The sequence below is a fragment of the Myotis yumanensis genome, unplaced genomic scaffold, assembly GCF_028538775.1.
Source record: "Myotis yumanensis isolate MYYU_CA2020_CCGP unplaced genomic scaffold, mMyoYum1.0.hap1 SCAF_4, whole genome shotgun sequence".
Classification (NCBI taxonomy): Eukaryota; Metazoa; Chordata; class Mammalia; order Chiroptera; family Vespertilionidae; genus Myotis; species Myotis yumanensis.
In genome coordinates, this window is record NW_027223755.1 from 3588905 (window position 1) to 3733083 (window position 144179).

Here is a 144179-nt window from a genome sequence, read left to right on the forward strand (position 1 = left end):
CTGGCGTCCACTCTCCGTCCACTCACCTGGTCTCGGAGCAGATCCCCAGGGCAGCCACGTAAAGCACCAAACCAGACCCTCTCAGACCTTGCAAATACCTTATGCAGGTTAAGAAGTTTCATGGCTCAGCTCAATTGGGGTCCCAGAAAAAGAAGGGGGGGGATCCATTCATTCTCTCATCCAACGTGAGACAGCAACGGAAGGGAAAATGCTAAGAGAAACTTAAACTGGAACCACATAGACGTAGACGATTAACTTTCAGGAAAACCTCTCTCCGCTTTATTTTTTCCTGGTCTCCTCAAATGCCAGGGCGACACCTTCCCCCATCCCAAAAGAAAGGCGGGGTCTCTCTTGGTCAATGAAGGGGCCCCTCCCCAGGCTTCTGACGCTGCCCCAGAGGGAGCAGACAGGCCCGGTGGAGAGGAGAGTGCTCTGCTGGGGGCTGGCACCGCACGTTCCAGCGCAGGGCGTGGCAGGAGAGGCAGGAAGAACATGTTAGAAAGGCGGTCATGGAGCCCTGAGTACCAGGCTAAGGCTGCTGGAATCTCTCCTTATGGCATGTGGAGATATTGGGTGGTTTTCACACCATTTTTTCTTTTTAAATAATTATTATGCTGTAATTATTTAAGAACTAGTCGGTAGTTATGTGGTGGAAGATATTATAGAAACAGAGATTATCAAACCTCCTAATCTGATAGGAACAAAAGCCCCAAACTGAACAAGTCATAATCACACTACAGAGATGAGCTGCTGAGTCCGCTGGAACATGTTGGAGAATGGGGTGTGTGTGTGTGTGTGTGTGTGTGTAAAGCTTGTCTATGAAAAAGGGATTCGACTTTACAGTTTTATAATCTGGTTTTTTACTACACATAAATTTCTTCATGTATTATTCTACTACATAGTTATTTTCAGCTTTTTCCAACGTCACGTTCCTGAGGGAGCTGACCCCTCTCGGGAGGAACAGGTTGAATGACGAGGACTTTTCAGGAGGGAACACTCCCTTTGGGGCTGCTGGTCTCTAACATCATTAGATGGTTGAGCAGTATTTCAGTCAAGCACTTATTGGACATTTCAGTTGTTCCTAATCTTACACACTTGCCAATAGTGCTTCAGTAAAAATATTTGAATTTATAGTTTTGTAGATCTATCTGATTAGATTTCATTCTTTAAGATAAAGTCTTTGAAGTTCAGCTGCTGGGTCAAAGAGTCTCCCTCTTTATTTGTATATATCCCATATAATAAAACCCTAATATGCAAATCGACCCAACGGCAGAACGACCAGTCCTTCTGATGTCGATTGAGCTAGTGCCCTTGCCTTTACAATCTTGGTTTTACTAGTTCAGACCTGATTATTTTCAATCTTTACAACCTTTCTCAATCTGGTTGACAAAAAGTATATTACCTTCATTATTTTAAAATTTGTATTTATTTGATTACTAGTAAGGTTGAAAATTTTTCATATGGCTATCGGCCATTTATATTTATTTTGAGAATATATACTTCTTTTGAGAATTGTCCACCCATGTACATTGTTCATTCACCCTTTTAAAGAAAGAAGCTTTTGGTCTGAGATGACTGCTGAAAATGGTTCACTATTCACTTGACCCAGAAACCCCCATGAAATCACGCCAATCAGGAGGTTCAAATCTTCATGTTTACTCTAAGAACATTTGTGAAACTGCCTGGGCCATCAAGGGCGTGCCTATCCGAAACCACCAAGTGCCTGAAGGGTGTCCCTGTAGGAAGCCATGTGTGCCATTCCGCGCGTACAGTGGAGCTGGTAGGTGGTGTCCAGGCCAAACGGGCTGGGTGCAGAGTGCTGGGCTTCTTGCTGCACGTGCTGAAGAATGCAGAGAGCAGTGCTGAACTGGGCTGAGGTGCAGATTCTCTGGTCACTGAGCAGTCAGGTGAACAAAGCTCCGAGAGGTGGTGCAGAACCTAAAGCTCACAGGCAGATGAACCCGCACATGAGCGCGCCCTGCCATCGGAGAGTGTTCCTAAACCAGAAGAGGAGGCTGCACAGGGGAAAAAGATATCCGAGAAGGAACTGAAGACACAAAAACCTGTGGCCCAGGAGGAAATCCAGCATATATATATAAAAAAAAGACAATAAAAGTTTTTATCTTATTACCAAAACATCTGAACCAGTTGAAAAAGTCATCCAGGATCTCGTACCCCAGAATAACCAGTGTCAGTGGTTTTGAGTTAGGACTTTTCCTATGTATGTGTGTGCATATGCAGATGCATGTATCATAAAAGGATGCTGGTTTTGCACACGCTTATTTGTGAACATCTCAGCTTGCTGATACATAGCTACATCATTATTTGTAATGACCCACTATATGGATGTGCCATTTTCCCAATTCTTTTTTTTTTTAATATTTTATTGATTTCAGAGAGGAAGAGAGAGGGAGATACAAACATCAATGATGAGAATCATTGATTGGCTGCCTCCTGCATGCTCCACACTGGTGATCGAGCCCTGAAACCCAGGCATGTACTCTGACTGGGAATCGAACCGTGACCTCATGGTTCATAGGTCAACACTTAACCACTGAGACACACCAGCTGGACCCATTTTTCCAATTCTTGACCACTTAGGTAGTAAATCTTTATGCCTATGTCTAATTCTTAGTGGAATCGGATTCAAATGACTTGAACATCTTTATCAATATCAGCTCTCTGGTATAGTATGTTGTAATGGCTTTCCCAGTTATTTCTTTAAACTTTTGTTTATTCTAGGATAGTATTAAAATTATAAAAAATTATTGATTTTCACATATTGAATCAGCCTTGCATTTCAGTTGTATTTTTTTAACTTTTCCATCTGCTTTCTTTTTTGTTTTTAAAACTTTATTGCTGAAGCACTTTTTTTTTTATCGTTTTTGTGTCAGGGTAATGTTGGCCTTACAAAATAACTTGGGGTTGAGCCCTGGGAAAAAACTATTATAAAATTATTCACAAGTAACTTTATGGGGTCACTTACCTTTGCTCTTCCCTCCCCCCACAACCTGCCCAGTTATGTTCCAATTCCCAGGGGCTCATCTTTATCATCCTCTGGCCAAAAATCTGGGCTTTGATTACCACACACTGCCATACTCTCCCATGGCTGTGCTCACGTGCATGGCTAAGCAGGGAGTTCACCTCTGGAGGGTAAACTGTCTGACAGTTCACTTGTGATCTTCTCCAATCTCTCTGCCACTAAATACGTCTGAGTCCTCACACTGCTGCTCAAAGCATTTTATCCAGATTTGACAGTTGCATTCAGAGACAGGGAAGAGGGTGCTTACTTCATCTGATCCAGAGCTGTGACTCACACACTGGGTCTCAGTCAGTAATTCAGCTGCAGCTCCCTTTCCACTTCACCATAAATGAAGCCCTCTCCATTTCATCTCTTTTGATGTACACTAAGATTTCAAAAATTTAAGCACCTATACAACTAAGAATCTTGCCATCTAGGAAAGTCTTATTTTCCTTTTAGCCCATCTTTGTTCTCTTCAACTCCCACAGCCTTTTCTTCTCTTTCTCTGAGTCCAACCAAAGAGCAGACAGGAAGACAGGCAGGCTGCTCCGATGTTAGATCTTCAGGAGAGAGATTTTGGCCTCTACTCTGAAAGAAAGGATGCCCTTCAGGCTGTAGCTTACTTGACTTTCAGGCCTCCTCCTGACATTTCTCTGCAAACAATCAATGAAGGAAGTGCAAGTGTTGCTTTATGACCGCCTTACATTCAATGTGGATAACCTCAAGTGTGCTAGTGCAGGAAGCACAGGATCCGAGACCTGGACAATTATTCTGAAACGAAGTAATTTTAGAGATTCTCTGTGCCTCAGTTTAACAGATGTAGTTACACACACAGATTGGGCGAGTCCACAGGCAAAATGGCCGGCATCTGAGATGTGATACAACTGAATGCCCACAGGCCAACCTGGTAGGAAAATAGGAGCAAAGGAGAAGGCTGTGGTCCACTGTCCGGAAGAGGCTTTGTCTCAAATTTATCCTCCAAGGAGTGGCCATTACACTCAGCTATAGCTAAGTAACACCATGTAGTAACATGTCCTGTGTCATCAGATCTGCCAATTTTTCAAGAGGTCAAATTATAATTTTTGTGTTTAAAATCTTTAATATTGGCTCAGAGACTCTAACAGAATTTGGGACAAATAACACCTATCTATATTCTGGATGTAGTACATGCAATATCCTTTCTGACTTCTGGCTCAGGAAAAGGTTAAAATGCAGAGCAAAGGAGATGGGATTCCCTTTATTTTCCCATCCTTACTTAACCATTGGCCTTAGAAAGAGATACAGCTTTGTGAGTTCTTTAGAATAAAGAGGGATGAAAAAGGTTGATGGATAGGCCAGTAGCATAGACCAAAATTGGGATACTTAAAATCTATCTGCACGCCATGTCTTGAGTATTTAAATTCTACAGAAAGAGGGTTGGCTAAAAACACAACTGTAGGAGGTACATGGCTTAAAGATTAAAAGCTTAGGCTTTTAAGTCAACAGAACTCTGATGATCTGACCCAATTCAAGAGACTATATTGAACCAATACAGTATTGAAAATTATAAAATTTTTTGGAAATTCTATGCTCAGGCAACAAACATTTGTCAGCAATAACAAAATATAACTACCCAATACTTTTGAATATAGTTTTACTAAAGCATAAGTCATTTCAAAGCAAAAGTAGTTTATGTCAATTCTAACATATAATACATTTAAGTCATAATATGAATTTAAATTTTTATTCGTGTATTTCACTGTAGTGCTGTGACAACAAAATGACACCTGTGTACCAGAGCATAAACACATCAACAGTAAGATGTAACTTATCATTACACCACTGCTAGAATATTTAGCTTTTTGTAGGACACATAAGCATGTAAGATGGCCACACCAAATAATTTTCTGTTTTTTTTTTCCTTAGATAATCTTAATTTTTTATCAGTAATACTTTATCAACCTCACTGTTAATAGAACTGTAAATTCTCTGGGTGATAGGGTATGGGGGCAGGGGAAAGGAATCATTCAATTGTGTTATACTGTAATAGTCGCTAGAGTAATCTCACACACACCAACAAGGAAATGTCATCATAATTAAGGGCTAGTTACTGTTGTTAGTTGCACAATGATAAAGTTCTTTTCAAAATATTGGTTAGCCCACTTATAGTATGAAAAATGCCCTCTCCACTTATGCAGAAGAAAAAAATATTCAGAAAGTTATTTTTGGCCTTGCTATGTCAAAAAGTCAACTGTACAAAGATCTACGTGTCAAACCTAAAATTATAATTTTAAAAGTCTATTAAAAACAAAGATGTCATGCATTTTTATTAATTATGCAGAGGCTTTTAAAACTGTTGCAAGACCATAGTATATATTAGCTTTTATACTGCTAATGCACAACTAACAGCAAACTTGATTAGATTAACAGAAATCTGTCTTAATTACACCTTTATATATCACACTAGAGAGACAAATGCCACAAAATCTGCAGAAACATTCAGTTCTGAGCACTTAAATGGCAGGATAACTTTTTGTGTTATAATCCATCACATATAGAATAACAAAACAAAACAGGAAAAAATTCTGCAGTCTCACATTACAAAAAACATACTGCTCTAAAATATTAAGGAGTAAAGGACATCATCTATAACACAAACAGCTAGTGTCAAAGAACAAAACCTCTAAATAAACATCTCAAAATACACATAGTAACTGAAGTACAAATACTGCATTAAATACAGTGAAGATTTAATAAGACTAGTTAATAAAAGACACAAAAATAGAAGAAACTAGGGCAACCAGTAAATAAAACCAAAATAATGGCGGGGGGGTAAAGAGAATCTGAACCATTGTTTTTCCCCTAGTTGGAGCACAATTTTTGGGGGGTGTCTTTTCATTCATATAACACCTAACACTGTACATGAAGATTTTAATGTCACAGAAAAACTTGGTTCTTCCATGAAATTCTTGATAAATTTTTTAAAGTAGACATTATTATGAATGAAAAACAGCCAACAAATGGGCACCTATTATTTTTAACACTGCAGATTTACAGAAACTTTTTTAAAAGTTATCATAATCTTTTTTGTCTTTTTTCCCCTCAGCTTCAAATCCATCAACTCCATCACTATCCCTTCTTCGTTTCCTGTTGTTGTGGATGTTAAAACGTTGGCTCATTTGGGGTAACGGGTCCATGCCTAGAACTTTGTGTATCTGGCGGAATGCAAGGAGTCTCAATGCAAACTGGAACAAAGAGTCAGAATTTAGAATTAATTAATTAATTAATTAATTAATAATTCTTGTTAGGTTTATACCCCCATATGTAAAAACGCCTCTGCTTAATGAAAGAAATACCTTAAACAAGATTAATTTCATAACTGAAACCAATTCATCCACCCAGTCAACAATTGATGAACATTTGGGATGTTTCCATTTTTTGGCTATTATGCATAATGTTGTCATGAACAAGTCTTTCATGGACATGTTTTCAGTTCTGATGGGTATAAATCTACAAGTCACACTACTTTTCAAAATGGCTGCTGTTTAAACTATTCTTAACCCCTCTTTATTTTCTTTAGCCAGGATAATATATTTTTGGGTTAAAAAAAAAAGGAAAGCTGTAGCAGTTTTTGATTGATCAATTTTTTTCATTCATTCATTCATTCATTCGGTTCACATGTTTTCCTTTTCCATAATTCTTCTAATAGGACTAATAACTGATAATGACAATGATGATAGCCAACGTAAAGCTGGACAGTGAAAGCTGGTAGCAAAAAAATTGTTTCATTGGAAATATGGTGTTGGAGGAGAGCTTGATGGATACTTTGGATCACCAGAAAGACAAATAAGTGTGTCCTACAGCAAAGGAAGCCTGAAACACCACTGGACGCAAAAATGACAAAATGGAAGCTGTCCTACTGTGGGCACATTCTGAGAGAGAGCAGGAAAAGAGAAAGACCAAGTAAGAGATGGGCTGGCTGCATGAAAGAAGCCACAGGCATGAGTCCAGAGGAGCCACGCTGGTCTGGTGAGGACAGGACACTGTGGACACGACCTGGGTCAGAGCTGACTCAATGGCACATAACAAAGCACATTATTACAGTTACACACACTAACTCATTTAATCCTCCCAACAATCCTGCTTGAGGCAGACACTGCTTTTATCCCCATTTTACAGAGGAGATGGCAGAGCTGGTATTCAAACCCAGAGGGTCTTGACTCCAGAGCCCACACCTTAATTACTACATGAGACAGCCCTTCCAATGGCAGGACAGGCTAAATTATAACAATAATTACCACAAACCACATCACTTCTGTACAAGCAGATGACATCATTTCCCTACTGATTTTCATATATAACCTAATACTCATATTTAACAAGACTGAAAATACTGCTTTATTTTTATATTTATATAATATACTTTAATTAGACATACATATAGTTAAAATAATAAAATTTCAGATTATAATAGTGAAATCTAGTTCAAAATATACTCCCCTTTAAGAACCTAATAAAGAAACAGAAGAATGAATCCTATATAGTATTTCTTCTAAAGGACAGTTATAAAAAAACAAACCCTTAAAGGCAGCGGCCCAATAAAGCTTTGGGATTAAGAACACACCCTACCTGTGCACTGGATGTGATGTCCTCACGCTGCTGGTCAGTCATTGTGGCCAAGGTATCAAAGGGATCCTTCTCACAAGGATCCAGAAGGCCAGGACTACCTACAGTAATCACCACAGTGAGAAAGAAAGATTAGCTTTTTGTAAAAGAAAGAAGAGTTCTGATTCAATTATCAAACATACACATCAAAAAGGAAGTAAAACTTACCTTTAAGAATAATCCCTGAAGAAATGCACTCAAACACTCTTCTTAGTGCATCTCCAGGGCTCTGAGGACTAGAAGCACTGCTGATTGCTTTCTCTACTAATAACTCCATAGCCTAAAAATAAAAACATACAACATGTGTTCAACAGCTTACAGACCAAACAACAGAATGATAAACCACTCGATAAAAATTAAAATTTTAAAGACTGAAAAAGTTACATAGAACAAATCACAAAAACGGAAAATAAAAATTGCATGTAATATAAAAATAAACAAATAATGAAAACAAAACTCATAAGACAATATAAAAATTACATTTTAAAAATATTTTATATATTTTTAAAAAATTTTTATTTACTGATTTGAGAGAGAGAGAGAAAGAGGATGGGAGAGGGAGGGGGAGACAGTGAGAGAGAGAGAGAGAGAGAAACAACATAAGTAAATTGTTCACTTATTTATGTATTCATTTATTGATTCTTATATGTGCCCTGACCAGGAATTGAACCCTCAATCTTGGCATATAGGGACAACGCTCTACCTGGCCAGGGCTACAATTTATTCTTAAGGAAAAAAAAAAGAAAAGTAAAATATATTAATAGGTTTTTTTTGTTTAAATTATTGCTATCCTTTTCTATTAAACAAGGACAGTCCTTAAAAATACTTTAGATATGTAGGGCTCACATACATTTGTTCTTTAATACCTACAGACTGATGATACCAGGGAGTTACAGGAGGCCAATAGAGAGGACTTTTGTTTTTTCTTTACAAATAATGTACATTATCTAAATTTTCATTTACTTCACAACTGAACTTCTATTATCTCGAAGGAAAATACAAATTATGCTTTCACTGTAAATTATATTTGAGACTTAAAGTGTAAGCCAATGAACAAAATACAAAAGTAAAAGTATAGGTTTAGAAAGCAGCTAATCCAAGAAGTATTTTGAAGGGCTTATTAGAAAATTTGCTTTCATTTAGATTTTTAACAGTGAGATATAATTCCCATAACATTCCCTCTTAAAGTTTACAATTCAGTAGTTTTTAGTATACTTACAAAGTTGTTCAACCATAACTATCTAATTCCAGGACACATTCATCCCCAACAAAAGAAACTCCTTACCCATTAGTAGTCATTCTCCATTCTCCCTTTCCTCTACCCCCCTGGCAATGACTAAATCACTTTCTATTTCTAAAGATTTCTTTGTTCTGGATAGTTCATACAAATAAAACCATGAAAATGTGGCTTTTTGTGTCTGGCTTTGTTCACTTAGCATAATGTTTCAAGTTCACCCGTCGTGTAGCTTTTAACTTATGTTTTAAATAAAACTACCAGTAACAATTCAGAGAAAGTAAATAAACTAGAAATACAATGAAATCCCTAAAATAATACTGAAGTTACCTTAGTGAGAATCCATTTTTAGTTGTCTGCTTGAAAAGCTCACAGATTTATTAATCAGAGGTAAAAAACTATGTCAAGGTATTCACGCCAAAGCTACTACTCAGGTGTTTTAAATAAGAATTTTAAAATGTTTGGATACGTGAAGACTGTAGTTCCAAACAAATTGGGAATAAATTATAAGAGAGATGGGAATTTAAAGAGACACATTAAAGAGTGTATATTAACAGCAGTAAAAAAAAAAAAAAAAAAAAAAATGACCACTGCTGGCAGCAGCAGGAGAGATTGGGAAAAACATTTTTAAGTGAATGTTCAAAATGATACATGTAAATCACAACTAAAAAAAAATCACGATGTTTAGTTTACCCAGTTCAGGAATAAAAAATATTCAAGACATTTTCAAAAGATTTTCATTTTAAAATTTTAGTATTTTAAGGATTCAACTTCAGTTTTCCAAACAACCTATGACTGTATAATAAATATATCCTTGCCAAACAAATAAAGTATTATTTTAAGATGTCCAACAGACTGTGAAATCCTGAGGGAGGTCAATGTCATATATTTTGAACCCCTCTGCCTATAATAAATGGCCAGGATATAGAAAATACTCAATAAATATTTGTGAAACAGAATACTTTTGGAAATAATCCTATCTAATAATAGACAAACATGGTAATTGACCTTACCTTTGCCACGCCTCCCATCGGCTAATCAGCACGATATGCAAATTAACCCAACCAAGATGGCGGCCAGCAGCCACGCAGCTGAAGCGAGCAGGAGGCTTGCTTACTCCAGTGATGGAGGAAGCCAAGGTTCCCTGACTGCCGCGGCCCAGCTCTGAGCTCCAAAAGCAACAAAGTTTCAATTATAGAAGCTAAACAAACCCCAGATACCTGCTTTCAGCAGGCCATGGCCACAGAGCTGGAGCGAGCAGGAGCTGGCTCTTAGCTCCAGTGACGGCAACAAAGTTTCAATTATAGAGGGTAAATAAATCCCAGATTAAAAGAAAAAGGAGAGACTGGGAGCTTCAGTCACCGGCCAGCCTGAAAACGGCCATCAGCCCCTCACCCGGACTGGCCAGGCACCCCAGTGGGGACCCCCACCCTAAAGGGAGTGTGGCCAGCCTGAAAACAGCCATCAGCCCCTCATCCAGGCTGGCCAGGCACCCCAGTGGGGACCCCCACCCTGAAGGGGGTGTGACCAGCTGCAAACAGCCATCAGCTCCTCACCCAGGCTGGCCAGGCACCCAAGCAGGACCCCCACCCTGATCCGGGACAACCTTCAGGGCAAACCAGCCGGCCCCCACCCGTGCACCAGGCGTCTATCCTATATAGTAAAAGGGTAATATGCAAACTGACCCTAACAGCAGAAAAACTGGGAATGACTGGTCACTATGACACACACTGACCACCAGGGGGAAGACGCTCAATGCAGGAGCTGCCCTCTGTGGTCAGTGCGCTCCCACATGGGGGAGCTCTGCTCAGCCACAAGCCAGGCTGATGGCTGCCAGCACAGCAGTGGTGGTGGGAGCCTCGCCTGACTCCTCAGCAGCGCTAAGGATGTCCAACTGTAGCTTAGGTCTGCTCCCCGCTGGCAAGTGGACATCCCCCGAGGGCTGCCGGGCTGCCAGAGGGATGTCTGATTGCCAGCTGAGGCCCAATCCACTGGGGAGCAGGCCTAAGCCAGCAAGTGGTCATCCCCCTGAGGGGTCCCAGACTGCGAGAGGGCATAGGCCAGGCTGAGGGACCCCCCCCCGAGTGCACAATTTTTTTATTATACTGTACAGCCCCCTTCAGTGCTCACAGCCCAAGGGTAATGAGGCTGGGCAATGGTTTGAGGCTTCAACTTCCTCTGGCATGGGTCCACTATGAGACACAAATTTTTGTGCACCGGGCCTCTAGTCCTATATAATAAAAGGCTAATATGCAAATAGACTTAACGGCAGAATAACCAGTCGATGACACGCACTGGCCACCAGGGGGCAGATGCTCAACACAGGAGCTGTCCCCTGGTGGTCAGTGCACTCCCATAGGGGGAGCACCGCTCAGCCAGAGCCCTGAGCCGTGCTCATGGCTGGTGAGCACAGCGGTGGTGGCAGGAGCCTCTCCTGCCTCCGTAGCAGTGCTAAGGATGTCTGACTGCTGGCTTAAGCCCATTCCTAAGATGTCAGTCAGACATCCCCTGAGGGCTCCCGAGCTGCGGGAGAGTGCAGGCCAGGCTGAGGGGACCGCCCCCCCGCCCCAAGTGCACGAATTTCGTGCACCAGGCCTCTAGTGCAATAAGAATCCTGCTTATATCAGGGTAATAATCCTGCTGATAAAAGGGTAACAAGCAAATTACTTACTGATGCTGTGCTTAAAATATAAAATTGAATAATATATGAAACTCTCAATAAATACCTAAACTTTTACTAAGTACTTTTAGGTAATGTTAAGAGAAAAATAAGTATTAAATAATCACCTATTATCTATATGTCAAGATAGAGAATGTGTTTCAAATAATACTAAGCTTTTTCAAAATCTGCTTATTGACTGATCATAAGAAGTAGGAATTTGTTATTTGTACTTGCATATAAAGGTAGATAGAAACTAAGAATCAAGAAAGAAATGAATTATTTAGGGAAAACAATAGTCAATATATTTAAACATACAATGAAACTAAGCCAACAACCTAACTTCTGAAATCATTTGCTATGAAACAAGCAATTTAAAAATATTAATTTTCACCCAGCCGGAGTGGCTCAGTGCTTGAGCATGGGCCCACTAACCAGGAAGTCACAGCTTGATTCCAGGTTGGGGTCCATGACCAGGTAGCGGGCAAGATCCCCAGTAGGGGGCGTGTAGGAGGCAGCTGATCAGTGATTCTCATCATTGATCTCTCTCCCTCTCCCTTCCTCTCTAAAATCAATTAAAACATTAAAAAATATATATATTAATTTTCTACAGAACATGGCTATTCTTCATGCAGATACCTACGGTTAGTAAAGCAACAAAAGTACAATATACATGGATTTATAAACTCTGAAATACATGCATTTAAAAGTAAAAGGATAACATCAAAGAAGAAGAATTAAACTACAGAAGTAATATCTAGGCTGTAATGTAAAGGATCTTGGTGGCTTAATGAGAAAAGGTCCCGATAGTAAATAATTTGAAATCAATAACTTCAACATTTGTTTTCAAAAAGTCATGAAATGGTTCTAGGTTTGCCCATTATGCATAATGTTGGCTGTAAGTTTGTCATATATGGCCTTTATTATGTTGAGGAATGATCCCTCTATTACCACTTTGCTGAGAATTTTTACCAAAAATGGGTGTTGCCTGGCCGGCATAGCTCAGTGGTCGAGCATGACCTATGAACCAGGAGGTCACGGTTCAATTCCTGGTCAGGGCACATGCCCAGATTGCAGGCACCATCCCCAGTGCGGGGCATGCAGGAGGCAGCCAATCAATCAATGATTCTCTCTCATCATTGATATTTCTCTCCCTCTCCCTTCCTCTCTGAATTCAATAAGTTTTTTTAAAAATGGGTGTTGAATTTTGTCAAATGCTTTTTCTGCATCTACTGATAAGATCATGTGGTTTTATCTTTGAATTTGTTTATGTGATGTATCACATTTATTGATTTGCGTATATTATACCACCCTTGTATCCCTGAAATAAATCCCACTTGGTCGTGGTGTTTGATCTTTTTAATATATTGATGGATCCAGTTTGCTGATGTTTTTTTTGAGGATTTTACTTAGCATCTATGTTTATAAGGGATAGTGACCGGTTAATACTCTTTCTCTGTAGTGTCTTTATCTGGTTTTGGAATTAGTATAATGCTGGCCTTGTAAAAAGAACTTGTAAGTCAGTCAGAGAAAGACAAGTATCACATGATCTCACTCATATGTGAAATCTAAGAAATAAACTAAAGAACAAAATAGATCCAGAGACAGAGAAGCATGGAAAAGACTGACAAATCTCAGAGGGAAGGTGGGAGTGGGTGGGTGGGTGGGTGGAGAGACATTAACCAAAGAACTTGTATGCATAACCCATGGACACAGGCAGTAGTATGCTGAGGGCGGGGACGAAGGTTGGGGGTGTTAGGGTGTGGCTAGAAGGGGTCAATGGGGAAAAAAAGGGACATCTATAGTACTTTCAATAATAAAGACAAATTTTTAAAATAAAGAGATAAATAAAAAGGAGTAATGAAGCACTTTTCCTTCCCATCCCTAGTAATAATGCTTACGAAGTGGTAGGCACCCTGCTAAACACTTTAAATGCATGATTTCATTAAATTTGCATAACTAGGTAATATTATATTATAATTTTAAAGATTAGAAAAAGAAAACTTAAATAGTTTGATTCCCGGTCAGGGCACATGCCCAGGTTGTGGGCTCGATCCCTGGTGGGGCCACGCAGGAAGCAGCCAATCAATGATTCTCTCTCATCATTGATGTTTCTCTCTCTCTTTCTCCCTAACCCTTCCTCTCTGAAATCAATAAAAATATATTTTTTAAAAAAAGAAAAAGAAATACTAAAGTTAAAAAAAAAGTCATACAATTATAAGGTAAAAAGACGAGGACTTGAACCCAGGTCAGTTTGGCTCAACTCCTGTTGTGTGTGTGTGTGTGTGTGTGTGTGTGTGTGTGTGTGTGTGTGTGTGTGAGTGTTTTAAACTATAACTATATTTCAGTAAATATCCTTTTCTAATACTGGTAGATATCAAGAGTAAAAAAACCCCCAAAAAACCCACATAAAAATCAGTGAGATTGTGGTGACATAGGTATTTTCATTTGGTAGGAATATAAACTGGTAAAACCTTTTTTAGTACACAACTGGAAAGTGCAAAGGCATACACCAGCAATGTCAGTACTAAAGATTTACAATAGGGCTCTTATACTTAAATGAATGCATTAAAAAATATTCAGTGCGGCTGTTTATCTGTAATGGACTGGAAACAACAGAAATACCTAACACGAGGAATTCTGGTTAAATAATTGTAACAGTAACAATTATCCTCTTCACCATTGTAATTTATTATACACTAAGCACTATTCCGAGCTTTTACATACATTAACCAGTTTTAATCATCATAATCACTGTTAGGAGATAGATATAACTATTATTCCCATTTTAAAAATAAAGATGGTTATGTCATTAAAGTAGGATTTTCAGTACCGTTACAACAGGTAATTGTATATACAAAAGCCATTTCTATATTCCAGTTGACATAGAGCAATACTGATACATGCATGACAGACTTCTATTCTTAAATCCATTTACAGAATGATATATATATATGTATTCTATTTATGTATTATATTTATGCACAGCACCTTACTTTATACTCAAAACTTTTTTTAACACTTTAAAATATATATTTTTTATTACTGATTTCAGAGAGGAAGGGAGAGGGAGAGGGAGAGGGAGAGGGAGAGGGAGGGAGAGAGAAACATCGATGTAAGAGACAAACATTGACTGGCTGCCTCCTGCACATCTGCTACCCAGGATCGAGCCCAAAACCCGGGCATGTGCCCTGTCCTGGAATCATGCCAGCAACCTTTCAGTGCAGGGGACTGCGCTCAACAAGCTGAACCACACCGGCCAGGGCTAAAAATTTTTAACATCTGAGGTCATAATGCTTATCATTAAGAATTTAATGAATCTGATCACAAATAAATACTGAAATACCCATTTGTCACTGCTTCTACATAGCACTGCTATTACTGGCTAGTTTAATCAAACAAGGAAAAATTAAAACCAGAAAAAGCTACAATAAATATGTTGCAAGATATTTTTCAAATCCTAGGTTAGCAAAACTCTACTATATACAAATCTGAGTTATCTGGCTGAATTGGTTGACTTTTCTAGGAAAAATGTAAGTTACCAAAATTAACTCCAGGAGAGAGAAAAATTGATTAATCACAATAGAAGAAATAAAAACACACAAACTAACCCTAAAAAGATTGGGAACAGATGATATCATGTGAATTTTATAAACTGTAAAGGAACAGATAGTTGTGATACTACTAAAACAGTTTCAGAATTTAGAGAACAAACTTCCAAATTGTTTTTGTTCTGTTTTTTTAAGAGAGAGGAAGGGAGAAAGAAACATCGATTTGTTGTTTCATGTATTTATGCATATTGGCTGTTTCTTGTATGTGCCCTGACTGGAGATCAAACCTGCTACCTTGGCGCATTGGGACCACGCTCTTACCAACTGAGCTAGTCGGCCAGGACCCAAATTATTTTTATAGTTAGTTCATTATTGATTCAAAATCTGACCAAGAGGACAAGCATAAAACTACAGACATTTTTTTATGTCACTATGAAATTTCTAAATAGACATCAGCAAACAGAACTTAACAATTTATTAAGGCTGTCATATACTATTTAAGACTCAACTCTGGAATGCAAATGTAGGTAAATATTGAGAACACCTATTTGTATAATATATAATACTAACAGATTAAAGGAGAAAAAACTATGCATTCATGTCAATAAATCTTGTTAATTTATGTAATAAAGTTCAATTTCCATTCCGGATTCAAAATTACTTAACAAACTAGGAAAAAATTGATACTTCTAACATGACAAAGCTAGTATCTCAAGACTGCATCATGCTAAATACAATTAACACACTAGAAGCATTTTCAATACAATTAGGAACCTAACATGCATAGGAAAGTATTATTTCTTTCATTCCATATTTGTTGTAGATGAATCGATTAAGTTAGAAAAAGAAGGCAAAATATCACTTTTACATATGATTCCTTTAAAAAAAATTTATTGATGGATTTCAGAAAGGGAGGGAGGGAGGGAGGGAGGGAGGGGAGGAGGGAAGGAGGGAGGGAGGAGAGAGAAAGTATGGATTTGTTGTCCCAGTTATTTATGCATCATTGGCTGATTCTTTTATGTGCCCGACCGGAGATCAAACCCACAACCTTGGCTTTTGGGGATGATACTCTAACCAACTGAGCTACCTGGCCAGGACCCACATAAGATTCTAAGACTAGAAAATCACAAGGGAATCATATGAAAAGAATTATTACAAATAAAGGAATGCAGTTAGGTGGTGGGTTACAAAATTAATATACAAAAGATAACAGCATATATATATATATATATATATATATATAGTTTTTTTTAAAGGAATCATATGTAAAAGTGATATTTTGCCTTCTTTTTCTAACTTAATCGATATATATAATAACTAGAAAATACGTGAGAAAAAAACTGATAAAATACTTAGGTACAAAGAAACAACATGCATAGATCCTATTCAAATCTAAATAGGTACATAAAATTAATTTCAATAAGTAGGATATCCCATATTCTTGGCTAAGAATAGTTAATGTTATAAAAGTGATATTCCCCAAATTAACCTACTAATTCAATGCAGTCCTACTTAGAAAACATCAGTAGAACTTTGAAGAAAATTAACAAAATGGTAAGTCAAGTTCATTTGGAAAAACAAACATATGAGAGCCAAAAAATTCTTCTGTGCAAGATGGTGTTTACAGTGGGGGTTAGAGAATGGAGAGGGAGGAATGTGATGAAGAGGACCATCAGAACTGCCAAACACACTAGGAAGCTTCAATAATTAGGAGTTTAGTATGAAAGAAGACAAACTAAGGAACAAAAGACAGCTGCAGAAACAGGCCCACGAAAACGAAACGTTGGTTTATGACAGGGTTTCTCAACCTCAGTGCTGCTGCTGACCAGTTTCGACAGTGTCTCCAGACATTTGCCAAATGTCCCCTGGAGGGCAAACTGCCTCTGGATGAGAACAACTTGTTTATGATAGTGATGATATTTCAAAGAACAGATGATCATTATTTTAAAACCGCTAAATAATATTGAAATAATTGGCAATTGTCTCGTAAAACATGTAGCTGGATCCATCTTTAATCCATTTGTAATTTTTAATTTTATAAGCAATAGATGTATAATTTATCCTGGTAAAAACCAAACATTACAGTTCTCTATTCTAACCATCCCTTCCTCCCACTCCTCAGAGACAAGAACTAGTAGACTGGAATATATCCTTCTAGGAGCTTTTGCTAGATATTTATATATACACATACACTTGTAGAAAATAAAATTTGATCGGAAAAAAAAGAAAGTTCTGAAGAAAGCATGTGTGAACTAATTGATGACCTAAACTACATGAGGAGTTGATAAGTAGAATATAAAATCCAGAAGTCATAAAAGATTAAGGAGTCAGAATTTGTAAAAATTAAAAAATTTTTTATATAGCAAAAATTTCATGAAGTTGAAAAGCAAATAAAAAGACAGAAAAGGTAATTTTCCAATACAAATGGGAGCTAATTTCTTAAAGAAAGGATATAAGTTATTAAGAAAATGAGTAACAAAGGAAATGGAAGTTAAAGAGAAAAATAATTACAAATGCCAGCAATCACTGAAAGAAATGGACATTAAAAAAGAAAACACGGTGTTTTACTTATTATATTGTTAACTAGAGGTCCAGTGCACAAAAATTTGTGCACTGGGGGGGGACACCCCTCAGCCTGACCTGCGCCCATTTGCAGTCCAGGACCCCGTGGGGGATGTCCACCTGTCGACTCAGGCCCACTCCCTGGGGGTTCAGGCCTAAGCTTGCAGTCAGACATCCTTCTGGCAGCCAGGGAGTCCTCGGGGGATGTCCGACTAAAGGCTTAGGCCCCCAAGGGATCGGGTCTAAACCATTAGTTGGACATTCTTAGTGCTGCCACAGAGGTGGGAGAGGCTCCTGCCACCACCTCTGCGCTGGCCAGCCATGAGCCAGCTTCTGGCTAGTGGCAATCCCCATATGGAAGTGCACTGACCACCAGGGGGCAGCTCCTGCATTGAGCGTCTGCCCCCTGGTGGTCAGTGTATGCCATAGTGACCAGTCATTCCCAGTTTTTCTTCTGTTAACGTCAGTTTGCATATTACCCTTTTACTATATGGAATAGAGGCCTGGTGCACGGGTGGGGGCCGTTTGGTTTTCCCTGAAGGGTGATCTGGATCAGGGTGGGGGTCCCGCTTGGGGTGCCTGGCCAGCCTGAGTGAGGGGATGATGGCTGTTTGCAGCTGGTCACACCCCCTTCAGGGTGGGGGTCCCCACTGGGGTGCCTGGCCAGTCTGGGTGAGGGGCTGAGGGCCGTTTTCAGGCTGGCGGGCGACTGAAGCTCTCAGCCTCTTTTTTTTTCTTTTATTCTGGGATTTATTTACCTTCTATAGCTGTCACTGGAGCTGAGAGCCTGCTCTAGCTCTGAGGCCGGGCTCCAACTCTGAGGCCGTGGCTGGCTGAAAGCAGGTATCTGGGGTTTGTTTAGCTTCTATAATCGAAACATTGTTGCTTCCAGAGCTCAGAGCTGGGCCGCAGCAGGCGGGTAACCTTGGCTTCCTCCATCACTGGAGCAAGCAAGCCTCATGTTTGCTTCAGCTGCATGGCTGCCGGCCGCCATCTTTGTTGGCAGTTAATTTGCATATCCTGCTGATTAACCAATGGGAAGCGTAGCGCAGGTATGGTCAATTACCATGTTTGTCTATTATTAGACAGGTTTATATAGGATGTCCCTATTTACCCCCTTTTACCCCTTCTACCCGCTCTTGCCCCCCACTTCTCTCTGGCCATCATCATACTGTTGTCTGTGTCCATGGGTTGTGCATATATTTTCTTTGGCTAATCCCTTCTTTAAATTCACTTCTTTAAATTTTTATTTTCAGATAAGTGCTTATAACTACACTATTATATATTTTCTATTATATCATTTAGAATTAAGATATCTTTTAATTGAACCCTTGTAAATTTTAGCACAATTTAATATATTATGCTAGAAGCAATTAGAAGATTTTTCATGTAATGCAGATACATTTCAATTAATATTTTATTAATTTTTAATTTTTTAATATTTTAATTTGAAATAATCTCATACATGTAAAAAAAAAACTATAAAATACTACAGCATATTATATGTACCCTTCACCCAATTTCTTAGGTGTTAATAATTTAAACATAACCATTATACAACTAACAAAATTTGGAATATATTTTTCTTATAACCTCGTTAATGTTACTTAATCCATTTACTTTGTTTTTGTTAATCTTCACCCAAGGATATTTTTCCATTGAATTTTACAGAGAGTGAAGGGAAAGGGAGAGACACATTGATTGGTTGCCTCCTGCACATGCTCTGACAGGGACTGGGGATCAAGCCAGCAACTGAGGTACATGCCCTTGACTGGAATCGAACCTGGGACCCTTCAGTCCACGGGCTAATGCTCTATCCACTGAGCAAAACAGGCTGCAGCTTAATTCATTTACTTTTAATCTATATGTGTCTTTATATTTAAAGTGGGTTTTGTTTTTGATTCACCTTCATAATCTGTCTTTTAATTTATGCCACTGACTTTCAGAGTGCTTACTGATAGAGTTACTGCCATATCAGGTGGCTTCTGGGGCTTCTGGGGCTGGCCTGCAACCCAGGATCGGATCCATCACGGGCAGCAGGCAGGCGGCTTCTGGGGCTTCTGGGGCCGGCCTGCGACCAGGGATCAGATCCGATCACGGACGGCAGGCAGGCAGCTTCTGGGGTCGCACACGGGGGACTGGATGGCGGCTCGCACTCACGCTGTCCTGCCCTGCCTGCAGTATGCAAATTAACCGCCATCTTTGTTGGCGGTTAATTTGCATATTGTGCTGATTAGCCCATGGGAGGCGTAGTGAAGGTATGGTCAATTACCATGTTTGTCTATTATTAGATAGGATAAGTATGATAACATCCCACAGTTAGTGAGGGTATGAAGGAAACCACCACTTTTGGAAGTTTTAGCACATAGCCTTTCACCTTGGAATTCAAGCCCTAGTAATTTATCACGTGTATAGTACTTAACAAAACTTTGACAAAATGAACATTTAATAGCAAAACACTACAAACCCAAATGTCTACTAAATAGATACCAGTTAAATAAAATATGGCATGGCCATACAAAGGGAATACCATGTAGTCAACACAGAGAATGAGGTGCCCTTCTCAAAAACTCCAAGATGTATTTTGTAAGCATGCTGCAAATAATGAAAATATTATGATCACTCCTGTGAGAGAAAGGGAGGGGGGGGGGGGGGGGGGGGGGGGAGAGAGACTGACTTAAGGTAACCCTGGCTATTCAACTCTCACAAATCCAATCCAACTGTGGAATCAAAGGGTTCAATTATATTTTTGAATGACTCCCTCTCTATCTCAATTTATTCTACTCAGGAACCAAAGAGGTACACATATCAAAGAGATACTTGTACATATATAAAAATAAAAACGTATGTGATGTATATGCATGTCCTTTATCCCTGGAAGAAATCACAACAAACTGTTAAGATTTAACCTGCCTTAATCGCTTCCTATTTTGTACCTTTCTGCATTACATGACTGTCCTACCATTACATACATTACTAGAGGCCCAATGCATGATGCTTGTGCAAGGGGCTCGGCCCTCGAAGTAGCCCCGTCCACTGGTCATTCCAGAAGGTCACCCTGGAAGGTCATTCCGCCATCCGGTCTAATTAGCATATTAGCTCTTTATTATAGGATTTCTTAATAATGTATAGATCTGAATTTTTAAAATTCCTAACCTTACCCATTACTTCAAAGAAAAATGTCAACAGAACCCTGCAAAGGGAGATTAACAGCTCATTTTTAGTCTTTGTACTGCTGTTATATAAAAGCCAATTAATAACTACTATCACTGTGAGACCAGCAGAAAAAGGAAAATGCAAAAAAGAAATAAATATTTAAGTATAGTTTTTTAAATATTAAATTCTTACTGAAGATTAAAAACCCTAAGACCTCCAGGTTTTTTCACCAGAAGAGGAAATTATATTTAGGAAATGAAAATAAAGTTAAGTATGAGACTGTAAACACTGCAAAAGTATTTCCTAAATGTTCATTTTTGACACCATACAGTTACATACTACTTACCCAGCTTGGAAAATCAGACCAAGTTGGAACTCGCTGACAAAGGTCCCGGAGAATACGTATGATAATCACACAGGACTGTAGACCATTAGCTCTAGCCTTGAGAGCAACACAAAAACCAATTGAATTAATCTTAGAAATACGGAAATTATCCCTTGATGAAAAAAAGTTAAAATACCGCTGTTCAATGGAAGCTCAGATAAAAATGAAACAAAAATAATCACACTTGAAATTGGATTCAATGAGCTGCCATTTACAGCAGTATTTTATGCCAGGGTTAGTATTTAAAAGCTGGTATTTTAGGTCAAAGTAAACAGATTATACAAGAATAATATTTCTTGATACCCTGTGAACCTTGACCTGTAATCACTTAAATCAATAAACTTAAAAAAAATCTGCCTACATTAGAAATAAAAGAAAAAGTAAAGAGCTAAAAAGTTTGTCTAGGGACTGAAAGGTTAAAGAAATCTGTTTGGTTTCCCTTCTGTGCCTTTGCATGACTGCAAAGTCACTAAACCAAACAGCTACTTCCTCACCTTTCACTCCCTACACGTATTAACTTAGAGAAAGAGGGGGGAGAGGGGATCTTAAAACTATACAGAAAGCTTTAAACACATATTCCATTATGTAAAGCAAAGTTAATCTGCAGCCTTATGGAATATAATATATATACACAAACATGTGATGTTCCTAAACAAGTCAACTTTAAATATAGCTACTAAAAATAAAAATAAAATAACCCAAACTACAAAACACCCCCAAAACCTAAGTTCATTGTCAAATAATAGTAACTGCAATATGCAGATCTCAAACCCAGCTTTCTATGTCAACATATTTTCTGAAATTTAATTTAAAATAGTGTTGCTTGGGCAATCTTTCAAAATGTTTAAACACAGTTAAACATGTTGTACTGAACTACTCTCTCATAAGGCTACAATAAAAAAGTAAAATGATGTTCCGAACCTGGAACCACTTAGCGTGGCGTAGAGCAGCCAGAGCGTCAAGGCATTTTTGCCTGTCCAAGACGTCCGGTGGGTCTTTCACCATACCCGAGGTTACATCTAAAATGGATTGAATTGGCAAAATGCAGTGAGGAATGGGTGTTTGACCAGGTGAGCAAGACACTTCCTTAAAGTAGCATCAGTGTCACACGAGCCATTTGAGAGTCTATCAGCACTTTAACGTACCCAGGGAATTATTTTCAACAAATTTACATATTCCAACATGACGACCAAACGGAGACTTAAACTCTTAATTTAGAAATATAATAATTTCTGCAAATATAAACCCTACCCACCAAAATAAAATCAAAAGGAAGGATTACTGGACACAGTGCACCAGCACAAAGATGACAAGACAAGAGGGAACACAAAAATCCACCTTAATAAATGAGAATGTACAAAACACTACTGAGTTTGTTCAGTATTTTAAATGGTCATAGGTTATTCTGGGGCTAATATAGCGAAGAATTAATGATAAATATGGAATGACAACAGAGTAATGATCATAGAAAAAAATAAAGAGGCATTAAACTTCTAAGAGTTTAATACTTTCTCTTCCACAAGGAGATTTTTAGTTGTAAGGAATACAAAATGCCTTTTAAAAGTTCAAAGTTCCCAAAAGGTGTTCCAAAGAATAACTGGAGAGAAACAATGGGTAACAGAGAAAATGGCAGTAGAAACTAGCATGGTTAAAAAGAGTAAGTATAGAAACAGAAGAGATGGACTAAGCAGAGCACTTTGATGATAACATGTAAGGCCTGAGGTTATAATAATTGATTTTAATCAGATTATTATATTAAAACATGAATGAGCTACATAAAACTTGAGAAGGAAATCTGAACCTAAACCAAGACAAGAGGTTAACTTTACATTCACAAAAGTAGTTGGAGGGCCAGCTTTATATTCACCTAAACATATCTGTAAAATGTGTTTAAATATAACAGTAAATTTGCTGATCAAACTATTCACAAGTAAATAGCAATTAAGCCCATCAAATTCACAACTCTTGATGATTTTTAACAGTATAAATATTTTCTAAATTATAGGGAAATTATATACCAGGCAAATAATCTATTGAATTTAAGTCTTCTGGTAAAAGAGCACCAGAAGGTGCGTTTAGGATATAATCTAATAAATCACTGAGGATACCAAATGGATGAGAGAAAAAGAAGTATGTGATAAAAGCAATAGTGATAAAATAAACGATGATTTTATTTTAAGAGTACCATTGCAACTCTGGGCAAGTTACTTGATTGCATATTTTATATGACCATTCAGAAGTCTTAAGAGATAACTTGTCCGTATTTTGAGTAGATAACATATAAGAAAGCGTATTTTAAGTGATAAAGAATTATATTGCCTATTGTTAGTTCTTACTCCTAAAGTAATCAGATGGCACAGATTTCTCAGAAGACAGTTTAGAAGGGAGATCTACTGATAATCAAAAAACACTGTGTCATATCCTAAGAATGAACACTAAGAGGAATCTGGGTACTCAAAAGAAACTATCAAGACAAAAATAGTAGTTACTTTTTAAAATTAATAAACAATCTCAAAACCTGCAAGACGAACTACTGAATCAAGAAATATATTGAACATAAGAAATGGGCTATTCTGAGATAAGAAACACAGGAAAGCATGGCTAACTAAGGAAGGAAAGAAGAAAGGAAAAAAGAACCGAAAAAAGAACAAATCCACCCACTCCTCAAAGCAGGGTTACAGAACATGCTGAAAGACCCTCTTCCCATGTCCCTAATTACTTACATTATTTGCTAAAGCTAGAATGCAAATAGGTGAGTGTGCAATCTCTTTCTAAAAATGTTTCTAAATTTCTAATGTTAATTCTTAATGTTATAATTTCCTCTAATATGTAAGAAAAATTTTCTTTTTAGATACAAGCATTCAAAACTTTGAAAATTTTAATTACTGATACAATTTCAAAGATGCCAAGACACCTATTGCAATTTAAAAACAAATTAAGAGCTAGAAAGTTTCTGTTAGAGTGTGGATTTTTGCACCCATTTTATACTTCAAGTGGATTAACCCCTTAGATATACTGTACTAAAAGCATACTTGTTGCCTAATACCCAGTTAAAACAAAACAAAAATAGGTTATTTTTAAAAAAATTCTTACCCTACATGAATTTATTTCATAAAATTTAAGGGGTTAATCACTAGTTAGAAAACATGCTGTGTCCACACTATTTTATGATTAAAAGTTAATAGGAATATATTAATTTAAATTAACATGGTTATGTAAAATATATAATCCACCCAACCATTTAAAAACTAGTGTGAACACTGCTCAATACTAGAAGACACAAAGACAAAACAGAACAGCCACACAGAGGACAATAAATGCCAGGCTCTGCATCCACAATCTCTTCTGAATCAAATGGCAGGTGTGACACTGAGCTTTTGAAAACCTTGGTCAAAAATCCTTCCGATGTCTTGGCAGCAACCCCTGACAGGAATCAGTCCCCTCTGCTAGAAGGCTTTGGACCGGGCCTGACAAGCTACAGGTGAAAGAAACACACACAATACCTGACTTGCTGCAGAAAACACTCTGTAGCAAGGGTTAGAGCATTTTGAACATTTCAAGCCTCAAGTCAATTAAACTTTTACTTAATATTTAACTGTCAAACACTGTGCTGTAAAATAGATCCATCATGCGTTTAACAGTTATTTGGACAATTTAAAAATTTCCTTTAAATAATTTTTGGCATTAAATGGGATCATTACGCATTAAAGAGGCTACCACACTATGCGCAAGTCTCAAGTCTCGTGATTTACAATCACTCTTCCGGCAAAGCCTTCCTTAACCCCTGTACTAACTCCCCAAAGCAAGCTAGAGGCTTTACATGATTTTAAGACACAGAGCATTGGGAGCTGCAGTGAGAGAGAATACATACCGTTATTCTGCAGCAAAAAAGAAGCACTCTTCATAATGAAGCTAAAGAAATGGTTTACTGCACTAATCTGCAGCAAGGAACACTCTCTCAATGTTTCTATACTTTTGCACATCCAACTTTTCAGCTCAGTGTCTTGAAGTAAAATCTTTCAATTTTGGACTGATCATTTCTCTCAATTTAATATTTATGAAATTCAGAACAATAATTCTAAATCAAGTCTGGGTCAGACAAAAATATAATTTTGTTTCCTTTAAAAGGGAGAGGTTATTAAACATTCTACTACAACTATGATACCTTGACTTTAGACTCTTGCAACATAAATGACTTGATACTGCAAAAATTAAACAGCCTAAATGTAAGTGAACAAAATATGCTCTAAAATAAAGCTAAATGGCTATACAAGTATAATTTCACCCTAAATATAGCACCTTTATTTATAACATAATACATTAGAAGATTTTCCCCCCGAGCCCTCAGAGTCATAGGCTGCATATGAATTGACCAGCTTGACTCAGGAACTGTTTCCAGTAATGTCCACAGCCAGACCTTGAGTGGAAATTCATGCTCATATAAAAGATCCTTTATACAAAATCCACTTATTTTTAAGATGCAAAGCTTATAGAATATACAAGTCCTGATATGGTCTATATACAAAGTATGCAAAATTAGACAAGTCTCCCAATGAAGTTTTAAATGAAATGTTCTTTTTCTGGGTAGTAAAAAGCCCAGTGCCTTAAATAAATTGCTTTGCTGTAAGAAAACAAATTTAAAGTGACAGTAATTGAGAGCCTACTGATGCTATTTTAGACAAATTTTAACATTCAATATATAGTATTCTTTTCTCCTATACATATATCACAAAGAAATACTAGTGTAGACTTTAACTCCATAATCAACAACAACATGAAAGGAAACAAAGTAAATTTTATCTGACCCATAAAACAACAGAACCAACATATGGCAGACACTGACCATGCTTTTTGGCTTAAGCTTTTGAAGCTTTGAAAATGTTACAGAATAGTCCCTAAAGCAACATTGCTGGCACCAGCAGGATTTCATATTCTACAATTGTAAAGTAAATCCTGAACTGTACTAGAACTCACTAACTACACCTACCCCATTTGTTTTTCAATATCTCTAGTATAATAGTGGGGTCAAATGCCCATGTCTACATGCAATAGGATACTCTGCATTTATGCAAGTGCTCCAAACCAAAGAACAACCTCAGAGAACTAGAAATATTTTTACCACAGGACAAGCCAAATCCATGATTACATATATAACAATGCCTCTAAAAATATAACTTATGAGTGTTTAACCAATTTTACTTCTGAAACTCTTGTCTTTTTTGTAAGACAAGGCAAGAACAAGAACTTCTTAAAAGAAGTTAAATTTGTGGCCCCTTACAAGCAACATTTAATTTTTTATGTGTTGCGACTATGCCAGTAAGAATAATTTTGAACTTCTTTTTCCAGAAATCTGAGGTTAGCAAGAAAAGAAAAAAATCAAGAAAATCAGTAATACCATGAGTGTTTTATATAAAAGTACATTACTAAGAAGAACATTTACTTTCTGCAAAATGATCTTAAGTAAAACTGGCTGCTACATTAAATCAAATCCATCAACTTCATATGTAATGCCAGCATGTTGCCTTCTAGGGCTTAATGCCATCTCAAAGAGTAGGTAAATGGAAAAAAAAAAGTTAATAGAAAAATAGAATGTTTAATGGCTTTCCAACCTCCTTCCCTCATGTTCTCTTCTCGAATAATTGGAGACGTTAGGGTGATAGTGACTTGCATTTTGGGTTCCACACATGAATTCAAAATGATTGCCGCTTCAGACACAGCACATTTTATGTCATACTTCTCAGGACTTATAACCTATGTAATGAAGAGTACAATAATTAGCTGGACCTTTTACATTATCAGACAAAGCAGTTTCATCATGGCTCTTTCATTTTCTCACTACCACAACCATTTTATAAGGACTAGATCATATACTACTCCCCTTGGGGAGCCTTGCATTAAATGAAAATAACATTAAATTATTGCTCCACCTTTCTTCTAGAATTGTTTGAATTTCCTTATACCTGCTTCTGTAATATGGGAACAGTAATTCTTATAGGATTGTTGGAGGAATAAATGAATTAACTATATAAACACTTAAAGCAGTACCAGCCTGGTATATACATAGTAAGTGCTATATAAATGTTAACTATGACGATGATGAAGAATTCTATTACTCTTGCTTATCCACTTGTACAATACGTACAGATTGATTTGGAAAAAATATTCTGCTTTTCGCTTAATTATTTAACTGTTAATTAGTTAAGATATAACATTTCCTGCTCTGTGGTTTTACTAAGCACCACAATTAGGATCAAGATGTTTCTTGCAAATTTACATGATTCTTTCAAGGACCTCAAACCTCTTCTTCGCTCTCCTCATTGTTCTAGCAGTCTCAACTGAGTATCGGTAAGAAATAGGCATTGCCAATTCTGCTGGCTCCTAATACTTAAAGACTCATCTACAATAAGAAATTTCATCTCTGGAACAAGGGTAATACAAAGCAGATAACAGCTGAAGCTCAATCGTGTGCTTCATTATTCCTTGCTATAGTTGTTCTGCTGTGGTCAGGTACTACTTATTCTGACTCATTACAATACAGTGGGGCCTTGACTTACGAGTTTAATTCATTCCGTGACGGAGCTCGTAACTCAAATTACTCGTATGTCAAATCTTAAAGTGAACGAGTGAGACACGTGATGCTGGGCTGATGTTGTGGCGTTCACTGTGACGTTCGCTGCGCCAACTAGCGGTGGGGTATCTGAAGCTGCCTCGTAACCCGAATTTTAGCTCGCAACTCAAAGCAAAAAATCGGCCGAGAGACGGCTCATATCTCGAAAAACTCGTTAGTCGGGACACTCGTAAGTCAAGGCCCCACTGTATCAATAAAATGTCAGTCCTTGGATTTAGAATGCCTAATTAAATTGCAAGGTTTTAAAATAAGTTTTATACATAAAATTATTCAAGGAATCTGTATTTTAAATCTCAGCCTGAGATTCTAACAAGCTAATGTATAAATCTTAAAAAATTCAAACAATTGCTTTTGTAGAGCCAAAAGGGGATATTCTGTCAATTGTGTATTGCCATGATTTAATAAATGGACATTGGAGAAGAATTCCTACTGTTATAATATGGAGAAAACTTAAAATAACTACGATAAACTAGGGAAATTCAAATCGGAAAGCTTATTTTCTTTATTATATTTAATTAAAAACATGCATTCAAGTAAGTAGCCAAGAGGTTCATGATTTTTAAAAAGTTAAGCTTGCTATACGTGGCCTTTGTTTAAAAAAAAAATCACTTTCTGTTCTGAACAACTGCCTTCTCTCTGATGATTCAAATCTTAGAAAAAGAACACAAATAGGACATGCAATTTTACATTTTAAAATAAATTCCTAAGATGGCTTCATGCCAGTTACAAGCACTATAAAACATAAAAAGACAAAGTAGAAAAGAGCCCTACTAATTTGCACAACCAAGAATAAAATTCAACGTGGAAAGTGAAACCAAAAACTTAAAGGCTGGCTTAGGTTTAAAGCTGAAACAGTTAGTTAGTTCTGCCAAAAACGTTTGAACCAGACAAGGGGTAAAAATGAACATTTCCATAATACTTACAGCAAGCTGTTTGGGCAGGTTTTCTGCGATACGAGTTAATAATGTCTTGGAAGGCTTCTCTGAGCACAGCAAAACAAGGTTGACATTTCTATCTCCTCGGAGAAGTAATCCTTTTGCCAACACTCCCACTCGCAAAACTCCTTTTAAAGCTCTGCAGTAAAATCAAATTATATTATGTCTCTCTTCTCAACGAGAACCATGATAGTCTTTGACCACACAGAGTAAATTAAATAACTTTCTATACTATTAAATTTTCCATCAACTACAGTATAAACACATTCAATATTTGTAGAAGTACCTTTCATCTAAATAAGAAATATAAATAAATGAAGAGTTAAGTTATCATAGGGAGAACTGAAAAACAAAGAACATTAACACTTCTGTGTCACATTTTACAAATTAGGATAAGAGTAATTTCTAATATCATACAAAAATATTTCCAAATAAAGGGAACATGAAAAGTTAATAGATCATAATGTAAAACTTGAAAGATGTTGCAAAAGCTTGGGTTTAGTCAGACTTTATGGTCAATGCACTAAGGAAAAAAGTTGATAAAACAAATACAATGTAGGACAGACGCAATCCTATATAATGAAAGGCTAATGTGCAAATCGACAGACCAGCAGAATAACTGGATGCTATGACATGCACTGACCACCAGGGGGCAGACAGTCAATGCAGGAGTTGCCCCCTGGTGGTCAGTGTGCTTCCACAGGGGGAGCGCTGCTCAGCCAGAAGCCCTGAGCCGGGCTCATGGCTGGCAAGCACAGTGGCGGTGGCAGGAGCCTCTCCCGCCTCCATGGCAGCACTAAGGATGTTCTACTGCCAGCTTAGGCCTCTCCCCATCAGTCAGACATCCCCTGGAGGCTCCCAGACTTCGAGAGGGTGCAGGCTGGGCTGAGGGACGCCCCCCAAGTGCACGAATTTCATGCACCGGGCCTCTAGTAAGTAAATAAAAACTAATAGCATATGAATGCAATTAGAAAAGTACAAAGGCAGCTTTGAACACAAACTCAAAATAGTTTTATATAAATTTAAACAAAACGTGTAAATTTAGAAGGCTGGAGATTGTATGGAATTGTGTATTTATTGTTTTGGCAAAAAAGAGGTGACTACACCAGGCATCTAACACAAGCATGATAAGCATGTAGATCCATACCAGAGTTTTCAGTCTTTATAACTTTTATTTCAAGTGTAAGTCCATGAAAGGAAAAGCAAAAATATACAAAGTAGATAACTCTGAAGACATACCTGTCTTTACCTCCCTCTTTCTTATCATCTCCTTCCTTGTTCTTGCTCTTCTCATGTTCAGACAAACTGTCTGAAACAAGTTTTAAAGCACGTTCAGTGATAGAAACAATTTTCTGAACTGCCTGTAATTCCTCTTCAGTTGGGTAAATGGTTGCATGTTTTGTCATTACATAACGGTCATCAGATGAGTCAGGACGTCGTAAAGGCTACAGAAAAAAAAATTACTTCATTTAAAAAAATGTTTCCTGAGCAAAAGTAAATTATTATTTTTAAAATACACATATTTTCATCATATCTTTTCAATAACAAAGTCAATTATGCAAAATGTCCATTTAAAACTATCTTCTCCTTTTTTCTACTTCAGTAAAAACAAAAATGCAAACTATGAAAAGTTATACTACCTAGAATATGTAAGTATATACATGGCCTCAAAACAAAATTATAATACATGCCATCTCAAGTTACAATACTTTTTTTTATATATTTTTATTGATTTTAGAAAGGAAGGGAGAGGGATAGAGAGAAAGAAACATCAATGATGAGAATCATTGATCGGCTGCCTCCTGCCCGCCCCGCACTGGGGTTTGAGCCTGCAACCCAGGCATGTGCCCTTGGCCGGAATCGAACCTGGGACCCTTCAGTCCGCAGGCCGACACTCCATCCCCTGAGCCAAACTGGCTAGGGCAAGTTACAATACTTTTTTACTCAACTTTAAAAACCAGTGATTCAGAATTCTTTTGCTTTTAATAAATTGCTTATTCTGTGTAAAGACAAATGAAAAAGGTTAAAAAGGAGGAATTTGCTGTTTTCTTCCAAGTGCTCTCCAGAAAACAAAACAAGCAAAAAGACCCTCTTGTTTTCTGTAGTCTGAACACTTCTATGAAATGTTCCTCACCCCCCAACCCATGTCTCTTCTTTTAGCCAGATTCCACAGAACACACACTCTGAGATTCAGATCTTTCCTCTAATTTTCCTAATTCATCAACTGTAGTGCTAATCTTGAACTAGTTATGTACTGCCCCTTATCCTGCACTCAATTCAAAAGTAGTAGTAGGTTTTAGATGGTCAGGATTAGAAAGAAAAAATATTCTAAACCACTGGTAAGGGAGAGATAATCAGTTCCTGCTGATCTCATCTAAACAACAAAGGCAAGACAATCTCTTATATTGGCAAAGAAGCTCTACTCCCATTTAGCTTACGTTGAAAGAAACGACTCAGAAATTCTATGAAGTTCCTTATACATAAAGACAGGTGCTAAGAACCTGTAATAAGGGGGGAGGGGGAAGGATTCTAAATCAGATGAATTTACATTGCGATTACGAGATTATTAAGTCTAAGAACTAGCTCCCCAAAACTGTTATCCTCCCATGCTGAACAAGTCCTATGTTTTCACCCCACATAAATGAAGTGGACACTCACTGCCGGCCCCTGTGGCTGAGGAGGCATGCCTGGTCGGACTCCGAGAAGGCCTAGCGGACCTGGGGGACCATGAGGATAGCCACCATCAGGCATTCGGCGGCGATCATCCCAATGATGTTGTTCTTCCTCCATTCTTCTCCAGTACATATCCTCTTCATAACGTCTGAAACACAGAGAGTGACATTACAAGCCTATAAGAAAATTACAACCCAACAACTTACATTAATGACATAAAAGGCTATTTAAAAACCCTAATCAGCCTTGCTAACACCTTTTCCCCTCTGATTTCCTTTATATGCTTTCATTTAGAAGTAATACAAGTGAATACAAATGAAAAGAAAAAATGAGAATACAAAGAGAAAAGCAAAACAAAATTTCAGTCTAAAGTCAAAGTTGAAAGAACAAGCATCAGGAATCTCCGTTCCTTCCAACCTCGCTCTCTTCTCTTTAAGGGAGAAATTGTTAACTTAAATGCCTGCCTAACGGGTCCAGACCAATAATGTGTGTGAGTGAAAGATCCAAAGCAAACACTAGGAATTTCTTCATGTATCCAAAGAAATATGCTCTCTCCTTTTTTTTTTTTTTTTTTTTTGCTTAGAGAGAACCTCTTAAGACTACCTTTAATTTTTTCCTCTATGATACAGGTAGAAACAAAGACATTTCTCTACTATGAGGAACAACAATAGTATACGACAATGATAAATGGCAACTCACGTTCTGTCTCATTTTGGGGAATATTACAAGTAATGGAGACTATGGTAAAAGTAGAAAGTGCATGTTCTGGCTAGAGACAACAGTTGTGATTTAGCTCTTATTAATTATTGCCATAAGGTAATATATATAATCCCAAGGCCACCAGGATTTTAATGTTTTTAAAATGTCTTTGATGTTGGTCTTTAAGTGTTAGTTCAGATTTAAAAATACTATGTATACCAAATAAAACACCCATGGGCTGAACTTGGACTGTGGACAGCTAGTAGATAGTCTCTGCTTTAATGGTCAACACTTTCTAACTTCTTTTCATTATCTGATTCTCTTTCACTTCTATCCTCATTTTCAGCTTCAAACTAGGAAATCAGTAACTCCCAAGGGAAATCTGATTTTTATAACAATAAGCTTTTACTAAATTTTTTTTAATACAGAACATAAGCAGTATGCTTCTCAAGTAGCACTGTAGAAATTACCAATTTTGTCAGATTGAGAATACAGTGCTTTTTAAGGCATCCAACTTAGGACCACACTTTCAATGCTATTTAGGCTTTGAGAGAGAAAAAATAAAAACAGTTTGAAGGCTCTCAATGCCAAATACTTTTATAATTGGCAACTAATCAGTTTTGAACAGTTATTACAAAAGATGTTTAAGTTAAATAAGGGCAGGGAACTTTATTCATTGTTTACCAATTCACACTCAATGCCAAATACTTCAGGCACATGGTAGGTGCTTAAGTAAATATGTATCAGTGTAGATAAAATCATTGCATAATACAGGAATGAAGAATTTCCAAAGCATGACAAAGGCAGAAACTTCATAAAGAATGTGACTTAGTCCTAGCCGGTTTGGCTCAGTGAATAGAGCGTCAGTCTGCGGACTGAAGAGTCCCTGGTTCAATTCCAGTCAAGGACACATGCCTGGGTTTCGGGCTCAATCCCCAGTAGGGGGTGTACAAGAGGCAGCCAATCAATGATTCTCTCTCATCATTGTTTTTTCTATCTCTCTCTCCCTCTCCCTTCCTCTCTGAAATCAATAAAAAATAAAAATAAAAAGAATGTAACTTACTGGTAGATTTAAATACATTTTAAAAAATCAATACATAAATAAGAACTACTTAAAAGTAACATGTTAATAATGACTTAATATCTATAACATAAGTGTCTATATGAATCAATAACAGGTAAGTAAAAAACTAAACAATTTACCACAGAAGAAATTAAGTGGTCAAGCATGAAATAAAAACTCTATTTGCCAGGCATACAAACAACTCAAATTGAAACACAAATGGCTTTCACATTTCACACTCTCATTGGCAGAGATTTTTTTTTTTTTTTGCAGAGATATTTTTTTAAAGAATTGTTTATTGATTTTTAGAGAGAGAGAAACATCGACGTGAGAGCGCAACATCCATCAGCTGCCTCCTGCACGCCTCCCTACTGGAGATCGACCCTGCAACCTGGGCATGTGCTCTGACTGGGAAAACTGGCAACCTCCTGGTGCACAAGACGACATCCAACCAACTGAGCCACACCAGCCATGGCTCGCTCATTGGCAGAGATTTTATTTTAATAAGTTCTAGCAGCAGATCTCAAAGTGTGATCCAAGAACCCCAGATGGCCCCTGAGACCCCTTTCAAGGAATCAATGACTTCAAAATTACTTTCATAATAAGGTTAATACATTATTTTGCCTTTTCCATTTTCATTCTCTTATTTGTGTACAATGGAGTTATCCAGAGGCAAAATGTGGTAATCATGACATATTGAACATAGATGCAGATATGAGAATTATGCTGCCTTTTTTTAAGTCAGACGTTAAAAAGATTTGCAAAAATGTAAAACAATGTCATTCTCATGATTCTGGGGAAGAATATAGTTATTTTATAGTTAATTTTCATCATATACTTATTAAATATATTTAATCTAATACTATAATTGTTGAATGTTATTTTAACTACATTTTAACTATAGTTTAAGTCATTTAAAAATTAAATTCATAAATATTTAAACTTTTCAGTTTTAATTTCTAACGCAGTAAATCTTGATATAACCCACTTAAGCAAAAACTCACTGAAGTCTTCACATATATTGAGAACAAAGAGTCCCGAGACAAAAAATTTAAGGACCACAATGTTGTACTATCTAGTACAGGACGAAGTATGGGTATCTTTAAATCAAACATTTTCATTTCTGGGATTTTATTATTAGCAACTAATCATGATTTATAGCCTCAAGGATGATCAATGTAATTTTAATAGGGAAATGCTGGAAACAACCTAAATATCTAACAATATATAACTGGTTACACAGAATATTTTCCCTCTGCACAAAAAAATACTATGCTGCCTTGGAAAAAAAAATCCTGGTTTAATTTTTTTAAAAAGTTGATATGTAGCATTGGCCTGTGAACCATCACGGTTCAATTCCCGGTCAGAGCACATGCCCGGGTTGGGGGCTCAATTCCCAGTAGGGCGCATGCAGGAGGCAGCTGACCCATGATTCTTTCTCATCATTGATGTTTCTATCTCCCCTCTCCCTTCCTCTCTGAAATCAATAAAAATGTATTTTAAAAGGTTGATATGTAAATGGAAAAGTGTGTTATAAAATATGCATACATTATGCTTTTGTTCATATTTCTTGAAATTACATTTTAAAACTGGCCCACAAATACTCATTCATAGCAGCAGTATTCATGATAGTACAAAAGTAGAAACACAACTGTCCATCGATTGATGAACAAAATGTGATACAACCATAAAAAGAAATGAAGTACTGACATACACAATAATATGCATGAATCTTGAAATCATTTATGCTGAATGAAAGTAGCCAGACAAAAAAAATACCAACTATTGTATGATCCCATTTATATGAAATCTCCAGAACAGGCAAATCTCCACAGACAGAAGTGTAGTAACGGTTGCCTATAGGTAAAGGAAGGGGTTGCTAAAGGTTTCGTGGTTTTTTGGGGAGGTGATGACAATGTTCTAAAGTTGACTGTGGTGATGACTGCATAACTGTAAATATATGTGAATTGTACCATTTAAAGATATATCACTTAAAATCAATAAAAATGAAGATCTCTCTGAATGAAATGTTTCTCATTTCTCCTTCCCTGTAGCCTCTAAACCAGCAGTTCTCAACCTGTGGGTCGCGACCCCTTTGGGGGTCGAACGACCCTTTCACAGGGGTCACCTAAGACCATCGGAAAACACATATACAATTACATATTGTTTTTGTGATTAATCACTGTGCTTTAATTATGTTCAATTTGTAACAATGAAAATACATCCTGCATATCAGATATTTACATTACGATTCATAACAGTAGCAAAATTACAGTTATGAAGTAGCAACGAAAATAATTTTATGGAAGGAGAACCAAGATGGCGGCATAGGTAAACACCCGAGACTGCTGCCGAAAACAACCACTTCAAAAATACAACTAAAAGACGGAACAGACGTCACCCAGAACCACAGGAAAGCTGGCTGAGGAGAGACTCTTCAACTAGAAGCAAAGAGAACAGCAAACCGAGGCTCAGAGGAGGCGCAGTGTGGAAAATACAAAGGTACCGAGGTGCGCGCAAAGCGGGCTGGTGGCTAAGGACGCGGTTGTCGTTTTCAGTCGGGAGGGAGTCTCAGACTCTGGGCTCCAGATCCGGGCGAGTCTCTAGGGACTCAGACTCAGACGGGAGAAGCGGGATTGTCCGGCATCAGTTGGAATCTGAAGGCAGCTTTCTCTCCGAGGTTTGCAGCGGCTGCCAGGGTTCTGAGAAGCAGAGCCTCTGGGAAGGGACTGAGAGCAGCCATAACTGCTCCCTCCACCCACCCGCCCTGTTGATCCCGCCCCGCCCAAGCCCTGCGCAGAGCCATTTGCCGATTCGCCTCAGGCAAAGGCTAGATTAGCACCTCCCCAGAGGACAGAAGTTTTCCACACAGCTGATTCTCACAGCCAGTCAGCCTGGTGGTCAAATCCCTCAGTATTAACTAAAAAAATCAAGGCTTAACTAGAACAAGACTGCGCACAAAGACCAAAAGGGGGCGCACCAAGAAAGCATAAAAAATGCAGAGACAAAAAAACATGACAGAAATGGAGGATATGGAGCTAAAAAACGCAATTTTGAGGGCTTGCAATAAACTTGTGGAGAGCCTCACAAAAACTAATGAGACCCTTGATGCTACGATAAAGAAACTAGAAATTAAGCATACACGGTCTGAAATAAAGAATATTATACCCAATAGCAGACCAGAGGAGCGCAAGACTCAAGCCAAAGATTTGAAATTCGAAGAAGCAAAGAACACCCAACCGGAAAAGCAAAATGAAGAAAGAATCCGAAAATACGAAGATAGTGTAAGGAGCCTCTGGGACAGCTTCAAGCGCACTAATATCAGAATTATTGGGGTGCCAGAAGATGAGAGACAGCAAGATATTGAAAACCTATTTGAAGAAATAATGGCAGAAAACTTCCCCCACCTGGTGAAAGAAATGGACTTACAGGTCCAGGAAGCGCAGAGAACCCCAAACAAAAGGAATCCAAAGAGGACCACACCAAGACACATCATAATTAAAATGCCAAGAGCAAAAGACAAAGAGAGAATCTTAAAAGCAGCAAGAGAAAGAGGCTCAATTACCTACAAGGGAATACCCATACGACTGTCAGCTGATTTCTCAACAGAAACTTTGCAGGCCAGAAGCGAATGGCAAGAAATATTCAAAGTGCTGAATACCAAGAACCTACAACCAAGAGTACTTTATCCAGCAAAGCTATCATTCAGAATTAAAGGTCAGATAAAGAGCTTCACAGATAAGGAAAAGCTAAAGGAGTTCATCACCACTAAACCAGCATTATATGAAATGCTGAAAGGTATCCTTTAAGAAGAGGAAGAAGAAAAGGGTAAAGATACAAATTATGAACAACAAACATGCATCTATCAACAAGTGAATCTAAGAATCAAGTGAATAAATAATCTGATGTACAGAATGAACTGGTGATTATAACGAATCAGGGGCATAGAAAGGGAATGGACTGATTATTCTTGCGGGGGAAAGGGGAGTGGGAGATTCGGGAAGAGACTGGACAAAAATCGTGCACCTATGGATGAGGACAGTGGGTGCGGAGTGAGGGCGGAGGGTGGGGCGGGAACTGGGAGGAGGGGAGTTATGGGGGGGGGGAAAAAAAGAGGAACAAATGTAATCTGAACAATAAAGATTTAATTTTAAAAAAATAAAATTAAATTAAAAAAAAAAGAAAATAATTTTATGGTTGGGGGTCACCACGACATGAGGAACTGTATTAAAGGGTCGCGGCATTAGGAAGGTTGAGAACCACTGCTCTAAACTTTCTAGAATAAACTGCCTTCTTAAAAAACACACTAAGTTGTATTATAAAATGGCCACATTCCTATGACCCAGAACTAACCACCTTTTTCTCGCTGAGTGACGAACATGTGCTGCCTGCACTACAGCTTGTAATGCTGACGTCTCAGTAAGCCACAGGCCCTGCTGGGTGCTATGTGGTACCTGTGCCCTGGAAGAGTGTGGGCTCCCTCTACATCCTCTAAGTCACCCCAGAGGAGGGGGAAAAAGATACCATGTTTTAAAATTCCAGTACAGTTATGACTACAGATAGTCCTTGGGTTACATCGGACTCGACATACGTCGTTTCGTCGCCATCTCCCATTTATTTATTAAAAAAAAAAAAAAAAAGTTCCGCCATTTCGATGTATGTACATATGTGCTTTATGTTTCTTATTTATTTACCACAAGTAAAGGTCAGGAATTGTTATCTTTCTTTTAAATTTTTTTTACTGTTTCACTTCATTAGTGCTGTGTCTGTGCTCCATGTGAGTGACGTAGATGCTTATGGAGGTGAGTCTGACTTATGGCGAAAATCGAGTTATGTCACACCGTAGGAACGGATCTCAGACGTAACCCGAGGACCTACAGTATTTTAAAATTACTAGCCACCAACATTGAAGAACAGATTAGGGGAAAAATTGAATTTCTGTTTTTGGCAGTAATTCCACACTTCTTCATTTTTTAAACGATTTGTAAATTGAAGCCTCCTATTAACTTGACAGTCACATCATGTGAAGAAATGAGAAGTTGTCGTCAGATGAGAAATTTTAGGGAATCTAGGTTCTTCAAACCTCATTTGATGTTTCATTACAGCTAGTTGCTGTCAGTGAGGGTAAACTTACATCTTAAATCCAGTGACTATTTGCATTCGAAGCCACAAAGATCTTTTGGTACGAGAGATCTTCGGACCAACTAGCTAAATAGAGGACCGAGACTATAGTGAAATTAAAACTATTTGTTACCCTTAATTTGCTTTTATTGCCTTTTAAGACTATCAGCCAAAGTGCAAGGTTTGCTCCAGCAATCAGTTCATCATTTAGATCGGGACCTCTACCTGACAGCAGGGAATGCTGGCAGATCTTGAATATCAGTATCAAACACATGCCAACAAGAAACCCACTTCCTTTTTTGGTAACTTATTTGGGAAGGAGCACCTAACATGCAAACGCTGGAATAATCTCTCGCTACTGAGACATGTTAGGCAGCACTTATGATTCCTCATTTGTGAGAACTACCCTTCAATAAAACAAAAGGGGTGTGATGAGGTGGGAGCCCAGGCCACTTGGTTAAACATATTTTTAACAAATTAGAAAAGATGAAATGCTTTCTTATAAAACCGTTAAGCATGGCGGAAGTATGAGGTATATGATCTGTATAGTATGTCCCATCAAGAATATCTATTACTAGTGCTTTAAACTCCAGAGTAAACATTCATTTACAATGGAGTTCACTGGCTCTAACCGGTGTGGCTCAGTGGATGGAGCGTTGGCCTGCGGGGGGACTAAAGGGTCCCGGGTTCGATTCCGGTCGGGGGCATGCACCTGGGTTGCAGGCACATCCCCAGTGGGGAGTGTGCAGGAGGCAGCTGATCGATGTTTCTCTCTCATCGATGTTTCTAACTCTCTATCCCTCTCTCTTCCTCTCTGTAAAAAATCAATATATTAAAATAAATAAAATAAAATGGAGTTCACTGGGCAGATTTCCCCTTTAATATTAGATAGGAATATTCTTTATCATAAATTTAGGACACGGTTTTGTGAACTGGTAAAAAAACAAAAACAAATGTAAATATGTAAGAATGTTTATTTGTTGCACATAACTTTTTCGGTATAAAATAAATGTATAAGTTACCTGTGGAAAAAACAAAAAACACTAAGATGTCTAGGCTCTACCAAATCTTATGTTCAATATTTTTAGCATGTAGCCAAATGTTTTGCTTGTTTTAAACTGAGGCATTTATTTATAACATTAAACTATTTCTTCACATATTTAATACATGTAAGATACACTTAACCACATAATTCCTAATACCAAGGCAATAGTCAAATATTAGAATAGCCAATAACTTACTCTAATGCATTTCTTTTCTGCCCCTAGGACAGGGGTCCTCAAACTTTTTAAACAGGGGTCCAGTTCACTGTCCCTCAGACCGTTGGAGGGCCGGACTATAGTTTAAAAAAAAACTATGAACAAATTCCTATGCACACTGCACATATCTTATTTTGAAGTAAAAAAACAAAACGGGAACAAATACAATGTTTGTGTTTGCATGTGGCCCGTGGGCCGTAGTTTGAGGACCCCTGCCCTAGGATCTTCCTGAAAAGTGAAAATTAAAAGTACATGAAATAAATCTGGACTGCTTTGAATGGGAGTCACATACCTAGAATAGCCTTTTTTTTTTAAGAAGGCTGAATCACTTATGCTACTAAAAGCTACAGAAATTACCTCATTTCCATTCTCCAGCGCTCTTCTTCTTCTCGTCTCCGCCAATACTCCTCTTTCTGCATTTGCTTCCTCATTTTCTCTTCTTGAATCTTTCTTGCTCGAATACTGGGCTTTACTTCTACTTGCAAATCTGGATTGACTTTTTTCTGTTAATATAGACAAGACATTTCAAAAACTAGCACCCCCTTCCAACAATCTACACATACAATCCCACATATTCTTTCATCATAGAGATTTTTTAGTTACAAATTTCCTATTATATAAGAGTAAATTCAGCATATAAGTTGAATCAGAGGAAAGATTCAGAATACATTAATATTCGTTTTCTTTCCACTCCTAAAATTCTTAATTATTCCAAGTTTAAAATTATATACTTAGTATGTAAAAAGTACATGCCTTAGTGCTGACCAATAGAAGAGATCCTTAGGGGACGAATGAATATTTAACTTTCCTTTATTTTTTTGTAAATAGATGATTCTAAATGCCTAAGTGTGGAATTAAAAAGTTTCTTTTCATAAAAAAGTATTGCCCTTTAACAATTTAATTTTCACCACCACTGTGTTTAAAAGAGAAAACATGAATCTAATGCATTAGATTAGTCCAGCCTAAGTAAAAACTTTACATATAATATTTATATTTAACTTAATGCTTGAAGTGTTTTCAATGAAGAATTCCTCATCTCAAAATTCATTTTAGTGGGAATTCTACCAAGATAAAGTAGGTAAATGGAGACCTGACACTTCTTTCAAAACACTTTATTATGTGAAAAAATTATCTTTACATGATTACTTGATCCAAGCAATGTTATAATTTAGCTACAGTCACTGAGAATGATGAAATATGGTTATAATCTTCTTTCCTAAGTATAACAAACTGATCAGTAAAAATCAAACATCTGAATCTAAGTGAGACATAATGTGCTAATCTTGGAGTGGGAATTCATGGACTCAGTGAGTTATGTTTAGAATCTTTATTTTACATCTAGAATGTTCCAAGCTGTTTTAAAAAAAAAAGAGAAAAAGTTGAAATTTTTACTCACTTTATACTGAAGTCTGTGTCTTCGCCCTTTTAAGTGCATTTCCTTAGCATTGGGATCATTAAAGCTGCACTCGCATAATTTACAATGGAATCGAATTACTTTTCCCTCATCGTTTCGTACCTTGATGCAGGGGGAAAAAAATCCAAGAGTTATAATGGAAATGTTACAGTTGAAGATTTCATTCATATGGCCTCCCAGATTCTCTGATAAAAAAAAATTGTGAAGAATTAAGAGGAAAAAACATAGGCAATGTCTAAAATTTTTTAAAAGGATGATCTATAAAAACAAACAGAATTTTCTAACTGTAGTGTTAGCATACAAGATGTTAGCATGTATTTGCTTTTGTAATTAACTGCAATTTTAATACTTTTATCTGTATGTAAACATTTAAAAACAATTAGATACCTTAAGTTCTCTAATAAATAGTTACTGAATACCAGGTACTGTTATTGAAAATGAAGATAAAGATGATTAAAGATAAAGCTCAATGTAACTTCGTGGAAAATCAATGACAATTTTTTCTAACTGTACAACCAGTTAGGAAGACAAGTAGACTAAATCTTATTAAGAAGTTTATGATGAATACTATGTTCAAATTGTCAGGGCAAGCTTTAAAGAGCGGCTTTGAATGCATCTATCTGAAGTTTGGAATTACTTTATTATCATTGGAAATTATGGCATTCTGGAGGCATACATTTTTTCAAATCTTACTCTTTTAAAATTGTATGTGAACTACTGATAAACTGCATAACCCAGTTTTCTACCTTGTAAACAAAGAACTCAACATAACTTGAGAGAAAAAGGATAAAGGAACAAATATTTACCAAAAATCTACAATATGCTAGGCACTTTATTTCATTCAATCTTCACAACTTTGTTAGGGAATAGCCAAATTTTATAGATGTAGACACTGAATTTCAGAGAACTTATATATGTTCTACAATAAAGAGTAAAGACTAGTGCTACATCACTCCATGTTAGTCTTTCTACTAACGGCAAATATTTATATCAAGACTCTCTGATGTTCCCTCACTCCTCTACTTACTGAGCTTACTTTTCGATAGAACAGGAATAATTTTCTAATCAGCTTGAAAAACCAAATAAACAGGATCTTTTAAATTAACAACCCTGCCCAGCCAGTGTGGCTCAGTGGACTGAACATTGACCCATGCACCAAGAGATCACTGGATCATTTCCTTGTCAGGGCACATGCACAGGTTTTGGGCTCTAACCCCAGTAGGGGATGTGCAGGAAGCAACTGATCAATGATTCTCTCTCATCTTTGATGTTTCTCTCTCTCTCCCCCTTCCTCTCTCTGAAATGAATAAAAACGTATTAAAATAAATAAATAAATAAAAAATAAATGAACAACCTTAATTTTACACATGAAACTAAGTGATTGTTAGAAAAAAAAGTATTGGCTTTGTCAAAATTTTTGGTGCTCACAATTTTTAAAATTTTTATGTTCAGGGCAGTTGAAAGATATAAGAATGTCTACCAAATAAATGGAGAGTTACTTTACTGTTTTAGCAGGGAAAGAGATAACAAAAATATTGTAATGTTACTTAGACAAGCTTAAAGGACATGCTTTTTAAAACCCTTAAAAAGATCCCTTTGATATTCCTTCACAAGTAACTTAAACCTAATGGACTATAATTTAATTTTACATGAAAAACATGCCTACAACAAAGCGACACCCTCTTCCCCTTTCCTCATCTCACAGCAATAGTGTTCTTGAATCAATACCTCCTCCACGTAGTCATGGCCCACTGGCTGCACATCACTCTGCAGAGCAGCCAGAGAGGCAGGCGTGACTGGTTCTGACACTGTGTCTGGCTTCACTTCTGGGATCTGTACAGAAGGAACAGGAGTGCCTTTAACAGATTCTGTTCCTTTTAAGTCTTCTGTTTTATTTCCTGTTGATTGCAGCTTATTACCACCTAGAAACGCATAAGAGAATTACAGTAATTTTAACTTTCGTTTTTGTGTAAATGTATAACCTGATACAACAAAAACTTCAGACAAAATTATCTTTTCTACCAAAAGTTAAACTCCTGCTTGACACACAATGGATCAGAAATTTGAAGAACCACATAAACCACTTGGCTTCTTTACCCTATTGAAACACACATCTGGATTTTCCCCTTCTTCACCACCCACACTCAACACTCCTCTCTGTCCCCACTATGGTTCTCGTAACATCAAGTACCTAAAAGTAAACAGCAAGTGCCTGAAAAGCCTTATTCATACTGGTATCCCTAGTTCTTTGCCAATGGAACTGGGCACTGTCCTACATTCTGGTAATATAATAAGAATAAAACAATGTAGCTGCTTCTGAGGTGCCAACAATTAAGGGAAGAAACAACTAATTATAATACAATGTGATAAGGGCTGTACTAAGTATGAATAGAGTACTGTAGAATGCAAAGCAAAGAAACCACTACCCTTTAACCTGATCCAGTTAGAAAAGGCTTCACCAAGTGTGTGACACTTGAGCTGGGCTTTGAAAGAAGAGTAACGAGTATGAACTGGCCAGGAAGAAAGAAGAGAATAATGTCTAAACAAAAAGAATAGGATGTACAAAAAAGCACAACAACATCAAGTTAAAAAGACTGCAGTAAATTTAAGGAAGCTTCAGTAATTCACTATGAATTACTACCTATGTAGAGATGATGACCGATGATGAGGCAGGAGCCCGAATGGGAAAGGCCTTGATGACATAATTAAGGAACATAGAGGTTTTTTTCCCATACCAAGAGGAATGACACTGAAAGCTTCTAATCAGGAGTCTAATATAATTTGATATGTATTTTCACAAAATGACTTCGACAAGTGTTGGAGAGACTGGATGCAATAAGAGACAAAGCTCTGAGGAGCAGACTTTTTTTTTTAAAGGAGAGGGATCTGTTATATGTTTTTATTGATTTTTAGAGAGAGAAGGAAGAGGGCGAGACACAGAAACATCAATGAGAGAGAAACATCATCAATGGGCTGCCTCCTACATGCCCTCCCACCCCCACACTGGGGAACAAGCCTGCAACTTGGACAAGTGCTCTGACCAGGAATCTAACCCGTGACCTCTTGGTTCCTGGGTCGACACTCAACCGCTGAGCCACACTGGCCGGCTGAGGAGCAGACTTTGAAGGCCTAAAAACAAGGCAGTGGCTATGAAGATGACATTTTCTTGGGGGGTAGAAACATTGTAGTGATAGAAACAAAAGGACAGGTAAACAATTAGAGGAGGCAACAAATAGGAAAAAATGTCAGTGAAGTTTTTCCAGCAATTTTATGAGATCATTTCGTGGTACTCTTGTAATAAGACAATGGGTAAGGAGACACTGGTAGGCATCGATAAAGCTGTTCAGATCATGACCAGGGATACCTAAAATATGGCTCTAGACTCAGATGGGGGTTTTGAGTTTGCCCAAAAGATTTTCAAGTTACTGTACACATTGGAATGGATGAGACCACTCATGAATACTGGATGAGAAGAGTAAGATGAGAACAGAATCAGAATCTTAGGAACACCACCATTCAGTGAACATGAAGGCAGGAGAAACAATAAAAATACCTGAGAAAGGGGTGGGTAGACAGACAATAACTAAAGAGACAGAGACATATCTTAAGGTTTACGGTATAGCAGTCAACTAAGTCAAAAGTTAGAGAGGTCTACAGGATGAAACTGAAAACTGGCCACTGAATTTTGCAATTAGGTTTTTGGTGATTCTTGAAAGCAGTTTCAGAAAAGGGTAGAGTGGAAACACTGACTGACTGGAGACTGGATAAGAAGTATAGAAGATAGAGAGAATTAGTTTAGCAGCTTGAAAGGATAACCGGAATGGGAAAAGATCTTTTTTAAAATTTAAGACCATGAAAGATAAAGGTATACCTGCATGGCTGAAGGGAAGAGAGAAGAAACCATTAGAGGACTGACTAAAAATTCAAGAAAAAAATAGAGATATGTGATTAAACAAGGTCCCAGAGAAGAAGGGAGGAGGTGGGTACAAGACCATAAGCAGAAGGGTTAGTCCTGGACTGGAAGAGAAATGTTACTTTGACGGAGTTGGGAAGAACATAAAGAATCTTCAGTACTTGCCAACAAAGTTTATTTTGGGTGTAGATGTCTTCTTGGCAGCCATACTTGTAGGCACTGCTGACACTTTAGTGTTGGATGTGCTATTAAGAGACGAGTTTCCTGTAGCTGTAAGACCTTTCACTGAAGAAGTTGCAATTGATGAAGTATTCACAGTACAATTGCTTGCTGCAATGCTTGAAGGAGAGGCAGTCGGTTTTGTAACAGACACAGCTGTTGAAGAAGTAGCTTGGCTAACAACATTTGGTTCTGTTGAAGGAATGGGTTTACCAAGTTTTGTGTGTAATTTAACCACCTACAAAAAAATAAATAAAAGCACATTTATTTGTTGGAAACTCAGAATATAGATTTTCAAGTTCGTCTAAAAGAAATTATAAAATTAAAACACAAATGATATTTTTTGCTACATATTTTCATACACAAACTCTCATTATTTTCCAAATAACCTCTATGAAGCAGATAAGGAAACATATTCCACCTATTATCAGTGAGAAAACTAAGGCAGAGAGAGATGAAATGACTTGGCCACATGCATACCAACCTACGCTTAAGCATGACAAAAGGAGGAAAATAAACATACAATTTTCCAATTGATAGAATAAATGATCTAGTTCAATCTAAAGACAGGTCTCTAGTCTTCTTTTATATATATGTTAGCACATAAACAAGGCTTATCCCACAAAGTTTTGGAGCCACCTTTGCTTACACCGCTCCCCTCAGCTCCCTACTGAAAAGGTAAAAAAACAACAACAGAGGAAGACAGAAGGCTGTGTGGGAAAAACACCTACTTTCTGATGCTTAGCACCACGAATGTGGGCAGCATATGCATCTGCTCCTGTACAAGACACATCGCAGAGCTCGCAGCGCAGCTGATTCTGAGTCCCACGAGCAGAGCTGCTGCTGCTGCTGGTATTTTGTGAGGCTTTCAATGCAGCTTCTTTTTTTTTATGTTTCTGTCCTTCTAAATGTTCTTTGTAAGTCTGTCAAACAAAAAGGATACATTTTGTTTTATTAATTTTCTAGATACAAAGTCATTTAAATTATTCAATTCTCAAATCTCTAATACTTATTTAAAAAATGAGCACCAAACAATTTTAAAAGCAATTTAAGAAAAGCATGTGGGACTCCCTACACACGTGATACATCTGTGGTTCTCTGTACCTTGTTCATCAAGAATACATTTGTTTAACACTTTGATTCACAAAGGACTTTCACACAGAGCCATAATACCAATAGAAGGTCAGTGCTTTCAGTTTCAAGAATTTGTATCTTGCCCTAACTGGTTTGGCTCAGTGGATAGAGCGTCCACCTGCGGACTGAAAGGTCCCAGGTTCAATTCCGGTCAAGGGCATGGACCTTGGTTGTGGGCACATCCCCAGTAGGGGGTGTGCTGGAGGCAGCTGATCGGTGTTTCTCTCTCATCGATGTTTCTAACTCTCTATCCCTCTCCCTTCCTCTCTGTAAAAATCAATCAAATATATTAAAAATAAATAAATAAAAGAATTTGTATCTTGCTCTGGCTGGGTAGCTCAGTTGGTTAGAGCATCATCTCCAGGCACCAAGGTTTCTGGTTGGATCCCAGTGAGAGCACATGCAGGAATCACCCAATGAGTGCATGGATGGGTGGGACAACAAATCCACCTCTCTCTCAAAAATCAATCAATAAATAAAAAGTTAAAGAACAAACAAAAAAAGGATGTGTCTTTTATTGGTTATGTATAATGTTGAATAAAGAATACTAGACAGTGGTCATTATAGTAAAATTATACATTAAAAACTGTCTTGAATGCAGACAATTAAGAATGCAGATTTATTAAAATGAGAGGAAGTAAATATGGATTGCTGGTTAGTTTGTTTGTTCTTGAGTGGGGCCCAATAGTTACTCTTACATATTTTATTTTTAGAATTGTTTTTAAGACAGACAAAAATTACCATAAAATTATATATTTATCATAGAATTTCCAAGCTGGATGGAACTTTAGAGATTACCCAAAATAATGACTTTCTAATTTTCAAACAAGAGAATCCTTTCTATAAATAATAGTATGCACAAGTAAGGAAAACTGCTGTTTTTGAAATGAAAGAGAGATCTAAGACTCAGCCATTTGATTCTTCTCTAGTCTGTGGCAGCCTGAAGGGTTCTGTGAAGCAAGTAAAGCCTCAATTATTTAAGACAAGTTCCTATTATATAAGTAAAGACATAAAAGCCCAAAGAAGTTAAGGGCTCTGACTTGCCCAAGGCCACAGTAAGTGACAGAGCCAGGACTGAAACCATGGACCCTTAATCCTGAACCAATGACTCTCCCTCCTTATGTTCACACCTACACTCTCATAATCTCAATATTTTTCTCTAAGGCTCATTTCATTAACCCCTTAAGGCACTGCATCTGACTTGTAGAAGTACCCTTGGCCTGTTCTTGTGTAACCATTCAGATACTCCAAATCAATGGTCAGCCATACGTATACTCATTCCAAATATTGTTGTTAACCCACCACCCTAGAGTCATGTTCTATCCTTTCATATGGGTGCCACAGATTCAGTAAATCTCTTAGGTTTACATTTGTCACTCATAGCATCATCCTCTCTACAACACCATCATAGAGTAGGATACACTCCTCGAATACTAAGACCAACATCTTTGCTCCCTTTCATGTTTAATCCTGGTCACTGTAAATATTCTTTACCTATCCCTTCTCCTCCAACCATGCAATCACAATGAGACCATTTCCTATCACACTCAAAATAGAGAGAAAAAGGTTTTATGTAACTAGCCACACATTAAAATATTCCCTAATTTGATGTCAGTAATTCAAGGAATGCTGGTAACTTAAAAAGTAACGTATACAGATGGGGCAGCAGTGAGAGACAGAAGAAATAATTAGAGTCAAAATCTGGTCTCAATCAAATAATATACTTATTACCTGCCAAATGGCTTTTCAAATTTTTAAATAAAAACTAGACACTCTGCCCTGACTGGTTTGGCTCAGTGGATAGAGTGTCAGCCGGTGGACAGAAGGGTCCCAGATTCGATTCCATTCAAGGGCACATGCCTGGGTTGTGGGCTCGATCCCCAGTGGGGGGAGAAGGGGGGTGCAGGAGGCAGCCAATGATTCTCTCTCATCATTTCTCGCTCTCTCTCTCTCTCCCCCCCTTCCTCTCTGAAAAAAACATAACAAACAAAAAACTAGACACTCTTAAGGAAAGTATCCTATCTAATAAAAGGATAATATGCAAATTAACCATCACTCCATCACAAAGATGGTGGCACCCATAGCCACAAGATGGCAGTGCCCAGTCCTCTCAGCCCCGCCAGAGTCCCCCAGTCCCAGGGGGAGGCAGCCGCTGAGAGCAGGCAGCGTGAGTGGCCTGGTGGAATGCTTGCTTCGTCGCCATGGCGACAAGGCAAGCGTTCCACACCCAGCCGCGGATGGGTCTCTGGGCCGAAGAGAGCCTCTAGGCAGCAGGCACGGAGCGGCCAGGCCCCACAGAGAGCTACTGGCGCATGGATTCGTGCGCAGGGCTACTAGTTAACAAATAAAGTTGGGGAGTTGTACTAATTAGACTCATGCCTAAATCACATATTTTAAGGTGTAGCAACCAGAATAAAAGACCAAAAAAATGGGGGGGAGGAGGGAATAAAGGTTCTGCATGCTACATTAGTATTTTTGAAAAATTCACTTCCCTACACCTTTCTTGTTTCCTGAATTCCTACCCTCATGGAGAAGATTATATAGAAATAAGCAATACCTTATAAAGCAAATATAAAAGTCAGTCTTATTAGAAGCATCCCAAGAATTGTAGATTATTAAAAGAATTTTTCTTTAATTCCAGAAACACAATTTTTCCTGCTAGTTATAGGCTCCAAAAACTAATACATTTGACAAAGTTCTTTCATCTTTAATGTAAGTGTGTAAACAATTATCTTTATGATCATCCTTTTTCAGCTGTAAAATTCTATATATACACTCATATACAGACCTTGAAGAAGAGATAGGAAAATCAAAAATTTTGTATAAAGTCTTTTAAAAGCAAGTTATAAATGCTAAAAAAGAAATAAAAATTCAATCTTTCCCCCAAAACCCAATTAAGTCAAATATAAAACTTTTAAGCTAAATCTAAGGTTTACTTAAAGAGCAAAGTATTCTTCTTAAATAAAAAAAGCTCAATATGCCCATTTTACATTTACATTCATAATCATTTTTACAGGTTTTAAAAAAATTTATCTTTATTGTTGAAAGTATTACATACGTCCTACTTTTTTCCCCATTAACCCCCTCCACCTGGTACCCACCTGCCCTATGGTTTTTTCTTAATAGAATTCTTATGTCTTAATACAAATACCTTTTCAAAAATGGCCATTTAATGAACTATGTGTATTAGCTAAACTCAGAGAAGAAACTGGAAACCTTCTTTGTAAACACGAGTTATAATATCAACCATATTTAACTGTTAAAAAATAACCACTGAAGACTTGTGGTAAAACATACAACATAAGTACCTGTGGTCCAGCACAGCTGATCTTACAAACATCGCAATAGTGAATCTGGGGTGGTTTGGGAGGCTGTTTTGGTTTCAGTTGCTTATTTTGGAATGGTGCTTTTTTAGTAAAGGTGGTCCCTGTCCAGGCAGCTGTGGCAGCAGCAGCAGCAGCTGCTGCCGCTGCCTGCTTCTGTTGCTGCTGCTGCTGTTGGTAGTAGGAGGATGCAGCTGAATACACTGCTGCTTCATAACCTGAATAAGATGTACCTTACAAACAAAGTAAAACAAAGATTTTGTTACATAATTATACAAGGCCAAGCTGAATGTTACAAATTTAAATCCCATAAATTCTGTTAATAATGGTAGGTTTACACATGCATATTTACAAATAATGTATCCTTCTTGAAAAACAAACCTAGAAAACATTTATCCTCCTTTTATATATAAGTCAATCAACAAGTATTTACTCAACACCTACCGGGTGCTGGGGAGTAGAAAGAATGTGTAAGGTATAAGATTTGGTCCTTGTCTTAAAGAAGCCTGTAGTTCAGTTGGAGGAATGTGACAGAATATTTGGTAACCTATGTGGCTACAGAACTGGTTACTATTTCACTGTAAGAGTGAGACGTAGATGAAAGGTAACAGGCCCACAGATTACTTGGTTAATTACAAAAGGAAAGGGGTATTTTTACAAAGGAGAGATTTGTCAGTCACTACTGTGGAGTGCGGCCACAGTGTTTGGACAGGTTCAAGCCTCGGACTAATGAGAGGGCACAGTCCTCCCATGGCCGCGTGCAAGTCCCAGCTTGGAGGGCAGAGCCCTCCCAGCACAATTATAGCCAACAGCTATCGTTGTAAGCTTGAACCTATGGTCCGAACCCGTGATCACATGTTTCTGAGTAATGTGGGCTTGATAGAGTTCATGTGCATGTAATTGAGTAGGATCGAAACCCACGAGAATGCTGTAAACATCTTGACCACGCCCTTACTTTGCCTTGTGGAATCTGCTATAATATAAAGACACGGCTTGTAGTCTGTGGCACTGTTGCTAGCTCTCCATCAGAGAGGACAGCGTCCCACCCAGACCCAGCTTTCTTCTCTTGTCTGTCTTTTCTCCATCCTTCACCGCCCCCTCTCAGGGTCACTGAACCTGGCTGAGCTGGCGCGGCACATAAGGGCCCAATGTGGGGCTGAGTATGCCATGGCCGTGCCGGCTCGCCACACACCACTTTAACCAGTGATTTATACTTGGTATCATCAATAAAGCATAAAAGGACATTATTTACTATGTGTTCCTGATATGATGAAATGGGAAGTTTGTTTTGTTTTATTGGCTAAAAAGCTGCCAGAAACTAAGCATAAAGAAATCAGATAAATCCAGATTCTACAACTGGCCTAACTCTTTAAGACAGTGGTTCCCAAACTTATTTGGCCTACTGCCCCCTTTCCAGAAAAATTACTCAGCCCCTGGAAATTAATTTTTTTAAAATTTTAATAGCAGTTATTCATCGCCCCCAAATGCACCTGTGGCCATCACTGCCCCCCTGGATCGCTGCAGCACCTACCAGGGGGCGGTAGCGCCCACTTTGGGAATCACTGCTTTAAGACATCGGTTACCAACCTTTTGGACCTCACGGACCAGTGGTCCGCCGACCACCGGTTGGCGACCGCTGCTTTAAGAAATGTCAAGGTCATGAGAGAGAAGATAAAAATAGGGGATTATTCTACATTAAAATAAAACACCCTCTAACAACACATGACAACCAAACACAATGCATGATCCTTGATTGGACCCTGAATTTAAAACAAAGCACAAGCACACAGAAAGCCCAGCCATAAGATACATTCTAGAGAAATTTATTAGATAATCCATGTTCAAATCCTTTTTCTGACATGTGCAATGTGGCTATTTAAAAGAAAGCCCTTAGTCTTAGGAAATACATGCTGAAAAATCTGGGCAAATCACCATGTCATCTTCCATCTGCAACTTTTATACCAGTATATTTCTGAACCATTTGAAAATATGTATTTTAGAGGAGAGATAAAGTAAATATGACAAAATATTAATAAATCGGTGAATCTAGGTAAATGGTATACGAACATCTGAACTATTATTTCAACTTTTCTGCAGAAAGAAACTTTTCTAAAATAAAAAGCTAGTGAATAACATTAACCAAAGGAATGATAGATATATCTTCATATTTAGTGACATGAAAAGACATTCACAATAAGAAAGTAGTTTACACAATAGTATGTATAAGACAAATTCTTTTTTATAAAGAAATCATGAGGTTTAGGTATGTATATTCCCATGGAAGAAAAGTATATGCAGTAAAATGTTAATGACAGTTAGTGTCTAGGAGTAGGTGTCCAGTGATTTAATTTTTTCTCCTTTTTATCTATAGTTTCTAGTTTTAAAATAATGATGTATTATTAATCCTATATAATAAAGATGTAATATGCTGTGAAGCGTAACGACCGGCCGTAATGACAGGATCACGGATCAGCAGGAGGGTGGGCCAGCGAACTACAAGTGGGCGATGGAGAGCTACAGGAGGGGCAGGGCAGCAAGCTATAGAGGGGTGGCGGGGGGGGCGGGGGGGAGCTACAGGAGGGTGGGGCAGTGGGCAGCGAGCTACTGGAGAGCGGCAGTGAGCTACTGATGCACGGATTCGTGCACAGGGCTACTAGTGTAATATAAAGAAAAGGATACCATCATACTCCGTATTCTGAAGAAAATGTGAACCTTTAAAAAGCAACTCTCCACTCCTATTCCATTGGAATAGCTCCAGTACAGTTCTAACTGGTTAATCAGACACAGAGAGGCAGGAAAGCTCTACCTGGGAAGCCCTAAATGACAGATCTGGGAGTAATCACATCTCCTCACTCCAGCTCACTTCCACAGGACTGTCATAGTGAACTTAAACTCTGCTCCCATTGCTCCTTTCATAACATCTCCTCTTGGCACCCTTTCTACCCACAAGATAAAGACAGACTCCACAGCCCTAGCCAGTGTGCTCAGTGGTAGAGTGTTGGCCTATGCACCAAAGGCTCATGGCTTCAATTTCAGTCAAGGGCACGTACCTCAGCTGCAGGTTTGTTCCTGGGCCCCGGTGGAGGCGTGTGCAGGAGGCAACCAATCGATTTGTCTCTCTCATGACGATGTATTTTTTCTCTCTCTCCCCCTCCCTCCCTCTCTTTCACTCTCTGAAAAGCAATGGAAAAAATATCCTCGGGTGAGGATTAACAACAACAAAAAGACACTATAGCAGAGCCTACAAGGCTTTTTCACACTGACATTTCCAGCCTCTTCTCCTGGTATTATCCCATATATCCTGTGTTCCAGGCACACTGAACTCTCATTCCGCAATACTCTACGCCTGCCTAATTCCCACTGTATCCCTACCAACACAGCATTTGGCATAGAGTAAGAGACCAAAAAAATCTCTTAAGAAATTAAATAGTTAATTCAGTAGCTAGGATTCTAACACAAAGTATCAAGAGGTAAGAACTGAAATTACCAATGTCACCTTAAATCCTCTACAGAACAAAATAGGGTATTAAGGAATAAATAAAATGCAAAACAATAAACCATACAGTAGTACCAGAAGATTAAGTGTCTACAAAAAAGTAATGTGTGACTTTAATTACTGAAATACTGAGGTTACCTCAGCCAGAAATTAGCAAGAGCACTAGACATAGCAAGGTTTCAGTAATTATAGTTCTCTAAGAAAAATATATGATTATTTAAGGAAAATGAAACTACTCTGTCCTTCTGAGGTGTGTTATATAACCATTATCTTATGAATGTTTACAAGTGTTAACCAGTATTGTCAAGATTACTTCTTCCTGATAATAAATATGAAATACTAGCTCCTTGGGGGCTGAAATAAAGAATATAACTTGTCAGCAATATTCCTTTAACTTTTCAAACTCATTTGGAAAAGTCAGAAAGAGAATAGAATACTACTAGTAGAATACTGTTATTTTTTCTAATTGCAATGCTAGGCCCAGGACTCATGACTAGCTTTCAAATGTCCAAAGAGCATTAATGTCCTGCTAAAATCTTCCTGTCTTTAAAAAAAACAAACACACAAGCAAACCATACAACTTAGAAAGTCTTTCTAGTTTCTTGATTTATTTAAACACTTTTTATCAGCTTACCAGAATAAGTGACTGCCGTGGTACTGTAAGTAGCACTCTGGGTGTAGGATGGCACCACAGTAGCTGCAGCTGCTACTGGCTGTACGGTGGAAGATACAGGATAAATGGAGAAAGTAGTGGTAGCTGGACTCGGTGTCGCTGGTTTTATGGCTGTCACTTGTCGAGTTTGCTGGGCTTGTGTATACTGAGTTGCACCTTGGCTATAACCTGCTTTGGGGGCTAAATTAAAAAAGAGATATCAGAAAATTAGAAGGGTAAACCACTTATAATATTCAACTTACTGTGGTGGTCTGGAGCCAAACCCACAGTATCTCCAAGGTATGCCTGTAGTTACTATACCAACATCTTGGAAAACTAGAGAAAGTAGGTTAAATGTTAACTGTAAACTAGATGCCAGTAATTTCTTCTTGGCAAAAGGGGTGAAATTCTTATTACCAATTGAACAAAATATAACATCTATATAAATTACTATCCCATCCCAGATGCTGTCCATATATTTCCAAAATAATATTTTGTAAAAATTTACAACTAACTGAAATATCAGTACTACTTAAAACAGGTATTAATAAATAAAGTTTTTGAAAAACGTGTGTGTTTTTAGGCTAGCCTACTTGAAAGTTAGGCTTAATACTGGGAACAGAAGAGAGAGGACCTCAAAGTACATATTTCAATTCACAGGAAAAATTTCAATGTTTAATTATATGGGACTTGTTTATATATCAGCCATCACACTTTATTGACTTTTCCGTAATTCCAACTCACAAGGTGCTAACCATTCTTCCAATGCAATAGCTTGAATGCAGCTACTCTTAAATGGCTACCACTCATGTCTCTGCTAAACTTTCTGCTGCCTTTGACCATATTCAAAACAAATCTTATGAGCTTTAGTACTAATCAATAATTTAATAATTAGTCACTAATTAATGATCACCAAAGCATACAAATGTCATTTCTAAGAAAGCCCAAATACCACCGGGGCAAACTCATTTTATGCTCAATTACCAAAAGGTAGCTTAAGTAAATAGCACCTAAGAGCATAAAACTTTTTTTCTAGAGAGAGGAAGGGGGAAAGAAAGAGAGACAGAGAGAGCGAGCGAGAGAGAGCAAGAGAACGATTGGCTGCCTCCCACATGCACCCCGACTAGAGATGGAACCTGTAACCTGGGTATGTGCCCTGATCAGGAATCAAATCCACCATCTTTGGTGTCAGGATGACGCTCCAATCAATTGAGCCATACCGTCCAGGGCAAGAGTTTAGAAAACTAAAACTGTGTAGTTAATGTCAGCACTTACACTAAATCAAGGTCTTTTGATTCTCAGACAACGCAATACTTTTAAGCACAATCTAATTTTGATAATTAACCAGGAAATTCACAATAGACTGCTGTACCTGCAAATCAGAGATGAGACTATAAGAAAATTCAGGGTCATTTTAATTCAAAATCTTTTTAAACCACTTTTAAAAATACCTAACATCTTAGAATTAGAAGTACCCTAGAGAGATACAGGTCCACTACCTCATTTACAAATAAGAGAACATATAGTGGTAAGCCAATTCTACTCTTTTCTATCCAAGACTCCACCCACTCTCTCATGCTCCTTCAAAAATAATGAAAGTAAAGGAGCTGCCTACTTTCCAAAGCCCAGAGAGCTTTGTTTTAAAAGTTGTCAAATCTCTGCCCTAACCGGTTTTGCTCAATGGATAGAGCGTCGGCCTGCAGACTCAAGGGTCCCAGGTTCGATTCTGGTCAAGGGCATGTACCTTGGTTGCAGGCACATACCCAGTAGGGAGTGTGCAGGAGGCAGCTGATGGATGTTTCTCTCTCATCGATGTTTCTAACTCTCTATCCCTCTCCCTTCTTCTTTGTAAAAAATCAATAAAATATATTTTTTAAAAAATAAATAAATAAAAATAAAAGTTGTTAAATCTCGCCCTGGCCAGGTGGCTCGGTTGGTTGAAGCATTGTCCTGTACACCTAAATGATAACGGGATCGATCCCTAGTCAGGCACATGCAGGAAGCGGCTGACCAATGTTTCTCTGTCTAAAAAAATCAATAAAAACTTATCTTTGGGTAAGAATTTTTTTAAAAAGAAAATTGTGAAATCTCTATGAAAAAATCCATCTTTTAAAGACTCCTAGTATATAGGGTTCTTTGCAAACGAAACACCGCCTGCATTTGAGCCCACTGTATTATCCGTGGCTGGTTACAGAATCAACTGCCATTACAGATCAGGGAAAGAGGATTTAAAGATATGGGCCCACAAAGAGTCTCTACTGGTTACAAAGGCAGTCAGCAGCATGTCCTGGACATTTCTGGCAAAGACAAGAAGGTACCACCACAACTTCTTTTGTAAAGCTTATTTCAGCAGGAAGTGAACTGTAAGCTGAAGACCAGGAGAGAAGGGCATGATTATGAATTGCTTCCATGGCCTTCTCTTTGGGACTCAAAGGCATTCTAGCAGAGGAAGAGAAAGACATGGCTAGAACCTGTTACACCGTGTAATATAACACAATCAGTTTAGATTAACTTCATTAAAAAGACGCTAAGTAATATATTTCAATAGTGTACAATGAAACTGTGAAAGTTAATAAAACCCACCTGTCTGATAGTAGGTTTCAGCAACAGAAGGCTGAGGCTGGGCAGCGGCAGCTACAGCAGCAGCAGTTGCTGTTGGTTGTTGGTAGTACTGCTTACTATCGTAAGCTACTGCAGGAGCCGTGGATCTTACATACGAGTATGAGTCCTAAGGAAAAAGAATGAAAGAAAACCTTGCTATGAGGAAGAGGCAGTAAATGCTCCTCCTCTTACTATACAAAAGTATAATAAAGGAAATTAAAAAACCAAATATATACTTAGACCTAGACATGAGTCAAATTCAATTACAAAAGGGGATACATTTTGGACTTCATTAAATAAGGTCAAAACCATTTCAAGCATCATGTTTAACTTTTAAAATCAGAAAAATTAGCAATGCTTATTTTTTAAAAATTAGTTTTATTAAAAAACTCATAGCAGCTTTTCCTTAAAAATGGATCCCCTAGTAAAGAACGCCGGTGTGAACTAAATTTTGTGTTTGCTCCAACTTTTTCATTCTCCCTTATTTACTACTGACATTAACATAGTAATGAATAGGAGCTTCCAGATGGAGGAGAGGGGAACGGAGGTGCCAGGGAGAAGGCACATCCTATATAATAAAAGGGTAATATGAAAATTGACCCTAAGGGCAGAACGACCGCTGGACCAGTCACTATGAGGCGCACTGACCACCTCTTGGCCCCTTTCCCCGGCCAGCAGGCTCCGATCACCTGATGGCCACCCGTGGCGGGGGCAGGGCCAGCAAGCGGGCGGGAACAGGCTGACCTCTTGGGTCCCTTCCCCCAGCCGTCTGACACCAATCACCTGATGGTGAACAGGGAACCAGGGAACCGGGGGTGGGTGGGGGCGGAGCCAGCTGCAGGTAGCTGGGGAAGATGGCCCTGATCGCAGGCCAGGCCTAGGGACAGAACCAGTGCACAAATTTCGTGGGCCAGGCCTCTAGTTATATATAAATCTCCAAGGCAATGAAGATCAAGGTGAACTAGGTGAATTCCTGTGCTGCATAAAGTGAGGGATGAGAAGGCATGCAGATAGAAAGGCTGAAGAAATAGGCAGGGTGCAAAAAAAGATGGGCTTCATACACCCTATTAAAAAAAATGGAATTTATTATATTCTGTCTCTGGACATATTGAAGATGATCGCAAAAGTCAAAAGGAATTCCATGTTAGTAACTTGCCATATATTATAGCAAATACTAATATTGTTAATTCATATGTCAATTTCTTAATTCAAATTCCTATAATTGGAAAGAATATAGAAAAACCAGGCCAAGTCCAGAAGGATCAAAGTTTAAAAAACAGATCCTAAAAGCAAACAAACCAAAAAATGGGTTAATTTGCACAGTAAAGGAAACCATCCACAAAATGAAAAGACAACCCACTAATGGGAGAACATATTCGCAATGATACATAGCTCGGGCTTGTAGTCCTCAAAATAGGAGGCACAGCTGTGATTCCAGTGGGCAAATAATGCCACAATACAAACAAGGGGCACTTTCCCTATTATCTTAATTTTTCTTAAAAACTTGGGGTAAAATTAAAATATTTAATCAATGTAAATTTTTCAAAATTAAAGCAAGCAGATATAGTGGAATAGACTAGGGGAGATTATTAATATAAAATGCACAGCCCGGCCAGTATGACTCAATGGATAAGCATCAATGTATGAACCAGGAGGCCATGGTTCAATTCCTGGTCATGGCACATGCCCAGGCTGTAGGCTAGATCCCCAGGAGGTGGCGTGTAGGAGGCAACCAATCAATGATTCTCTCTCTTCATTGATGTTTCTATCTCTCCCTCTCCCTTCCTCTCTGAAATCAATAAAAATATATTTTTTTAAAAAAGAAAAAAAAAACAACTTACAGTTAAGGAAACGTAATGCTTAGAATATGCCCCTAAATTACCTAGGAATACACATTTACTTTTTTCTATCATTACAGGTACATTTTGAAAGATCCAAGTTTGAGAAGCACTGGCTTGGACAGGATACCATACATTGAGGACACTGAAGCCTGTATGTTAAGGCTATTGAAACTAATAGTTTTCTTACCTGGTAGTTTTGTGTAGTAGCTGGAGGTGGTGGGGGTGGTGCTTCTTGTTGTCTCTGGGTATAACCATAATCCGTTGCTGTGTGTGCAGTGGGGTAGCCTCCATAAGCAGCAGCTGTTGCAGCAGCTGCAACAGCTACAGGAGCAGGCCTGGCAACCGCAACTGTAGCAGCTGCTGGTGCATAGGCAGCAGTAACTGTGTGAGCAGCTACTGGAGCCTGATGGACAGTGTAGCTAGCAACTGTAGTTGGATGAGAGTAGGCTACACCCGAAGCTGGCTGCTGGCTATATTGTAGAGAAGAAGAATACACATAATACAATTTATTAAAAATCTAGGAGTTTAATCAAATTAAGTAAAAAGTGCATTTTCAAGGAATTTACTCATGGACTACAAAAAAACCACTATTTTATTTCAACTTAACCTCCCAATCAATACCATATTTATTGTTACATACTTTTCATTCCTTAATCTCAATACATTAGATAATCACACATTATGTTTCAGATCACAGATCAGATCACAAAGCAGGGATGACAAACTGGGATAAGAAGCAGTATTAGGAAGAAATGAAGTTGATCAAACTTGAAATTTAAAAAAATATTTGTTGTACCTAAAGTTCTTTATTATGCTCTACAGATTTTTTAAAAAACTCTACAAAGAGATGTTAAGAAAAATATTGTATTCTAACTCCAATTATAGAAAACATTTAAGGGAAAAACTATTACCCAATTGACTTAAGAAATACTTCTCCCGCTCAGGCTAGGGCAGTGGTTCTCAACTGGGGGAGATTTTGCTGCCAACCCCTCTTGCCCTCCACCCCAGGGACATTTGGCCATGTCTGAACATATTTTTGATGGTCAAACTGCAGAGAAGTTGATGGTGGGTGATGAGTGCTACTGACATCTAGTGGGTAGAGGCCAGTGATGCTGTTACACATGCTACAATGCACAGGATAGCTACTCACAACAAAGAATTATGCAAAGAGTGTCAAGAGTGCTGAGGTTGAGAAATACTGCTCTAGGATACAAAATCTACAATGCAGAATCTGTTATTTTAGATAAATTTTCCAGATTATAGGCATAATTTCATTATGCACATTTTTCTCTTTAAAATGTAGCAGATGTTGCCAAAGAAGATCTAAGTCAGATGTTTTGCAATCATAACCAGTTAAACCTGAAAGAGGCAAAAATTTTCCAAAATCGTAAATCAAAAAATTTGCAGCCAAAATTCTTAAAATAATTTTTACTTTAACCTTTACATTGAGAGCCTATGTCACATAAACCAAGGCCTAAAGATGTTGGCATATTAATAAGTTTATTTGTTGTTCTATGATCTCTGAATAATACACTCACAATTACGTGCTAAAGCTTTATTACCAAGACAGAAATGCCTTCTAAAAAAATGACAGTTCCAACAGTTATTTAGCTGACAGTGTTTAGCTGACCATAGTTATAATGAGTCAAGAATAAAACAGAATTCTTCACTGGTGTTCACAATATCATAGAAACATGGCATAGAATTAAATTTTGAGACCATCATATTTTAACTGGTATTATGGAAATCGCTGATAATTAGGAATTATTAAAAGGGAATCACTATGAAGCTTACAAGTTCATATAAAAAGTGGAGGACCTGGGGACATTCAGTCTAGAAAAGGTGATATGATTAGCTGCCCTCTAATATACGAGACTTACTCCATGCTGCTCCAGAGAACAGAACTAGAACCAATGGATGGAAGGGTGGCAGAATTCAGCCCAATATGAAAAAGAAAAAAAAACAAAAACACAAAAAACTTAGAACAGAGTTCAAAGAAACGCCTATAATTTCTATTTGGATGAGGTTTTCCATATTTTGATGTTAAAATTAGCTAACATTTTCTACATATATGCCAATTATAAGGCAGGCAAAGGAAATTTCCATTGTAATAATGGGAAACTGGTTTGGGATTGACATTTTCTATGGATAATTCCACATCCTTAAGAAAAAATGCCAGCAACAGCTTCTTCAAAACTCCTAGAACTATGAAAAAGAATTATATTAAAATATAAATATACCAGTTCTGTGAAGCCTGTATTTAACATTCACTAATAAGATTTTACACATCCAGACTACACTGTATACATAAAAGGGGTTTTGATTATGTAAAAATTCAGATAATATTGGATTCCTATACAATTTTTATTCATCCTACTACTCTTTATCAAACACCTATTCACATTTCTTTCTCCCCTATGTTTGTCCTATTGGATAAAAAGCAGGGTGGGGATAGAATAGAAATGTCAAGTCAACTAGGCAGGCAATTTGACTTACACTGTCTCATATAATTAAGAGTCCATGTGACTTAGGATGAAATGACCGTATGCTCTGGTTTATGCCCCTATCCCAGCATAATTATTAGTAGTATTCTCTTTCACTCTCCTATGTGTCTCAGTGTCAACAACAGATTTTACAGTCAGCCTTCCAAGAAACCATATAAAAAGATGCCAGTGCATTTAGCAATTACCACATACATCTATCTCTAAGGCTGCTTAACCTAACTCTGCTCTGTATAGCCAGGTCCTTACCCATCATCTGGACTGACCATATCCTCCACCAAAAGCATCATGAACGATAATAATCCAGTTCCAGTTCCCAGGGGAGTCAAGGTGAGGGCAGCTGACTGCTTGCTGTTCAGAATAAAGATCCTCTGGGCTGTCTGTCGTCTTAGACCCATCTGGGAATTTCTCTTTCTGTTTCAAATATCCTTAGAAAATCTGTCCTTTACATGACGTGGATGACCACACTGGACTGTACCAATTCAATTAAGTATCCAGTTGATAAGTCTAAATAAACAAGTTAATTTTTAAAAATCCAGGTCAAATCAAGTTCAAATTCATTTAAGTAAAATTTGTCTAAGTGGAAATAGTTCAAATCAAGGTGTTTTCTTTGCCTAGCTTTGGATAGAATAAAAGGTGTTAAATTATATCCCTACATAAAATGTATGACCTACAATCTTTAAATTATTTCTTAAATAAAGCAGAATATAAAGTAAATAACCCAAATCTTGTGCCATAAAAATACATTAGTAGCCCTGGCCAAGGCGGCTCATTGGTTATAATATTGGTCTGTACACTGAAGGATCTCGGGTTTGATTCCCAGTAAGGGCTCGTATTTAGGTTGCCGGTTCAATGCCCGGTCGGGGCACATGCAGAAGGCAATCAATCGATGTGTCTCTCTCACATTGATGTTTTTCTCTCTCTACCCACCCTCCTCCCTCCTTTCCATTCTATGAAAATCAATGGAGGGAAATACATTCGTGAAATATGAGAAGACTTTCATCCAGTACAGCGGAAGCTTCTATTTAGATAATTATATCCTTTGTGAATAAATTAAATCTAATCAGCCTCAGTCAGTTTTTAGCCAGAACAAATAAAATAATAAATGATGAAACAAACATAAAAAAGTGGGTAAAAATGGTTAAGACTTGGGGTTTGGGTGGTGGGTCCCTACGTGTGCTCAGCACGCATCAGAGTAGTGCTAGTTCTCTTCCGGGCCCATTTCCCCGGGACGCTGCAGGATGTCCATCCACAACAACTGCAAGGTGTTCAGGTTTTGTAAATCCAAATGTCATAGCAACTTTAAAAGGAAGTGCAATCCTCCCAAGGTCAGGGGGACTAAAGCATCCCACAAAGCAGCCAGTAAAGAGCTTACAGTGGATAATCCATTTGAATTTGAAAAACAACGTAGAAACAAACCTGTCAAATAATACCAGAGAGCGCTGTGGAATAAACGACGGATGCAATGAAGAGCTGAAGAGATTAAACAGCAACATCAAGCTAAATTCATAATGAACAAGTTAAAAAAAATAAAGAGCTACAGAAAGATCAGGACATCAAAGAATTCAAGCAAAACATTTATCTCATCCGGGTCCCTTTTGCATGCAAAGGAAAGCAGCTAGGAGAAAAAATGATAGAGAAACTACAAGAGGATGTGGACATGGAAGTTGTTTCTGATCATCTTACTGTGTAACTATTTCTAAGAGCACACTGAAAAATCTCCTTTAGAGGCTTAGATGCTCTAAGTTATTGATTTATTTTTTACATAAGATGACTCAAAAGGTGATTAAAAATACATCCACATTACTATCTACAGATCATATGGATGTTAACATTGCATCTCAATGGTAAATCTTCACTGATATACTTATGTAAATAATGAATATTCTGTAAATACAAAGTGAACTGTGGACATAAAATGATTATGCCACTTAGATAATGGCATCAGATACATTTATGTAATAACTAATGACAAACATTCATGGCTAGTGATATATAAAATAAAATTTTCTTTGCAGTTAAAAAAATGTTAAGAAATAACTGAAGAATCAGACATAAAATGAAGGGTGTTTCTCTTGGAAAGAGAAAGAGGAAAAGAATTTAGGGGATTATTAATATTAGGGAATTATTAATATTAGGGAATTATTAAATCCACCTGCTTACCAAAAAGTGAAGCCAGCCAGAGGGCTTACCAAAATAGATAGCCAACCAATCTGCCCTTGCTGATTTGGCTCAGTGGATAGAGTGTCGGCCTGCAGACTAAAGGGTCCCGGGTTCGATTCCGGTCAAGGGCACATGCCCGGGTTTCGGGCTCGATCCCCAGTAGGGGGCGTGCAGGAGGCAGCTGATCAATGGTTCTCTCTCATCATTGATGTTTCTATCTCTCTCTCCTTCTCCCTTCCTCTCTGAAATAAATAAAAATACATTTAAAAAAAATGACCCTGTGGAAATAGACTATTTCAAGGCAACAATTTTCAAAAATTCTAATGTGTATCCTTAAAACAAGACCTTTATACTAGTTAGAAGATAAAGTCGAGGGATACAGACAAGATAAAGATATGAAAACTATAAAAGGAGAGAAATCTAAGAGGTCCAATATTCAACTAGAAGGAATTCTAGAGAATAAAGAAAAAAGCAAATGAAAGAAATAAAATTTCCCTCAAAGGGAGGCACAAATTTTCAAATTCAAAGGGCCTACACAGTGCAAAGCAGAATGAAAGAACCACACCAAGAAACATACAGCATTTCACATCTCACAACAAAAAAGATCCTTCAAGTCTCCAGAGAGAAGATAAACAGGTCACCTACACACACCTAAATGTAAATCAGTCTCTCACTGAGGCTAGTAGCTAGAAGACAATAGGATGTCTTGAAAATTCAAGGGAAAATTATTATTAATGCACAATTCTGTACCCAGATAAATTAAGGAAGAATACATATTTTTCTTGGCATTCAAGGACTGAAAGAGTTTACCACCTCTATACTACATGATAATGTATTTTTAGGGCACTACACAATAGTGTATTTTTTTAAACCAATCTAGAAAAAGACTGTAAAATCCTGCAAACATGGATCTAAACCCAGGAGTGAGATGAAAGCCCAGGTTAGCAGCTGTGTAGCAGCCCAGAGAGGCAATGAGCTTAGAGTAGAATCAAAGGAAGGACAGAAGCCTCAAGGAGCAAGACGTTTAGGAAAGAGGACTGGACAGTAGGCAGTAGACTGGGAGACTGGAAATATCTTAAAATATAATCAAGGCACCAACAAGATTTGGGGGGGGTGGGGGGGGGAGAGTAAGAAAGCACTTCAGGAAATATAAAACTGCTCGATCCCAGTAAAAGACATCACATTTTGAGCAATTAGTAGGGTGTAAAAAGGAAGAAATTCATTTTAATTTGAGCCTAGGAAGAGGTTTCTATTAAGTGGTACAGGGCTGTAAAAGTGAAACATAGGAATTACAATCATAAGACAGTACTTGGCTTACAGTATGTACTACTTTCACAGTCATAATAGTGGAAATTTTTGCTTTAAAGTTTTAGAATCAAACTAATATACAGAAGATAAAATTATAACGTATAATAAATTCAACAAATTAAGTCCTAGAAAAGCATATTATTTAGTGATACAAAGTTTAGATATAAAACCAGAATGGGCAGAATTGGGAGGCAAGGAGAAGAAAAAATAAGGGAATGTTGTTTTCATTGTAAGCCCTCCTACATTACTTTATTTTTTACTTATTTATTTTTGGTTAATCCTCACCCGAGGATATTTTTCAATTGATTTTTAGAGAGTGGAAAGGAGGGGGAGAGACAGAAAAAGAGAGAAACATTGATGTGAGAGAGAAACATTGATTGATTGCCTCCACAGGTGCCCCAACTAGGACTGGGGATCAAACCTGCAACCAAGGTATGTGCCCTTGACCAGAATCGAACCCGGGACCCTTCAGTTCGTGGGTCGACACTATCCACTGAGCCAAACCAGCTAGGGCCACTACTTTATTTTTAATTACATCATGTATTACTCTGGTGGGGGGAAAAAGCATAAAAGCATTGGAATAGAATTCTTAAACTGACAACTGGAATGACTAACAAACCCCAACTTTAAATACTTCTTTCTAGTTATTCCAACTCCACTCTAACTTCTATGTTCTGGCCTCAACCCTTATGTCCAACTCTGAACCTATTTTTAATGCTTTCAAATTCCATTACCATGATCTGGCTTTACATTATACTAAATTTATAGTCACAACTGAAATTAAAATAACTTATGAACAATAGCTTGCCATATAAATGGCATCTGGTAACAGAGAAAACATTTCTATACTTCCTTTAGTTTCCATACAACAGTGGTTCTCAAAATGTGATTCAAAGACGGCTAAGGGTCCCTAAGAGGAGTCCTAAGGGATCTTTCAGAGGGTCGAGAAGGTTCCCTTTTGTAATTACAGATTGCCTTCATATATTTTAACCCAAACAACTTACTACAACAGACTGAATGCAGAAGCAGATTTAAGAATCCAACCATCTAATTGAGATATTAAAAGGATTTGTAAAAATATAGGACAATGGCTCTCGTGTTTCACTATTTTGGGGGAGGTAGGAATATAGGTATTTTTCATAATGATATTTTTGGTTAGCATTTAGTGATTTTTTAAAAATATATATTTTTATTGATTTCAGAGAGGAAGGGAGGAGGGAGAAAGAAATATCATCAATGAGAGAGAATTGTGAATCAGCCGCCTCCTGCACGCTCCCAGGGCCAGATAAATTTTTAAAAGAAGCAAACAGAATGAAATACAGTATATAAAAATTATCATTAGAAACTCAGAAAGATACTACGTAACTGATTAGACATGGCTGGCAAAAAAATTAGTGAACCAGAAAGTGTCTATAAAAATTACCTAGAATGTGCAGAGACCAAAGAGATGAAAAATATTTTTACCGATTTCAGAGAAGGGAGGGGGGAAGGGGTAAAGGGGGAAAGGGGGAAGGGGGAAGGGGGAGGGGGAGGGGGGAGGGGGGGAGGGGGAGGGATCAATGATGAGAATCATTGATTGGCTGCCTCCTGCATGCCCCACACCGGATATCAAGCCCGCAACCCGGGCATATGCCCTGACCGGGAATCGAACCATGATCTTCTGGTTCATAGATAGATGCTCAACCACTGACCCACACCAGCCAGGCTAAGCAAAATTTTATACTAGTTTTTTTGTAGTGCCAAATGATTCGATTCTAATTTTCCTATAGTAGCTACCCATTAAAATTATACCAATAATTTGATAACTATCAAATTCTTGATCCAATCTCTCTAAAGTCCTAACATTGCTGACTATCTCTGTCTTGATTTTTATGACATTACTTTCCTCCAGCTCTCGGCTCAACCAGTATTTGTTTTCTGGCCCTACTTTAAACACAGACATTACCCCAGTTTGTAACTACAGCACTACTTTTTTCTATTTTTCATTCATTCAAAAAAATGTTTACTAATATTTGATGTATGCCAGGCACTATATTTTATCATGTTTCAACCATACCTGTAAGCTATTTATGGTGGATCACCACCATATGAGTAATATCCAGACTTACATTACCAATCTTTATCCCTTTTCTAAGCTCCATTTCCAGCTGTCTACTGAATGTAATACTAACATTGATGGGGATGTAGTATATGCCAGGAATTGTTCTGAGCACATTATAAATATTATCTCATTTGATTCTCAAAACAGCACAATGGGGACTGTATAGGCCTCCCAAAAACGCTGGTAATGTTCTAATTTTTCATCTGGGTGATATATTACACTTCAACAAAGAATTTTTAAAAAATCTCAATCCCATGAGGTAAGAATCCCATTTATAGATGAAGAAACTGAAATATCAAGTGACTGTTTGCTTCAGATCACAAGGCAGGTGGTAGAGGGAACCAGGATTCAACTGAGGTGGGCTGACTTCAGAGCCCATCCACTCTCAAGCAGATCTTACATTCCTGTCTTGGCTCAATACATTTCCTTTGTCTAAAATAACATTCCCTGGCCCTAGGTGGTTTGGCTCAGTGGACAGAGCATTGGCCTGCAGACTGAAGGGTCCCGGGTTCGATTCCAGTCAAGGGCACATGCCCGGGTTGTGGGCTCGATTCCCCAGGAGGTGTCGTGCAGAAGACAGCCAATCAATGATTCTCTCTCATCATTGATGTTTATATACCTCTCTCCTCCCTTCCTCTCTGAAATCAATAAAAATATATTTAATAAAATATTTTTAAAAATAAAATGACATTCCCTGGATTTTCAGACGGACAGACCATGAAGTCTACCTCAAATTCCTAGTCAGAATCCCCCAATTCTCATTTTACTATTTCAGTAAAATTAAATTATGATAATTATCATGGCATAGTTATTTCTGGGTATATCTGATCTGTTCCCACTCTCATCCCTCAGAAGTGTAAACTCCTTGAGAGCAGGGAATGTGCATACTGTAGCTGTTCATTAAATATCATCTGAGTTACTCCCTACAAGTGTATTTTAATATACATATCATACAAGACTAATAATAAAACAAAAAAAGCCCAGTGTTCTTTATTTTATCAATCTGTGCTCTATAAGAATTAAGAACTGCACTGCACAGCTTTCACAAAACACTAAGAAATGTTGTACTCAGAACAATGACTCTAATTCTGACAGAGTGGTGCCAAAGAAACTTATGGACAAGCACAGTGGGTGCACTCCTCACCTTTAATCATGCGTCTAAGTGATCTTAACTTACTTTGTCAATTACATCATTTACAAGCCCAAGAACTGTCTTGATTAACCTGATGGCATATTTCTGAATAATTTGGCTTATTTTATTTTTATAAATACCTCTACTTAAACAGCTATACATTGTAATCCAACTGCCCATAAGCATAAATCTCTGGGCTATTTAATTCAATGATCTATTTGTCTATCTCATATCAATACCCCATTTTCCTGTTTAATAAAGGTGGATACAGGATAACACAAGAATTCCTTATCATACCTCATGACTACTTTTGGACCAATACTCCCTTCAAAACCAATATTAGAAGTCCTTTATCAAGTTACCCCAAAAATCCTGTTGAGATATTTATTGGAAATACATTAAATATATGGATTACTTAGGGAAACTGATAACTTGATGGTACTGATTTTTTTTCACTCCATGAACATAACTCATCATTTATTTATGTCTTCTTTTATGGCCTAATATATTTTTTCCTCAAAGTGTTTGCATATCTCATTAGTTTTATTTCTACTTATTCAGTTAGTTTTGTGGCTATATATAAACAGGACTTATTTTACATTGAAACTGAGGTCTATCCATACTCAAGTACCTACTTTTAAAACATTTTACTTTGAGATTATAAAGCTCTATATATTAAGTATATGATAAAAATCAACTAAGGAGTACTTTAAAAACCATTATAGTATTACTCAAATCTCTACTTCACAGAAAACTAGCAGTGCCTTCTGAAAATCAGGGAATAGGCTAGTAAGTTTTATATTTAAATCTTTACCTCAAGGCAAATTAGGTAAGGAAACTGAGTCTTAGAAATGTTAAGTGACTGAAGGGACAGAGCTGGGATTCAAATCCCAAGTCTAACCAGCTACAAATGCATGCCCTTTCATCCTAGTAATTTGTAAGGTAGTTTACAAAAGCACAGTAAAGCACACACCTTAAACAGCATTCTATTCAGGGATACTCTGGCTCACCCTACTCTTAAAATTATTAATAACATTAAAAAGGAAATATCATCAACATTAACAGCAACAGTCTTTTTGGAAAGAAAATTTTCATTATTTCAAACTCACTCATGCACTATAAATCCTAAGATCTCTGATTCAACAATGGAAGAGCTGATATAATTAGCAGTTGCAGTATTTTTTTTATTTTTTTTTTGTAGAGCCAGTAAATTTCCATCACCATGATTGGTTTCAAAAACCTGTTCACCTGGTTTTTGCAGCTTCTCAGTAATTATTCCTTTTTTACCTTACTAGTGTTACTTTTAATCTTTCCTTCAAGACACAATATTCATAACACTACATTCAAATAAAAAGTTAAAAAGAAAGAGAAGGGAAAATCCCCCCTGCTTACCCAGTCAGCCTACCCAAGTTATCTTAGTGATGTGAGATAATTATAATTTAGGAACAGATTGTCCTAAAGACATCTCAAGAATCATTAGATGATATGCCTTCTTTTGACTAACAGGTACTTAAACTAATGTCCAGAAAACAGTCAAAATCCCACTTAAACATTTATCCCTTAGCATTTGCTAAGACTCTAAGAATATGGGGGTAAAGCAATTATTTTGCAACCTTTATGCAATCTCTAAAGTCTTCAAATTCAATAAACAGTGGATATAAAAAGTGTAAAAAATGTTGCCAACTGATTATTTTAAATAGCTAACTATACTGAAAGGTAAAATAACATTCAGGTATCAATGATACACTAAGCATTATATATAGGACAAAGAAAACTAGTTTAATTAAACACATGCTAAAGATTTAGGTTATCCAGGTAAAAGACAAGTATCTTGAGTAGCTAGAAAGATGACAAGGAACTGATACGTGCAAAGCTTTTCTAAAGAATAAGGGAAACTGCTGGTTTAAAGGTCTCAAAAAATTGGTTGTGTCTCATTAATAGTGATATTTAGTGGGATTACTTTATTTTACATTAAATATACATATATTTATATATACCACAAATCAACTTTTGTATCACTGCCAAGAAAAGAGTGGTAATGATTTTGATCCTATGAAACTATTAATTAGAAAGTTTTTCCTTCCTCACATTTTTTAAAAATATATTTTTATTTATTTCAGAGAGGGAGAGAGAGAAATATCAATGACGAGAGAGAATCACCGATCAGTTGCCTCCTGCACACCCCACACTGGGGATCACGCCCACAACCCGGGCATGTGCCCTGACCAAGAACCGAACCATGACCTCCTGGTTCATAGGTCGATGCTCAACCATTGAGCCATGCCAGCCGGCCCTTCCTCACTTTCTTTGCTAACCTAAGTCCTTATAACTATTAAAATAGTTTCCAAGATTTATTATAAATTAGATTTGTCTGTCTAAAAGGAAGTTTATCTTCTCAAACCCAAAAGGTACTCTACTGAATGAAGTAGGTGATCTACCCAACCAAGTTCCCTTTCTGCCATGAAGCCATCTCTATTTTTTCACTGTGCTTGAGAGGTCTGCCTTGTCCCACACACCCCAAATTAACATTCTATCAACATATTTAATACATACATATACATACACCAAATACTTATAAAAAATGTTTTTGATTTCTTCATTTCCAAGGGGGGGGGGGGGGGACAAATTAAAGGTCAGAAAATGTAAAGATTACATCTGCAAGAGTGGCAAATGGCATAATAAGTTTATTTACTTGTCTTAAAAAAATAACACAAAGCAGGAAGAAAAACACTCAGCAGCTGATGGAACATGTAGCATAAGAACTGAACAAATGCCTACCACAAAAGTGTTTCATATGCATATATAAATGAAAACCTTAGTTTATTTTAAAGTTATTAGTACCAGAACTTATGAGATCTTTAAAATATCTTTTTTAAAACCTTGATTTTTAAAATGCCATTATGAATCTCAAATATTAACAAGCAATAGTCTAAGCTCCAAATAAATTTAATCAAATACCTTACATAGCTATAACCACAAAATAGCTTAGAACCAGAATTAAATCTAGACTTAAGAATTACTTTCATTTCTCTGAATTCAATGACAGATGAAGCAACTACCCACAGCATCCACATATAACTGCTTAAGATTTCTTTGAGTTTGCACCCTTCAAAGTAGGCCTTAGTCTTCCATGTTTAAAAGTTACATTGTAGCCCTAGCCGCTTTGGCTCAGTGGATAGAGCATCGGCCTGCGGACTGAAAGGTCCCAGGTTCGATTCCGGTCAAGGGCATGTACCTTGGTTGCGGGCACATCCCCAGTTGGGGGTGTGCTGGAGGCAGCTGATCGATGTTTCTCTCTCATTGATATTTCTAACTCTCTAACTCTCTCCCTTCCTCTCTGTAAAAAATCAATAAAATATATTTTTTAAAGAAAAGTTACATTGTAATGATTTCTAGAAAGGAAGAAAAAGAGCATCCTTATTGCATTTTTTGTTTATGCTTTTACTATTAATGCTACAGTAAGACCTCAATATAACGGACTAATTCAGGTGAGGGCGTGTCCATTAAAGCCAAAAGTCTGGCCCAGCTGGTGTGGCTCAATGGTTGAGCGTGGACTCAAGAACCAGGAGGTCATAGTTTGATTCCCAGTCAGGGCACAGGCCTGGGTAGTGGGCTCCATCCCCAGTAGGAAGTGTGCAAGGGGCAGCCAATTGATGATTCTCTTTTATCACTGATGTTTCTATTCCTCTCTTTCTCTCCCTTCCTCTTTCTTAAATCAATAAAAACATTAAAAAAAAAAAAAAAGAAAAAGAAAAAAAGGCTGAGCCCTAGCTGGTTTAGCACAGTGGACAGAGCATTGGCCTGCAGACTGAAGGGCCCTGGTTTCGATTCCGGTCAAGGGCACATGCCCTGGTTGCGGGCTTGATCCCCAGCAGGGGCGTGCAGGAGGCAGCCAATCAATGATTCTCTCTCATCATTGATGTTTCTATCTCTCGCTCTCTCTCCCTTCCTCTCTGAAATCAATATCAATATATTTTTTTTTAAAGGGCTGAAATAGGTTTTCCAAATGTGTATGTTTAAAAATTGACAAATTAGTTCACCTGTTATTTATATAGACACATTTGTGTAATTAAAATTAAGTATGTATGAGAAGTTCACTTTCACAGAAATTTTCGACATGGGAACATTGTTAAAACTGCTGCAGCAAGTCATGTAAAGAACAACAAAACCAATCACTGTGAGCGATACAAAGTGATCAAGTGATACAGTGTGACTGTGTGATCATTCTCTGAACATTGTTTACCAGCAATGACTCTGGGATTTAAATTTGTAGACTACTAGAGGCCGGGTGCATGAAATTCGTACACTGGGGAAGAGGGGAGGGAGTGTCCCCTCAGCCCAGCTAGCACCCTCTCACAGTCCAGGAGCCCTCACTCATTACCACCCTCCTGCTCGCTGCTCCTTACCCCTCAGCTTGCTGCTCCTTAGCACTGCTGCAGAGATGGGAAAGGCTCCCACCACCGCCGCTGCACTCGCTAGCCATCAGCCTTGGCTTCTGGCTGAGCGGTGCTCCCCCTGTGGGAGCACACTGACCACCAGGGTTCAACTCCTGTGTTGAGCGTCTGCCCCCTGGTGGTCAATGCATCATAGCGACTGGTCATCCAACGTTTGGTCAATCTGCATATTACCCTTTTATTATATAGGACTAGAGGCTCAGTGCACAAAACTCATGCAACGGGAGGGGAGGTCCCTTCACCTCGACCTGCACCCTCTTGCAATCCAGGACCGCTTGGGGGATGTCCGACTGCTGGTTTAGGCCCAATCCTGCAGGGGATCGGGCCTAAACCGGCAGTCAGACATCCCTCTCACAACCTGGGACTGCTGGCTCCTAACCGCTCACCTGCCTGCCTAATCACCCCTAACCATTTGCCTGCCTGCCTGATCACCCCTACCCACTCACCTGCCTGCCTGATCACCCCTAACCACCTCTGCCTCGGCCCCCACTGCCATGGCTTTGTCCGGAAGGTCGTTTGGCTGTCTGATCTAATTAGAATATTACATTTTTATTATTATAGATAGTTGTAGATGTGTAATATTTATGTGGATGAAATTACTACAGTGTTTTCTCTAACATATGACTGGCCTATTGGCTAAAATTTGTTACAAATAACAGTGAGCCCGGGCTGGTGTGGCTCAGTGGTTGAGCACTGACCTAAGAATCAGGAGGTCGCAGTTCAGGTTCGATCCCCAGTAGAGGGTGTGCAAGAGGCAGCCAATCAACAATTTTCTCTCATCATTGATGTTTCTGTGTCTCTCTCTCCCTCTCCCTTCCTCTTTGAAATCAGAAAAAAATGTATTTAAAACAACAAAAAAAGGACTATTTAAAAAAAATTTAAAGTAGTTAATAACAAAAAATATAACCTCCTAATTTCATTATAAGCAAATCTTGGTTAAAAGCATTTTAAAATGAATAAGATGTTAATTTCCACATGTGATATACAAACTGGAAATTTTGTCCGTTAAATCTGAAGGTTGTTAAATTGAGGTCTGAAAAATCGAGGGCTTACTGTACTTGTTCATTTTGTTGAGCCAAAATATTAGCCTTATTGGGCCTCATTTATTCCTATCAAAAGCAAACAATTTCCACGTACTATATTTATATGAGGACAGAGCATCTTAATTAGTTTTGCCAATATATACATAAATAACATTTTTAAAAGTATTCTCACTAGACATATATGTAACAAGTAATAATTGGATTGTTGTTTGTTTACTGAAACTATGAGATTCAAAGCCAAAGAAAAATTAGGTACAGAAATTATTTAATAGTTTCCTATATTAGGATAAAATACATACATACAACTATTTTACTTAAAAAAATAATAATTACCTTTAAATTGGCATTTGCTCCCCTCATTTCTATCTGTAGGTCCGCATTAGAAAAATATTTCAAAACTGCCACAAACAACAAACCCACTACATTTTCAGTAAATAAACCAAAAAGCTATCACTCTGCCCATTTTAACAGAAAAATACTGGGTAAAACAAGTAAAATTTTGAGTGGTTAAATACAGCCTTGTCTAGAACACAAAGTACTTGGTAGCACTGGATTTATGGCACAGATGCGGAGTAGCTATCTCGTTTCCCAGAAAAAGAAAACAGCTAATTTTTTTTTCTCTCTCCACAAAAAGTATTAGCCCTAAAAGCTTTTAACAAAGTAGCTGAGACTTTACTAGTTTACAACTTGTAAGCAAAGGGATTTGCTAATGTTTAAAAAGCCCCAACATTTTGCTCCAGTTACCTGTCATCTCAGTATTTATTTATTTATTTGTTTATTTATTTGAAATATGTGTCAGATAAAAGAGAGTTGTAAAAAAAAAAAAGTCCACATGCATTCAATAATTAGTAAAACACCAATTTCATCAATAAATGGCACATTGCCGAACCGGTTTGGCTCAGTGGATAGAGCGTCAACCTGCGGACTCAAGGGTCCCAGGTTCCATTCCGGTCAAGGGCATGTACCTGGGTTGCGGGCACATCCCTACTGGGGGCTGTGCAGGAGGCAGCTGATCGATCTCTCTCATCGATGTTTCTAACTCTCTATCCCTCTCCCTTCTTCTCTGTAAAAATTCAATAAAATATATTAAATAAATAAATAAATAAATAAATAAATAAATGGCACATTTATACATGTTAACATCTCCTAAAATCAATGGTGGTAAGCACTGTCAGTTTTAATTGTAGCACATTTTTAGAGGTATAGGGAAATAATGATACCCCTTTACAATAAATGGCATCTTAGAAATTCCATGGAATAAGGCAACTTTCTCAGAATTACAAATTTTTAACCCCAAAACATGACCGAGAATCTCATTTTCTACATGAGGGAAAAAGAAAGCCCTGATAGAGTGTTGCCCCCCAATGTCATAAAATCGAGAGCAAACAAGACTGGCACCCAGGTCTTCTGGTTCCCGCTGATGCCCTTTGCACGACACCTCCCGCTGCCTGGAGTGATGAGCGGGGAAAGCGACCGGGTTCCTCGACAGTGAGCATGTCCCGTACTCACTCACACAGATACAGTCCATCTCGCCACAGGAAGCCTGCCATGTAGGAACTCTACATGCTCACAGCCTGAACCTGGATCTACATGCTCACGGCCTGAACCTGGACTCTCCATGCTCACGGCCTGAACCTGGACCTACATGCTCACGACCTGAACCTGGACTCTCCATGCTCACGGCCTGAACCTGGATCTACATGCTCACGGCCTGAACCTGGATCTACATGCTCACGGCCTGAACCTGTACTCTCCATGCTCACGGCCTGAACCTGGACCTACATGCTCACGGCCTGAACCTGGACCTACATGCTCACGGCCTGAACCTGTACTCTCCATGCTCACGGCCTGAACCTGGACCTACATGCTCACGGCCTGAACCTGGACCTACATGCTCACGGCCTGAACCTGGACCTACACGCTCACGGCCTGAACCTGGATCTACACGCTCACGGCCTGAACCTGGATCTACACGCTCACGGCCTGAACCTGTACTCTACACGCTCACGGCCTGAACCTGTACTCTACACGCTCACGGCCTGAACCTGGATCTACATGCTCACGGCCTGAACCTGGACCTACACGCTCACGGCCTGAACCTGGATCTACACGCTCACGGCCTGAACCTGGATCTACACGCTCACGGCCTGAACCTGGATCTACACGCTCACGGCCTGAACCTGGATCTACACGCTCACGGCCTGAACCTGGACCTACACGCTCACGGCCTGAACCTGGATCTACATGCTCACGGCCTGAACCTGGATCTACATGCTCACGGCCTGAACCTGGACCTACATGCTCACGGCCTGAACCTGGATCTACACGCTCATGGCCTGAACCTGGACCTACACGCTCACGGCCTGAACCTGGATCTACACGCTCACGGCCTAAACCTGTACTCTCCATGCTCACGGCCTGAACCTGGACCTACATGCTCACGGCCTGAACCTGGACTCTACATGCTCACAGCCTGAACCTGGACCTACATGCTCACGGCCTGAACCTGTACTCTACACGCTCACGGCCTGAACCTGGATCTACATGCTCACGGCCTGAACCTGGACTCTACACGCTCACGGCCTGAACCTGGATCTACACGCTCACGGCCTGAACCTGGACTCTACACGCTCACGGCCTGAACCTGGATCTACATGCTCACAGCCTGAACCTGGACCTACATGCTCACGGCCTGAACCTGTACTCTACACGCTCACGGCCTGAACCTGGATCTACATGCTCACGGCCTGAACCTGGATCTACACGCTCACGGCCTGAACCTGGATCTACATGCTCACGGCCTGAACCTGGATCTATATGCTCACGGCCTGAACCTGGATCTCCATGCTCACGGCCTGAACCTGGACCTACATGCTCACGGCCTGAACCTGGATCTACACGCTCATGGCCTGAACCTGGACCTACACGCTCACGGCCTGAACCTGGATCTACACGCTCACGGCCTAAACCTGTACTCTCCATGCTCACGGCCTGAACCTGGACCTACATGCTCACGGCCTGAACCTGGATCTACACGCTCACGGCCTGAACCTGGATCTATATGCTCACGGCCTGAACCTGGATCTCCATTCTCACGGCCTGAACCTGGACCTACATGCTCACGGCCTGAACCTGGACCTACACGCTCACGGCCTGAACCTGGACCTACACGCTCACGGCCTGAACCTGGATCTACACGCTCACGGCCTGAACCTGGATCTATATGCTCACGGCCTGAACCTGGATCTCCATTCTCACGGCCTGAACCTGGACCTACATGCTCACGGCCTGAACCTGGACCTACACGCTCACGGCCTGAACCTGGACCTACACGCTCACGGCCTGAACCTGGATCTACATGCTCACGGCCTGAACCTGGATCTACACGCTCACGGCCTGAACCTGGATCTACACGCTCACGGCCTGAACCTGGACTCTCCATGCTCACGGCCTGAACCTGGATCTACATGCTCACGGCCTGAACCTGGACCTACACGCTCACGGCCTGAACCTGGACCTACACGCTCACGGCCTGAACCTGGATCTACACGCTCACGGCCTGAACCTGGATCTACACGCTCACGGCCTGAACCTGGATCTCCATGCTCACGGCCTGAACCTGGATCTACATGCTCACGGCCTGAACCTGGATCTACACGCTCACGGCCTGAACCTGGAGACAGGCTGTCTCAGAATGACCCAAAAGTAACAGCAACGTCAACAACAACAAAACACCCCCCTTTTTTGGGTTGGTGACACCTGAGAGATTAAGGCCCCCCTTCCGATAGGCATTTCCGAAGACGCATGGCCGTCACTCCGTGCAATCTCCCCTGCACCGCCCTTTCCCCAGGGCACAGGCTCGCCCAGGTAAACGACGGGCCCACAGGAGCCCCAACTCGCAAACCAGAGGCGGCGGCCGCCCTGGGACCTGGCCGTCTCCGCAGCCTCCGACCCGCACACGCTGCACAGGTGGTTGGAGGGTGCGCATCCCGCCCGGAGGGAGCCCGGGAGCAGCAGGGCCGGGAGGGGCGCCCGCAGTTTGCTCGCGGGGCTCGGGGCCGGGTGCAGGGCCCGGGGAGCCGCAGGCCGGAGGAGAAAGCACCGAGGAGACGGCACGTTATCTGGGCTCCGGGGGCCGGGCCGGGGCCGAGCGGAGACCGATGCGCCTGCGACTGGGCACCAGCACCCCTCCCCGCCCCCCGGCGTCCGCCCGCTCCGAGACCCGGTGGGAGGGCGCCCCGAGGTGGGCACGGGGCAGGCGGGAGCCCGGCGCCGGGGCCCCGGTTCCCTCCACGGCCCGCCGGGCGGGGGCGGCGGCCGGGCTCCCAGGCCGCGGGAGGCCATTTTAGCTTCGGGGCCGCCGAGAGCCCCGGCCGCCCTCCACGTCCCCAAACCTCGCCGCTCTCGGCCCGCCCCCCACGGGGGCCGCTCCCCGCCGCGGGCCGGGCGCAGCGGGAGGGGCCGGGCCGGGCCGCCGCGCGGGGGGCTCCGGGCCGCGGGGCGGGGACGGCGCGGGGGCGTCGGGCCGGCGGGATCCGGGCGGAGGAGCGGAGCGGGCCGGGCCGGGGAGGGGAGGGAGGGAGGGCGGGAGCCGTTACCTATACTGGGCCGCAGCCGCCGCCGCCGCCGCCCCGCTGTGGGTGAATCCAAAGTAGTTGCCGGTCGCCATTTTGGCATCTTCCCCCAGCCGGCTGGGCACTGCGGCGGGCGCCGATCGCAGGGTCCCATGGCGGCCGGAGAGGCGCGGAGGCGCGCGGACGCCGAGGGCGGGAGAGGGAGAGGGGGAGAGAGAGAGAGAGGCGCCGTGAGAAGCCGCCCTCGCCGGGCCGGGGCCCCGGTGGCGGCCGCCGCCTCCCCCGCCCGCCTCGCACTCCCTCACTCACTCGCACGGGGGCCCCGGCGGCGGCCGCCACCTCCTCCCCGGGGCCAGCCCCAAGCCCGCGCCTCCCCGCCGCCCCGGGCCGGGCCAGGGGCCGGGCCGGGCCCCGAGGGGGCACAGGAGACTCACCATAGGTGAAGGAGACTACCGGGCATATGGGAATCATGGGCTCGGGCTGCTGCTGCTGAACTCTGAACTCTCACCCGCTGCCTCCCTCCTCGGCCCTGCTCCTCCTCAGCGGAGAACAGACCGCCGCCTCCCGCCGCACTGCGCAGGCGCCGCCGCGCTCGGCACGCTGGGAGTTGTAGTCCCCGCCGCCCGCGCGGCTCCACGGGGCGCGTGCCGGGCCTCCGCCGAGGCTGGCTGGCGGCGGGGTCGGGGGGGTCCCCCGAGCGGGAAGGCAGGCCCCGCCTCCTCCAAAGTGGCCGGGCCAGCGAGCCGCCGTCCGGGCGGCAGAGGAGAGGGCGAGGAGCGCCTGGCCGGGCCGTGGGGGCATCGGGGAGAGTGGCCAAGAGGGTGACGTCTGTTGGCCTTTTCTTCTTTCCACTCTCCTTCCACGACTGCGTGTGCGTGTGTTCTCCACCTTGCAGCCCTCGTGGCCTGCGCACTTCCCCTCGGGATGGGAGCTGGATCAGCGTGGATGCTCCATCAGTGCCCGCATTCCCGCTGCTCGTCCCTGCCTCTGAATTAGGGAGGGAAAGACGGAGGAGAGAAAGAAGAAAGAATGGCAAGTGTGCCGTCCTGTTGAGCTGGAAGCACACCCCCAAACTTCCCTCTCGGACACTCCTCCACTGCTGCTCTCTCCCACTGGCAGCCACTCCTCGACTCACGCCACGTCTATTGAGGCCCCCCTCCCTCCCTCCCAAAAATGTCGGGCTAGGTGCTGGCGATCTAGCTTTGAACAAAACGGAGTGCCTGCCCACATGGAATTTAGACCCCGGGAAAGGGGGGAAGGTGCTAGACAATAGCCGGTTGAATGGTGTGTGGGCGGTGATGGCAGCTTTAAGGATAAAGCAGGGTAAGGGGATAGAGAGCAGCGCAGTTGCTGTTGTCAGTAGGGTTTTAAGTAGGATGTGGAGACCGTGGGCCCACCCTGAAGGGAGTTAGGGACTAGCTCGGTCGATACCTGGGGAGGAGCCGCAGGTGGGAGGTCCTAGAGCAGGAGGGCTCCAGGGCAGCGGGGACCCCTGGCTGGTTTGGCTCAGTGGATAGAGCCTCGGCCTGTGGACTGGAGGGTCCCGGGTTCGATTCTGGTCGGGGGCACATGCCTGGGTTGCAGGCTTAGTCCTCAGTGGGGGGCATGTAGGAGGTGGCCGGTAGGTGATTCTCTCTCATCATTGATGTTTCTCTCTCCCCCTTCCTCTCTGAAATCAATAAAAATATATATTTTTAAAAAAAGAGCAGCTGGGAAGTCAGCCTCACTGGAGGTGAGGGATAGGGAGACAGGATGAGACGGGGCCCTGGTAAATGTGCCAGATCTTTTGCGGTGAGGACAGAACTTCACTCTCTCCGTGCAAGTATTCATTCTTCCCTCTGCTTTCTCGCCGTTTCCTCTTTGTTTTTTCCCATTCCTTTCCAACCATTCTCCTCCAGCAGCCCCTCTTCTGGTTGAGTCTTCTCCCACCTGACCTCCTCCCTGCCTTCCGTCATTGCACAAGTTCTCCATCTCCCTTCTGCCTCACTTTCTCCATGGCCTTTCCCCAGGCCCTCTGTCACTGGCTTCTCTTCAGTGTCAGATATGAGCATTAAAGAGAAAGGCAGGCCCTGACCGGTTTGGCTCAGTGGATGGAGCATCGACCTGCGGACTGAAGGGTCCCAGGTTCGATTCCATCAAGGGCATGTACCTTGGTTGCGGGCACATCCCCGGTAGGGGGTGTGCAGGAGGCAGCTGACCGATGTTTCTAACTCTCCATCCCTCTCCCTTCTTCTCTGTAAAAAATCAATAAAATATATTTTAAAAAGAAAGAAAGAAAAAAAGGAAAGAAAGAAAGAAAAGAAAGAAAGAAAGGGAAAGGCAAAGGGTGGGCCAGAGCGCAGTCATGGAGTTGGGCTCTATCCCACTTCTTATACCAGAGCAGAAACAATACCTCACCTATTTGTGCCAACCCTGCTCTCCCACACCTCCTGTAAAGGTACTGGTTCTAAGGACCTGTCTGATTTATCTGCTTATTCATTGAGAGAGAGAGAGAGAGAGAGAGAGAGAGCTGTAAAATGTTTGAGAAAAATCAGTATCATTGTTTTTGAGAGCACCGATGTTTCCCTAGGCTAAAGTTGTCTGTGTTCCAAGTGTGTTGCTGGGGAAAGAAATCTTCAGCACACAGCTCTTAGAACGGAATTGTAAAGTCATTTGCCTTGAACTTCTCCAGCGATCAAGCCTTCGCTACCCGTACAGTTGAGTGCTTTGATGGGTTTGCACTATTAGTTACAAGGCCATTTGAATAAGACTGGAGGACAACAGACAGGTGTTAATCACCTGCCAAGAAGGTCCCTTTTTGGGCTAATGTTATGCTTGTTTACTTGGCTGGCCTTCAGAGGATGGAGGAGGGCAGCTGGCACACCCCAGCCAGGGAGCTGGTAACTGAGAGAGGGAGGCGGCCTCGTTGCTTTGTAACTGTTCTTGGAGGTCAGCGTAAGTGCGGCAGGGCTAAGGACTGCCCTCCTCCAGGGATCTGCCGGAAGGGCCTCCCCTCCCCCCTTGCCCCTGCGGGGGCGGGGGGGGGGGGGAGGGCTTATTCAAAGAAGGAGTTTTGGGATGAATTTGGAATGAAGAGGACTTGGGTCCTTTTCCTGGGTATTTTGTAGTGGAACGACGTCATTGAATCTTTTCAAACCTGTATGACAGGAATAACACCGCCTCTCTCACCGGGCTGTGGTGGGGACTGAATGAGACAGCATTTCTGCTCAACAGTCCCAAGCACAAGGCGTTTATGTGAAAAGAACGAGGCTGGGTGGTGGCAAATCTCGTTAAAATGGACCTTCAGGTAGTGAGTCTACTAGAAGGGTTTATGTCCCAGAGACTACCCAGTCTAAGGATGCCATCCTCCGGACCAAGCCCAGACGCTGGGAGACTTGCCCGGAAGCAGGCAGTTAGAATACCTGTCATCCTTCGTGTCCAGAAATGGCTGCATCAGAATCCAAAAAGGTACACTTCGCAGTCCTCCTCCACGCTTCAGCTAGAGCAGCGGTTCTCAACCTTCCTAACGCCGCGGCCCTTTAATACAGCTCCTCATGTTGTGGTGACCCCCAACCATAAAATTATTTTTGTGGCTACTTCATAACTGTAACTTTGCTACTGTTATGAATCGTCATGTAAATATCTGATATGCAGGATGTATTTTCATTGTTACAAATTGAACATAATGAAAGCATAGTGATGAATCACAAAAACAATATATAATTATATATGTGTTTTCCGATGGTCTTAGGCGACCCCTGTGAAAGGGTCGTTCAACCCCCAAAGGGGTCTCGACCCACAGGTTGAGAACCACTGAGCTAGAGGCATGAGTTCAAAATGCAAAGCTGATCCAACCCTCCTGGGCTGCCCCTCCCTCAGAGGATAAAGCCCACTCACCGGTGTGGCTGCAGAGCGCTGTGCCCTCTGGCCTCCCTGCCTTTTCAGCCTCTTGCGCACCGTCTCTCCATCCAGCTTCCTGGCCGGCTGCTTGCCGTGCTCCCCACAGGACTGCGGTCCTCCCAGCCCAGCATGGCCTCTGCGCCTAGTGGGCCCTCAGGCTTCAGATCTCCGCTCGGTGGGCCCCTCCGCCTTCCCTCGCCCCTTGGTTATGCTCTCAGACACCAGGCGCCTCGCCTCCGTGGCCTGTGTCACAGTTGCCATCTTGTACTCGTGTGGTTACTTGGTTAATATGTATGTGCAAACGAAAACAAGAAAAGGCCAAAATAGAGGCACTATTGCTAAGCCACATCACCCGAGCAATACTGAATAACTAGCCTCTTCCCGGAGCGAAATTTTAAACCAATCAGTGGGACTCCCTGATCAACACGAGCCAGGTGATCTGCCTAGAACCCCTGCTGTCCTCTAAGGCAGCGATGTTCAGCCTCTAAAGAAAAAAACCTCCTGGCACACATAAACAGCTAAAATCCTGCGGCACACCAAAACAATTATTTTTTTTGCTGATCTGACAAAAATATAAGTACAATTTTGATTCATTCACACTGGATGGCGATTGTTGTGTTGGCTGTTGTCATTTTTAAATATATATATTGATTTCAGGGAGGAAGGGAGAGGGAGAGATAGAAACATCATTGATGAGAGAGAGTCATGGTTTGGCTGCCTCTGGCACGCTCCCTACTGGGGATCGAACCTGTGACCCAGGCATGTGCCCTTAACCGAAATCGAACCCGGACCCTTCAGTCCACTGAGCCAAACCGGCCAGGGCTGTTGTCTTTTTTAAAAAAATTGACAATCTAAAGGAAAAGAGGGCAGTGCCCCTGACTACATAGTCAGGTATTGCACGCTTAAAAAACTCTTGCAGCACATGGGTTGAAAACCACTGCTCTGAGGGAATGTGTCCTTGTCCGAAATAATTCACTCTTTTCACTTCTTTGTCCCACCCTCCTCCGGCCTATAAAAACCTCCCAGTTTGTCCAACTCCCGGGAGAGCCTTCTAGTTGCTAGATGGGTAGCTGCCTGACTCATGAATCACCGAAGAAAGCCAATTAGATCTTCCCGCTTCCTCGGTTGGGTGTTGTTCTTCAGCATCTATTTCCCCCATCAAACTGCAGCTTGAAGAAGGCAGGGTGCCTGGCGAGAGGGCCCACAAGTGCTTAGTTAGTGAATGAACCAGGCTGTGCACAGTGTGATCTCCCTTAAATGATTCGGAAGACAGTTCAGGAGCTCGCAGTGCCATGCCATCATTCCCATCATTAGCAACAGCATCCGAGGGCAAGTGAGGAAGTGCCCATTGGCTGACCCATAACCAGAGGGTGGGGCTAGCCTGAGAAAGCCTGCCCCTAAACTCAGGGGAAATGTATTTACTCGCCTTTAGTCACGCCTTTGAGTCAAGGCCTGGTCCCCTGATGAAAGGCCTTGTTAAAACACAAGCATGTCAGCCAGAAAGGATTACTTAAAAAGCTATTCTGTACCAAGAGGAGTAGGGCGTGCTGAGTAAGTATGGACTCTTGCCCGGCTGGTGTGCTCAGTGGTTGAGCGTCACCCTATGAACCAGGAGGTCACGGTTTGATTCCAGTCAGGGCACACGCCCAGGTTGTAGGCTCAGTCTTCAGTAGGGGACGTGCAGGAGGTAGCCAATCAATGATTTTCTCTCACCATTGATGTTTCTCTCTCTCCCTCCCTCCCTCCCTCCCTCTTCCTTCCTCTCTGAAATCAATAAAAGATACATATTTTAAAAAGAGTATAACTCAGCCATGACCTCTCCGTGCCTCATCTTCCTCCTCTGTAAATAGGGTTGGTAAGAGTCGCATCTGAAGATGCAGGGGGTGTTGGTAGGGCTGAACAACCCCCAGATGTAAAGTTTCTAGATCCGTGCTGGGCCCTTCGCAAGCTCTTATGTGAGTTTTGTTCTTTATTGTAACCACCACCCGTTTTCTAAAATGGTGGTTGGAAAGAAAAGGTTTTACCATATAATACATGAGTGTTTCAATTAAAACCCAATTCTAAGTACATCTGATTTGCATACATCCTGGAAATAGAGTCATTTGTACCCTAGCTGCCCCCACTTCCACCCACCTTGAGTCAGCTTTCTCGCTGCCAGTCAGCCCCCTCACTTCCCTTTCCTCGGCCCACTCCAGGCTCCTCCCCACCATGCGCAGCTCAGCCAGCCTGGAGGCCAGGAGCCTTTGAATAAACCCTTCTCTGCCTGCAGGGCCTCGGAGTTGAGTCATCCTCCCCCTGAGATGCCACGGGAGCCCCAGAGACTGCTGGGTGTGGAAGTGACAGCCAAGGCCTTTCTCTTAGCCAGTGCCAGCCACACGCCTAAGCTGAGCTCAACCTTGGGTACTTTCAGAAAGGACTCTGCTGAGGTGGCCACATTCCCACCTTTCTAGTTTCTCACAGCCACGTCTTAAAGCCACACAAACAAGATGCTGGGCGAGGAGGGGTTGGAAGAATACATTTAAACATCTAAACAGGAGAGTGTGGAACAAGTAGAACTCTCATAACTGCAGTGAGCATGCCAATTATTTCAACCACTTTGGAGAACTGTTAAATTAAAGCTCAACAAATGCATACTTATCCAATAATACTACTTCTGGTATACCTACAGAAATTATATAAATACTAGAGGCCCAGTGCACGAATTTGTGCACAGGTGGGGTCCAGCCAGCCTGCCCTGATGGGGGGCTATTAGGGGCCAGGCCAGCCAGGGGGAGGGACCATGGGAGATTGGCCAGCTGGCCCCGCCTCTAATCAGGGTGGGGGGGTAATCGGGGGCAGGGCTGGCCAGGGGGAGGGGCCGCAGGCAGTTGGCTAGCTGGCCCCCTACCCCCGGATTGGGGTGCGGGGCTGGCTGATCTGGGCCCTGATCTGGCTGGTTGGGTGCTGCAGTGCACGTCATAGCAACTGGTTGTTCTGGTCTCTTGGCTTTTATATATATACTAGAGGCCCGGTGCACAAAAATTTGTGCACTCGCGGGGGGGGGGGGGGTCCCTCAGCCTGGCCTGTGCCCTCTCGAAGTCTGGGACCCCTCAGGGGATGACCACCTGCTGGCTTAGTCCCGCTCCCCGGGGGTTTGGGCCTAAGATGGTAATCAGACATCCCTCTGGCAGCCTGGCAGCCCAGCAGCCCTCGGGGGATGCCAAGTCCACTTGCCAGCGGGGAGCAGGCCTAAACTGCAGTTGGACATCCTTAGTGCTGCTGAGGAGGCAGGAGAGGCTCCCACTGCCACCACTGTACTGGCAGCCATCAGCCTGGCTTGTGGCTGAGCAGAGCTCCCCTCTGTGAGAGCGCCCTGACCACCAGGGGGCAGCTCCTGCATTGAGCGTCTGCCCCCTGGTGGTCAGTGTGTGTCATAGTGACCAGTCATTCCCAGTCTTTCTGCTGTTAGGGTCAGTTTGCATATTACCCTTTTACTATATAGGACAGAGGCCTGGTGCATGGGTGGGGGCCAGCTGGTTTGCCCTGAAGGTTGTCCCGGATCAGGGTGGGGGTCCCCCTTGGGTGCCTGGCCAGCCTGGATGAGGGGATGATGGCTGTTTGCAGCTGGTCACACCCCCTTCAGGGTGGGGGTCCCCACTGGAGTGCCTGGCCAGTCTGGGTGAGGGGCTGAGGGCCGTTTTCAGGCTGGCAGGTGACTGAAGCTCCCAACCTCTCCTTTTCTTCTTTTTCTTTTTTATTCTGGGATTTATTTACCTTCTATGGCTGTCACTGGAGCTGAGAGCTGGCTTTAGCTCTGAGGCTTGGCTCCAGCTCTGAGACCTCGGCTGCTGAAAGGAGGTATCTGGGTTTGTTTGGGTTCTATAATTGTAACACTGTTGCGGTCCTGTTTGCTCCAGCTCTGAAGGCTGAAAGCAGATTTCTGGGGTTTATTTAGCTTCTATAATTGCAACATTGTTTCTTAGACTGCAGCTCAGAGGCCAGCAGCGGCAGGCGGGGAACCTTGGCTTCCTCCATCACTGGAGCAAGCAAGCCTCCTGTTCGCTTCAGCTGCCTGGCTGCCGGCCGCCATCTTGGTTGGCAGTTAATTTGCATATCTCGCTGATTAGCCAATGGGAAGGGTAGTGAAGTTATGGTTAATTACCATGTTTCTCTATTATTAGATATGATATATATATATATATATATCATATATATTATATGTGTTTGCTAAAATATATGTGCCAGAATATTTGTAGGAACAACTATTCATATTGTCCAAAATTGGAAACCACCCAAATATTCATCAATAGTCAAAAGGGCAAAATAAATTCTATTATATTCATGCAATAGAATATTATCGGTAATGAGAATGAATGAATTATTGGTACATGAAGCAGTACAGATGGTTCTTACAATATAACACTGAGAAGAAAAAAAAGCCAGACATAAATAAATTTATATGATATCATTTATATCAAGTCTTTTTACTTCTTTCCAGCTTTATTGAGGAATAATAGACATATTATGTTGTGTAACTTTAAGGTATATGATGTGTTGATTTGCTACATGTATATATTGTGAAATATTTACCACAATAAGATTAGTTAGGCCCTAACCAGTTTGGCTCAGTGGATAGAGCGTTGGCGTGTGGACTGAAGGGTCCCTGGTTCGATTCTGGTCAAGGGCATGTACCTTGGTTGCGGGCACATCCCCAGTGGGGAGTGTGCAGGAGGCGGCTGATTGATGTTTCTCTCTCATCGATGTTTCTAACTTTCTATCCCTCTCCCTCTCCCTTCCTCTCTGTAAAAAATCAATAAAATATATTTAAAAAAAGATTAGTTAATAGATCCATAACCTCACATAATTATAATTTTTTTACATAAAGTTTTAATTAAAAACAGGCAAAATTAAACTCTGGTATAATAAGTCAGGACAGTGGGTGGGAAGTGATGAGAAGAGAATATGAGGAGAGTTCTATGGAGCCAATAATATTAGGGTCCATCAAAAGAGACGGGTAACTTGTAAACCTTTAATTTATAAGTATATATTGGATAACAAATGGGTAACTTATAAAAATCCACTGAGTGGTCCACTGATGTTTTATACATTTTTCTGCATATATGTTCATTTCCATGTAAAATTTACTCAAAAATCAGTCCCCATGAGCAGTGGTTCTCCACTTTGCCACAAACACCCCCCTTTTATAAAGAATATTTTTTAAACTATATTTTATTGATTTTTTACAGAGAGGAAGGGAAAGGGATAGAGAGTTAGAAACATTGATGAGAGAGAAACATCGATCAGCTGCCTCCTGCACACCCCGCACTGGGGATGTGCCCGCAACCAAGGTATATGCCCTTGACCAGAATTGAACCTGGGACCCTTCAGTCTGCAGGCCGATGCTCTATTCACTGAGCCAAACCGGTTAGGGCTATAACGAATGTTTTATAACACTTTCTCCACTCTCCTGAAATGAAAGTTGGAGACAATTGTATATACAGGTATAAATAAAATATTTTCTTTTTAAAATAAAATGTTAATTTTATTACTTAAAAATCATTGTAGTGCCTTAGTTGAAGTAAAAAGGAAAAAAGAGAGGGGGAAAGACTTAATAATGAAATAACGCATATTTCAGTGTATGAATGTTCGGTCACAACTGCGCCAGGAGACAGTGAGTACATGAGGTGTTTGCACCTAGGATGCCAATCTCTACCCATGCAGCGGCTGCAAGTACATCCTAGCCAATGGCTAGGGCACCGGTGATATGATTCTCTGAAATGGTAGACAATCTGTGCTCAAGTCTTTTTAAAAAATATATATTTTTATTGATTTCAGAGAGAGAGGAAGGGACAGGGAGAGGGAGAGAGCGATAGAAACATCAATGATGAGGCAGAATCATTGATTGGCTGCCCCCTGCACACCCGCTACTGGGATCGAGTCCAAAACCTGGGGATGTGCCCTTACTGGGAATCGAACTGTGACCTCCTGGTTCATAGGTCGACACTCGACAACGCAGCCACACTGGCCGAGCTATAGTACAATCATTCTTCCATTTGTGCAATAGTGACGTTCCTTTCAAGTCTAGAGCATGTTACTAAAACTATGAAAATATACTTTGTGTTCATATGTCAAAGCCATCATAGATTCTAGGCTCAGATTATTATAAACAGGCTTTGCATGTACATGGATGTCCAGTTTGATATTATAAAATCATGTGCAAGATGGCAGCTATCTCCAAATAGGAAGAGGATCATCACTAGAGAGACGGGGAGAGGAAGAGAGAAAAGGAGAGAGAGAGAGAGAGAGAGAGAGAGAGAGAGAGAGAGAGAGAGAGAAAGTTCTTCATGAAGCAAGGACCTTGTCTTTTCCACCTTGGTATCTCTATGCTCAGCATAGTCGTTGAATAACTACTTGCGGAACGAGTGGAAGGATGAATCCTCCAGGACTAGTCTGATACGGACCTATATTCTCTAGAGAATGGGAAAGTGACAATACCATTTACCAGCCACTTCTGTCCTCAGAATCCCAGAGAGAGAGCAGGCATAAGCTGTGGCGTTCGAGTGCATTTCCACATGGGCCACCAGGAACTGCTAGTATTTTCTCAAAAGAGCCAGGCGCTGGGTGCCCTGGGACTGACAGCTGGCTCGGGACTGCAACCACCTTCAAGGAGAGAACATTCACTTCACCTTGACCTTCTCAGTGGTGTTCTAAAAGGAAAGCAACTCACCCCAACAAGAGCACCCTGCTTGGCCCAGGAGTACTGTCTAGGTTGGCGAGGAGAGAGGGTTTGACTGCAGCCTTGAGTAGGGTCTCAAATTATCTTGAGGCCCAGCTCTGATGTATCAGGCTCCTGGGAGAGGAGTCAGGCACGAAAATGAAAAAAGTAGTCCTAGCCAGCTCTGCTCAGTGGGTAGAGCAGCGGCCTGTGAACTGAAGGGTCTGGGTTTGATTCCTGTCAAGGGCACATGCCTGGGTTTCGAGCTCGATCCCCAATTATTCTCTCTCATCATGGATATTTCTATCTCTCTCTCCCTCTCCCTTCCTCTCTGACAATCAATAAAGATATATTTTTAAAAAAACTTAAGAGCTGTAGACAGCAGCACAGGATGGCTGGCTTATGGTCTCAGAGAGGTTAACCCAGGTTGCAAGAAAGTGTGCCCCTTCAGCAGCAACTGGGGGGAGCTGTACGTGGCCTCTGACCCCACAGACATGGGAGATATTACGAGGGGGGGGGGCGGGGGGAGGGGAGGACCAGCAACAGCGGGGAGCGTGGGCACCCATGCAGCAGGTCACAGCGCTTGTCTGGTGAGGAGTTACTGGAGTGACAGGAAGCACTGTGTGCCATAGAAAGGTGCTGGGTCGGCCAGGTGCTCCTGCAGTGATTTTGGTAAACAAACAAAGGCTGGTTTCAGTGGCTTACAGCATCGATGCCACGATGCCACGTTTCTGCTTCTCACTGTAGGTCTTCAGTCCCCTGGGGCCGGGTTCAGGTCAGCCCCACCCACATGCCTCTCACGCTGGGACTAGCATCTTCTCCGGGCGGGGGACGGAGATGCACGAAGCCAAGACAAACCATGCAAGGACGTTTAAAGCCTCAGCTCAGGTGACAGACAAATACTCCGCTGACGAACAAGTCGCATAGGCAAGCCCGGCATCAGGGGGGCATGAAAATGCACTGTAGTGGGAGACCCTGCGAGCCAGGCGCAAAGGCTGTGGGTGTTTCCTTCCACCGCAGGGAGGGAGGGAGGGCGGGAGGGAGCAGCAGCCCCATCTCCCACGGGGCCACGGAGGCTGTTTGGAAGCACCAGTGAGTTACCATGGAGACACCTTGAGTGAGAAGAGTGAAATCGCAGTGGTGAAGGCGTGCTGCGGAGGACTGGTCCCTTGTTCCTGGTGCTGTGATAGATAATCCTTGATTTGGAGCCTCCAGGCTAAAATGTGAGCCCCCGGGCTAAATAGGAGACTGCGGCAGCTCCAATGACAGGGCGTCCTGTCCCCCAAAAGATGGCAGGTTCCATTCCCGGTCAGGGCTCATACTCAGGTTTCCAGTTCGATCCCAGGTAGGGACAGGTGGGGGAGGCAACCGATCCATGTTTCTCTCTCACACCCATGTTTCTCTCGTTTTCTCTCTCTCCCTTCCTCTCTCAAAAATCACTTAACAAAAAAACAAACAAACAAACAAACAAACAAAAAATCCCCAAACCTGGCAGGAAGCAGTCACACTGAGGAGCACAGCGCTTGCAACCTGTAACATAAGAGGCTGCACACCCACGCAGTACAGCGCAGCAGCCAGGCCTGGCCTGGGAGAGACACACCTGGGACTTCAGCTTTGTTTAAAAACACAGGTAAGAGAAAGATTTTTTTAAAAAGAAAAATTACAAAGGAAAGTACAGGTAAGATCTTCCTTGCTCTTCATTTAATGAGCTTGGTTCTGCAGTAAGTTCTTTTCATACTTAAGAATTATATCAGTACTTACCCTACGGACATGATATGAGAATCAAGGTTCCACATAACTGATCTTTCTTTAAAAAAAAGTTTTTGTTGATTTTAGAGACAGGAGAGGGGAGAGGGAGTTAGAAACATCAATGAGAGAGAAGCATCAACATCTATTGGCTGCCCCTTGCACTTCCCCTACTGGGGATTGAACCCGCAACCTGGGCATGTGCCCTGACCAGGAGTTGAACCAGTGACCTCCTGGTGCATGGATCGGTACTCAACTACTGAGCCACACCGGCCAGGCTGATCTTTCTATTTAACGGAAACTTGCTCCTTCAAGTGCCAAAACAGTGGCCCTTCATTTAACCACCTCTTAAAAATAGAAATTGTTATAAAATATATAATTTATTACCTGTCCTAAAATCAAAGGGGCCTAAACATAAGTCAATATTTTCTTAAAGACCCAGAATATTAATCTATGTCTATTATTGTGAAATACATCACAGTTTCTCCTCTGATTTTCTGTGTTCTTTTTTGTATTCAACTTTTACTTCCTTTTACTATCATTAGACTTGTTTCTTTAAAGAAAAATCCTACTTTTATTTCCTCACTTCCATTCTAAGGTAGATAAGGAAATTGGTTATCCAATTTTATTAGCATCCTATGTTAAGACTATGCAGTCAAGGGAAGTCAGTATTTGATAGAAATGAGATCTTCTTTTAAGCATCAACTTTTTATTTATTTTTATATTTTTAAAATATATTTTTATTGATTTCAGAGAGGAAGGGAGAGGGAGAGAGAGTCAGAAACATCAATGATGTGAGAGACTCATTGATCAGCTGCTTCCTGCACGCCCCCTACTGGGGATCGAGCCTGCAGTCCAGGCATGTGTCCTTGACTGGAATTGAACCTGTGACCCTTCAGTCCACAGGCAGAAGCTCTATCCACTGAGCCAGAACAGGTAAGGCAGAGATGAGATTTTAAAATCAGTAGAGAACAAATGGAAAATTAGCTACCCATTTGGGAAAAAATAAATAATATGACTTCCTTAATTCCATTGTAAGTTCCAGAGGAATTTTTACATTTATTTCAAAAGCAAAAGAACAAAAGCATTTGAATAAAATATCAAAACATAAAACATGGAAAAAACTTGAAATGGTGAAGACCTTTTTAATCCAAGGAACAAAATGCATAATCGACGAAGTCCAAATAAATAAATTCCGACACTCTCATAAAAATAAAATTCTCTACACTACCAAAGATACACATTTGACTTAATCAACAAGCAAAAGGTTGCCGAAACCGGTTTGGCTCAGTGGATAGAGCGTCGGCTTGCGGACTGAAAGGTCCCAGGTTCGATTCCGGTCAAGGGCATGTACCTGGGTTGCGGGCACATCCCCAGTAGGAGATGTGCAGGAGGCGGCTGGTCGATGTTTCTCTCTCATCGATGTTTCTAACTCTATCTCTCTCTCTCCCTTCCTCTCTGTAAAAAATCAATAAAATATATAAAAAAAAAAACAACAACAAAAAAAAAAAAACAAGCAAAAGGCTGGAGGGAATAGTCGTCGCAAATATAAAAGGTGAAATATCAGTAACTAAAATGTACAAGAATGTCTACTAAGGAAAAAATAACCTAAGAGAAACATGGGCAAAGGAAATGAACATACAATTAATTCCGTGAGGAAGACAAAAAACTGGCTAGAAAACCGGTGTAAAAAGTGACCACATTTCAAACCGTATTTCAAACAGCCACGGGCACAAATGCCCCGGCCCTGCTCTTCCTACAGCAGAACCACACCCGGTGCCAGCAGCCCTGAGGTGCCAGGGCCTCAGTCCCCCCCATGTTCTTCCTGTCCTCAGGGCAGCCCTGTTCTACCGCCCACAGTTCCAAGTTGTTGGGTTTTTAGGAGACCACTGTGTTCATGCTTTAGTCCAAAACAGGACCAACTGACAAATACACAGAGACCACAGTGTGTGCTTTTATACTGACAAGTGCCGAATTAAACATGGATTCAGACCTTTGGCTGAAGGCATTTCCTCCTACAAGCGGACAGGGTTAAATTAGATAGGCTTCCTCACTCGGTCACAACTGGTCCCCGAGGACTAGAACCTGCCAGGCGGTGGATAACAGGTCAAAATGCAGTGTCCTCGAAGGTCATCACAAAGAGAACAAGGAAAAGAGTCCAGCCCACCATGTTGGCCAATGCTGCACCTTCTAGCCACGGCTTTGGATGTTTGAGCCTCACACACTATGGCTTCATCATCAGAATGGATGTGTGTTTAATAAACCTTTTTAAGAAATTAAAATGTAGCATCCATGCACATAGGTGCTCAAATCATAAGAGTACCCACTCAATGGGTGATTACAAAGTGAACACTATCCACTCCCACCACCAGATCAAGAAACAGAAATGCGTTTTGTTACTAACCAGTTATGCGAAATTCTTGGGGTGAAGTAGAGAAACAGCTCAATAAAATTACTGGAAAGCTAAAGGCCGAGAAGGGATTAAAAGGCCTATCTCTAGGAGTCAGAGAGTTAAGGAGGAACTAATAAACGTTTGAAAGAAATATGCTTTGGGATGGAGCAGTGGAAGAATTCAAGCAAAATAGAGGGAGAGTTTCCCTTACGAGGAGATTGAGGTCTGAGAGCCAGGCTTCAGTGGGAGGTCACCGGGAACTTGTCAGAAATGCATCAAATTCATCAAAGCTCCAGGGGTGGGCTCCCTTCTCTCCACATCTTTGCCAACGCTTTCTATGTGTTGCCTTTTTGATGGTGGACATCCTAACAGGTGTGAGGTGATAGCTCAATGTGATTTTGATTTGTATTTCCCTGATGATTATAATGTTGAGCACCTTTTCATGTACCTGTTGGCCATTTGTATGCCTTCTTTAGGTAAATGTCTATTCAAGTTCCTCTACCCATTTTTTAAGTGGGTGTTTTTGTTGTTGTCATTATGGAGGTGTATTTATATATTGTGGCTATTCACCCCTTATCAACACATGACTTGCAAATGTTTTCTCCCATTTGGGTAGATTGCCTTTTCATTTTGTTGATTGTTTCCTTTGCTGTGTAGAAGCCTTCCAGTTTGACATAGTCTCAATTGTTTATTTTTGCTTTTGTTGCATTTTCTTTTGGTGCCAAATCTAAAAAAAATCATTACCAAAAGTGATACCATGTTGCTTACTGCCTGTATTTTCCTCTAGGAGTTTCAGGTCTTATGTTAAAATCTTTCATCTATTTTGAAATAATTTTTGTGTATGATATAAGATGGTGGCCCATTTTAATCCTTTTGCGTGTGGCTGTCCAGTTTTCCTGACACAATTTATTGAAGGGACTGTTCTTTCTCCAATTTATATTCTTGGCTCCCTTGTCATAAATTAATTGACCATATATATGTGGGTTTATCTAAGCTCTTTATTCTGTTACATTGATCTATGCATCTGTTTTTAGGATCTTATCATACTATTTTGATTACTATAACTTTGTAATATAGTTTGAAATCAGGGAGCATGATGCTTCCACTTCTGTTCATTCTCAAGATTGCTTTGGCTATTCAGGGTCTTTTGTGGTTCTATACAAATTTTAGAATTATTTTTTCTATTTCTGTGAAAAATGACATTGAAATTTTGATAGGAATTGCATTGAATCTGTAAACCACTTTGGGTAGAATGGATATTTTAACAATATTAATTCTTCCAATCCATGAGCACAGAATATTTTTCTATTTATTTGTGTCTTCTCCAATTTCTTTCATCAATGTCTTCTAGTTTTCAGCGTATAAGTCTTCCACCTCCTTGGTTAAATTTATTCCCAAGTATTTCATTATTTTTGGTGCAATTGTAAATGGAATTGTTTTCTTAACTTCTTTTCCTAATAATTCATTATTAGTGTACAGAAACACAACAGATTTGTACATTGAGATTGTATCCTGCAATTTTACCAAATTTGCTGGTTAGTTCTAACAGTTTTTTGGTGGAATCTTTAGGGTTTTCTATATGTAACATCATGCTCTCTGCAAATATTGATAGCTTTAGTTCTTCCCTTCAGATTTGGATGCCTTATGAGTAGAAGTGGTGAAAGCACACATCCCTGTCTTGTTCCTGATGTTAGAGAAAAACTTAAAGTCTTTCACTACCTAGTGTGACGTTAGCTGTGTGTCTCTAACATATTGCCTTCATTATGTTAGATACTGCATTCTTGAAAGGCATGTCTTCTTGTTGCATAACCTTTGCTGAATTACATTGAACATTGTGACTGGGTGTGGTTTTGATGGGAAATATAATATGGAGCACATTTTTGGCTTAGGCAACATCGAGATCTAGGAGTTACTTTAACAAATGAATGGTCCCTACCCATATTAGGGTCTTCTGCGGCCGAAATAAAAACTGTCCATAAGATGGGCCTACAGACGAGCAGTGGCTGGTATTGAGGGAATAGGTTGGTAAAGAAAGAAGACAGGAACATTCGAATACATGCCTGCTCTCTTCTCCCAGTAGGGATGGGGGAGTTAACCACGCCCCTGTGGGTTTTGGCCTTAAAGCGTTCCCTGTCACTCCCTCGTTCATCCCTGTGGGAAAAGGCCTGGCTTGCGTGATGAGTAAGTTAGGAAGAAGGATCTGGGCGCCTTGGCTCAGCCCGTCACCACCATCTCCCACGGTGTCGGCTGGGAGAGCCTTCCAGCCCGTGCACTTACTTCTCTGCAGCAAGCTCCGAAGCCTGCTGCGCGGTGGGTGTCCTGAAATTCCCGAGACCTGACAGGTAAGTTTTTACTCACTCGGGGTGAAGTATTGCAAGTCCTTCTAGACGTACCGTAAGCCATGCTTGCCAATCAGCTGGTGAGCAACACAGGCATTCTGATTTCTGTCCGTTTTTTATTTATATCTGTCCGCCTCTATTGTCTCCTTTCTCCATTAATCCCAGACTTAGGAAGGAAAGGGAGTACTTTGGCTTTCTAAACTCCCAACACTACGGAATAGTATGCAGCAGTTAAAAAGAACGAACTGGCTCCATATATATGCACATGAAAAGATTTATTGATAAGTGAAGTTTTATCCCTAATTTTTTTTTTTAAATCAAGCTATGAAAGAAGATAGGTACTTGTTTTTCAAAAAAAGCTCCACAGGTTCACAAAACTCTCTATGTACATTTATATAAGTAATTATATATAGAAAGTTCTGGAAGGACATGCTCCAAACTGATATCAATGGCTCCTGTATGTTGTATTTGATATTTTTAAACAATAGAATGTATCTGTATTTTAAAAAAATTCTTTTGTACGAGTCAAGTATCTGGCTAAAGGCCATCCTCCCCCAACTCCTTTTTTAAAATTTCACCTGAGGATATGCTTAGAGAGAGGAAGGGGTGAAGCATAGTAACCTCCATCTTGGTTAAAAACTGCTGTTTAACTTTTAACCCTGCTATTCTGGCTTCTGTAAATACTTGCTTGCTTAAATAATGAGGAAAAATAAGACTACTCCCATTCCAGAGAGGCCATAAACTCTGCCCCAGAGTTGTCAATGCTGGCGCCAGGCCAGGCTTTGAGACACGGTCTCAGGGGCCTGTCCCAGCTCACAGGACTTTTTCTCAGAAGATCCGGAAGTCTTGTTCCAAATTTGGAAAATGAAGAGCTGAAAAACATATAAATACGGAAGACTTCCACCATATGGGGGCCCAGAATTTGAGAAGCAAGAGTTCCTCTGGGCCCGCCAGTGCTAGCAAAAATGAAAAGGACTCCAAAGAAATTTGGCTTGTTGATTAAGGCGTCTTCTGATTTACAATATAACAGGGGGAGGGAGAGGGACAGGAAGAGAGGGAGACATCAGACTATGAGAGAGAAACATGGATCAGTTGCCTTCTGTATGTGCCCAAACCCGGGATTCCTGGGGATTCCTGGGGATTCAACCTGAAACCCAGGTGCACAGGACAACCCTCAACCAACGGATCCACTCTAGCCACGCCCGCACAACCCCTTCTGAAGGTCCAGAGGCCTTTTCCGGTCACTCTCTGATGAGAAGCGGGGAGATTTTTCCCTAATGAGGGTGGTGGGGATGGAGTGAACATGTGAGCCGGATGGAGGCCAGGGGACACAAGGTAAATGCAAGCTCTGTCCCTGGGAGCATATTCCGGGGTCCATAAGAGGGGGGAGTGTTGGGTTGGGAAAGCAGACTCAGAAACTGGGCAGGTGGCCTGGGAATTGGGTGTTTTCTTTGACATGCACGGTGGGCCTGATCCTGTGTGTAGAATTGGGCCCAGCAAGAACTGCTTTTAAGGTTTGCTAATGTCTGCATATGTCAAGTATGAAAATACCCAAGTGTTGAAGGTATCTATACTAATAAAAGGGTGATATGCTAATTAGACCGGATAGACCAGACATCTTCCAGATGTCATTCCGGATGTCCTTCCTGACAAAGCCAGGGCCTGGGCAAAGCCGCCTGGGGTCCTGGGTGCCTGTGGCCGGCCCAAGGAGGGAAGCCTGGGTCCCGGTTGCCAGAGGAAAGCCGGTGCGGGCAGCTGTGGGAAGGAAGGCCCACTCTTGCACAGATTTTCATGTATCGGGCCCCTAGTGTAGAATAAAGTGTGAGGATGCCACCAGAGCCACGATACACCTTTCAATCCAACAGTCCTGATGCATCTTTGAAGAGGACTGTACCTGCAGCTGTCCATGTAAAAGTAAAGTGTAGTGTGCCTTTTTAACCACCAGGGGGCACACGCATTTCGGTCAGAGACCCGGCTTGGGGCTGGGCAGGAGCCAGGAGGGGATAATTCCTTCCAGGTGTAGGAGAGTCTGCATCCTTTTCCCCGGAGCCCATAGCAATGAACCCTTCCATTGGCCAGTTGGAGCTTATCTTCTTGACATGTGGTCCTGCCCTGAGGCTTTTGGCTCTAAACAGGTTTATAAAGACTCTGCATTAATTAGTTTAACTCTTTGTCATCCCGACTTCCATCTGAGAGCTCCTCATGCGTGTGCTTCTTTCTCACGTGTTTATTTCTCAGCCCTAAGCAAACATGGCACAAATTGAGTGGGAGAGGAGGTCATTTGTCCTCGTTTTTGCCATTAAAGACGAAATGACACCCACACAAAAAAAACCTCTGGTGAACAGAAATAGAAGAGAAATCCCTAGAAGCAACAATCTGTCTTTCATTTGCCTGCTTTGTTTTGAGGATGTGAGCAGATGGCCCAGCGGCATCAATAAGATGTCAGCGCGTGCTAGAGGAGAGTTAGCTGGAGGTTCAGGGGGGCTGGCTGTGCTAGCAGCTCCCCCCTCTCCTGGGGGCAGTTTCTCCAAGTGCAGTCTGACTGCCGTGGGAATCTGAGCCGCCCGGAAGGAGACTTGTAGAAATGCAACTTTCTGGGCTGCATCCCAGAGTCCTCAATCAGAATCTGTCTCCGAATCTGTGTTTGACCCCTCGTTGACTTCTTACGAATATGCACTACATTTGAGATTAGAGGTCAGCCTCCTAGGAGGAAGAGGGGAGATGGGGGGGAAGAAAGGGGGAGGGTATTTCTGTGTCAGGTTTCAAGGACTTTACCCTGAGGTAAAGGTCACGTGCCCTGTGGAAAACCAAGTGGCTGGCAAGCTGGGCCTGAGGATGGACAGGAGAGGCTGGGAGGCCGTGGCTAATGTCACTGGGAGCCATCTGGAAGGAGACATGGGCATTTATTGGACAACACAGGAAGTGGCTCCGACACTTCCCTGAGGACCCCTGTTTTCGGCCTCTCAGAAGCACCCAGAAATTCAAAGCACAGCATCCACAGGATGGGTACCATCTGCAGAGCACCTGTGAAACATTCCTATCGCCTCCCCCCCCCCCCCCCGCCAATGTCTCTCTTGCTTCAGGAAATCTCCGCACTTGATTGCACTTCCTGGAGTTTCACCAAGTACAGCTACATTTGTGTGGGATTTTGTTTTGTTTTGAAATCTTTTCAAATACAAATCCCTTTGGGAAAGAGAAGCTCCTATTCCGACATTGGAAGGAATTCGCTTATTACCTCTTGTTGCACAGTTGTGATCTCTTACATGCAGAAGAAAAGAAACATTTTTATTGAATTGAGAGGGAGAGGTAATTGCGAAGCCTGGAGAGCTTGAATGAAGGGAACAGAAATGGGTTCCAGGGACACTGTGAGTGGGGAAGACTCCAAGGGTTGCTCCTGGACCTGCAGGGCTTCAAGCCAGGAGGGTCCTGGTCAGAGGAAATCAGACATAGTGAGGACTTGTAGCAGGAGTGAAATCTTGGTCTACCAATTCCAGGCTTGAAGACATGGAGCTTTCTTTATGCTTCTATGTCACCCTCATATCGGCTTTACCTCCCTGGACCCATTTATAAACAAACTAGAGGCCCGGTGGATGAAATCCATGCACTTGGGCGGGGGAGGTCTCTCAGCCCGGCCTGCACCCTCTTGCAGTCTGGGAGCCCTCGGGGGATGTCCGACTGATGGCTTAGGGAGCGGGCCTAAGCCGTCAGTCAGACATCCTTAGCACTGCCACTGAAGTGGGAGAGGATCCCGCCACCACCGCTGTGCTCGCCAGCCATGAGCCTGGCTCAGGGCTTCTGACTGAGCAGAATTCCCCATGTGGGAGCACACTGACCACCAGGGGGCAGATGCTCAACCCAGGAGCTGCTCCCCTGGTGGTCAGTGCATGTCATAGCAACCGGTCGTTTTGCCGTTCAGTCAGTTTGCATATTAGCCTTTCATTAGTATAGATATCTCCCAAATCTCGGCTTAACCATGGAGGGCAGAGGAACTAGACTTGATAGTGTCACTCAGGAACCCAGGCTGGGGCCTCATTTCCACACGCCAAGGTCACTGTGCAGGGAAAAAAGAAGATGTGATGAATTGCACAAAGGCTCTGCACTGGTCCAGGTTCTCCAGAGAACAAAATCAGGGAACATGTGCATGTGCACAGAGGGAGGGAGGGAGGGGGGGAGAGAGAGAGAAACAGAGAGAGCAGAGAGAGATTTTTCTTAAAGATTTGGCACACACAATTGCAGGGGCTGGGGAAATCCAAACTCTGCAGGGCAGGCTGGAGACCAGGGAAGAGTTCATGTTGAAGCTAAAATCCAAAGGCAGTCTGGAGGCAGATTTCCTTCTTCCCTGGGAGACCTCGTCTTTTCTCTTAAAGCCTCTAACTGATTGAATGAGGCCCACCCACATTATGGAGCACGATCGGCTTTACTCAGAACCTATTGTGTTACATGTTAGTCACATCTAAAACACACGTTGACAGCAACACCTAGACTGGTGTTTGACCCAAACTGGGTCCCATGGCCTTGCCAGGTGGACGCATGAAATTAGCCATCATAGGCTCTTAACCTTCAGCTCACACAGGATGCATCTCACTTGTACTCTAAGTCATTGGCTGAAGTATATCACGTGACGTCAGCTCCCTGAGGTCACTCTTTGAACCTGCCCTGGATTTGATGAAATGACTTGTTGCCTTTGTTTGGGTTCCCCGAGAAGTATCCCAAAATGAAGAATTGAGTGCAAGTTGTCTCTTCAGGAGGTAACTCGGGGAAACTCCAATAGGGGATGGAAAATTGAGGTGGGAAGGGGAAGGGAGCCAATCGAGTGTGTGTCAGCCAGCGAGCGGCCACTGCAGGGCCCCTAGGCTCACTCCGGAGGGAGCACTGAGCATCATCTCAAGTGTCCCTGGTCCAGAGGGGTGAGGAGGGTGAGGAACATCCATGAGATCTCTGGTCCTCATTGGCTGGAAGCCATTTCTGGAGGCATTTCCACTCCGGCCCTCAGGACTGGCCACGGGCAGGCCAAGCAGGAAGGTGTCTTCAGGCAGAGGAAGGTGTGGTCAGTAAGCAGCCCTTGGCGCAGGGACCGCAGTGGATGCGGTGGCCAGTGCCCAGGGAGCTGGGCACACGCTCGTGTCTGCTGTGGCTCCTCCAATGCATTTCCCTCTGTGACACCAGCTCATCAGAGAAGGAACAAAAAGAATCTTTCCTTTAGGAAAGGAACCAGCTTTGCTCAAATTACAGCCAGACGCTCTCCTCCTGAGCTATTCCCCCGCTTAAATGGAAACCAGGAAATAGCTGCTCAGGACTTCTGATTCTCAGGTCCCATACAGTAAATGCCTTTGCTAAGGACAAGCGAATAATACATAGGGACTCATAGAAAGTAAAAATGCAGAGCCTGCCTCAGGCCTAAGAGCAGCAGCCTCATGTGGCCTGCCCCTGTCCAAGGAGCAGCAGCTGTGTGAATGGCCCGCTTCACCGTCCGAGGAGCAGCAACCATGTGAGCAGTCAGACCTGTCCGAGGAGCAGCAGCCGCACAAGCAGTCTACCTACGTTTGAGGAGCGGCAGCCCTGCGCAGCCGGCCCCATCTGAGGAGCAGCAGCTGCACACACCCCGCACCCTGCACTAGTCCGAGGAGCAGCAGCTGCGCAAGCATCTTGCCCTCATCCAAGCAGCAGCAGCCGCATGAGCAGCCTGCCCAATCCAAGGAACAGCAGCTGTGTGAGCAGCCCGCCCCCATCCTAGGAGCAGCAGCAGCCCACCCCAGTCTGGTCCGAGTAGCAGCAGCCATACGAGCAGACCGCCCACGTCTGAGGAGCGGCAGCCCTGCGCAGCATGCACCGGTTCGAGGAGCAGAGCCACAACAGCCTGCACCTGTCCGACGAGCAGCAGCCAGGTGAGTGGCCCGTCCCTGTCCGAGGAGGAGCAGCCACACGTGCAGCTCACTCCCATCCAAAGAGCAGCAGCCACGCAAGCAGCCCACCCCCGTCCGAGGAGCAGCAGACTTGCAATCAACCTGTCCAAGTCCAAGGAGCAGTAGCCCCACAAGCAGCCCACCACATCAGAGGAACAACAGCAGCGTGCAGCCAGCCCCCGTTCAAGGAACAGCAGCCACATGAGCAGTCCGCCCCAGTTCAAGGAGTAGCAGCTGCGTGTGTAGCCCGCCCCCACCCAAGGAACAGCAGCCTCGTGATCAGCACACCCTCTGTCTGAGGCACAGCAGCTGTGTGTGAAGCCTCCCCCCACCAGCCAGAGGAGCCACCACAGCTGTGAACAGCACCCACCAGAGGAGCTGCTGCCAACTGAGGAGCAGCTGCTACAACAACCGCCCAAGGTGCAACCACAGCCCAAGGAGCCACTGCCACTCAAGGAGCAGCCACTGAACGACTCAACATCTAGATATGTCGGTGAGATCAAACATGGGTAGACAAAGAAACCCCCAAAGGAAAGAAGAGGAGGACTTGCCAGAAAAGCAGCTAAGTGAAACAGAGGCATGCAAAATGACAGAAAAAAAATTCAGATTAAGGGTCCTAGAATGGATAAACCAGATGGAGGAAAAAATCAACAACTTATGCAAGGATCAAGAAGAAACGGATGAAAAAAATCAACAACTTATGTAAAAATCAAAAAGAAATGGATGAAAAAATCAATAACTTATGTAAGAACCAAGAAGAAATGAAGAGTGATATAGCTGCAATAAAAAACACCATTGAAAGTTTCAACAGTAGACTAGGGGAAGCAGAGGACCGAATTAACGAATTAGAAGACAGGGAAGCAAAACACACCCAAACTGAACTGCAATTGGAGAAAAAAATTAAAAGACAGGAGGAGAGCCTAAGGGAGCTATGGGACAACATGAAATGAAACAACATACGAATAATAGGGGTGCCAGAACAACAGAAAGAGGAACAAGGGTTAGAAAACCTATCTGAAGAAATAATATCAGTAAACTTCCCTGAGGTGGGGAAGAAAAAAGTCACACAAGCACAGAGAGTCCCAAACAAGGTGAACCCAAAAAGACCCACATCAAGACACATCATAATTACCATGGCAAATGTTCAGGACAAAGAGAGAATCTTAAAGGCTGCAAGAGAGAGACGGAAAGTTACATACAAGGGATCTCCCATTAGATTATCAAATGATTTCTCAACAGAAACACATCAGGCCAGAAAAGAATGGACGGAAATTTACAAAGTGATGCAAAGCAAAGGACTGAATCCAAGAATACTCTATCCAGCCAGGTTATCATTCAAAATTGAAGAGGAAATAAGAAGCTTCACAGACAAAAAAAGGCTAAGGGAGTTTATCACCACCAAGCCAGCAATGCAAGAAATGCTAAAGGGACTGGTGTAAAAAGAAGAAATAAAAAGCTAAGAAAGAAAACAGGCACAAAAAATAGAAATGGCTACAAACAAGTACCTTTCAAAAATAACTTTAAACGTAAATGGACTAAATGCTCCAATCAAAAGACATCGAGTGGCTGAATGGATAAAAAAACATGACCCATATATTTGCTGTCTACAAGAGACCCACCTCAGAATGAGGGACTCACACAGACTGAAAGTGAAGGGATGGAAAAATATCTTTCAGGAAAATGGAAATGAAAACAAAGCTGGGGTAGCAATACTTATATCGGGCAAAATAGACCTCAAAGTGAAGGCCGTAACAAGAGATAAGGAAGGCCACTTCATAATACTAAAGGGATCAATACAACAAGAGGATATAACCCTGATAAACATTTATGTACCCAATGCAGGAGCACCCAAATACATAAAAAAACTTCTGGAAGATATCAAGGGAGAGATCAACAACAATACAATCATAGTAGGGGACTTTAATACACCACTGACATCACTGGATAAATCCTCTAGACAAAAAATCGGCAAAGAAACAGCAATCCTAAATGACTCACTAGATCAGATGGACTTAATTGACCTCTTCAGAACATTTCACCCCAAAGCCACGGAATATACGTTCTTCTCAAGTGCTCATGGGACATTTTCAAAAATAGACCACATATTGGGTCACAAACAAAGTCTCCCCAAATTCAAGAAGATTGAAATCATACCAAGCATCTTCTCAGACCACAATGGCATAATATTAGAAATAAACTACAATAAAAACAACCCAAAATACTCAAACACTTGGAAGCTGAATAGCATGTTATTAAATATTGAATGGGTTACCAATTTGATCAAAGAAGAAATTAAAAACATCCTGGAAACGAATGACAATGAAAACACAACAATCCAAAACCTTTGGGACACAATGAAAGCAGTCCTGAGAGGGAAGTTTATAGCTCTACAGGCCTATCTCAAAAACAAGAAAAAATGGTAGTAAATCATCTAACTCTACATCTCAAAGAATTAGAAAGAGAGCAACAAGAAAACCCCAGAGTGAGCAGAAGGAAGGAGATAATAAAGATTAGAGCAAAAATAAATGACATAGAGACCAAAAAAACAATACATAAAATCAATGAAACCAAGAGCTGGTTCTTTGAAAGGATAAACAAGATTGATGAACCTCTAGCCAGGCTCACCAAGAAACAAAGAGAGAGGACCCAAATAAACAAAATAAGAAATGATAGAGGCGAAATAACAACAGACCCCACAGAAATACAAATGATTGTTAAAAAATACTATGGACAACCCTACTCCAATAAACTAGACAACCTGGAGGAAATGGACATATTCCTAGAAAAATACAACATTCCAAAACTCAATCAGGAAGAATCTAAAAATCTCAATAGGCCAATAACTATGGAAGAAATTGAAGCAGTCATCAAAAAGCTTTCAGCAGCCAAAACCGGTTTGGCTCAGTGGATAGAGCATCGGCCTACGGACTGAAAGGTCCCAGGTTCGATTCCGGTCAAGGGCATGTACCTTGGTTGCGGGCATAACCCCAGTAGGAGATGTGCAGGAGGCAGCTGATCGATGTTTCTCTCTCATCGATGTTTCTAACTCTCTATCTCTCTCCCTTCCTCTCTGTAAAAAATAAATAAAATATATATATAAAAGCTTCCAGCAAACAAAAGCCCAGGACCAGACGGCTTCACAGGGGAGTTTTACCAAACATTCAAGGAAGAACTAAAACCTATCCTCCTCAGACTACTACAAAAAATTCAAGAGGAAGGAACACTTCCAAGCTCATTCTATGAAGCCAGCATCACCCTAATACCAAAACCAGATAAAGACAACACAATGAAAGAGAATTACAGGCCAATATCCCTCATGAACATAGATGCCAAAATCCTCAACAAAATCTTAGCAAATCAGATCCAGCAGCATATCAGAAAGATCATACACCATGACCAAGTAAGATTTTTCCCAGGGATGCAAGGAGGGTACAATATTCGCAAATCAATAAATGTGATACATCACATAAACAAATTGAAAGAAAAAAACCATATAGTCATATCAATTGATGCAGAAAAAGCATTTGACAAAATCCAACACCCATTTTTGATAAAAACTCTCAGCAAGGTGGGAATAGAACGATCATATCTCAACATAATAAAAGCCATATATGACAAACCCACAGCCAACATCATACTCAATGGACAAAAACTAATATCATTTCCCCTAAGAACAGGAACAAGACAGGGATGCCCACTTTCACCACTCTTGTTCGACATAGTACTGGAAGTATTAGCCATTGCAATTAGACAAGAAGAAGAAATAAAAGGCATCCAAATTGGAAAAGAAGAAGTAAAACTGTCCTTATTTGCAGATGACGTGATATAATACATAAAAAACCCTAAAGACTCCATAAAAAACCTATTAGACTTAATAAATGAATTTGACAATGTAGCAGGATACAAAATTAACCCCAAGAAATCTATGGCATTTCTATACACCAATAGTGAACTTATAGAAAGAGAGACTAAAAAAACAATCCCATTTACCATCGCACCAAAAAAATTAAGATACCTAGGAATAAACTTAACTAAAGAGGTAAAAGACCTCTACTCAGAAAACTACAGGACATTGAAAAAAGAGATAGAGGAAGACATAAACAGATGGAAGAACATACCATGTTCTTGGATTGGTAGAATCAACATCATTAAAATGTCCATACTACCCAAAGCAATCTATAAATTCAACGCACTTCCCATTAAAATACCAATGGCATATTTCACAGACCCAGAACGAACTCTCCAAAAATTCATCTGGAATAAAAAAAGATCCCGAATAGGTGCAGTGATCCTGAGAAAGAACAAAGTAGGTGGGATCTCAATACCAGATATCAAGCTGTATTACAAAGCCACTGTTTTCAAAACTGCCTGGTACTGGCACAAGAACAGACATATAGATCAATGGAATAGAATAGAGAACCCAGAAATCGGCCCGAACCAATATGCTCAATTAATATTTGACAAAGGAGGCAAGAACATACAACGGAGTCAAGACAGTCTCTTCAATAAATGGTGTTGGGAAAATTGGACAGATACATGCAAAAAAATGAAACTACACCACCAACTTACACCATACACAAAAATAAACTCAAAATGGATAAAGGACTTAAATGTAAGACAGGAAACCAGAAAAATACTAGAGGAATCCAAAGCAACAAAATCTCAAACATATGCCAAAGCAATTTCTTCACTGATACAGCTCCTAGGGCATTGGAAACGAAAGAGAAAATAAACAAATGGGACTACATCAAAATAAAAAGCTTCTGCATAGCAAAAGAAACCATCAACAAAACCACAAGAAAGCCCACTGCATGGGAGAACATATTCGCCAATGTTATCACCGATAAGGGTTTAATCTCCAACATTTATAGGGAACTCACACAACTTAACAAAAGGAAGGTAAACAATCCAATCAAAAAATGGGCAAAGGACCTAAATAGACACTTTTCAAAAGAGGACATTCAGAAAGCCAAGAGACGTATGAAAACTTGCTCAAAGTCACTAATCATCCGAGAGATGCAAATCAAAACAACAATGAGGTACCATCTCACACCTGTCAGAATGGCTATCATCAACAAATCAACAAACAACAAGTGCTGGAGAGGATGTGGAGAAGAAGGAACACTTGTGCACTGCTGGTGGGAATGCAGACTGGTGCAGCCACTATGGAAGGCAGTATGGAGGTTCCTCAAAAAGTTAAAAATGAAACTCCCATTTGACTCCGTGATCCCACTTCTAGGAATATATCCCAAGAAAACAGAAACACCAATCAGAAAGGATATATACACCCCTATGTTCATAGCAGCACAATTCACCATAGCTAAGATCTGGAAACAGCCTAAGTGCCCATCAGTAGATGAATGGATTAGAAAACTGTGGTACATCTACATGATGGAATACTATGCTGCTGTAAAAAAGAAGGAATTCTTACCATTTGCAACAGCATGGATGGAACTGGAGAGCATTATGCTAAGTGAAATAAGCCAGTCAATGAAGGAAAAATACCACATGATCTCACTCATTTATGGCTAATAAAGACCATTATAAACTTATGAACAAAAACAGATACAGAGGCAGAGCAGCCTCGAACAGACTGTCAAACTACAGCGGGAAGGCCGGGGAGGGTTAGGGGGCGGGAGAGGGGCGGTAAGAGATCAACCGAAGTACTTGTATACATGCATATAAGCATAACCAATGGACATAAGACACTGGGGGATAGGGGAGGCCAGGGGATTGTCAAGGGCAGGAAAAAAGGGAGAGTTATGTAATACTCTTTGTAATACTTTAAGCAATAAAACAATTAAAAAAATACTTTTACAACAAAAAACAAAAACAAAAAAACAAACAAAAAAGAAGAAAGTAAAAATGGAGGGGCCTTTGTTTACAAATATTAAGAATTTCGAGGCCTGGCTGGTGTGGCTCAGTGGAGCGTCGACCCATGAATTAGAAGGTCAGGGTTGGATTCCTGGTCAGGGCACATGCCCGGGTTGTGGGCTCGATCCCCAGTGGGGAGTGTGCAGGGGAAAGCTGATCAATGATTCTCTCTCGTCATTGATGTTTCTCTCTCTCTTCCTGTCTCTGAAATCAATTTTTTTAAAAATTAAGACATGCCCTAACCGGTTTGGCTCAGGGGATAGAGCGTTGGTCTGCAGACTGAGAGGTCCCAGGTTCGATTCCAGTCAAGGGCATGTGTCAGGGCCAACCTGACAGGTTTGAGCCGGGCTGAGGCAGGGAGGTGGGAATTGAGAAAAGAAAGAAAGACAGGAAAGCGGGATCGGGAGGACCCCAGTTCTCTTGATGAACTGAAGCAACTTTATTAGCCACACAATACTATTTATACACAACACACTGAATAGGAGGTCTGTCAAGAGGAATGTATTCTTTGTTCCTCTTAATCTCTAAGGGAGAGACACAGCAGAAGGACAAGTTCTCAGTACAGCATATCTCAGTAAAAAGTTACAGACTTCTTGGTAAGCTATGAAAGGCTGTTCTCATTCTACAAATGTTGCTCTTATTCTACTGATAAACGCCATCCAAACAAGTCTGGGAAAACTGTGTGGGTGAGAATCCCAGCCTTGCTAGCCCCTACAGGTGCAAGGACCTTGCCAGCTTACGTCTGGCCCCCAACAGGCATGTACCTTGGTTGCGGGCACATCCCCAGTAGGAGGTGTGCAGGAGGCAGCTGATCGATGTTTCTAACTCTCTATCCCTCTCCCTTCCTCTCTGTAAAAAATCAATAAAACAGCCCTGGCTGGTTTGGCTCAGTGGATGGAGCGTTGGCCTGTGCACTGAGGGTTCCCGGGTTCGATTCTGGTCAAGGGCATGTGCCCTGCTTGTGGGCACATCCCAGTGGGGTATGTGCAGGAGGCAGCTGCCTCTTGTCCTCCCCCCCTCCTCTCCAGTGGCGAGGCAGAAGAGGAGGAGCGCCACTGGGGAGGAGGGAGGGAAGGAGGCGCTGCCACCTAAATGCTCACGTTTTAGAGGCCATAATCCATGAACATTACACAACCCTCAGAGGGGTTATCAGGGCGGGCGCCAGGCCAGGCCCTTAGATATGCCCTCAAGGCCCCCATTCCAACACACAGGGCTTTTTGCAAAGCCCGCAAAAGGTCGGAAGTCCCCATCCACATTTGGGGGACAGAGAAACCAAAGGGAATAAAAGAAGGGCTTCCACCATATTGGTTTGCTCAGACTTTGGAGGCAACTCCTCTGAGACCACCGGCGTAATAAAGCTGTGTAACTCCGTTTCTCTAAGTGTCGCTTGGGTTTCTTCAGTCTTCTACCACAGCAGGAACTCAGACTAGTCGACTTAAAAAGAGAAGTTTAAGTGTATGTAAGTTATAGCTCAATAAAGGCAGTTTTTTAAAAATTCAAAAGCAGGTCCCTCAACCTCAGGGCCACTGACACTTGGGGCCCGCTGGTTCTTTGTGGTGGGGGCCTGTCCCGTGTACTGCAGGACCTACAGCAGCGTCCTTGGCCTCTACCACTATGTGCCAGGAACACTCCCTCCTCCGGTTGTGACAACTGAAATGTCTTCAGCTCTTGCAAAGTGCTCCCGGAGGGTAACGTTCCGCTGGTCTGGCACCACTGCCTCCAAGGAACACTAAGTTTCTCTGTCAACTCCTTGGTATTCTTAGGAGTCTAAGTGCTAAGAAAGTATTCTCTCTCTCTCTCTCTTATTTAGATATTTAAAAATTGATTTTTAGAGAGAGAGGAAGGGAGAGGGGGAGAGAGAAAAACATTGATGTGAGAACTAAACATCCCTCGCCCAGGATCAAGCCCACAACCCGGACATGTACCCTGACCAGGAATCCAACTGCCAACCTTTTGGCACCAGCAGGGCAGTGTGCTTTTAACATTTGTTAACATTGCTCAAGACGTTATGAAATCCTGTTCCATAGAATGTACATCCAACCATCTACTTTTTTTTTTTTTTTAAGAAGAGTTTATTGATTCTTCGAGAAAGAGGAAGGGAGAAGAGAGAAACATTGCTGGGAGAATGGAACCTCCATGGGCTGCCTCCTTCATGCCCCAGTTTTGTTTCAGCTCCAGGCCCAGAAAAGCAGCAAAACCAGACAAGCCATAGGTGACATCAGGACCAGCTGCATGGACAAATGACCCCCTGCCCTGGCACCGACTGACCAATCAGGGGAGACCAGGATCCCGAAAGGGCACACCTGGACAGCTGATGAATAGTCTATGAGGACCCTCCTCTGCGAGGCCCAGATCAATGCCCTCAATCGGGGACCCAGCTCTGCTTTTCTCTGGAGCACAGCCATGCTCTCCCCACCTGCCCCAGGTGCCGTTTCCTTCCTGTCCCCCCTATCCACCCCCCCACCCCCTGACACCCCAAGGGCCCTTCTTTTGCCTCTGTAACTTGTTTCCTGAGTCCACTTCTTCTACAGCTCACTTCTACCTCGGAGACTTTCTACATAAACTTTGTCTTATAGTTTGAGTCTTGGCTCTGAATTCTTTCTCAGCCAGAACTCAAATACAGAGGTCTCTGACCCGAGGTCCCATCACTGGTAACATTGTGGTGCCGTCCCACTGCCACCAGATCCAGGGCTTTGGGCCAGGAGCGTGCTGGAAAGGAGGGCTGGAGAGGCCTTTGCAAGAGCCTGCCCTCGGGGAGTGGCCGAGGGAAGTGTCCAGACCACGGACGCTCTCAGCTGAACAAATCTGCAGGCTATGCTGTTAAGAGCAAGGCTGCCTCACTTTGTCGTTCTAATCTATTTTGTATTCAACCCCAGGAGGAAGAAGGGTAGAGGAGGAAAAAAATATCTTTCCTGCCACATAGAAAATATCGCAGATGTTAGCTGATGATTACAAAAGACCGCCAAGCGGGCCAAGAAACGGTTGGAGGAGAGGGGGTTGTTCTCGGAGCTGACTGTTCAGGGCAGATGTTCCCAGGGATTGAGTTACAGAGAATGAGGTGGTAGGTGCCTCTCCTCCTCGGCCCTCCCCGAGCGCCCACCATCCCCCGCCCCTCCCCCTACTCTCCCCCAAGCTCAGTGGGGTGGGAGCTCTTTCAAGCACTCACGGAAAGAGTGCACTGTACCCTTTAGCAGGCACTTTCTTTTCTCCCCGGTTTGGGGAAATTATTCCCAGCTCTGCATGTCTGTATGTGGGCGACTTTCCTGAAGTGTCACTCGGAGACTCAGCATCAGGCCGGGCCTATGTGGATCCTGCCTCCTGCAGCCATTCCCTCTCCTCTGGCAACAGCCGGTGGTTTTTCATGGGGAACACCCCGTTCCTCTCTCTCAGTCCACATGGTCAGTGCGACTGACTCTCACCCTGCCCAGCACCCCTACTCCAAACTGGGCACTTACATCAATCAACCTGAGCCATTGGTCCCTGTGACCGTACATGGCGGTGGGGGAGGGGGTGGGGGGGGTGTCCACAAGACTTGAGTTAGGAAGACGGGAGTCAGCCCAGGACTTTGGGGGTCCCTTCTATGGAAGAGGGTGGCTTCCTGCGGTGGCTGCTAAGTGGATGGGATAGAAGGCATGCCTGAGAATGAGGCCAGGAAGACGCCACCCAGTGGTGCGATGGAGAGAGGTTCCCCAGGGCACGGCGTGAGCCTTTGCATCCGGCTGCAGCTGAAACTGATACGACCTGTGGGTGCAAAGGGGGGTGCGTGCTAAAGCTGACAAGTGCAGGGGAGGCCTGCAGGGTGGGCCTCCCAAACTCAGAGGCCTCCGGTGACCACGCAGGAGGGTCTGCAAACTCTCCAGCTAAAAGCAGGGGTGGTGGGTAGCCAAGGCCTAGGCCCGTACCTTTCATGACAAAGGTCAGTCTTTACCTTAACAGCCGGTCTATAGTCTTCCTACATCTACATAACATACCTGGGGAGTGCCAGGTGATCTCATTTTTTCCCCCCAGACCCCTCAGAGCACAATCTCCCACCACAGCAGGGGCCCACAGAGCCCCTCATTGTTATTGCGATCAATGTTAACTGTTGACTGTCAACTATCCTGCACCCACCCATGTAAAAGGAGTGTGTCTATTTGTTTTATTTTTTATCCAATCCCAGAGATTTCCCCACTTTGCTTTCTTCCCACCTCCCTAATCTATCACCAATGGATTCCATGTAACCCCTGTACTTCCCCGCCTTGATCCTGATGTATAAAATAAGTGGTCAAACAACCACTTTCCGGAGCATTTTCTCAATTCATTGCGATTTTGCTTCCTAGCCATTGTCACCAGCTTGGCTCAAATAAATTCATAAAAATTCTTACAGGTTTGGACATTTTTTTTACGTTGACACACCCCGGACTTTTCAAATACATGTGCCAAAAAGCCTACTTCCCTCCCTTTTATTTTCACCCTTTTCCATTTGGGTTTCTGTCACTGACAACCCAGAGGGTCCTGCCTAGGACACGTGGCTGCAGGGCCCAGGACGCTCGTCCCGGCCCCTGTGCTGGGCAGCACAGTGAGCGCTGCTGCTTGGCGGTGCCCGGGCCGCACCCGCTGTGGATGGAGCGGGCTGCCCGGTTCCGGGTCCCGTCTGCCTGGGAGCACAGCTGCTCCCGAGAAAGGCTGCCGGGCCGGCACCCTCGGAACAGTCCGCATGCTCAGTGCTGTGCTGTCGTGCAGCAGGACGCTCCCAGGACACCCCGCACACAAACGCATGTGTGTACAAGCCCCACACACGTCCCGAAAGCCGGCCCTTCCACTTGCACAGCGTGTAAAGGAAGAACTGTCCTGGGCCCCTGGAGGAGACAGCTCTTGGCTCGCTGACACGAGCCGCCGTGAGAATGTTCCTTGAGTGAAGGCAGCAGGAAGCAGCTGGGAAGGGCGTGGGCGAGTAGAAAGGACGGGCCACCTTCATATTTATGCATCTGTCCCGCAAACGTTGACCGAGTGCCTCCTATTGTGCCAGGGATGGAAACTCGAATAAAAGACAGCGCTCACGCCCGGGACAAGGAGAACTTTCTGATGCCCCACGGGAAGTCACAGCAGGCCGGAGGGGAAAGAGACAGGAGAGGTTAGTCAGGTAACAGCTGCAGGGCAAAGCCAACAGAAGTTTTACATTAACTCCCAGGGAGCCGTGGCAGGAACACCGGAAGAGAACAGCCAGGAGCCACAGGCCAGCAGGTGCCACCCCTCTGGGCCCCGCACTGACTTTCTGGACTGCTGTGCACAACCAATCCAGAGGCACAGACACTTCCTCCCTACACGTCGGCACCTGTGGCAGGACGCCCGCCTCACCGCCTCCCGCCCCCGTATCTATAGCCAATGTGAATTCTCTCCAAACAACCTCCCCCTCCCTCCCCAGCTGTTTGCCTAGAGAGCCCTTTGCCCAGGAGCTCTGCTGTGGCTCTGGGGCCTGCATTCCTCCCAGGACCTGGGCCTTTTTCTGGCCAGTGTTTGGCTCAATAACCCCCTTCTTTCAGAAAAGCTTTTGGCCGTGTAAGTTTCTTGTTTAATATTCTCAGGAAGCTTGTAGGTGGGTTAGAGAGTCAGGCAAGAAAATGGATGGATAAATAATGTAGTCAGTGCTATGTTAACTGGAAATGATCGAAGTGTGATGTCTACCCACCAGCATCCCTCTCTTCTTCCTTAGTTCATGGAATCCTGATTTTATTCAAGGAGGCAAGATGCTCGGGACTTGCACAGGCTCGGGATGAACATGAGAGATCCAGTGCCGCTCAGATGTTCGTATGCATTAGGATCACCTAGGGCAGTGGTTCTCAACCTTCCTAGTGCCGCGACCCTTTAATACAGTTCCTCATGTTGTGGTGACCCCAATTTCATTGTTACAAATTGAACATAATTAAAGCATAGTGATTAATCACAAAAACAATATGTAATTATATATGTGTTTTCCGATGGTCTTAGGAGACCCCTGTGAAAGGGTCGTTCGACCCCCAAAGGGGTCGCAACCCACAGGTTGAGAACCGCTGCATTAGAATCACCTAGAGTGCTTTCAACACCCAGAACCCCAGACCTCACCCTCAGAGTTGCGGACTCAATAGGTCCAGGTGAGGCCCAAGAATCTGCACTCCTAACCAGTTCCCAGGCCATGCTGCTGCTGCTGGCCGGAGGCTCACTCAGCTAAATCAAGCATGGCCACGTGGTCTACCTGCTCTGGCATGTGGTTTAGGGTTGGGCACATGACCAAGGTCTGGCCAATGAAGTGAAAAGGAAAGCCTATGGAGGAATTTCAGGAGGAAGTTTTGCCTCCTGGGGAAACGTGAGCAGAGCTATGTGAGATGATACTCTCTGGAGCTGCCATTGTCATGCTGTGTCTATGTGGACATGGTTGTGTCCTGCAAACATCCTGCCCCAGAGCCTGGACAGTGCTGAGGAGCGAACCCCAGAATCGTCCACCTTCAAGCTCTCTGTGGTGTGAATAATGCAATGCTGTCATTCCCCTTTGCAGGGAGAGTTGTACATGTGCCCACTGGTTCCGAGGGCCCCCAGTCTGCGAGTGAGTGGGATGGAGTGTCAGGAAAGGCTCCCGCGAGGAGGCGATTCACTCTGATTTCCCAGCTCTTCAGGGAGGATGGCACCCATTTGTGCGTTGGCAAATGACAAATGATGACACTTTATAGACTCGCTCTGTGGAGTACCTTTTGAACTGGCTGAACTGGAAATGTGTATAAAAACTGTGTGGGAGCACAGAATAAGGAAACTATTAAATCCACCTGCGGTGGAGACAAGGCATAATTTGTGTGGAGGTGACATTGGGGCCAGGCCACTTAGAGCTGGTGTGGGGTGGAGGGAAGGTCTAGTGCTACAGCCTGTTACATGGTATGGACCCATGTGTTTGTGGGACTTAACTGATCTTACGAACACATCATCCAGAGAAAATGGCACAGACAATGGTCCAGAGGCATGACCGCGCTTGGCATCTCTGGGTAAGAGCACACACCTTTGTGTGGTGACTTAGAGACAGTGGGGGTTAGACCAAGCATGTCAGACTCGCGGCCCATGGGCCGCATTTGGCCCACAACAAATATTTTTGCAGCCCAGCCAATATAACGGTATGTAAGAAACATTTTAATAAAAATTTTGTAACTTAATTTTTACAATATCCTGTTATATGTAATCCTATATAATAAAAGGCTAATATGCAAATAGACGGAATGGTGGAACAACTGAACAACCGGTCGCTATAACATGTGCTGACCACCAGGGGGCATGCGCAGAACATGGTGGGTGTCAGCAGCAGGTGGCAGAGTGTGGAACATGGCGGGCGTTGGCCAGGGTGGGATGGTGGAGCAGGTGAGCAGGGGCGCCAGACCAAGGTGGGGCACCAGTCGCTGTCATCGGGCCGAGCCTCTGGTGATTACTGAAAATTCTTTGCTCCCGCGTGCTGCGGTCCCACCTGGCGCTCAAACTCGCTGCCAGTGCCTGGTACTGCCCCATTGTCAGCAGGTGAGAGTGGGGCTGGCACTGTCATCGAGTTGCGGCGGGAGCAGGGCTGAAGGCGGACAGGGGACCTGGGCTGCGGCAGGAGGGGCTGAGACCCACCCCTGTGCCCAATGCAGCCTCTTGGCCCACAGTTCCTTTCATGGTGCACAAATTCGTGCACTGGGCCCCTAGTTACTAATAACGAACTACAACGCTCACTAATGACTGATTACTATAATCATGTTGCATTCATTTCCCTTACATGCCTTATGCGCAGGTGCGTCATTTCTCTCCACTAATACTAGCAGCGAATATTTTAGCAGCCGATTGCCATGTCATTATTCTTGGACTGACTTGTTTGGAGTGTATAACAGGAAATACTTCGCTTTCGGCAAACAAGAAAAATCGGTTTATTTGCATTACGCTTATTGATTTGTGCAGTTATCCAGTGTCTGGTAAGTTAATGTTCAAGAAAAAACATTAATTTTTATTAAAATGTTCTGTTATTTTAGGTTAATGATGGCTCATTTATTTCAGCCCTTGTATTCAGCATGTCTCTATCGAAATAAACCTATGTTTCTATGAAAAGTGAAGCTTTTGTTTTTTTTGCGGCCCACATACACTTACACCTTATTTATTTATTTATTTTTTAAATATATTTTATTGATTTTTTACAGAGAGGAAGGGAGAGGGATAGGGAGCTAGAAACATCGATGAGAGAGAAACATCGACCAGCCGCCTCCTGCACACTCCCCACCGGGGATGTGCCCGCAACCCAAGGTACATGCCCTTGACCGGAATCGAACCCGGGACCCTTGAGTCCGCAGGCAGACGCTCTATCCGCTGAGCCAAACCGGTCAGGGCCACTTACACCTTATTTATTTGGCCCGTGTGAGCCTGTGAGTTTGACATGCTTGGGTTAGACTGTGCCATGATATGGGGGGAAAAAAAGTTGGGGAGCATGAAATTAGAAAGCAAAATCAAGGCGATCCTTTAGGTCAACAACAATAACTAAACGTGGAATATTCCAACATCAAAGGCTTCTGAACCCCAACTCCCTCAGCTTTTCTGCCTCAGGAGGGCTACCTCCTTTGCCCGAAGGAGGCAGTAGCCCCTCCCCCCACCTCTGCCCCCCACCGCCACCATGGAGTAGGAATTGATGCAGGCCCTCCTTCCCATTTACTACTCCCCAGTAACCAAACTCTAAAAACACCATGGCCCGGGGCGGAGCAGGGGAGGGCAGAGCAGGTTGTGAAATGAGCCAGAACATGACAATAAAAAATGATCCTGTGTCCAGCAGGCGGGTTACACAGACGCGATTGCTTACAGCTGGGGTGACCAGTCCAGGGGCTCCATTTCCCGGCTCCACCCAGCCACCACCGCCGGGAGGGGACCAGGAACTCCACATCTGTAGCTCATTGCTTACTTACATTTGTAACAGTCCCCATGATGTACTGAGCATGGATTTGGAGGATGCTTAAACAAGAACGGTGGGACGTGGTTTCATTTGGGGTGAATTCAGTGCTCTTTGGTGCAGTTATATGCTGGCATGGACAGGCGGGGTTGTCTTCTCTCTTTCCGCAGTGAAAATAGCTTTCAACAGGATTCAAGGCACTGGTATTACTACAATACAAAAAGCTCAGCATCTGGAAATCAGATTTCACATCTGGACCCAGGATACAGGCCACCTTAGACCCACAGCCTGGGGGAAGTAGCTATTCTTTTTGTTCTTTTTTTTTTTTTAATCCCCACCCAAGGATATTTTTTCCATCGATTTTAGAGAGAGTAGGAGGGAGAGGGAGAGACAGAGAGAAACACTGATGTGAGAGAGACACATTGTTGGTTGCCTACCGCTTGCCCCCTGCCAGGACCGGGAGCCTGCAACTGAGGTACGTGCCCTTGACCAGAATCGAACCCAGGACTCTTCAGTCCGCAGGCTGATGCCCTATCCACTGAGCCAAACCAGATAGGGCTCTTTTGTTCTGTAAATAACAGCTTTATGGAGATATAACGCACATATCATAAAAGTCTCCATTTTAAAGTGTGCAATTCAGTGGTTTCAGTAGATTCACAAGATTCTGCACCCATCCCCTCTCTCCAAGGCACTCTGCTTGAGTGTCTGATGGTCAGCATGACATCGAAAGGATATGCACTGATCTTTTTGCCTTAATTCTAAGTTTGGATAATTGTAGAAAACCAGAAAGAATGAACAAATGTTCCAGTTGAAAGGGGGCCAGTTAGCTAGCTAGTTAGTTAGGGAGCAAGGCCCTCACATCTGCTTCATCCTGTCTTCTCCGAAAGCATCATCATACGATCTAACACAGCAGTTCTCAACCTGTGGGTCTCGACCCCTTTGGGGGTCGAACGACCCTTTCACAGGGGTCGCCTAAGACCATCGGAAAACACATATATAGTTACATATTGTTTTTGTGATTCATCACTATGCTTTCATTATGTTCAATTTGTAACAATGAAAATACATCCTGCATATCAGATATTTCATTACGATCCATAACAGTAGCAACATTACAGTTATGAAGTAGCAATGAAAATAATTTTATGGCTGGGGGTCACCACAACATGAGGAACTGTATTAAAGAGTCGCGGCATTGGGAAGGTTGAGAACCACTGATCTAACATCTGTCCTTGGGAGGGATGCCAGAGTTCTGCTTTCTCTGTAAAGTCTACCTAGAGTTTTCTCTGGCCCCCCCATCAGGCAAACTGAGGTGCTCAGTCCTTGCTACTGAGATGGTGATTGTTGTCGAGGGCCTGGACTTTTTCTCCTATGACGTGTGTAGCTCTGGTTTATGACAAGACATAAACCTTTGTTGTAACCTCTGTTTCCCAGGCCATGCTTTTGTTCTGTGGAGATACATGAGACACTCAGAAATAACTGAGGGTGGGGAGGAGACTTTAGATTTTTAAAGAACATTTGTATTGATTTCAGAGAGGAAGGGAGAGGGAGAGAGAGAGCTAGAAACATCAATAATGAGAGAGAAAGATCGATCAGCTGCCTCCTGCACACCCTACACTGGGGATAGAGCCCGCAACCTGGGCATGTGCCCTGACCAGGAATCGAACTGTGACCTCCTGGTTCATAGGTCAACGCTCAACCACTGAGCCATGCTGTCCGGGCTGGGGAGGAGCCCTCTTCCTGCAGTCAGCAGGTGAGGGGTCAGGACACTGTAGGCAGAAATGTACAGATGACCTCATTGGCATGCTGCCTGGTGGGCCCGGCTGTACACGGTTAGACCAGCATTGCAGCTGCCCCCTCATGGCTCTCTCTGTCCCAGGAGACACTCCCTGTCAAGCAGGCCCCCGGGCCAGCCTCACGGAGTATCTTTCTCTAGTTTTGTGATGGACTTTATTTGAGGGGGGAACAGTGTTTGGGACCCGAGTCCTGAGACCAGGGGCTCCCCCAAAAAGTAATCATTTCCAGGGCAAATAATGACTCAACCCAAGTGCAAAACAGCTCCCTTCGCCCTTCAGAAGGGAAGTGGCAAGTGGCATCTTGCCAGGGACTTGACTCAAGACACATCTCGAGGGCCCCGGAGGAGCTGGAGGGGAGCTGCAGAAGCAGTCGGCGGGCGAGGACTGTGCAAGAGCTTACAGGAATGGCCTCCCTCGGGCTGGGATGTTCACTCCCCACAACTCTGCTCACCCTGCAGCTTCGAAGGGGAACCAGGGCCCGTTACCCCAGGAGGTCAGGAGACCTCGGACGGGTTCCCTCCATCTGTCAGGGCACGGGGAGGGACCCCAGGCACAGAGATGAAAGCCTTTGCCCAAAGCCACCCAGCGGAGATCTGCAAGCAGAGCAGATGTTTCCTGGTTCAGGAGTTTGCAATGCCTGGTGCCTGGCAATAGGAACCGCTCTCCTGCCGATCGTCTCCATGCCTGGTGCAGAGCTCAAGCGTCAATCAAGACGCGGTAGGGAGAGCGCTGTGGCTCCAGTGTGTGGGGGCAGCATGTGACAGCGTGTGGGCGCAAACATGACTTAAAGCAGTGCCATGGCAACCAGCATTCACTCTGGCCTCGGGTAGCACCGTGAGCCACAGGGTGTAATTGAAAATGGCTTCTCACTTGCTGAGTGCAGTGCTCAGGCCTGTTTCCCCCACAGCCACTGACTCTAAAAGGTACCAGGCCCTGAGTGCAGCAATAGGACTAGTCCAGCCCCAGTTTTGTTTGTTTTGCTTTGTTAATCTTCACCCAGGGATATTTTCCCATTGATTTTTTTTAGAGAGAGTGGAAGAGAGAGGGAAAGACAGAGAGAAACATCGATGTGAGAGAAACACCTCGATGGGTTGCCTCCTGCATCAGCCCCGACCAGGGCCCCGGCTGGGGAGGAGCCTGCAACCTGAGTTATGTGCCCTTGAGGGGAATCGAACCCAGGACACTTGGGGCCGCTGACGCTCTACCCACTGAGCCAAACCGGCGAGGGCTAGTCCAGCTTCTTTGCCGGACTGGGGAGTTCTCGCAGGAGAAATAAACGCGGCGGAGTTGGGAATCCCCAAGCACTGCTGTCTGGCAGTGTGGGCCTGCAGTCCAGGAGGCACGGTTTTGCTTCCTCATAGAGCGATGCATTGCTCCAAAGTGTGTTCCCTGAACACAAATGCCCCGAAGAGGTGCCCAGGCCGTCTGCCGCCCCCCAACACGTGCTTTCCCCTCCTCTTCCTGAGTTCCTAAGTGGGCCCCTTGGAATAAAGACTCCCAGCTCCCCTGACCTGGAGGCATGGCTCCGGGACCTCGGGCTGACCGCGGCACCAGGAGCGTGAGCGCGTTGTGCTGTCAGCAGCAGCCTTGCTGGAAGCGGCTTAACAGCGTAGGCGTCAACAGGACAGGCTGTCACTCCACAAGAAGTCCAGAGGTGGGAGCGTGGCTCGCTGTTGACAAGTTGCTGCTTTGACAAATTACCAGCAACTTGGTGGCTTCACAGCCATCTGTGCTCTCTTCCAGCTCCGGAGGCGGGAAGCCCGGATCAGTTTCCCTGGACAAAAGTCATTTGGCGGGACTGGGGTTTTTTATTTGTTTGTTTGCTTTCTGAGGCGCTAGGAAGAATCTGTTTCTTTGGCTTTTTTTTTTTTTTTAACTTCTGGAGACTTCTGCATTCCTTGGCTCACGATCCTCCCCAAATGACTCCAACCCTCTTGCTTCCCCCAAGTCTCCCCCCGCCTGCTTCCTGTGCAGACACCGGTGGTTACAGTCAGGGCCGCCTGCGCAATCCCAGAGAATCTCTTCAGCTCAAAGTCTTTAGCTTAGTCACCTCTGTAAAGCCCCTTTAGTTACATAAGGTAAGATTTGCAGGTTCCACGGACTGGAACCGTCACCATAGGTAGTTATTACAATATTATTGACTGTATTCCCTGTGCTGTACATCACACCCCTTGACGATTGTTATAACTGGAAGTTCGTACTTTTTTTTTAAAGTTTGTACTTCTTAATTTCCTTCCTCCTTCTCCCCCACTTCTGGCAACTATCAGCTTGTTCTCTGTATTTATGAGATTGTTCCTGTTTTATTTTGTGTGTTGCTTTGTTTTGTTTTTTTAGATTCCACATGTAAGTGAAGCATAATACCCTCCGTATCCATCCAAGTTTTCATGGTTATAGCGGCAGCTCATCCATTCTCAATGGAAAACCGTCTCCCCTCGAGGTTTGAACGTCGCGTTAGGGCTCTAAGCATCACATCCTCACGAGGCCTTGTTCACAGCAACAAGGGAGGCTGTTTCCGTCCTTCCTCTTCATCACCAAGGAGGACCTGCTTTCCCCGAGGGTCAGGGCAGATGCGTGGCAGGTCCAGGAGCCAGGCCCGGGCCATCTGTCTGTGCTCTAGCTGCCCGGGAGGTGGGAAGTTGCGCTCTGGCATTGCTAACTTCTCCGGCGGCTGCGGGTGCTGCTGCCCAGCGGGTGAATGGCTGCTAGGGAGGCAACAACTCACTCTTGAAGGTCCTGCAGGAGAGTTCTCAGGCGTGAGTACCACTAAGGAGCCCTTATTTCTAGGCAGCCCAACAGAGCACGTGTGATGAACCCGGCCAGTGTGGCTCAGTGGTTGAGCGTCGGCCCATGTGAATTTGTTGGGAATATATTAAAACCCACAGGGGGTTCTGCTGTACCAGTGGATTCTGTGGGCACAGATGGAGAGCCCCTGTCCTGGGCCTGGGAGACAGCTCGGAGCAATGAAACCAGCACAGGCCATTCGGTTTCCTGGTCGATAGGGTGGGGACACCTCACGCTTGTCCTGTGAGTAAGAAAGAACCAAACACATGGAGTGTGGAGCACAGAGGTTGGCGCGCAGCTGCCCTCGCTTCGTGTTCCTTCTCTCTCCCTTCTCTTTGCTCGGGCGCAGCTGCCCTAAGGGAGAAGGCAAGTGGGAGGAGGAAAGAACACGCCCGGGAACGTGTTGAAAGAGGACCTGCTGATCAGGGGGGAGAACGAGGAGCACAAAACGCAGAGGCCGAGAAGAGGCCCAGCCGTTGCCAGGAGCGGCCACAGATACGAAATGGTGCCGCCGCTGCGGGAAACAGCGTGCACACTCCTCGGAAAGGCTCAACACAGTGCCACCCTCCGACCCATCAACCCGCTCCTCGGTACAGAGAGAGAAGGAGGCACATGTCCACACACACCTGCTACCAACGTTCCCGGCAGCACTGCTCATCACAGCCGAAAGGGACCCACCCACGGGCCCATCACGCGAGGAACGCGTGAACCACACATGAGAGCCTTAGAGGGGAATATTACTCAGTCACAGAAAAGGGTGAAATCTGCTACGGGCAACAGGACGGGCAGACCCTGAGAACATTATGCCACGCGAAAGAAGCCAGTCACAAAAGACACATATTGTCGGCTTCCATTTACACGAAATGTTCAGAATAAGAAAATCTGTAGACACAGACGATAGCTAAGTGGTGTCCAGGGGCTGGGGAAGGAGGAAGTGAGGAGTGTCTGTGAATGGGCGTGGGGTTCCCTTTTGGGGGATGAAAGTTCTGAAGTGAGATAGAGCACAATCTTGGGAATATATTAAAACCCACTGAACGGAACACTATAAAAGTGAATTTTATGGTCTATAAATTATATCTCAATTAAAAAAAATTTTTTAAAGAAAGAAGCAACCACAGTAAATAAAGCTAGCCCACATCCTGTGGATAAAAACTCAGAAGCAGCTCAGAGCCTGGTGTGCCTCATTAGAACAAGAGATTGCAGATAGAGCCCCAGAGTTCAGGTGACAAGCCTGGTAGAGCCTAAGACGGTTTTTTTTTGTTTTGTTTTTGCTGGGGCTTGAAGAATTTATCCATTTCTCAGAAACGAGGAATTGGTGATTAGCAAAACTATGCCTATTATACTTGCAATAATGGTTTATTTCTCAGCCTACCTACACTGATAGTTTACATATGTTTATATTCCAGCCACAGGGCTGGTTTGTTCATATTTTTTTGTTAATTTATTGGGGTGACATTGGTTACTAGGATCATATAGGTTTCAAGTGTACATTTCTATGATACAAGACCTGTATATTGCCCTGTGCGGCCACCACCCAAAGTCAAATCATCTCCCGTCACCATCTATTAGACCCCCTTCATCCTCACCGCCCCCCACCCTCGCCAAGCCCCTTTCCTACGGCAAGCACCACCCTGCTGTGTGTGTCTGCGCGTTTCAGTTTTATATCCCACATATGAGTGAAATCATATGGTTCTTAGCTTTTTCTGACTTACTATTTCACTTAGCATAATATTCTCAAGGTCCCTCCATGTTGTCACAAATGACAGTATTTTATCTTTTCTCATGGCTGAGTAGGATTCCATTGAGTATATGGACCACACCTTCTTTATCCAGTCCTCTGTCAAAGGACACTTTGGTGTCTCTGTGTCTTGGCCACCGTGAATAGTGCTGTAATGAATGTAGGGGTGCATATATCTTTGCAAATACATGTTTTGAGTTTTTTGGGTAGGTACCTAAAAGAGGGGTTGCTGGGTCATATGGCAACTCTATTCTTAACTTTTTGAGGAATCACAGACTGTTTTTTTTTTAAATATATTTTATTGATTTTTTACAGAGAGGAAAGGAGAGGGATAGAGAGTTAGAAACATCGATGAGAGAGAAACATCGATCAGCTGCCTCTTGCACACCCCACACTGGGGATGTGCCCGCAACCAAGGCACATGCCCTTGACTGGAATCGAACCCGGGACCCTTCAGTCCGCAGGCCAATGCTCTATCCACTGAGCCAAACCAGTCAGTGCCACAGACTGTTTTTATTAGTGGCTGTACCAGTCTGTATTCCTACCAGCAGTGAGTGAGGGTTCCCTTTTCTCCACAACCTCTCCAACCCTTATTACTACCCATCTTATTGATTATAACCATTGTAATAGTGTAGTTTTGATTTGCATTCCCCTAATTGCTAGTGAGGTTGAACATCTTTTCATAGATCTGTTGGCTGTTTGTAAACCTTTTTGCGAGAGGTGTATTAATTTTCAAAAGACTTAGTTAATTTTGTGTGTGTTTTTTTTCAAATACCCAATTCTAGAAGCCCATTCAGATTGTTAGAAATTCAGTGCAGGCTTCTGTCTTGGGGACTAGACACAACCCTTCACATGAGCCCACCAGGCAACAGCACACAGGTCTCAACAGGCAGGGCTCCTTGATCAGGGAGGCTCCCAGGCTCCCGCTGGCTGGGGAGGACAGTCAGGTGGGAGAAGCCGATGAAATTCCCTGCTGGATGAAGACGCACTTGGGGACAGACGGCGCTCTGAAGCATGAGGAGTTTGGATCGGTGCTGGGAACGGAGGCCTGCCAGCGGATCATTATTCCGAGTTCTAGCTCGTCATGGCCTGCGGGTTTTCTCCTGTGAACGGTTCTGACCATGTGCCATGTCACGGAACGTCCCTGTCACTTCCGAGCGGCCGCCTATGCTCCGCTGCACATTTGGGATGACTGCATCGGGGTGGCAAAGGTGATTTTAACAAATCCTTTGAAGTTTGCCTTTAGCATTTTGCAAGGAGGTTGCTCACCAGCTGTCTGCTTATACTTTCCAGTGATGTTTGTTGCACATGATCAATGAGTCGCATGCACAGACATCATCGTAACGACAAGCAGTAAACTGAGTCCCAGGAGGGCGTTTCTGGGGCATAAATGTCCTCTCTCTAGTCCTATTCCCTGAAGAGATGCCAGGGTTTGACCAACCATTGGCTCCAGGGAGATGGGGGTCCCTTGGCCAACGGCCCAAGCCTCGGCCTCCGGCAGCCCTCACCAGACCACGAGCCAACACAGTTCAAAGGTGCGGGGCCTCTGCCAGGAGGACCTGCTTGAACCTCTTGCTCCCTTATATTTGACCCACATTATTCATGACAAACCTCTCCTCTGTTGGGATGGACACTGAGTTAAAATGATCCCAAGGATCTGGATATAATTAGAACCTAATTCATTCATATATTCATTAAAAAAAAAAAAGAATAAGAGCTTATTGAAATATAATTCACAAACCATAAGCATCATTCTTTTAAAGTGTACAGGTTAGTAGTTTGTAGTGTAGTCACAGAGTTAGCATTACTGCTGTCTAATTTCAGAGCGCTTTCATCACCCCGCAAAGAAACCTCGTTCCCGTTCCCGTTAGCAGCCATGCACAATTCCCCCTCCTCTCCCGACCCATGGGAACCATGAATCTACTTCCTGTCTCTATGCATTTGCTGCATCTGGGCAGTTCATACAAACAGACTTATACAGTATGTGGTCTTTTGCTATTGGCTCCTTTCCCGTAGTCCACGTATCCATGGTTGATTCATGTTGAATGTATCTACGTTCATTACTGAGGAGTTGCCTAAATTGTGGTAAAATACCCATAACATAAAATGTACCATTTTAACCGTTTTCAAGTTCAGTCGTGTTAAGTGCTTTCCCATCCTTATGCAACCAGTTCCCAGAACTCTTTTCTTCTTGTACAACTGAAGTTCTACATGCATTCAACAACAACCCCTCATTCTCCCCTGCCCCTAGCCGCACCCCCCACCACCACCCCATTCTACTTTCTGTCTCTATGAACCTGACTTCTTTAGGTACCTAACAGCATTTGTCTTTTGGTGACTGGCTTACATCACTTAGCATAATCTCCTCAAAGTTATCCATTTGTGGCACGTGTCAGAGTCCCCTTCCTTTTCTAAGTTGAGTAATAGTCCACTGTATGTATCTGCCACATTTCGTTTATCCTCTCACCAGCCCATGGACACTGGGTCCCTCCCAGCTCTTGGCTGTTGTGCATAACGCTGCTATACACATGGGAGTACAAACATCTGGGTCCCTGCTTTCACTCCTTTTGGGTACATACCCAGAAGTGGAATTGTTGGATCGCACAATAATTCTATGTTTAATGTCTTGAGGAACCGCCACACTGTTTTCCACAGGGCTGTACCATTTTACATTCCCTCTAACAGTCACAAGCGTTGTGATTTCTTCGACATTCTTTTTTTTTTAAAATATATTTTTTAATTGATTTTTTACAGAGAGTAGGGGAGAGGGATAGAGAGTTAGAAGCATCGATGAGAGAGAAACATCGATCAGCTGCCTCTTGCACGCCCCCTACTGGGGATGTGCCCGCAACCAAGGTACATGCCCTTGACCGGAATCGAACCTGGGATCCTTCAGTCCGCAGGCCGACGCTCTATCCGCTGAGCCAAACCGGTTAGGGCTCTTCGACATTCTTGCTCACACTTGTTATTTCCTAGTTTTTGTTGCTTTTAAATAGTAGCCATCCTAATGGGTGTGAGGTGGCATTCATTCATTCTCAGTGGACATCTGATACATTGTGCTAGGTGGGTGCTTATGTCGCCTAGCACACCCTCCTGACGCTGAACTAGAGACAAAGCCCAGCAAGCCCTTGTGTAGGAGGGGTTCGTGCGGGCACCATGAGTACTTGGGAAGGAAATTGTGAGGTTCCAGAGGCAGCTTAGAAAGACGGGGATGGAGAAGACATGTGGAAGGCAGACCTCTCCTTCATGTAGGGGTTCCCCAAGTCCACACCTCTGCAGAGAGGCTCCCTAGAGCAGCTGCTGGTACTTCAGCTCTGATTCAAGTCCTATAAAATTCTGATTCCATTAGCTCTGATTCAAGGCCTGTTGAGTCCAATCCTGCTCCATGAAGTAGGATTTTAGGACTCCAGTGAGGGTCAGTGTTATGTGTTAATGTGGCTAGGCTATGGCTAGGTCAAACACCATCTAGATCAGCGGTTCTCAACCTGTGGGTCGCGACCCCTTTGGGGTCAAATGACCCTTCACAGGGGGTCGCCTAAGACCATCGGAAAACACATATATAATTACATATTGTTTTTGTGATTAATCACTATGTTTTAATTATGTTCAATTTGTAACAATGAAATTGAGGGTCACCACAACATAAGGAACTGTATTAAAGGGTCGCGGCATTAGGAAGGTTGAGAACCACTGATGTAGCTGTTGCCATGAAGGCATCTTGTTAGACGGGATTAATATTTAAATCAGTAGACGGTGAGTAAAGCAGATTATCCTCCATCATGTGGGTGGGCCTCGTCCAGTGTACTGAAGGCTTTCAGAGCAAAGACAGAAATTCCCCAGGAAGAATAGTAGGCATCCTAAGGGGTGTGAGGTGGCATTCTGCCTGCAATCTGCAACTTCAAGACTTTGTATTCAGGACTGAGACACTGGCCCTTCCCTGGGTCTCCAGCCTGCCTTGCAGATTTGCTAGTCCCCACAATTCTGGGAGCCAATTCTTAATCTCTCTTTCTTCCCTCCCTCCTTCCCTCCTTCCCTCTCCACTCTCTCTGTCTCTCCCTCTGTCTCTGTCCCTCCCTCTCTGTCTCTCTCTCTCTCTCACAACACCCCCCCCCCCCCCCCACACACACACACATACCCTCTATCACTTGTATTTCCTTTGGAGAAACCCAATACAATACCATGAAGTCCAAAGACACATGGCCTTTGCGCTCCTAGAATTTGGAGTTAGGGCGGATACTTGCAGCTGGAGGGGTGGCCTGGCTCTGGGGTGACAGGAGGCCTGGAAAACATACACGCGCACTGCCAGCTGATTCAACCAGCAGGGGAGCTTGGCAGCAGCCTGCCTCCCAAGGACCATTTTTCTTTTTTCTTTTTTTTTATTTTTTATTTTTATTTTTTAAAAATATATTTTATTGATTTTTTACAGAGAGGAAGGGAGAGAGATAGATAGTTAGAACCATCGATCAGCTGCCTCCTGCACATCTCCCCACTGGGGATGTGCCCGCAACCCAGGTCCATGCCCTTGACCAGAATCGAACCTGGGACCTTTCAGTCCGCAGGCCGACGCTCTATCCACTGAGCCAAACCGGTTTCGGCGCGTTTTTCTTTTTTAAATCGAGTCTCTTTCCCCATTGCAGCTCTGTCTGCTCATCCTGAGGCTGCTTGTTCTCCCCACTCCAGCCTCCCCACCGCCTTGGGCGTGTTCACAAAGGAGACGGTCAAGGCCACGATGGTCCATCTCTGTCCTGCGCCAAGCTTATCACCAGCCAGCTGTGCGGGGGAGACTGCAGGGGAGGCTGGGAGGCTGCCGGGGGGCTGGATTGAGGTGATTTAAATTGATGCGCTTAGAGCTGGCTGCAGGCAGAACCCATAAGGGAGGGGACGGGCTGCAGTGGGGAAGAAGGTCGAAGTAGGCCTGGGCTTTTTTTTTTTTTTTTAAGCAACACAAATAAAAAGCTGGGAGACAGGACTTGGAGCTGCAGAAAGGGACAATCCTGACAGGCCATTTCTTTCCTGGCGCCCTGCGCGTCCTCTGGTGACAGGTAGTTAGGGCCCATTATCCCTGTGACCTACATGGACACCAACTACACAAGGAATGACACCGACCACGTTCCCACCTTGTTGTGAGTATCCAGCGAGATGACCTGTGTCAAAGCACCTGAAGCTTCACCAACATCATCCATTTTGCTGTTATCTTGGTACCTAGAGAAGACGAATTCCTGTATTAACTCCTGGGCTGCTGTAGCAAATAAAATTATATACATTATATGCCATCTATTTATCTGTCTATGGATTTAATAGATAGATGAATAGGTGACATATAATAAATTTCAGCACTTAAAACATTATCACCTATATGACAATTTCCATTGAAATTCTCTGAATTATAAATTTAAAAAGATCATTAAGCCCTAGCCGGTTTGGCTCAGAGTGTTGGCCTGCAGGCTGAAGGGTCCTGTGTTCGACGCCGGTCAAGGGCACATGTCCCAGTTGCAGGCTTAATCCCCAGTGGGGGGCGTGCAGGAGGCAGCCCGTCAATGATTCTCTCTCATCATTGACGTGACGTGACTTTTCTATCTCTCTCTCTCCCTCTCCCTTCCTCTCTAAAATCAATAACATATATTTTAAAAAGTAAAGTAAAAAGATTATCAGTTGTAGATGCTGCTAAACATCCTGCACTACACAGGAGAGCCCCTCACAGCAAAGACGGACCCCATCCCAGATGCCACGGATGGCTGGGGTGGCCTGGCGGTTGAGAACCCTGCCAGGAGCAAACAGCACTCCTTCAGCCCGGCTCCTCCTCCCTCTCCTCACATGAGCTCGAAGTGTGAGCATCAAACCCCCCCAGCTTCTTTCTTTCTCGCATTTTTGGACCCTTTTCTCCTTCCGCTGGGACGGCCTCCTCAGGAGACACTACATGTTTTTAAAAGGAATACAAACAAGCACTCCTGTTTAGACTTTGATGCCGTTAACTCTTACGTCTTTGTGAGCTTGCCTTGTTTTTTTTATCACCAAATTCACAGAAGAGCTGTGCGCAGGCCGCCCACAGGATCACGGTCACAGCGGGGGAGTGAGTGGCCGGTGTCTATGTGCCTCCCGTGGTCCTCAAAGAGGCGGGCCTGAGGCCCAGCAGGCTCCAGCACAGGGAGGAATCCGCCGGGCTGGGGCCTCCTGATATATATATTTATATATATTTATATATATTTATATATTTATATATATTTATATATATTTATATATATATATATATATTTTTCAAGGCACTTGAACTTTGAGGAAAGTTAACCTAAAGCAAATGGCAGGGGACACTCAGTTTTTCTTTGGGGTCTCCCCTGGGTGAGGGATGCCTTGCTTCATCACCATTGTTTGGACTCAGAAATTAGGTGTCTGGCTCTGGTCCGGTAGCTCAGTTGGTTAGAGGGTCGTCCCGATGTGCCTGGCGAGCAAATCTCTTCACAGCTGTTGTGGGTTTGCTCCCCGGTCAGGGCACATGTGAGAACCAACCAATGAATGCATAAATGAGCAGAACAACAAAATCAATGTCTCTTTTTCTCTTTCTCCACCCCCCTCAAATCAATAATTAAAATTAAAAAAGAAATTAGGGTGTCTATAAAAGGTCACGAAAGGGGAAAGGCTGATAGATTATATACCTTAAAATGCCTTTCTTTTTACAGGGAACTCATACAATTTAACAAAAGGAAGATAAACAACCCAATCAAAAAATGGGCAACGGACCTAAATAGATACTTTTCAAAAGAGGACATTCAGAAAGCCAAGAGACATATGAAAACACGCTCAAAGTCACTAATTATCCGAGAGATGCAAATCAAAACGACAATGAGGTACCATCTCACACCTGCCAGAATGGCTATCATCAACAAATCAACAAACGACAAGTGCTGGCGAGGATTTGGAGAAAAAGGAACACTCGTGCACTGCTGGTGGGAATGTAGACTGGTGTAGCCACTCTGGAAGACAGTATGGAGTTTCCTCAAAAAACTAAAAATGGAACTCCCATTTGACCCAGTGATCCCACTTCTAGGAATATATCCCAAGAAACCAGAAACACCAATCAGAAAGGATATATGCACCCCTATGTTCATAGCAGCACAATTCACCATAGCTAAGATTTGGAAACAGCCTAAGTGCCCATCAGCAGATGAGTGGATTAAAAAACTGGTACATCTACACAGTGGAATACTACGCTTCGGTAAAAAAGGAGTTCTTACCATTTGTAACAGCATGGATGGACCTGGAGAGCATTATGCTAAGTGAAATAAGCCAGTTGGAGAAAGATAAATATCACATGATCTCACTCCTTTGTGGAATATAATGAACAACATAAACTGATGAACAAAAACAGATCCAGAGACAGAGAACCATTGATCAGACCGTCAAACCTCAGAAGGAAGGCAGGGGAGGGTGGGGGGAAGGGGCAGAGATCAACCAAGGACGTGTATGCATGCATATAAGCCTAATCAATGGACAACAGGGGGGTGAGGGCATGAGTGCGGGGGGATAAGGACACATATGTAATACCTTAATCAATAAAGAAAAAAAATGCCTTTCTTAACATTAGTTTAAGGCGTGGTGTATTGGTCAAGGCCTAAGCAAGCTTACCAGTATCTAGAACAGTGGTTCTCAACCTTGGCTGCACATTAGAATCACCTGGGAATCTTTTTAAAATCCTGATTTCTGGGCCTTATCCTCCGGAAATTCTGTTTCTTTGTTATGGGGTGGGGCCACAACATTAGCAACAAAGAAACAGAATTTCCGGAGGATGAGGCCCAGAAATCAGGATTTTAAAAAGATCCCCAGGTGATTCTAATGTGCAGCCAAGGTTGAGAACCACTGATCTAGAAAATCCCCAGGCCTGGGGCTTGTTTGGGGAGGAGAAAAGTGAGGTGTTTAGGGCACAAAACTCAGATTCACTCTCAGGGTTCTGCAAGTTCAGGGTCAGTGTGGCACCAAGCTGACAGTGTCTCAGGTACCTCTCTTGTCTCACCCTACTCCTGGCCCTGGGCTCCCCCAACCTTCTCGAGGGGCTGGAGTTGCCTTATGCCATTGCAAAGGACACAGGAGGGTACACAATGATCTCGTATGCCGAGCCGGCACGGCCATGGTGAACCTGAGAGGGGGTGGTAGAGGATTTAGAAAAGACAAACAAGATAAATAAAACTGGGTGCTAGGTGAGACGCTGACCTCTCTGATGGAGAGACAGTGCCCCGGCCTATAAGCCGTGTCTTTATTTTATAGCCAGATCCCACAAGGCAAAGTAAGGGCTTGGTTACAACGTTCTTTCGGGTTTCGAATCTACTCAAATACATGCACCTGATCAAGCTTTGTTTACTTGCTGCACCTCCTGCAGCCTTCATCACCCAGCCACGTGGGACCACAGGTTCGGACCATAAGGTCAAGCTTATAACTATAGCCTTTGGCTATAATTGTGCTGGGACTTGCACGTGGCTTTGCCACGAGAGGATCGTGCTCTCCCATCAGTCCCAGGCTTGAACCTGTCCAAACGCTGTAACCGCTCTCCACAATCTCGAATCTCCTTTTGTCCAATTTTGGAGGTAAACCCTAATAAGGTCTCTTGGGCTCAAATTCTTCCTTATAGCTCTGACCCAGCCTATTCTTAGTCCAGGATTATTTTACTCGGTTCCCTAAAATGTCTGTATTATCTTTCCATTTCCAAATTCTTTATACTCTTCTTCCTGACAATCTGAGCAGTATTTCTCCTTTGGCCTTATTTGGTTAAACTACTACATTTTGTGTTCTCTGTTTCATTAACCCTACGATTCACTATTTGTTGCGCTCTATGGAGCTCATCCGCTTCTGTCTTTGATTTCAGTATTCTAGTACATTGTACATGCACCTACCTCCAGGTTCCCCACAGCTGAAAAAGGCAAATTACTGGTGGGTTGGATCACAGGCACTGAAGTCCAGTAGATCATGTATGTTAGTGAGGATAGGTGGTGCGAGGTGCTATGACACATGAAACTCCAATTACTTGTGGCTTCACACAATAGAAGCTCATAGCTTGTTCACATGAAGTTCTTTCCGGTGCACAGTGCCATTCAGGGAATGAGGCCCTGGCTATCTGGGAGCTCTTTACTGCCTAATCTCACTGAAGTGGTTTCTGCTGTGTGCAATTAAGAACTTGAAAAGTATAGCTAGTCTTAGATTGAGCTGTAAGAAATTCACATCTGAATACAAAAGTAGCCTATAAGATGGCAGTTTCATATGAATCCATCTAGTTTCGCATATGTGGTTTTAAACAAAAGACTCTCTAAATCCATGTCCTCAGCTGTAGAAAGGGGTACACTCTTTTTTTATTCAACAACAATTGGTCACCTAAACACCCGCTCCCTTTGGGTTATGAAGATTAATGAGAGAATGAATGCAAAGGACATGGCATAGCATCCGAGACATAGTAGGAGGCTCAAAAGGGTTAGATGTTTTTTATCCAGTTCCTTGGCACAGGGTCTCTGATATACTAGCCACTCTTTAATTATACTTTTAAAAATTGAGATATAATTTACATACCACAAGACTCACCCTTTTAAAGTACAATTCAGTGGTTTTCAGTGTGTTCACAAAGTTGTACAGCAATCATCACTAATTCCAGAATATTTTTTAAAAACAGGTGTGTGTTTTTAAATATATTTTTATTGACTTCAGAGAGGAAGGGAAGGAGAGAGAGAGGTAGAAACATCAATGATGAGAGAATCATTGATTGACTGCCTCCTGCCTGCCCCCTACTGGCATGTGCCCTTGACTGGAATCGAACCGGGGACTCTTCCGTCCTCAGGTCGACACTCTAGCCCAGGGGTGGGCAAACTTTTGGACTCGAGGGCCACAATGGGTTCTTAAACTGGACCGGAGGGTCGGAACAAAAGCATGGATGGAGTGTTTGTGTGAACTAATATAAATTCAAAGTAAACATCATTACATAAAAGGGTACGGTCTTTTTTTTTTTTTTAGTTTTATTCATTTTAAACGGGCCGGATCCGGCCCCCGGGCCGTAGTTTGCCCACGGCTGCTCTAGCCACTGACCAAACCAGCTAGGGCCCCAGAACATTTTTATCACCCCCAAAAGAAACTTCATACCCAATTAGCAGTCACTTTAATTATCTTTTGAATGAATAATCTTTGTCTCAAAATGGCCGAGAGTATCTGCCTTATAAGACTCACCCAGTACTTGACAGATTTATTGGCATTTCCTGTAGAGTTAAAGGGACACTCCTTTTTAATTCAATAACGATCGGTCACCTTCTTTAATGTGTGTGTGTGTGTGTGTGTGTGTGTGTGTGTGTAATCACAGACATCCACATTTAAACTCAGGAAATCAGATTTCCCCCCACCAGAATAATAAAATGACATCAATAACAACTATAATCAATAACAACAACTATTACCATCCTCGCTGTGCATTTAGAAAGACACAAGAAAGCTCCTGTGATACTGTGAGGCTGTGCCCCTGCCTCACCCCTGCTCTGGGAGGGAATTCACGAAGACCTCGGGTCTCCTCACTCTTCTCACTGCAAGGACCTGCTTGCTCTCTCCAGGGACAGCCACACAGCCTGTCGCTGCAAGAGAGGAAACTGAACAGTGTTTGGGAGGCTGCCTCGAAAGCTCCTCAACAGGATTCACCTGTGAATGCAGCACGTGTTATAAATAGCTGTTACCCAAAGAAGGGCCAGTCGAAGTGCAAGCCGCCTGGTTCCTCCTGGCTGAGGGTGCCTGCGCTCCCCCATGTCAGGTCGGACAGGCTGTGTCGCCGAGCGTTGGCCTGATTCTGTTGGGAGGCACAGCTGTGAGGCATACTCTGAGACACATTTTGGCCTACTTTGCATTCTTAAAGCAAGGTCATCCTGGAAAACACCCCGATTTAGTACTGACATGACTCTACACGCTTGATGGCTTCCAAAGGCCGGTCATGTACTGGTACTTACTTCGGAGATGGTTCACTGCTCCTATTTTGAAACAGCCCCGTTCTCTTTTGCACCTGCGGTCGTTGGCTTGGGCCCTGCCTCCCAAGTGCGAGCTGTTGTCAGCTCAGAAGGAGCGAGAAATACTGTACACGGCATTGGCATTAAAATAGTTCCACTGGCTACTGATGCCTGAGGATGAACAGATATGAGAAAGAAGCCTTTAAATGTGGATGTGATCGATCCACAGGCAAAACATTAAAAAATTTAACATTCAAAATGAAACTTACAGACGAGACAGAGAAACACAAGTGAAAATAAAACCAGCCCGGGGTGGGGTCCAGCCAGCTGGTTGTACCCCAGTTGTCTGGAATCACATGGAATATTCAGTCTGGTCTCTGGAGACAATTGAGACCCAGAGAGTCTACAGAAGGACTAGCTACTCATTCTCTGAGTGTCTCTTCACAGAGCATGACGACCAGTCCCTCTTGAAGAATCACTGTTGAGATGCACTTTCTGGTTCCACTTCCTTCCTCCCTCAAACCACAACGAATATGACCTTTTCTGCACAATTAGGGTTCTACTTGGATATAGCAGCAACTCTTTGGTATTTTTTATGAGACGTAAATGACCACTTTCTATGTAGAGTTGACACAAAGACATTTGTACTTTTGAATGAGGGCTCCTAATTCAGCGTTATAGGTAAGGTTTGGGTCAGAATACTAAATAATTATTAAAAGTTGCATCAACCCCCGGTTGGTGTGGCCCAGATGGTTGGAGCGTCACCCAGTGCACCGAAATTCCCTTTCAGGACACATGCCTAGGTTGCGGATTCCATCCCCGGTTGCAGAGTGAATGGGCGGTAACTGATCGATGTATCGCTTTCACACTGATGTTTCTCTCCTTCTTTCTCTCAATAACCTAAGAAATGTGCATTTGTATAAATGGACAAGTCTTATTAGAAAACTGTCTTGTAGAAGAACTATTCAAACTCATAGAAGATATTTAAAAAATCTAGATGTTTTTTTAAATTTATTTTTAAAAATTTTATTGTTGAAAGTATTACATATGTCCCCTTTTCCCCCATTGACCCGCTCCAGCCCACCCTTACCCCCGCCCCAGACCTTCAGCACCCTATTGTCTGTGTCCATGGGTTCTGCATATATGCATAGAGGTCTTTGGTTGATTATTTTCCACCCACCCGACCTCCCCCACCTTCTGCACTCTGTTCCATGCGCCCATGTCTCTGGATCTACTCTGTTCATCAGTTTATTTTGTTAATTAGATTCCACATATGAGTGAGATCATGTGATACTTGTCTTTCTCCAGGTCCCTCCATGCTGTCTCAAAGGGTAAGATTGCCTTCTTTTTTTTACTGCTGCATAGTATTCCAGTGTGTAGATGTACCACAGCTTTTTATCCGCTCATCTACTGATGGGCACATGGGCTGTTTCCAGATCTTAGCTATTGTAAATGTGCTGCTATGAACATAGGGATGCATACATTCTTTCTGATTGGAGTTTTGGGTTTCTTAGGATACATTCCTAGAAGTGCAATCGCAGGGTCAAATGGGAGTTTCATTTTTAGTTTTTTGAGGAAACTCCATACTATTCTCCACAGTGGCTGCACCAGTCTGCATTCCCACCAGCAGTGCATGAGGGTTCCCTTTTCTCCACATCCTCACCAGCACTTGTCATTTGTTGATTTAAAAAATCTAGATCTTTAGATCAAAGAAATTAATAAACTGAGGATATATTTTAGCAGAATCTAATGTGGTAAGGTGTCTCTAGAACTTTTTTTAAAGGCATATTTTGAGCAACAGCTAAAGTGAAGGACAAGCAGAAAAGAAAACCAGCAGGGTAGAAGAAAGGAGAATTGTTGAAGAATTTGCTTAAATGCTAACAAAGTTTTTTTATGTTATTATTTTTTTTTTCCATAACAACATTTTTTTTAGTGAATAAATTGAAAAAAATCTGAGGAGAAATAATTTACTAACAATTTTTAAATAATTAAAAAATGTCTTTTGCATAGGCTGAGGAAAATTATTCATCCATGTTTTTCATAAAAAATAATTAAAATAGAGATGATGGTTTGGCTTATTCACTGCTGTGTCCCTCTGAGTTTAGGTCCATGTTTTCCTTATTTGGTTCCATGTCTCGGTCTAACTTGGATGCAATTCCACATGACTTTCCGAACTCAGCATTGTCATATTTGGGGACAGAAAGTCCACAATAACCTAGGTGCTACGTGGAAGCACAAATCTATTTCATTTCCACCATCTAGGCCTGATGATCTAGCAGATATCACTGAGGGACAAGAATGTCCACATAAGATGTTACTGAAAAGTAGACTTTTTTAAAAAACAGAAATACCAGAGTCTCTAAACCTGTCTTGGTCCGTTAATCATAGTTAAATTTTTGAAACGGAAAGTAATAAGCGGATTGCTTTCGAACAACATGCATTTACTAAAGATACAGCGATGTGAGGAGACCACAGATCTGAATGAGATGAAGTTGGCAGGGCCATCTTGACCCTGAGCTGAGCTGCTGGTTTCTGGGTTGGTCCAGAGTCAAGTATCCTACCTCCATAGCTCTCCTGAACCCAGTCTTCTGAGGTATTGCCAGATTGGGTTGCCAACACAGCATCGCTCAGCGCTGTGGTCTCTGGCTAAGTGGCTGTTGGGGGATTGAGTACCTGTTTCAGCAGAGACCATGACAGTAATAGAGTATCTGTTTAGTCACTTTTCCTAATCTGTTGGCGGATGCAGCTCATGCTATGCTACTGGACACTCCCCCTAGGTGTGTGATGGTCAAGCAGCCAGGCAGATCCTGGTACTAGGCCGCAGCTAAAGAGGAGGCTCTTTGGGTTGGATTTTTATATTGGTTTCATTTGCTATCGCAGGCATAGCAACGTAAGATGCATGTTAAATGCTGAGAACTCCAAAAGAGTTTACCTAAGCAGTACGACCCCTGAAGGACTGTCCTCCATCGTGGTCTCCTTCGGACGTTATGTGCCTGTTCAAGCGGTGATACCACATTTATACTCAACATTTTAAAAGAATTGTCACCAGGGCCAATTAGTGATCCATATAAAGATATTTTATTTTATGAATGTCTTAATTACTCATATTCCTCATCAAGGATTTGAGAATTTCTTTTGCTCTTTACAAATAGAAATTGACCTCAAAAGCTAAAGGTTTCCTGTCTCTAGGGACATATGAAGACCATGCCTCCAGCTCTGACGACCGTGCTCAGAAGAGAGTTCTAAAAGTTAACTTCGACCAATGTCAGAGTCACGGCCATCATCACACACCTTCGAAGAAGGTGACTTTTGAAGGGGGAAAACGCTCATTTGGATGTAAGTTATGGCGTATTTACTAGAAACTAATTATACTATTTTATAGAACATTAAATAAGTCAGGTATAAATAGTATGATGAGTTATGCTACTCACCTAGTAAAGATGGAATATAGACTTTTGCCATTATAAGATGCATTCTTCTATTAAAGGTGAGATAGCACATCTGAGGAAAGTTGGATCTAAGAATAGCTTTACTACCAAGTTCAACAAAGTCACCCTAGGAAAAAGAAATGCTTAGCAGTTTGTGTTTAAATAGCTTTCTTAAATATATTCCTGTTCCTCGCTGTGTATGACCTTCCATATAATTCATGTTCATTTGTAATTACTTGAGTGAGAAGGAGCATTACACGTTTGGAATTACAAGTCATTAACTTTTTAATGTTGTGCTATGAAGGTTGATTTCAGCAGATAAATACAGGGCCTATAGGAGCTTGTCTGCTAGGAGAAAATTTTATCAGGGAGCTCCTAGCCCTGCCCTTTTCGGTGCAAACACAGCCTTTCCTTCTCGCCTCCCATTCGGATCAATTCGTCTTCTTAGGTCCCCAGATGACCAGCACGACCCACAGCGACTGACAGAGGAATTTTGCTCTTGCTGGTGACTTAAAAAAAAAATTTTTTTTTTATTGATTTCAGAGAGAAAGGAAGAGTGAGAGAGAGATAGAAACATCAAAGATGAGAGAATCATTGATCGGCTGCCTCTTGCACGCTCCCCACTGGGGACTGAGCCTGCAGCCCAGGCATGTGCCCTTGACCGGAATCGAACTCAGGCTGACGCTCCAATCCGGCAAGGGCTGCTGGTGACTTTTTGATCTGTGTTGTGTCCCTTTACAGTCAAGCCTATATAACATCAGGAAAATTCCTTGCTGGTCCCTTCCCTCTCTGTCTCTAGGCCTAATGCTCCAGACTGTAGGGTAGGAAAGGAGAAAGAAAACTACCCTTACCCTCTTCTTCAAAGCCTATGAAACATGGCTTGTTTCCCCTGAGCTTTTTCTCATTCACTGTGTCCGAGGGTTGTAACTCCTACCCTGTGAAGTTAGATGCTTTCTGGGTCTCCTCTTAGGAAGAGGGGGTACCCCCCTTACATGTGTCCCCTCCCTTCCCAACTCCCTTTCGCTTCTCTTCCCTTCTGCACGTATGATCCAAGTGGCCCCATCCTAAGTGTCCCCAAGACACCTGGCCATCCAGAGCCAACACTCCTCTCATAGCCAAGGGAACGGCGGCTGCTAACATTTCATGTGCCACTGGACCTCCGGCCTTCCGCCTCCGTTTTCTCTTCTCCCTGCTCCCCAAACGGCCTCCCTTTCTGGTCTACCTGCAGATATTCCAAATACAATCATTTATTTACTAACGCTTCTTTGAGGAATCACCCATTTCTTCCAGAGCAAAGCCTGGAGGCAGGTATGTAGTCCTTTACATCCAAAGAGTCCCTCTAGAAATTTCTGGTAAAAGGAGCAGTTCCCCACCCCATCCTGTACAAATGCTCGTGAATGACACCTCCCTCCTATTATGTGTATGTGCACGTGTGCATGTATTTTTGCCTTTCTGCGCTAGACAATCCAAAGAAATGCATTTTCTTTCAAGTGCACGCGGTAAGGAGAGTTGGGCTACCCAGGTGGTGCTGGTTGGAACAAAGAGAACTGATCTATAATTCATACGTCGAAGCATCCGCACCCAGGAGCCAAACACCTTGGCCTGTCGGCACCCTGTGAGCGGTGTATGCTGTGTGAAGGAGTGTGGAAGTGCTCGCCCTCCTATTATTTAAAAGCAACTGTGGCCCTCTTTTGCTTCGAATAAGATTTTTCCTCCCTCTTTCACTCGAATGTAAGAATTTATTCTTATTTTTTGAATTACATCTACTGAAAAAAAAGAAAAGAAAAATCACTTATGACCAGGGGTGTGTGAATCGTTTCACCACCCAAGAAAACTGAGCCAACTGCATTCACATGCAAAACATCACCTCTCCCTGCTTCTAAAAATTCCTACTTCCTTAGCAGTTCACCCCAGAGAATCGAAACCCAACCCGACCGCAGGCCCCGCCCAGTTCCTTCAATGACACTGCAGCTGAAAGACACCTTTGTTAATGGGAGAAGGGGTGGCCCTGCCCAGGACTACTTATCTACGTGTGCTCAGTTTACCTGGGGTGATGAGCATGGTTTTGACGGAGACCAGAATATGTAGCCCCATAATAGGCCTCAAAGTTGACATACAAATTATTTTTGAGCTAAAGGCACTTAAAAACACACGCCAAACAGCCGGTATGAGAAGGACATCCTGATCCTCCCCTTTCCTCTCTCAAATCAGCAGATAAGACCCACTGTATGGAAAATGCCTCCTATACAGGAAGGAAATTAGCATTCTTATCATCAAGACAGGAAGTTGAGACGGAGAGAATTCCATACAAATGGATCTCCGTTCAAATAATTCCCACCTTTAGTCTCCCTACATACCTTAGTCACTTTTTCCACAAATACCTCTAGTTTGATGACGTATAAAAGCATTTAGGCTTTGCCACTTCTCTGGTCTTCATTGTCTTATGAGGGCCCCTGTGTCACATGAAACTTACATTAAGTAAATCTGTATGCTTTCCGGTCTGATGTCATTTAATTCTGAGGCCCGGCGAAGACCCCCAGGAGGTGAAGGAAAACGTCTTCTCCTATCGTTTTCTTAGGTAGGTGTGTGTGAGGGTGGAGGTGAGCAGGGCGGTCGAGCAGCAGCTATGTCAGTGTATATATTCTTGGCTACTTTAAAGAGAAATTTTTTTTATTGTTTTCAGAGAGGAACGGAGAGGGGGAGAGAGAGATAGAAACATCACTGATGAGAGAGAATCATCGATTGATAGGCTGCCTCCTGCACGCCCCACACTGGGGATGGAGCCCACCATCCGGGCATGTGCCCTGACTGGGAATGGAACCGTGACCTCCTGGTTCATAGGTCAAAGGCTCAACCACTGAGCCACACCAGTCGGGCTTCGCTACCTTTATTTCATTATGATTTAGATTTAACAATTTTTAAAAAAGAAATTAATTTGTGTTTTTGTCTGCATTTAATCTTTTAAGAGTCAAATAGTGCCAGAAGGGGAAAGGGTCTGGGATTTTGACTCAGTCTCCTGTATTCTATTTGCCACGGAACCCCTTCACACATACCACCCCTCCATCCCTACTCTAAATTCTCCAGATAAGGTACAGTTCCCCTCCCCTCTGAGGGTCAGGTTCCATAAAGGGAGATCCCATCTTTCCCCCCTTTTTTCACTCCATTCCCTGCACCCCCTAACTTTCCATGGCATCTTGGGCCTGTAATTCTGAGCTTCGATAGCATTCTGCTTCGACTTTGCTCCAAGTCCCTTCCCCTTCCTCCACTTGCAGTCCTTCTCCATATTTTGGGGTTCTGCGCTGTGTATGTTCTCTGCTATGGCGGCCACGCGAAGGCGTTCTCAGAGCTCCTCCATGGGGAGTGAGCGAACCAGGGCTGGCCATCACCACTGAGCACTGTTTTTACCAAACGTTGCTCTGCTGGGGTCCATGCTGTGAGAAATGCTCACCTGTCCAAATTCAGATAAGGGACGCGGAGACAGAGTATGGGGAAATGAGACTTTTAATGCGTTCTCGAGAGAGCAGCGTCTGTCCCATTGTCCAGGCACACACGGAGTACCGTCCCTCCTCCAGGTCCTCATTGGCTGAGTACTATGGGGTCACCTGTTTCCCCATTGGTAGCCTAGGTCTTATTGTCTCCCATTGGGCCATTAACAAAAATTGTGCTTAGGCCTTTTCTAAGTTGCCGCCACCTCCCCCTGTCTAGTTGAGGCCGGGACCTGGGGGTTTCCACCATCATGCTGGCTCACGTCCCCAGTTCTTTGTTCTTATATCCTCTTCCCTCCCCGCTACATTGCTTGCCCTGGGGAAATTCAGTAACTGTTTCCATTAAAAGTTGACTATGGTCGTGGTTTGGCTCAGTGGATAGAGCGTTGGCCTAAGACTGAAGGGTCCCAGGTACGATTCCGGTCAAGGGCACGTACCTTGGTTACGGGCACATCCCCAGTGGGAGATGTGCAGGAGGCAGCTGATCGATGTTTCTCTCTCATCAATGTTTCTGACTCTCTATCCCTCTTCCTTCCTCTCTGTAAAAAATCAATAAAATATATATTTTTTAAAAAGTTGACTATGCTGGAGGTGGACCACAGAGGCCTATTTCCTACAACGACCTCCTCTCCCTCCTGGGTAGGGCCTCCTCTCTTGCTGCACATGCAGGCCTAGGAGTTTGTTTTCGGTGGCTGTGCCATAATCGGTGGCAAAGACGGAAGGCTGGCTCTCTCCCCTCTGCATTCTGTGCAGGCGAGTGGGTCTCGGAGCAGAGCTGCTTGCACCCGGGGGTTTACGTTTAGAACAGATCTTTTATTACTCGTCATGCCCCTCCCTCTGTTGGACCAGACATGAGCACAGAGAGCTCAGCTGGGGCCGAGTCCACAGGACAGTCGCTCTGATATTCTAGGAACGGGTCACTTCTCTCACTGGCTGTTAGAGCCTCCTCCCCTACGCCCTTCCCAGCTCCCAGCTCCCAGCTCTCCCTTTTTCTTCCTTCAACCCTCCCGAAAACATTTCACTGCTCAGAAGCTTTCTGCAACTCATTCTTCTTCTTCTTTAAACAATATATTTTTATTGATTTCAGAGAGGAAGGGAGAAGGCGCGCGAGAGAAACATCAGTGGTGAGAATCATTGATCAGCTGCCTCCTGCATGCCCCACACTGGGGATGGAGCCCACAACCCCGGCATGTGCCCTTGACTGGAATCGAACCCGGGACCCTTCAGTTTGCAGGCCGACGCTCTACCCACGGAGCCAAACCGGCCGGGGCTCACTGCCTTCTTTTTCACATGGAATAAAGTCCAAGCCCTCTGCACCTGGTTTAAGGCACTTTCCCCTCTGGCTTCAATGCCTCCCCCGCTCTTTCTCGATGCCCCAGGACTGACTCCTCCTCACCTCTCAGCTGGCATACTGAGCTCAGGCCTCCTTTTCCCACTCCACCTGGTCTCTCTGGCCTCGGTGCTGGTCTTTCAGGTTTTTTTCATTCGTCTGTTTAGGACAGTGGTTCTCAACCTTGGCTGCACATTAGAATCACCTGGGAATTTTTTTTAAAATCCTGATGTCTGGGCCTCATCCTCCGGAAATTCTTTCTTTGTTATCGGGTGAGGCCACAACATAACCAATGGACATAAGACACTGGGGGCGAGGGGAGGCCAGGGGATTGTCAAGGGCGGGGAAAAAAAGGAGACATATGCAATACTCTTTGTAATACTTTAAGCAATAAATAATTTAAAAAATAAAAAATAAAAATAAAAAGATTGCCAGGTGGTTCTAATGTGCAGCCAAGGTTGAGAACCACTGGTTTAGGACAAGGGGCGGTCCCTTTAAGGCCCTGGAAAGGGTCTGGGTGCGGGTTTCTCCGGCGAGGCCACGCCCCATCACGTGCCGGGGGCGGGGCCAGGGCCTCGGCTTCCGTCACGTCCGGTTCCCTGTCAGTAGCGAGGAGCGAGCGAGCGAGCAGGGCAGGTCGGCGGCAGCGGCAGCGGCGCAGCGTGAGTACGCGGCCCGCCCCCACCCGCGCCCCCGGCCCCGGCCCCCGCGCCCACCCTCCCGGCCCCGAGCCGCCCGCGGCCTCCGCTCTCCCCGGCGGTGACCGAGCGGGAAATGGCGGCGCTGCTGACCCGCCCCTCCCCGCCTCGGCCCCACGGACCCCCCCCACCGGGGCCCGACCCCTCCTCCGCCCAGGACCCCGCGCCCCGGAGCCGCAGCCCCCTCGGCGCCGGGAGCTGCCCCCGGGAACGGCCCAGGGACGGGCGCGGCGGCCCGGGGTGCGGGGCGCGGCCGGGCACGCGGAGCCGCGGGCAGGGGGCCGGGCGCCCCGGACAATGCGGCGGCGGCTCGGGCCGGGCGGGGGCGCGTGCGGGGCCGCCCCTCCCCAGGCCTCCCGGGCCCCCGGCCCCGCTCCCGCCCCTGCCTCCCGGGTGGGGGCGCTCCAGGGCGGGGGCGCGCGGACCCCGACGGAGGAGGGCGGGTGGGGGGCCGAGGGCGGTGGGGGCGGCCGACTGCGGCCGGGGGTGGCGAGCGCCCCGAGCGGAGAAAATGGCGCTGGTGCAAGGCCCTCCTCTTCCCGCTCGGCCGCCGCCGCACTCGCCGCCTCCCACGCCCCCGCCCCGGCCGCCGGCCCGGCCCCCTCCCCCGGTCCGAACCTGCCCCCTCCAGCCCCGGCCCCCTTCCCCGCAGCCCCCGGTCCGACCCGGCCCCCTCCCCCGGTCCGAACCTGCCCCCTCCAGCCCCGGCCCCCTTCCCCGCAGCCCCCGGTCCGACCCGGCCCCCTCCCCCGGTCCGAACCTGCCCCCTCCAGCCGGGCCCCCTTCCCCGCAGCCCCCGCCCCCTCCCCCGGTCCGACCCTGCCCCTTCCCCCGGTCCGACCCTGCCTCTTCCCCCGGTCCGACGCGGCCCCCACCCCCTCCCCCGCAGCCCCGGTCCGACCCGGTCCCTTCCCCCGGTCCGACGCGGCCCCCACCCCCTCCCCCCGCAGCCCCGGTCCGACCCGGTCCCTTCCCCCGGTCCGACGCGGCCCCCACCCCCTCCCCCGCAGCCCCGGTCCGGCCCCCTCCAGCCCGGTGTCCCGGGGAGGACCCCCTCGGGCTGCATCGAGCTCCTGTGCCCTTAGTCCCGGCCGATCTGTTCACCGCCTCGTCTCCAGTCCTCCACGCCAGCGATTTCGTGTTTTTTGTTTGTTTGTTTTTTTGGTTTTGTATGTAGTTTAGCGATGTTAGTATCATTTGCCTGAACTACGAGCCTGCCTGCCTTTTTTTTTTTTTTTGAACAATACGGGCTCCTGGGTGAACATGAATGCCTATTTATTTCCATCCATCCTGAGAGGCCGGCTTAGGTGCATTACCTTGTCCTGTTAATGGACGGACTCGGGGAAAAGGAGGGTGGGTGTCTTGGAAACGGGCCTAGGCCCCAGGCCGCGTTCAGCAGATGGCGTTTCAGAGGGAAGCATGGGCGCTGTTTAATTTAGTTTTGAAATGTTTCCTGGCATTATCAGCAGCTAGCGTACACAACGGGGCAGATTTGGAGATAGGGCTGTGACATGGAGCAGGAGCAGGAATAACGGGTGAGACCTGGTGGTGCAGGTTGCTGCCCCCCGCCCCCCCTTGGGGCTTTGGAACTTCATGTCCAGGATGGGGCCCCTTTACCTTGACCTCCTGTTGTGGACACAGTCAAGGCCACTGCTAATGCAAGTTCCCTCTCGAGTGCTACGTTATTTCTGACTTTTTAAAGGAGGAAATGAAGCCTTTGGTTTTTAAACACGTGAAGGCTCTGTGTGGTGCATATGGGGCCCTTTAGGGCATAGAAAAACTATGACTCAAGTCTCTTGAGAGGGGGAGATGGAGAGAGCTGAAGGTAATTTCTTACCCCTGCCCCCGTGTAAGTGCCTTGAAAATAGGTTCAGCGGGTCTTGGAATTCCTTGAAATTCGGGATCTAGGCTTTAAACAAATCTCTGCAAATGTAGATGCGCAGGGCTCTCTGCCTTGCTGCTCAGGCACCTGGGGAGCGAGGGTCTCCGTGGGAATTTGAGGACAGGTTTTGCCTCTGCCACAAGCAGAGTCTTCAAATTTTAGTGTATTCCAGAGTAGAAAATGAGTGTTAAAATGTAACAAATTGTGAATTATGTATAACTTTGTGAGCTCTGAATTAGTCCTTGTTATTGGCATGGCCAAAAAGCCAAAGAAAATTAAGAACGTATACAAAATAAGAAAAATCTATCTATATAAAAGCCTAAGCGACCATTAGGACCCAACAACCGGAATGACTGGTTGCTATGACATGCAGTGAGCACCAGGGGGCAGACGCCCAATGCAGGAGCTGCCCCCTGGTGGTCAGTGTGCTCCCACAGGGGGAGCGCTGCCCAGCCAGAAGCGGTGCTTGCCAGCTGTGCGGGGGTTGCGGGAGCCTCTCCTGCCTCCACGGCAGTTGGACATCACCCTAGGGCTCCTGGACCACGAGAGGGTGCAGGCCAGGCTGAGTGACCCCCTGAGTGCATGAATTTTGTGCACTGGGCCTTTAGTAGTATTATAATGGTAATTAATTGTATATCAACATCTGTATAGTGCAGTGGTTCTCAACCTTTGCTGCACATTAGAATCACCTGGGAATCTTTAAAATCCTGATTTCTGGGTCTCATCCTCCGGAAATTCTGTTTTTTTGTTACTAATGTTGTGGCCCCACCTCATCACAAAGAAACAGAATTTCCGGAGGATGAGGCCCAGAAATCAGGATTTTAAAAAGATTCCCAGGTGATTCTAATGTGCAGCCAAGTTTGAGAACCACTGGTACAGTGCAAGTATTCCCCATGTTGTGTG

The 144179-nt window shown here is 43.1% G+C and overlaps 2 protein-coding genes and 1 pseudogene across 3 annotated transcripts in view; 2 read left to right on the forward strand and 1 right to left on the reverse strand.

Moving 5' to 3' along the window:
- Positions 1-1636: 1636 nt before the first annotated feature.
- Positions 1637-77993, reverse strand: ZFR (zinc finger RNA binding protein). Of its 2 annotated transcripts, XM_070411763.1 has the most exons (20): positions 77895-77993; positions 77485-77584; positions 58372-58654; positions 56326-56470; positions 53725-53943; positions 49580-49827; positions 45869-46060; positions 45084-45375; positions 42734-42927; positions 40988-41107; positions 39949-40094; positions 31435-31597; positions 30016-30221; positions 28765-28915; positions 26823-26964; positions 22135-22232; positions 21175-21270; positions 7835-7946; positions 7631-7728; positions 1637-6246 (listed from the first exon to the last, which is right to left on the reverse strand). In XM_070411763.1, exons 1-20 carry the CDS (start codon positions 77929-77931, stop codon positions 6067-6069), a joined length of 3222 nt encoding a protein of 1073 aa, XP_070267864.1. In that variant the 5' UTR covers positions 77932-77993; the 3' UTR covers positions 1637-6066. The 2 variants fall into 2 exon arrangements, with proteins under 2 accessions (XP_070267864.1, XP_070267865.1); XM_070411764.1 differs by lacking the exons at positions 1637-6246; positions 7631-7728; positions 7835-7946; positions 22135-22232 and having other exon boundaries at positions 21185-21270.
- LOC139009577 (probable ribosome biogenesis protein RLP24 pseudogene) lies at positions 60974-62378 on the forward strand (annotated as a pseudogene).
- Positions 77994-141266: 63273 nt separating the features above from the next.
- The window catches only part of SUB1 (SUB1 regulator of transcription), a 14497-nt gene continuing 11584 nt past the window's right edge, over positions 141267-144179 (forward strand). Inside the window, exon 1 of the mRNA XM_070411765.1 lies at positions 141267-141358. The gene's annotated coding sequence lies outside the window, so the exon portion shown is untranslated. The remainder of the gene's footprint in view (positions 141359-144179) is intronic.

Coding starts and splice junctions, on each gene's coding strand:
- ZFR (XM_070411763.1), bottom strand. CDS start 77,931: ATGATTCCCATATGCCCGGTAGTCTCCTTCACCTATG. Junction 49,828..53,724: donor CACGGCAGTCACTTATTCTG/GTAAGCTGATAA, acceptor TTTGTTTGTAAG/GTACATCTTATTCAGGTTAT. Junction 41,108..42,733: donor GCCATGACTACGTGGAGGAG/GTATTGATTCAA, acceptor CCCTGCATCAAG/GTACGAAACGATGAGGGAAA.